This window comes from Lissotriton vulgaris, chromosome 3_1 (assembly GCF_964263255.1).
Source record: "Lissotriton vulgaris chromosome 3_1, aLisVul1.2, whole genome shotgun sequence".
Classification (NCBI taxonomy): Eukaryota; Metazoa; Chordata; class Amphibia; order Caudata; family Salamandridae; genus Lissotriton; species Lissotriton vulgaris.
In genome coordinates, this window is record NC_141689.1 from 1,994,438,382 (window position 1) to 1,994,582,560 (window position 144,179).

Genomic DNA, 144,179 nt, shown 5'->3' on the forward strand with positions numbered 1-144,179 from the left:
TTGGTACATAATCACAAAAAGCGGTAAAACATTGCCTAGCTTAGGGGCTGTTGCAGATGCTTGGGTAAAGATGTAAAGAGATTCTTGTTATGGCTTTACATCTTAAGAACCATGCTCTGCCCAGGAATTCTTCTACTGCGCAGGCAAACAGCAGACTAGGATCCGATTTAAGGATTATTAAGGCTTTGGCATGTTTCTTGGTGTTCATATTCAGAGAAACTGGTTTGATGCAGGTTTTATCAGGTTTTAATGTCTTTATTTCGATAATGAAATCATAAAAGACAATTTTAACAAACATTTAAAACGCAGTTTCATTATCCCTACATAATACAAAAGTCTTATAAAATGGATATGTCTATATATAATCAACAGACTAAACACAATTTAGAATCCACAGTTAAAAAGTTATTAAACCATTAAAGACAGGAAACAAGACATTGCTTTTGACAAAACTTAAAAATATATGTAGCAGTTGCTAAAAGGTACTATACACTTTACACACTTTATTTAATCATTTGGTGATTGAATTCCTTCTTGCTCTAATTGCCCATGCCCAGCCTAGGTATTTAGCCAAACATACCACAGTAAATTCAGTTGTGTTTGTTTTTAGGGCCCATATTGCATCTGAGGATTTTTTACATTTCATGCGTTTGAAAATGGGTTTTAGCCATTTTGAACGGGGTTCTCTATATTGGGGACAGGCGAACAGAAAATGGCCCTCTGTTTCCTTACACCCGGGGCAGCAACTACAAAGATTGGTACTGTTGTTGCACCAGGATGAGGTGAAGGAATTAAGGGGTAATGAGCCCACTCGGAATTGGTGGAACAGTTTTCTGTCCAATGGCCTGGAGATAAGATCCCAATACATCTCACGAGCTGGGTCCAGTTTGAAGCTTAGAAAACGCCCCGTCAGATTATCAGAGCTGGATACATGTGCCAAAGAGTGGCGAGTTGAGGCCCAGAATAAACTCTTGAATTCCTTTTTTGGGGGGAAGTTGTTAGTGCTTGGCGAAACCCACAAATGACTAAGACCCATGTCACACAGGCTCTTTTTCACTGAGTGAAGCCAGGGGATTCGCTCAGAGCCCCCAATTGCCTTCACCTCGGTTAACTCCTTTGCAAAGAGTGTCAACTCCTCCGTGGTCCACAAGCGCCTCCAAGTAGACACTACTCTATACCTTGCCATATCTGTTATTGGGAGGCAACCCATGTTGTGGCAAAGAGGGATTGATGGAGTTGATTGGGGAAGCCCCACCAGGTTGCGAAGGAACCTACACTGAATTTTGTACAAGCTTGAGAGATCCATAAAGCCCCATAACTCTGCCCCATAGAGCGTTGCAGCATTGATTTTAACATCATAAATTTGTAATGCGGGGGCTACCCTTTTGGTGATAGATTTCTTTTGTTCTCGCAGGAGGCAGCCAGTCAATTGGGCTAGTTTTAATTGCTGGGTCTCTATTTGGGGTTTCCAAGACAAACGGCAATCCAGAGTGACCCCCAGATACGTCATCGTGTCAACCTGTTCCAGGTTAACCCCATTAAGTTGTACACTACTACGTATAGATTTTTTCCTGGAGAAAACCATAAATTTGGTTTTCCCCACATTTATCTGGAGGTCATTTTGGTTGCAGTATTCCTCAAAGCGATTTAGTGCCCTCTGCAGACCCCCCCTCGTCTTTGATAAGAGGAGGGTGTCGTCCGCAAAGATCAACATTGGGAATTTAGTCCCCGCCAGGGATGGTGCATCCGTATTAATAGACCCGAAGAATTTCACGACCTGATCTATAAAGAGTAAGAATAGGGTGGGTGCGAGAACGCACCCCTGGCGGACTCCTCGTGACACTGGAAATGTGTCCGTAGTTTGCCCTTGTGCCCCCCATCTGACCCTGGCGAAATTATCTTCGTGTAGTCTACCAATAATTTCCACTAATTCTCCCGGCATTCCTAGGTCCCTTAATACCTGCCATAGTTTTTCCCTTGGCACCAAATCAAAGGCTGATTTCAAGTCTATGAAAGCAGCGAAGATGGTACCCCCACCAAGTATGACAATCTTCCAGAAAATCATACAGAACCTCAAGACCTGGTCAATGGTACTTGTACCAGATCTAAAACCCGCCTGTAATGGGGACAGAATTCCTTCAAGCTCCATCCACCCATGAACCCTCACCAAAATCATACGAGCAAACACTTTCTGAAAGCAGTCAATTAGGCTAATCGGGCGGTAGTTCCCTGGGTTAGATCTATCTCCCTTCTTGTATATGGGGAGAATCTCTGCCCCTTTCCATGTCTTGGGGATAGGGGCACCTCTCGCTATGGTGTTAGCTATACTTGTTAAGTAGGGTACCCATAAGCCTATATTTGCTTTGAATAGGTCTGCCGGGATTTGATCCAACCCGGGTGCCTTCCCCCTCTTTGTTAACCCTAATGCATACTCCACTTCTGCTTCGGTAAAAGACAGGATCGTAGTGCTAGGAATTGTTACCGTTAACATGGTTGGTCTGGACAGGGAGTCAACGGATACTGGACAAAATTGGGTAGAGTAATGTTTAATCCAATCTTCCGGGCATACATGGTTAGATGGGGTACGAAACTCACCATCCTTTCCACATTTAACAATGTCCCAGAATTTGGTCTGGTTGTTAGATTTAGTGGCGTCCAAAAGGTCCGCCCAAAAATCGTCTTCCCATTCCTTCTTTGCCACCCATTGCACTTTTTTATATCTTTTCCTGGCCTCTTTAATTGCGACAGAATCTCTAGATTTAACTTGCTCGATGAGGTAGCTATGGGCCTCTCTACATTCTCTATTGTACCATTTTGCTCTTGATGGATTCTGGTACCCAGTATTAGACTTACATGGCTTGGATAGAATAATTTTAAGTTCAGAAAAACATTTGTCATGTAAGCCCATCATCTTATGTAGATCACCCTGACCCCGCTCAACAACAATGGTCCTCATATTGTTTAAAGCATTTGACACCACATTTTCAATGTTGGCCTGTATCGTTACATCATTTGAAATTAGAGACCACTTCACTCTCCTCCGATCATTTGATATGATTACAACCCCTTGCCCCCTTGGATCAGGTTCCCCTAACCTTGTCTGATCATACATTTTAAATTTCAGGGACAGGGGGTTATGGTCACTTTCTGGGCGTATTATGATTTCCATATCATCAATTACACTCCAATATTCCATTTTTATAAAGATGTAATCGATCCGACTTTTCCTCACACCATTGTCAAAGGTGGGTTTAGCTTCAATGTCTGATTTGGTGCGACCATTCACAGCCCTTAAACCCCATGTAAGACAAAAAGCTGTCCAGTTCAGTGCGGCCTCAGTTGCTTTAACAGGGATTTTATTAGAAAGTTCGGGGATTTTCCACGTGGCATCTTCTTCGAACCCCCAATTGTCCTCCGGCAGGTACAATGGCTCAATCGTACAGTTGATATCCCCTGCCAGAATGATAAATGAGGTTTTATTCCAGCCCATTAATAGTGTATCTAAGGCAGCTATCAACTTGGGGCATCGGCCACCAGGGAGGCCTCTGGAGTATATGTTAATAATAAGCATGTCCTGCCCCCCTGCATTGCTCAACCTTATGGCCAAAATATCCGGATTATCTATATACAACTCAGCAGCTGAGAAACAGCAAGCCTGTTTTACCCAGGTGGTTAGTCCCCCAGACGCCCGCCCCTTTATACCTTTTATTGCAGGTTTGGAAAAGTTTATATATCCTGCCTTATAAAACGGGGCTGTAGCCCACGTTTCCTGCAACAATACGACCTCGTAATTATCTATAAACCCCAGCCAATCCTCAGATACCAGGCGTGCCTTGGCTCCAGCAACATTCCAGGACACCATGTGTGAAGTTGGTGAGTCTGTCTCTGCATAGTTGTTACTAACAGAGAGTGGGGAGTGGGGACACAGAAGGCAAGTATTTGTTGGTCCAATTTCCTCTATGTAGGAAATGGAAGCATTGTTCCCCTCAGACCCCCTCTGCGTCCTGGTAATATGGGGCATGGGTAATTGTTCCTTTGCTAGTTCTGGAATGGGGGTGGGTGGGGTATGCACTCCTTCAGCTTCCACTGATACTAGGTTAGGTGGCTGGATCAGTGCCCATAGTCAGTCAACCCATTCTAGGTCTGACAGTGCTTCAAAATGATTGTAGAGGGGAGGATAATATTGGGGGTAATGTATTGCAGGCTCTCGGGGTCTTCCCCCTTTAACTTTCCATGGATTGTGGCCCATGGGGTTAGTTTGGTGTGTATGGGGGTAGAAGTATCCAAGATGTAAGGTCTGAACATCACCCAAACGGGCGAATCTGGCTTCCCTCTGGATTCTATCCACTACCCAGGGGTCTCTGAATGAAACTAAAATACAGTCCCCCCTCCAGATCTTTTTCACCCTTTCCTACCCATTCTACTCTCCTTACGTAGAGGATTTCGGTAGGGGACGACGGGGGAAGTGGGCGGTGTTTATTCAACCAGAATGTGACCTTATTCCGCAAGTCCTCTTGAGATTCTTTAATACCCTCTCTAAGGGGGGCCACACCTGTTAACACAATAGTGAATTGACACGCTTCTGGAGGAAGGTTAACCCTCGGTGGATTTCGTATAGTTCTATTATTAGTCTTTTTATTCCTATCTGGATGTGGGGTTTTATTATCCCTTCCCAATGCTGGTGTATGTGCCGGGGTATTTTTTTGTTTGTTTGATACACCATTCACTTGATGTTTTTTCCCCTGTGAGTTGTTGGCTGCCGTAGGATGTTTGGCCTTAGATGTTTCTTTGGTTTGGACTCTGCTAGCAGATGGTGTAATTGCCCCCGTTTGTGGTTTCTTATTTAAGTTTATAGTCGATGTCACTGCGGGATTGATTTTAGTTATCCCCGTATTTAAAGTTGTTCCCCCTGTTGGGTTTGAGCCCCTCAACTTTGAGTTAGTGGCTGTTAAATTTTGTAAGAGGTCCATGTTAATGTTAATGGCTGCTTCTAAAACATCTATTTTAGCAGACATTATCCTGGCATTCTCTAAGACCGGAAGCAATAAAGTTTTGACCATTGCTTCCATTTTTGCCAACAGGACGTCATCGCTACTAAGACAGGTTGGACAGGGGTTTGAAGACCCAGGATGGGCCAATGATGGGCAAAACACTATTGGAGGTACTTGAGTGGACTGAGAATGGGAAGAGCTATCTGCTTGATCTAATTTGGGTTTTTTCTGTGTCATAGCTCCCTGTGGGCTTGAAACATGTTTTCTTTTCCGGGATACCTGATTGGTGGTTACTAGTGGCGGGACGGGGGTACTGGGTAAGGTAGGGACATCTAATTGCGGAGTTCCTAGCGAACTACGCTTATCATCATTCTCTATAGGTAGGATATCTCCGTCTGTACTAGACAAATTATTGTCAGAGTTCTGATCCATATTTTCTTGTGGTCTGGGTGTTGTAGCTTCGACCCCGTCCTCATGGACTATTATGTCAGCGACTGATGTAGAAATACAGTTAATCGCTGCATTGGTTAATGGGCTTTTTACTCGAGCCAGAGCACCTATTGAAGAGCGTTTCCCAGTAACTAAGTCCAGGGACAGTCTATGCTCAACCAGTTCAATTTCTTTTTCTAATATTCCTGTAGCTCTGGTAATAAAGGCATCAAGGGGGCCTGAAACAACACCCTTTGAAGTTTGAATATGCACTAGTCGTTGTTTACCAGATCTCAGGGCCATATTTGAGTGCAGATGTTGGAGCCTCTGGGTACAGTTTAACAGAATATCTAGAAGTATGATAACACCAGGAGTCTAGGCCCAACCCAACCTCGGCCGACCCCGGACGGCCACAGACGGTCCCGCCCTTGTCCCGGGCTTCTCCCGGCGCCCTCCCGCGCGACCCCGCGCAGCGGGGTTGTCACTTTAGCTTAATAGGAGAGCTAGATCCGGCGTTGGGGGCGGGGCCGGCAGGGAGAGGAGCCCAGCTGGTAATGGGCGCGCGGGGACTCCTGGTCTCTGGAGTCCTCCGCTCTACCCTCGCAGCCCTGCCGGTGAAGACAAGCCCCTTACAAGATGACCACCGCTGTGTTTCCGCTAAGCGGGACCCGCGAAGCGGGTCCGGCGAGCAGGGGCGGCACACAGCGGTCGGGAGCAGCGTTAACGGAGACAAAAATGCCCAGTGTTCTCCAGCGATGAAAAGAAGGAATCCGATGAGTTAAGGCTCAGCTGCCTTTTCTGGTTTCCTCGGCGTTGGGGGCGGGGCCGGCAGGGAGAGGAGCCCAGCTGGTAATGGGCGCGCGGGGACTCCTGGTCTCTGGAGTCCTCCGCTCTACCCTCGCAGCCCTGCCGGTGAAGACAAGCCCCTTACAAGATGACCACCGCTGTGTTTCCGCGAAGCGGGACCCGCGAAGCGGGTCCGGCGAGCAGGGGCGGCACACAGCGGTCGGGAGCAGCGTTAACGGAGACAAAAATGCCCAGTGTTCTCCAGCGATGAAAAGAAGGAATCCGATGAGTTAAGGCTCAGCTGCCTTTTCTGGTTTCCTCGGCGTTGGGGGCGGGGCCGGTAGGGAGAGGAGCCCAGCTGGTAATGGGCGCGCGGGGACTCCTGGTCTCTGGAGTCCTCCGCTCTACCCTCGCAGCCCTGCCGGTGAAGACAAGCCCCTTACAAGATGACCACCGCTGTGTTTCCGCTAAGCGGGACCCGCAAAGCGGGTCCGGCGAGCAGGGGCGGCACACAGCGGTCGGGAGCAGCGTTAACGGAGACAAAAATGCCCAGTGTTCTCCAGCGATGAAAAGAAGGAATCTCAGCCTGGGAAAGGCGGGCCAAGCAAATAGAAAGTGTGCTACAGATTTGCTTGAATCTTTGCAGGCAGGACATATTAAAATGGAAGCAGATGAAGATGACCATCTAGCCGTAAATGGTGCCAACCTAGACTGATTGTAAAGCTTCCTTTCAGTAGAGTTAGTTATGAAGTCCAATTAGGGTTCAGGGGCACTATATGTCTAAAACATAGTGATTTTCATCAGTGATTGAGCCCTTATGTGGGGTGTTAACATCATTTTGTACAACCCAAGACCAATATGTTTCTTTAATTGCTTCTATGAAGGGCAGCCGGGCAGTAGTGGAGAAGTTCCACAAGTCGAGTAGCCCCAAGGGACTTAGCAGTTTCTTGATATTATTGAGCCACTCGATTTTGTAGAAACTGTCCAGTTCCATAAGCTCTTGAAGATTTTAGGCATAAGGGACAAGCTCTGGAGTAGCTCTAAACCTCCTCCAGGACAAAACAGGTCTAATTCTTGCCCTGTTCAGAATTTTCCTCCTCCCTATGTCAAGTTCAACAGATGTAGTGGGGAGCTAGCTGGTAGCATAACAAGATTTCTATGAAACGTGTTTTCAGTTTTGGTTAGATCAGCAGTGTTTTGCAAACCCCAAAGCTCAGCTCCATATAGGGCTGTTTACACAGCCTTTGCATCATAGAGTTATAGTGCTGGAGTATTGTCGTGCTGAATGATACACTATGTTTTTTTTAGATGGCACCTGTAATTTGTTTATGTTAAGTGAAGCTTTATCTGTATTTGCTACTAATAATCAAATGCATCCACTGTCTCAATTTTGCAGAACCTCAGAAACATCTTGCCCCTAAATGACTTATTCTGGTTGACGGTCATGTGCTTTGTTTTAATGGAATTGACTACCAATCCACACCAGCAGAAACATTTATCAAAGTGATTTAACAGGCCCTGGAGTCCACTCAGGGTATGAGACACTAGTAGAGTGTTGTCAGCAAAAAGTAATGTGGGTATTCTCAGAATGAGGATGGGCAGAGTGTTATGGGCGCATTTTGACAGGAAGTGGACCACATTATTTATGTATAATGAAAACAAGGTTGGGGCCAAGGCACACCTCTGCTGGACACCATTCTTGATTAGAATAGGAGCAGTGCATTGTCCCTGGTCTCCCCACATTACACTAGCATGGTTGTCCTCATGAAGGTAAACAAGGATGGAAATAATCTTTGCAGGAATCCCCCTATCCCTCAGCACCCACCACAGCATGTGGCACGGGACTAAGTCAAAGGCTGATTTCAAATTGACAAAGGCCACATATAAGTGGCACTTATCGATTTGAACAACCTTCCAATACATGGGTAAAAATTGGAAAACCTGGTCTATGGTGCTTGTTCTCTTCCTAATGCCATCCTGAAGAATGAAAAGTATGTCATTTTCTTCGGCCTACTCATGGATTGCTCCTAGGATCACCCGAGAAAACACTTTTTGGATGGAGACAAGAGGAGTGTGTACACCATTTCTCGTATGTTGCAGGCTTAACCTTAGCTCCAGTCCATGTTTCACGGTCCGCGGAGGTCAGCGCTGCAGAGTTGATGCATGAGAGTGAGAGAAGCTGGTGTTGGATATAGGCAGCCAGGTCTAGCGGTCTGGTAGAACAGCTGCAGAATTGTGGCATGAGTTCCAGAGAGGCAGAGAACAAGAGCAGACCCTAAGACCGAGGAAGTGAAAGCGAGACACCGCAAATCCCTGAATCCACAAAAGAGGCTAAAACAGGATATAAGCAGAACCTGCGCGGAGAAACAGTCTTGCAGGGGGCACAGAGTATGTGATCGGGTAAAACCCGCCAGGCACTCCTGAGCAAACCCAGGAAGAGCATACCCACACAAGACATAAAAGACGCACTCTACAACTCAAAGAAAAAGAAAGAAAAATCCATTTTACAAAAGGAGAGGCTGGTCTCAGCTCCAACACCAGAACTAGCTCTTTTTAAATTTAGGGAGAAAAACGGAAATGAGAAGTTTTATTTTTTAAAGGATCCAAAAGCTGGAATCTATGCCTCTCCTGATGAATGTCCTGGCTTGCCAAGTCCCATAAGTCAGAAAAAAATCAGGAAAAACAAGTCTTCAGACATTGGAAATCCCAAACCCACAAGTAAAACCATCCCGATTAACCAAAAGCCCCCACAACGTAGAAAATCTCGCCAAGGAAATAATGTTTGAGCAGTGGAACGTGAAGAGGAACCTACAAAAAGAGCGTTAACAATAACAACAGCTCAGGTTAATTTGCCCAAGGATCCGATAGACTCAAGTAAGGAAGGGGAAAGGTGAAAGTCCCATTATAAAAATGGAGGCTCTGGAAAATCCGGTACACAAGATAAAATACAAATAGACAAATAGAACAGCTATTTTTCCATATCAAATAACACCGACCTCATTCAAACACTGGATGTAGATACACATCCCCAATAGGATACCCAAATAAGGGACAATTATAGCAGTCGGTTCTCCCCCGGAATGGCATGTAGGGGAGAAAAGGGGTGCTGCCTCCACACCAATAAAACCACTTGCAAGTCAGGATCAGCGGGTGGGAAAAAATAACAACAGAAACGCTTCACCCACAGAATGCCTAAAACCACTCTCACCCCCAATTACGATCTTGTCAGTTATGGAATAGAACCAATTTTATGGATCTTGATGCAATCAATTCATACAGCCAAATGGAGCGATACACTGCTAAGAAAACTACAGCAAGCCATAGATGTGCTAACTTTCCAATCCGATAAACTAGAAGTTCAAATCGACCTAATGAACTTGATAGCAGTACATATCGCATGAATAAACACAAAACTGCACTTAATAACATCACAAATCGCAAAAGGAAATAAAAAGGTTGCTCCTGGTAAAAGTCAAGTCAAGTCAAGTCAGGTAATTTATATAGCGCACTACATACCCAGAGGGTCTCAAGGCACTTGGGAAGGGGAGGGGGATTATTTGTCGAATATCCACGTTTTAAGTTGCTTTCTGAATGCTAGGTGGTTCTGAGTAAGGCGAAGGTCAGTGGGGAGTGAGTTCCACGTTTTGGCAGCCAGGTATGAGAAGGATCTGCCTCCCATGGTGGTCTTATTGATGCGAGGTACAGTGGCGAGGGCTTGGTTGGAAGAGCGAAGTTGGCGGGGGGGGGTGTAGAAGGACAGTCGTGAGTTGAGGCATTCTGGTCCGATGTCGTAGAGTGATTTGTGGGCGTGGGTTAGCAGTCGGAAAGTGATTCTCTTATTGACGGGTAGCCAGTGGAGGTCTTTCAGGTGACCAGAGATATGTTCGTTGCGCGGGATGTCTAATATGATCCTGGCTGAGGCGTTTTGGATTCGTTGGAGTTTCTTCTGGAGTTTAGCGGTAGTACCTGCGTAGAGGGTGTTTCCGTAGTCCAGTCGGCTCGTGACCAGAGCGTGGGTGACTGTTTTTCTGGTTTCGGTGGGGATCCAGCGAAATGTTTTTTTGAGCATGCGAAGAACGTTGAAGCAGGATGAGGAGACGGCGCTGACTTGTCTGTTCATTGAGAGTGAAGAATCCAGGATGACGCCTAGGTTCCGTGCGTGGTCTGTCGGGATGGGTGCTTTTCCAAGGGCTTCCGGCCACCAAGAGTCGTCCCATGCAGAGGGGGATGTACCTAAGATGAGGACTTCTGTTTTGTCTGAGTTCAGTTTCAGACGGCTTTGTTTCATCCATTCGGCAACTTCTTTCATTCCTTCGTGTAGGTTAGTTTTGGCGGTGCTGGGGTCATTGGTGAGAGAAAGGATTAGTTGAGTGTCATCCGCGTAAGAGATGATGTTGAGGTTGTGTTGGCGGGCGATGGCTGCGAGGGGGCTCATGTATACGTTGGAGAGTGTGGGGCTGAGTGAGGATCCTTGTGGTACTCCACAGATGACTTCAGTGGCCTCGGACTTGAATGGTGGAAGGCGGACTCTCTGGGTTCTTCCGGTGAGGAACGAGGTGATCCATTCAAGTGCTTTTCCTTGTAATCCGATGTTATTGAGGCGTTGTAAAAGGGTGCTGTGGCACACTGTGTCGAATGCTGCAGAGAGGTCGAGGAGGATGAGGGCGACTGTGTCTCCATTGTCTAGTAGAGTTCGAATGTCGTCTGTTGCTGCGATGAGGGCGGTCTCAGTGCTGTGTTTTGCTCGGAAGCCAGATTGTGAGGAGTCAAGGGATTTGTTGGCTTCGAGGAAAGCGGCGAGTTGGTTGTTGACAGCTTTCTCGATGACTTTGGCCGGGAATGGAAGGAGCGAAATGGGGCTGTAATTTTTGAGTTCGGTGTCACTTCCTGCATGAAGGCAGCATAAAAGAAAAAGAAGTAGAGGACATAAAAGGAACAGGAAAAAAGCTAAATGTTCATCAACTAAAGTCTACACAAAGTCCAACAAGAGGTGTACAAACAAAAAGACAGCAAAAACGTGCTTGAAAAGCCAGGCATAATGCCAGTGAACAAGCCACCCTGGGAAAAAGACAAATCTATCTGATATTTATTCAGCAGCCAAATCATATAAGAAATATTCACTGTAACAACACTACAACAGCGGACTCATGCAGTCCAGGGCAAAATGCGCAAAGCCCCATGGAAAGCTCCAACATATCACTTCAAAGCAAATCAATATCATTAGAACAAGAAAAAAGTAAAATATGGCAACAACAAAATGTGGTAACAAAAATAACTAAACAAGCAAAGGTGAATATAGAAACAACAAAATCAAGGTCAGAAATGAAAGATGTAACCGCAAGAGAAGCGGGTGAACACATAAAATCAACAGAATTACAAGTTATAACTCCAATCATAGAAATTAAAAACAAATAGGACGCAGCCACAAGCCTTCATATAAGATCACTACATGACCAGGCCTCAATCCAGGATATTAGGGTATAAACAAAAATAGCAAAAACTTTGGGAACCCAAATAAAAATCACCTATGACCAACAAGGTAGGGTATGTAAGCTACCAATCAAATCAAACACCACACAAGAGCACGCAGGATAGGAACAAGATAAACAGAAGTTAACCCAGAAAGAGAACTAAACAGTGAGGGCAAAACAAACACTTTTATACAAGAAAGGGCCATCCATGACAACTCAGGCCAAAATGGCAACCCAGATTGCGAACTCCCAACGAAGCTAAGAAGCATAAACCAAGTCGAAAACAGACAAAGTGTCCCAGCAGAGTAAGCCCTAAAAACAGATTTTAACACCAGAATATCCAACCAAGGGCAGCCAGGACATCCTAACAAGAGAAACCTATTGAAGCTGTTCAAAGAGATCCCAACATTAAGTAACATCTTATCAACGGATCTTCTGGCAGTAGAATTTCTTCCAATAGAAAAAAAAACAGAAACACAGGTAACCTCTACTACTTGTTCGTCAAGAGCTGTTTTTGAAGTCTGGAGGATAATATTAACATATAAAAAAAATACCCATATCCACTATTACACAAAACTAAAGCCCTACAAACACCAGGAAATGAAACAGGACCAATATCTTTCCTGAGGGGGGCAAGAAATACCACCCCCCAAGTTTTACATCCAAATCAGGTAAAAAGCTGGAATAAAATAAACCCAAGCCCCGCACGACCAAAACAACAGATAGAAGAATACCAGGATTGATCATGGGTTCCCCAATTCCTGAGCCAACAACGATCCTGATGAAAGCATAGGTCTCAAAATGAAAAAGTACATTGAGGCATTACCAAGTTCACACAAGGTAAGCAATATAAGAATATGTTTATGGAATACCCATGGTTTCAGAGAAATGGCACAAGACCGGGAGACCTTAACCTTCTTCCAAAGATTTAATATCATTTTACTACAAGAAACTGACACCCAAATCCATCATTGGCTACGAAGAACATCACGTTTTGGCAGAAAAAACATCTAAGTAGGGGCATTCAAGGGGGGGGGGGTTGTCAATATATGTTACTGTAAAATTGGATTGGAAATCTGAAGAGCTGGACACGAGAGAAAATTGGCTGCAAGTCTTGAAATTGGAAGACAAAAGCTCCTCACACAAAAAACCCTGGCAGCTTTTGTTCTTAAATATATACATTCACCCCGATAAAAATCAGAAGAAGGACAGATTGTCTAGTTTGATAAACCTGCTAAAGGCATGGCAAATCTCTCATCATAACTGCGAATTGATAATTTCAGGCGATTTCAACATCAATCTAATAAAGAGCAATTCAAATGAAAAAAAGAGTCAAAATGAGCGTGTGGCCAATGACCTAAAACAAAAACTGTAAACCCTGGGTTTAACCATCTTGAACGGAAACACTAAGGGGGACCAACCGGCTGGTATCACATTTTTGTGCAGAAAAAGCGATCGACCATAGATTACACCATAGTCAGCAAAGAACTTTTCCACTTAGTCGTCTCTTTTTCCATCCATCCCTGCCCGGAAAGTGACCACCTCCCGCAAGATTTGACATTAAATGCTGACTTGTCTCAGAAAAGAAATACAGCAGCTTTAACCGAAATGTCAGTAATATACATCTTAAGGAAATTAAAGTGGCGCGGAAAAGATATCAACCTAATTATGGACTCATGGTGCAAAAATACGTAAGCAACATTGGGCCACAGGAAACTAAATTGTTGGTACAAAATTGTGAGAATCTAGGAAAGTTTTTACTAATCAAATGTCCAGTAATCCCAGCTCGCCAAAGGACACAAAGAACAAACAATAAACTATGGTACAATATACAGATGCACAATCAGAAAAGGAAAATCGCAAGGGAGGTAAGACTCAAGGTACTTGCCGCAAGAACGGGAATAAATACAGACAATAGTAAAATCATAAAATGAGAAAGAAATACAAAGATCATTGCAGGGAGACAAAAAAAGGTGTATATCAAAACAGTCTGGCTGAAACTACTCTGGGCTAGCAAATTGCCAAATAGCAGTGAGTTTTGGGGGATACTAAATAATCTAACAAAGGGAACAGGATTGCAATAAAATGCAGGAATAAATGAGGAAGTACGGACACAGCATATTCATAAAGTGTACAACCTCACACAAAATGGCAAGAACATGATGGTGTAAATTTACTCGGAGGTACAGCAGGAGAAAAATATAGTGCAAATACATATGCCCCCTAATCCAGGGAAACATGCAACAGGTATGAGTCCAACAAGAACTGATCTCCCACGATTCAAATACTCTAACCAATACAAAGCAACTAACATTAATCATAAAAAAATTGAAAACTGATGGAGCAGCAAGGCCAAACGGCCTTCCAAATGCCCTTTTTGTACAAGATTCTGACTGCTGGGCTAATTATTTCACCCCACTCTTTAACCACCTATGCAGTCAAAACAAAATCCCAAACTCTTGGAGAGGAAACTTATTCCACCCAATTTATAAAAATGGAAGTCGCACTGAGCCTGGAAATTACAAGCTCATTGCCCTGATTGAAGTTGAAGCAAAACTTCACGCATCCTGTATACTATCACAACTACAAGTATGGATGGAGGAAAGGATTGTAATTCTGAAATTTCAAACAGGTTTTAGGCATTGAATGGTACGAACCTGGCAGCACTGACAAGCCTAACAGAAAAAGCGATAAGAAAAAAATCCAGCCTCTTTGCTTGCTACATCTACTTAAAATCCACCTTCGACAGAGTCCCACAAGACCGACTTTGGGGAAAATTGAAAGCATGGGGCCTGTTGCAAAAACAAATCAACACCATAGTAGCCCTACATAGTGATACCTGGGCTAGGGTGATGGTTGGAGATGGAAGTAGAGTATCATCTAGGATGAGCACGAAAATGGCTTAAAACAGGGATGCCTTTTGGCTCCAAGCCTATTCAATCTGTACCTCGCTGATTTAAGCATCCATCCGCCAAAAGAAAATGGGCACCCACCCAAATCAGCAAATGACCCAATACAGTACCTGCAATACCCAGACAACATAGTGGTCATGAGCCAAACTCCAATCGGACTGCAAAGAGTCACTAACAACCTGCTACACTACTTCGATTTGCAAGGGCTGGAGATGAACAAGAACAAAACAAAAGTAGTGCGTCTAGCGGGCCCCAGGTACGGCAAACACAAATGGTACGCAAAGAGCAAACAAATAGAGGAAACCAACACATATAAATATCTGGGAATCACGCTGGGTGTAGCATGACTTTCACAGATCAGAAAAGGGCAAGAAGAGCAAAAGCCCAATCACTAACCTTTGCATATAAACAGTTGCAAAAGAAGTTGAGCTGCTACTCTTATAGTCAACTCCTAAAATTAATGGCAGCAAAACTATTAACTACACTAGCTTACGGCCTAGAAATATGGCACGTCGGGAAATTGATATCTTAAACCAGTTTCAGACCAAGGTGTACAAAGCAGTTTTTAACCTCCCAAAATCCGCATCACCAGCTCAGATCCATATGGAATTCGGCCTTCAAAACCAAAAATTCCCAAGAAAATCACTTTTGTTAAACTATGTTGGAAATTCCGTTCTTCAGAACCTGGATCCCTGAACAACTTATGCTTGGCAGAAATAAAGGCCCAGTTCGATCAGTATCCAATACATGGGGAGAAAATTTGAGATCACGTCTGGTGGAATTAGAAATCCAAAATGCATGGGATTTCAAAATGGAAAGGGTAGCATTTAACAGAGTGTGTAAAGCTACAGTAAAGAAATTGTCCATTTTGGTAGACAAAAAAACTATAGTAAAACATTGTCACGCCTGGTCGGTAATAAACTCTTATTCACAACTTAAACCTCAAGCTTACTTAGCAGAACATTTCTGACTTGCGATAAAAAAGAGGTTCATGCAGTACCGATTAGGAGAACATGACTCAAAAGACTTGTCAACCAGCCTGGAAAGGCAAACATGAAGACAAAAATTGTCGCCTATGCGGTTACCATGAAGAATCCATATGCCACCTGATGTGTGTCTGCCCCATTGTAAATGACGCAAGAAGGATGTTATTAAAACCGATTTTAAATTAACTTAACATTCGCAGCTGTAGGCCGGCCGTAACCTGCAGGATGGGGGGTTCATCAAACATTTTAATATGTAGAGGGGTAAAGTTACTCACAATGATTGGTACCTGTCTTCGAAAAGCCAACACAAAATTAGTGAATAAGGTAAGAAAAGGAACTGTAAATGTGCACTAATATTATGTTCTTTTTTAACTTTTGTAATTGGTAGATTTTATACATTTTTTTATAGTGTGCTTTATGGTTATGCAAGACCAAATAAAGGATTATTTGACTGACTGACACTTTTTTGGATGGTATCTATTAAACTTAGCACTCTTTTTATGGATGGGCCCAAACTCTGCACCTGTCCAGAAATTCGGAATTGGTGCACCTCTTATGATTGCATTGGACAACACAAGTATGTATTTGGACCAGTTTTCCGTGTCATTAATGAAGATGCAATTGGGAATCAGTGCTTAATTTGTGCCGGTGCTTTCCGGTGCTTAGCACCTCCTGCATTTATTTACCAGGGCCGGGTGTAGACCCGAGTGCAAATGCATAACGTGTGTCACACAATAAAATAAGTGTTCACATTCTCACCCTGTCTCCGAGAAGAGCTGAGCTGATAATCAATCCATGCCTTCAGTCATTGTTGCTGCTGACACATGAAGACACATGCATGACGCACAGGAAGATCAGCACTATTATTTGAAGCTGCATGTCGTGCAGCAGCTGGTAACCAGTAAGTAACCAACAGTTGATTTTCTTGAGTGTGGTGGTTGCCATGAACCTTGCCATTACAGGATGCAAGATTAGGGCTGAGAAAGTTAGTTACATGCTTGTTAGACTCCTCTTCGCATCTCGGAAGCAGTGACTTGTTCAGAAATAGAAAGATGTTGGAAGATATGACATTGTCCCACAGCGGGAAAAAAATCACCCCACTCAAAAATTATTTTGTTTCTTTGCTCTCTGATTAATACCTTGTTCACCGAAGGGTCACTTACTACCCTCACTCCCATCCTCGGTTTTGGCCTTACTGTGCATTGAAACTGGAGCTTAAAGTACGGCAGGCACTTGCCTCTTCAGAGAACGTAGTTAGACTGTGGAGCACTGCAGAATTTTAACACACCTTAATATTAAAGAGTCCCCGGTGCTTAAAAAAAACCACACGTTTTGTCAGAAACAAAACTGGATTCGTTTTGCAGATTATATAAAAAATATGAACCCATAAATAATAATTTAACTTTGCTATTGAAGCACGGACATGCTGTTTTGTTAATACTGTGCTTTTGAATAAACATTGTGCTTTTGAATAAAAAGGCGGCAGGCTGAAACTCGCCTGATGCCGAAATATATCTGGCCTCCAGGTTGGTGGTAAATAGCGATTTCCTTTCAAAAAGCACTTTTTTGCTTTTTGAAATGTGTTATGTGGCACACATCCATGCCCTTAGGGCATGGATGCGTGCCACATGTGCACACATGCACATTTCAGGGGTGCAACAGGGTGTCCTTTGGACACCCTGGCACCCTTGAAATACCTCCCGGTATTACCGATTCGGTAATACCGAATCGGTAATACAGAATGTCTTCACATTCATTCCTATGGGCCTCCAAGCCCATAGGAATGAATAGGTAGATTTCGTTATTACTGAATCTCAATTACCGATTCTATAATAACGAATATTAAGAATTCTGTATTTTTACCGAATTCTTACCTACATCTGAAATACCGATTCCTAAATACCGAATCGGTAAAATTCTGCATTTAGGAATCGGTATTTCCAAGTTACCTACATCTAGCCCTCAGTTCCATAGGGTTAGGATTGATAGAATCCTGGAAGAGTACAATGTTTTAAAATAATTATGCCACACAAGCAAACGGATGTGGTTTTCAGTGCAGGATTTGAGCATGTTGCACCGTCTCTTCTCATCTCACTCTCACTTTGATAGAAGTTGAGTATGCTTATAAGGTGTCCTAGAGTCTTTAACCCCTTCCCTGCTCATGACGAGCTCAGCTCGTCATGAAGCACAGTGGAGCTGTGCTTATGACGAGCTGAGCTCGTCATGAACAATGGGGAGGGGAAAACTCAAAGCAGCCAAGGTGTTAATTAACTACGGGGATTTAGATCTAATGGTGGGACACAGATATGTATCCAAATGGAAGTTGATTTTTTGTCAGGTGTCTAACAATTAGAAAAGACTTGTAACTCAACTTCAATACTTTCTGGTCCTGTTAATGTAAAATCAGTAACTGCTATCGGAGAGATTAATGAATAGGGTTGCTGGAATCTATACAAAACAATATTAAAATAAGAAGGTGAATGACTGAAAGACATTTAATAACTAGGCAAACAGGATAACTGAATGAGTTGAATGCTAACTGGTAAAATGTACAGTGATTTGCAAGTCACAAGATCTAATCCTGGTAGGTTGGTTGAGTCTTCCATCCTTCCAGCTGTCGGTAAATTGGCTGCCAGTAGTTTGGTTCAATAGTAACCACTGTTACTTACATTGACCTGGCATATGTGGAGCTTCATGTACTACCCAAAATCAAGTTATTATTACCATGCATTCATAAGAAGCCAACAAATGGAACATTCTAAAATCCCTCCTTCAAATCAGAGATTATAACAATCACTGAAGATATGATGGCAGGAATGAAAGGAAATCATATTTCAATAGATTGCATTTTTTTATTTTGTGGTCAAATTAATGATTTGACCATGTTTACCTGCTAAGATATTTAGACACAACAACATATCTCTTTTCCGTTAGTCCTGTAGGACTTTCACATTAGTAGAAGAGATAAGACTGAGAGCACTTAGAATGTTTTGAGGATAAAAATACAGACTTGCTACTAGACAACCTTATAAGTTTTGACTTTAAACAATTTCTTCAACAATTGACTCACTCTGCTGGCCACATATTGGAAGGTATCTTCTACTACCACTCAAACATTGGATTGGTGAACTGCTACTTTTAATTTGGACGAATCATAGGGTTATTCTGTTTAAATTTAAAAATCCCTACTTGCAGACTGACCAAAAGAAAACCCAAATGGTGAATAATAATAGGGCTTTGAAGAAAATTGATTCATCTAAATTAGATAAACTCTACCGGCAAATAATGATAATTTAAAACAAGCCTCAGTCATATATGATTCATGGATCAATGAAACGGTCTCTCAGCTAGCCCCCTATAAAAGTAGTATAACTTATCAGTAAGCACCTTCTGCCCCATAGTTCTCCCAAGAACTCCGAGAACTAAAGAAATATTGCAGGCACCAGGGAAAGATAAGGAGAACACAGTATAGGCAAGAGGATAAATCAAAAAAATAAAATATTATAAAGTAATATAAAAAGCTGATTAAGGTATCCAAAACAAATTTCTTCACGGATAAAATAAAAGCAGCCAGAGACTCCTTTGGAGACAGTAACAAGGTCACACCCAGCCAAGAAATGTGTGACCAAATAGCCAGTTTCTCTTTTTTTACAGTAATTACCATTTTTCAAGACTTTCAATGTCAACCCACCAGTCATGGTTATATTCCAGTTACTATTAAGGAAAACTAAATTCCACGCTAAAATTGCTCTGTTTCCTCCTTGGTTTTATCCTCGTTTTCTCATCTTTCAGTATAACAACCTGCTTCTCTTTCAAAAACTATTAAGTCTGGATCTCCTACAGATCCCTGTCCTCCAGAGGTTATTCATTCTATCCCACCTCACCACTATCATAACTAAGATATTGGATTCAGGTTATTTCCTGACAATATGGAAAAACAGCATCTATTCTACCCTTGATATAAGAACATGTCTTGATTTCTCTGAGGTGAAAAACTATAAGCCTATCTTTCGCCTACCACTACTGGCAAAAATATTGGCGAAGGTCATGAATCAAGAGAGTATTTATTTCCTGGACTCTAATAACCTTTTGGACTCCACACAACATGGTTTTAGGCCAAACCATAGCACAGAATTGACCCTTCTGGAAGCTACGGAAAATATCAGATCCATTATGATAAAGGAGAGATTGCAGTCTTAATCCTTCTGGACTTATCAGCTACTTTTAATATGGTGGACCATCTTGCATTAATCAATTGTCTTGAGAAGATAGGCATAAAAGGAGCAGCTCTCAAATCGATCACATCTTTTCTTACCAATAGAGAGAAAGTAGTGACATTGGAAGGATATACCTCCGCTCATTTTAAACTTCCCTGTGGAGTCCCACAAAGGTCCTCTTTCAGTCCAACTCTTTTTAATGCATACTTCACCCCTCCTATTCAGATGATCATAGCATATTGGTTTTTCAGTTTGTTCATATGCCAATGATACAGAGTTAGTGGTGGCAGTTTCATCTAATCCAGAAAGAGTAGCCCTGCAGTTCTGCACATGCATAACAGTATTGTGCAGTGGACACAACTGAACTCTCTGAAGCTCAACTTCAATAACAGAAAGGTGCTGTTGTTTGTTAACAACAATATTTCTTGAACTCCACCTGGTGGCCATCGGATCCTGATTCGCTACCAACTCCAGTACAGAAGTCAAGAAATCTGGGTGTCGTTTTTTACAACAGATTAACCTTCATAGAACATTCAAATTAGGTGACGTCTTCCTGTTTCTTTATGTTGAAATTTCTAAAAAACATTTTTCAATATTTACCATTAGATCATAGGAAAGCAGTCATCATAGCTTTGGAATTTAAAATAAGTAATTATTGTGACGTCCTATTTGTAGGCTGCCCAGAACTTCCCAATAAACTTCAGACTCTTCAAAATGCAGCAGCAAGAGTTTTGTTAAATCCACCTAAATTTGGCTCAGTTTCCAACTCCATTAGAACTTCATTGGCTTTCTGTTGAAGAGTGTATTCAGTTCAAAGTGCTCTGTTGGATTCACAAGGGACCACATCAAAGTAAAAGTACCTAGAATAAGAAAAGCCAGTTCGGTTGGGAGAAGCTTTACTTCTACAAGGCAGCAAAATGGGGGAATTTACTGCCAAAACATCTATGATCTCAACCAAGCCTTTTGAAATTTAGGGAGGATCTAAAAACCTATTTTTTTTCTTTAGACTGACTGCCCTGTACTCCTCAAAGGTCTTAATTGCTTTTGTATTTGACTATAGACAATATTTAGAGTCTATGCCACTAGCACCAAGAGGCCTCCTTTGGTATAAGCACGCTTTAAAAATTTATTATAATTATCTGACATTAATGCATAGCACAGCTATGTTGAAATGGCAAAGCACGATTCCCAATGTAAAGAGTGAAAGAAGAGAATGTAGCCTTCAGGCAGGAACACATTTTCAAAGTAAATGTAACTGATGGAAAGTAACAATGACTAGCAAATAGGGTGAAAGGATCCTGGACAACAATATTAATTTGTATTCATAGGAGCCTAAAGGAAACAGGGGTCAAAGGTTTCCCTGAGGCCTCTGGGATTAATGGAAGCAGAAAAGCAATCGTTATCACAGAGGAGACTCTCACAGTAGCTATTTGAAATACAGCAGTTCTGTCTTTTTGTCTGTAGTGCCAACTTCATTTAAAGCAGTGAATGTCACTTGAAGGATTAAAAGTGTTATATAGTTGGCCAATCCATGATGTAATTGCATTGCAATACCACATATTAATGTTGTCTTATTGCACGCTTTTTATTATTATTTATAAAACGTATAAATAATAGTGCAAAATTAATTAAACTAGATTGGCAATTAATAGGAGAGGAAATCCGAAAACTACAGCCATATTTGCTAGAGCACTGTCTAAGGAGGGGGAACCTTGACATTTAGGATGGTGATTCTGGAACAGACAAGAAGGAGCTGCTTTCCTGACTCACCTCCACTAACGTAACAATGTGCATCATTTCCTTATAATATGTGCATTCTAGTGTAATTACTGTTTATATGGCCGGGATGCCCGCCACCCCCTCCCAACACCAATTCCCCATGGGAGGAGACAGACACAAGTTTGAGCTTTTGGAAGGCGGGGGGGGGAGTTACACCCCCGGCCGTATTTATTAAAATATGAAACAAAATTTAAAACTTTAAATTAAAAAGTTTCATAAATTATGTACAATTTTACTTTCATTACATTTTGATGAAGACATGTTCTTTGGCTAACCTTAACAGATCTCTAATACAAAGGTTTCCTAGCCGAGTCTAGCATCCTGAAAATGCATACATTCTAAAATAAAATTGTACATCCTAGCATTAAGGGCCCACGGCAAGGTCTTAACCGGTGTCAGATCCCTACTATCAAACTCCCGCCCTCACGGTGTGAGTGGCGCATGCGCAGAGGACTTTACCCTCGTTGCCAACTGTAACTTCCCTTGTCGTGGGGGCCCCCTTTCACTCGACGCCATTTTAAAGGTCATCCGAGTTCCCGTGTGAGGTATCTGTAAGAAGGACAGCGTGGACTCCCCCCCTTCCCCACACTCTCTTCCGCCGGAGCGGATATCCAGCCCCGGGGAAATTCGTAGGAGGGGCATATAGCCGTCTCCCCCCTGGGAGGGGCCTATGGCCGTCTCCCCCTAGGCGACCCATCCATAGTGGGTGCCGCCTCCTCGTGGGAGGGGCCAATGGCTGCCTCCTCCCGGGCGCTCCCATCGATACTGGGCGGCGCCCCCCTAGGGACCTTGAAATTACTGCTCACCGATCATGACCTTACCGCCCGACCAAAAATAAATACGACAATTGTTTTACCTACTAAGGAAAGAACATACGCCCAATCTGCCACAGCTTCATGATTCATCAACTTTTTCCTTTCTACAAAGGGGAAAAAAGTCCTAAAGCACAAGACAATTTTCATTATGTGATACACTCCTTCAATTTTTCTACAAAGGAAAAAAGGCCTACACACATTTATTCAATCCAAGGCATACATCAGTGCTGAAAAATGTGACTGCATCTCTTTCATACATTCAAATTTCACCAACGATTACTTTATTCAAACAAACATTGCAAGAAGGGGCTGGTGGGTGGGTCAAAATTGCTGCTTGTTCCATCGAGGGCTCACGAGCAACGAGTGGTGCAGCCTTCTTCAGAGCACTGGAACAAGAGGCCGCTTCCTTGGATTCCCGCTCTATTTATCCGTCTGCGGGAAAGCGGGGTCCCTCCTCCGGTACGCCCATCTGGGCGCGGTCTTCCAGGCGGGTGTCTAGGACAACCCCTTCTGGGCGGGAAGGGCGTGCTCCGGCTACGCCGCTTTGGGCATACCAGCCGAACCACGCCCCCCGCCAAAAATGGTTTCCCGGGGGGATCGGGGAACCCATCCATACGTTCGGGGGGACCGAGTGGTCTTCCCTTTCCATATGGCCGGGATGCCCGCCACCCCCTCCCAACACCAATTCCCCATGGGAGGAGACAGACACAAGCTTGAGCTTTTGGACGGCGGGGGGGAGTTACCCCCCCGGCCGTATTTATTAAAATATGAAACAAAATTTAAAACTTTAAATTAAAAACGTTTCATAAATTATGTACAATTTTACTTTCATTACATTTTGATGAAGACATGTTCTTTGGCTAACCTTAACAGATCTCTAATACAAAGGTTTCCTAGCCGAGTCTAGCATCCTGAAAATGGATACATTCTAAAATAAAATTGTACATCCTAGCATTAAGGGCCAACGGCAAGGTCTTAACCGGTGTCAGATCCCTACTACCAAACTCCCGCCCTCACGATGTGAGTGGCGCATTCGCAGAGGACTTTACCCTCGTTGCCAACTGTAACTTCCCTTGTCGTGGGGGCCCCCTTTCACTCAACGCCATTTTAAAGGTCGTCCGAGTTCCCGTGTGAGGTATCTGTAAGAAGGACAGCGTGGACTCCGCCCCTTCCCCACCCTCTCTTCCGCCGGAGCGGATATCCGCCCCCGGGATATTCATAGGAGGGGCATATAGCCGTCTCCCCCCTGGGAGGGGCCTATGGCCGTCTCCCCCTAGGCGACCCATCCGTAGTGGGTGCCGCCTCCCCGTGGGGCCAATGGCCGCCTCCCCCCGGGCGCTCCCATCGATACTGGGCGGCGCCCCCCCTAGGGACCTTAAAATTACTGCTCACCGATCATGACCTTACCGCCACAGGCCGGATAGTTGACCGACTATTCGGCCCCCACACACCTCCTAAAGGTCATGCCTCCTCAATCCCACTAGCCATGCTATGAAGTCTCCTATGAGTAAATCATTCCCCGCCCTGGACAGGTGAACGCCATCATTCAAGTAAAAGTGATCACCCCGAATACACCCATGGGGAATGCTTTGCAAATGCGCGGAGCGAAACAATTTCTCAATTTTATTGTTGACCCTCTTTACCAAGTGGTTCAACGCCGTCACCGAGAAACATCCCCGCCAAACTCTCCTGGGGATCATGTGGGACCAGGCAATTGTGCACCCCGGGAGCCTCCTAGCCAACCAGCTGACTGCCGACAATATGTGTTCCACTAACACTCGTCTTCCCAGTCTTACCAAGTCATTGCCCCCCAAGTGCACTATGATTACAGATGGCGGTGACCTTTGCCACCCTAAGAGACCCTCCACAAACGATTGAAATTGGTCAAAACAGAGGCCTCCCTTCCCATGGAAGGTTACTCTGAACCCGTATTCCCCAGATGCGTGAGGCGCGCCGGGGACGTATTCATGGCAGGTGACGCGACGTATGAGTGGCCCACGACCCATACCACTTGCCCTCCAGTCGGTGATCCTCGACCGCTGGTCCTCTGTGATTGGTTGATCCCAGATTCCTTCCCGCGTCACAGGCTTGCGAAACTGTAATTCAAACAAAAGACAACAAGCGTGAGTGCATTTCATCAGTCTTTTACAACATGTGCAGTCGCACATACCTCTTGAAACAGTTCGAGGACCAACGGCCTAACTGTTTTACTTCTTCCGCACCCAGACCCCGAGCCGTAGCCTCAGTAGCGGCCCCTATTCTGAATGAGTGGGTCCCAAAATCGCACGGGTTCAAGCCCGCCGCAGCAATCGTAAGTGCCAGCACCCTCTGAAACTGAAATTTCGTCAACGGGGTGCCATCCTTGTGTCTAAGCAGGCTCCCTCTTCATGTCGCGGGCCTCTGTGCCAGGTAGTCCTCTAAATACCTTATTGGACAACTGGGGCTCCCTCGAGCGCGCTGCACAACAACACTACTCCCTAAAGCTTCCTGGTCTGTTTTGGACCTGGCTATTGAGATCAGCATAGAATCACCCCGTATTTGAACGTGATCCCTGCATAGGCCTCCCTTCATATCCTTCTTGTTCCTCGCCACGAGTTTGCTTACCCGCAAGGCCCCATGGAATGCCAAGGCGAAAGCCGCTCGGAACAGAACGACCTCGGAAAGGGAGGAGCATGTCTCATCCAGCTTTTCTAGTAGCAGAGACAATCTCTCTAGACCAATCGGGTGCCTTGTATCTTGTCTGCGACCCTCCAGGCGTTGCCAACCGCGGAGCGCCTTCCTGACTAAAAAGGAACCCGTCGGTTCCCGTATGCCGTGGAGCTGTGCCATGAATGATATGGCCGCCCTATGTCTGTTGGCAGTTGCGGCTGACCGGCCTTCTCTGTGAAGCGCCACTAAGAACCCCAGGAAGGATTCCTCCTGCCCCCAGCTATGTCTCCCTGCCGACCCTAAAAAGGCGCAGTAAGAATGAAACGCTCCCTCATAGGCTTTCCTCGTCCTGGGCGCTAAGCTGGCTGCCACGAGGTCCTGTAATCCGGGGTACCGATCAGCCATAGTGCTTCGGGGAACGGTGCTGCCACTAGATACGCTGTAGGCAGATAGCCCCTGAAAGCCTGCATGTGTGAACGAGAGAGTGCATCAGCTGCATTATTCAGTACACCCGGCACATGTTTTGCCCTGAACTGTACATTCAATCTCATGCAACGTAATACAATTTCTTTCAACAGTCTCAAGATCCACTTGCAGCGTGCTGCCTGCTGATTAATGCACTCGACCACTGTCATATTGTCAGACCAAAACACTACTGAGCGGTCCCTAAAATCTTCTGGCCATGCCAACAGAGCCACCCAAATGGGAAAAAGCTCCAAGAACCCAATGTTACCTGTTAGGCCACTTGAGTGCCACCACGTCGGCCATAACTGCGCCGACCATCGGTTACCAAGGATTGCGCCAAATCCCACGCTCCCAGCTGAGTCGGTCCATAAACCCAATTCATCTGACGATGCTGGGGGTTTGGTCCATGCCACTCGAACGTTGAAGTCCGCCAGGAATACCAACCAAATGCGCATATCCTGGCGAACCTCTGCCGACAGTCTCGTGCGGTGGTGTCCCTCCTTGAGGCCGGCCATAGCCTGTGCAATGGAACGTGAGAAGGGGCGAGCCATCGGTATTACTCTCAAGGCAAAGTTAAGCTGGCCCACTGTTTGTTGTAACTGGTGCAGGGTCGCTTTTTCTTTGCCCAGGCATTGTATTAAGGAAGCCCTGAACTTGAATACCTTCTCCATTGGCAAGTGGAAGCATCCCTCCACAGAATCGAGCTCAATTCCCAGAAACTCCAGTGAAGTAGATGGCCCCACTGTCTTAACTGGTGCCAATGGTACCCCAAACTCTTGCATGAGAATGCAGAAGTCCTGCAGTGCCTGTGCACATTTCGTAGTGCCTGCCGGCCCCAAGAACAGGAAGTCGTCTAAATAGTGCATCACCTGTCTATGCCCAGTGGCGTCGGTGAACACCCATTCTAAAAAACAGCTGAACAATTCAAAATAAGCACAAGAAATTGAGCAGCCCATGGGCATGCATTTATCCATGTAATACTTCCCTTGGAACGTAAATCCTAGCAAGCGCTGGTCCCGCGGGTGTACCGGGAGCAACTTGAATGCTGATTGGATGTCTGATTTCGCCATCAAAGCACCGGGGCCCAGGTGATTCAGTAGGTCAACGGCATCGTCGAACGATGCGTATCGAACTGAACAGACTTCCGGGTCAATGGCTTCATTCACCGAGGCCCCCCTCGGGGCCGACAGATTGTGAATGAGTCTATACTCCCCTGGGTCTTTCTTCGGAACCACTCCTAGAGGTGAACACACAAAATCCGCCACTGGCGGGCATGGAAAAGGTCCTGCTACCCGTCCCAAGCTGACCTCTTTGGTCATTTTTTTGGCTGCCACTGCCGGGTTGTGTTGAACAGATAGCTGATTCTTACAAAAGGGCCCCCCCCCCGAAAATTCCCGCCGGGATGTTGAAGCCATATAGGAAACCATTCCTCAAAATCCTGGCGGATACATGATCAGGGTATTTGTTCAGCCAGGGAGTCAAAGCCATGATGTCGATGGGTGAAGATGATTGCTTCCCAAGCATCACATCAATCCTGCTTGGATCCCCCTTTCCTCCCGAACCACCGCTCTTGGACCTACAGCTACTTTCTGGGTGTGAGGAGTTCCCACAGCCCGCACAAGCATGCCTGAACCTACATGTTCTCTGGGGCCTGTTACAGTTACCTCTGTTGAAACCCCAACAAACCCCGCGCTTGCCCCCATTCCCGCCGGTCTTGGGCTGTGATTCCCCACCGGCGCTTGCTCGAAAAGGCTGCGCCGGCCTTTGTTGAACTGTCCCAGACCCGCTCCCGCCTGGCGAGGACGTGCCCGTCGATCCAGGCAAGCGCTGTTTGTGCCATGACACCGTGTCGAGACAATCCCACGTTAAAGTTACATCGAATTCTTTAGATTTTCGAAATTGAACATCATAACCTTTCCATTCATTACCCCCGTACATTGTATAAAAATCCATGATCCTGTTCTGATAACATGATAGATCGGTCAATACTTCAGGTTTACGTTCCCCCATTACCGCCGTAAATATAGAGAAGGCCTTCACCCAGTTCGCTATGGACTCGTCGACCCTAAATTCCGCCTTCTTGGCCCGCCATACGCTGGGGTGCCATAAATCTTTCTGGGTCTTTGCGTACTCTATCTCTCGATGGTCGGTCAATAATGAAAACCTATTAACATATTTGTCCCCCCATATCATTTCCTTCGTTGCCGCCGGGATGTGCTGGGCCAACCTTTCGCGCCTCGAAGGCACTGAACTCTCCCCTACCATTGGCAACGGGTTCTTACCGGGTTCAACCGCCGTGTCTGCTGTCTTTTCTCAGCCAACCGCCGTCACTCCCGGTGCCACCTGTGGGGGAATAGAAGGAACATTCGCCGTCCCGGCTTCTCTTGACTGCCGTAACTGCTCGATTATTAATCTGGCTTCCTCGGCCGGATCCCCCGCAGCCACCGTCCCCCCTGTTTTCTTCTTAAGCCAGGGTAACACTGCCGCTAACTGAAGGGCCAGTTCTGGGGGCATCTGATCATCCTCAACCGGAGTTATTACAACGGGGATTGGCAAACCCACATCGGGACTTGGTACCGGGCTGTCCACCGGTGTGACTGGGCCTGCTGGGGGTACCTCCGGGACTGGGCCCTCCCCGGAACCCGCCCTCTTCTTACTACATTTCCCCCTACCCTCTGGGGCGACTCCCGGCAAGGCCGGTCCTATCACCTTCTTAGGCCGCCCCGAGAGGTTGTTCTGGGCTGCTATCTGTTTTTTAACCTCTGCTAAGCCCCGACCGATCGAATCCACTTTACCCAGTTTTCGGTCCATCACCGCCATTCGGTTCGACAAAGTGCGTAGTATCTTCTCCAAATCAGAGCTCTTTCCCGCCTTTTTGCCGGACATGACTTCGTTCACTCCGTTCGACTTGAGCGACGAGGTCCTGGATCCTACACACGCCTGATACTGAAAGAGAAACAACAAAGATTACAAGTTCTCAAAATTGCTGCTTGTTCCGTCGAGGGCTCACGAGCAACGAGTGGTGCAGCCTTCAGAGCACTGGAACAAGAGGCCGTTTCCTTGGATTCCCGCTCTATTAATCCATCTGCGGGAAAGCGGGGTCCCTCCTCGGGTACGCCCATCTGGGCGCGGTCTTCTAGGCGGGTGTCTAGGACAACCCCTTCTGGGCGGGAAGGGCGTGCTCCGGCTACGCCGCTTTGGGCATACCAGCCGAACCACGCCCCCCGCCAAAAATGGTTTCCCGGGGGATCGGGGCACCCATCCATAGGTTCGGGGGGACCGAGTGGTCTTCCCTTTCCATATTTGTCATGTAGTTTACCCTTTGACATAGATTCGAGGGCAACATCTTCCTTAGTGTTTCCCAGTGTGTTTAAGAGATTACAGTGAATCCATATAATTTGAATGTCATGATATATTATGTGTGAGGTCAATGCCATTTAATCTAATCCATAGATGCATCAATGTATCCATAGATTTTTTTTAAAAAGAGGTGATTTCAGCAAGCCACAACTTGATTCATATGATTCCTTAGAGACAAAAACCATACATGGTAATGTACATGAATATATGCCCTTCAGAACATATCAATACATTATTTGGTTTTAATTGTGACTTCAAATTAAAGACTGTGTTTTAGTCTGAAAAGTGTTGCCATGACAAATTTCTATTCTATTCTATACTATACTATTTTATCATTTAACTCCATCCACATAAATAATGAGTTATGTTTGGTGGGCCAGCATTATTGGGACATCAGGTTTACCCTGAATTTTGTATGAAGGTGACATGGCTTGATAAAAGTAACATTGGTATGGTTCATCCCATGTAAACGCCGTTGTTGCTATATCTTGACAGTTGTGGCTACCCCTATTTCAGGGACGAGTATTCAAGACTGCCTGGAACAGGATGTTCATAATGTTGTAAAATGACACTTTTTCCTCGCTCTAAATGTGTCAAATAAAAAGGAGCACAGCTCAGTCCTCACCTTTTCAGCTTTTAGCTGCCTGGCAGCTGCTGTAGCTAAAACTTGCATAGCTCTTTTTTCACGAAAGATCATTTTGCAGGAGAGACTTGTAGAACTCAGCTGTATTTCACTTTTGAGGTGCTCATAGCAAGCAGATAAATAACCAATGGCTAAGTGACCGCCATCTGAAAAGATTGGTGGTGCTGTTGCAGCTCATTGACTCTGTTAGGACTGTACAGTACTTTACGCAGAACCAGCAGGAGACAAATGAGACAGTACACCACAGCTCCTTTGGTTACACCTGGCAAGAAGCCTAGTTCACCAACCAAAAATGGACATGCGTGGTAGGTTTTTGATGAGAAATACACATTAATATATTGATTGGTTCTGCTTCGCTAGCAGCACCAAAAGCAGAGGAGGTATCACTGAGAATTATAGATTAGAGGTTGTTGTCACTCTGAGTTCATGACTGTGTTTTTGCAGCTTCCATGCAGCTTAAGAACAACTGCGTTCCCCTTTCCACAGATAGTGCACTTCACTTCTACAGTAGACAACTACCGGAGGTTATTACTTTCTAGTTGCTGTGTGCTGCATGCTTCTAGAGATGTACTTATTCATGACCTGTGACAGAAGTTCGACCCAGAGGCAGATTGAGAGGACTTTTTCTTAGGTTCCTATATTGATGGACTGACAAGAGACACAGAACAAGCTGACGTTTGTTCATAATTTTCCCTGAAAATCCTTTTGGGGAAACATGTCACTGATCGAGCTGAAAGATGCAATCTCATAAAAAAAACATATTCTACTAAGTTTATTAAGGCCCTCATTATGATATAGGGCGGAAAGCCTTCCAACAGCTCATATTATGATACAGGTGGTAGGAGAGAAACCCATTTAGGAATTTCACACTGCTTCAGACGGGCTCACTGAACCTGGTGGACAGAATTCAAACCCCAAAATGGCAGCATAGCTAGCCTTGGCTCTGCTGCCAGGATTACATTGTTGCTCTCAACCTGCTCTTTCATGGTGGTCCATCTGTCATGAAAAGGCAGGCAGAAAGTGACTTTAGGAGCCCCTAGCAGGCCCCCTGGGCCTCTGATATGTCGCCTGGCGGGACACCTGTGGTGCCTCTCTAAACATCCCTGTTTCATGTGGCAGTCACCGCATGGTGTCTGCCACACGGTGCAGGGATGTTTGAAAACATACCTTTTTCTGTTGCAGCTTGTGCTGTGGCCCTTTTCCGGGCCGCCGCACAAGCTGCAATAGAAAAATGGATGTTTCCAACCACCCATAGAGCGCTCGCATATTAATTCTGCAAGTAGAACCTAGACTCAATGCATCAGACTCAGGGCCAAGATGCATCAGGGCATTTGTTGCGCTCCATAAATTTTAAATTAAATCAAATTCAAGTATTAGTCAGACGGATTCCATCGATCTATGTGTCGGTCGGATGCCCGCCCTACTAACATCATATTAGAGACCTATTTTTAATATCTTTTGCATTTCACATCGACTTTTCTCATTAGATGACAATAGTATTCCATAATCATCATTATTATCGAAATTCCATTGACCCTCTCCTCAACATTTAGTAACTGTAACTTCCCCCTCTCTCCATGATTTGCATTTGTGTGTATTCCTATTGCTATGTCTGTATCTTTTGTTCAGTTAGCCCTGAGCAAGGGTGTAAATCTCGAAAGAGACCTATGGGTCACCCACTTTATTAGATTATAGAGGGTGTAGAGGCCCCTCAAGGCATTCCTTGAGGGACTATAACTGTTAAGGACTTACAGGTGCAGGTGATCTCCTAGGTGATGGTTCCAAGGAGCCTGGTTCTGGGTCCTTTAAGCTGTCGAGTAGCATTTCCAAGGCCTGAGCTACTTCCACTGAACCAGTCTCTCATCTAGCCTCTCTCAGAAGTCCCGCCCCCCCTCGCATACGACCCACTACTCCAACTCCCTCCTCCATGTGGTTACTCTGAGTCCCCCAGGGGCCTTCCAATTCCACGTAATTTCCCTTTTTGCCAAAAAAATCTTTAAATGTATTGATAACTTTGGTCATGGACGTATGGGGTAACCAGCCCAGCACACAATGGACCAGCAAACAGGGAATTACCTGTGCTGTGACTTCAGCAACCACCTTCGTTATCTCCTCCCAGTAGCAGTTAAATACGGGGCAAGTCCAGAGCATATGTAGAATTGAAAGAGCACCGCAGTACTGCAAAAAAAGGAAACTGTGGGATGAGGGTCTGTTTGGAGTTGGCCGACCAGGGGGTGTTGCCTGCCCACAGGGGGTAGATGCTTTGCCGGGTTGCAGGCAAAGCACAGATGTCAACTCCTTGCTGCACTCAGCCAAAGGCTGTACGTATCAGGGGGTTGGCCACCTTGGTTAGGTTGAGCACAAAGCTTGGCCAAAGGGCATGAGCAGATGGGAGTTGGCTGCCCATGGAGGGTCCACTGCAGAGCCCTGCTTTCACCCCCTGCTGTGCATGATCAAAAACGATGTTCAGTGATGGAATTTGGGTAAATATGATAAAAAACAAAACAAAACAGAAATTCATGAAAAAACTAAAATGAGGTTATAATTAGGTATGGTAATAATGTCTTACTTTAAATGACAAAAACCACAGAAATTAACTGAAAAAAAGGTTAAAGTGAAGATTGCAGTAAGCTACTAAGACTTCAGCTTATTAATATAAAAAGCAAACTAGAAATTCCATGAAAAAAACAAAGGTAAACTGATATTACAATTGGGTCTTAATTATATAAAAACGTAAAAAAAAACTGAAAATCACCAGTTTACGTTTACCGCGGTAACCAAGGTACAAATGTATTATTCTTTTTTTGGGTCTTGGGTGGTGCTTATTGGGGAGGTATACCAACTGATGAAAGCCATGATATCAAACTTTTCCTATTGTGCCCTTTAATGTCTTATCTTCTTTTTTATCTGTTCAGGACACAAAGACAGATTCCCTATATCCTGTAATGGTAGCTGCAACATTTTTTGTATCACTTCCCAAAATTTCAATTAGGAATTAGCACTAGAAAATTCTGTTTTCGTATCCCCTTTTTCTCGGCCCGCTTGATTACCCAATCCATATTTTTCCAGGAGATCGATTCACTTTTGCAACTTTGAGATGGATGAATGTTCTGTGAATATTCACAGAGGGTGCCAAGGTTGTTTGCGAAACAAAATACGCTCTTCCTATGGAAACTCTGACAAAACTATAACTACTCAGTGGTGACTGCCACTATGTAATATATAAATAAATAAATAAATAACTAATCCATGGAATGTTCATTGTGAGCATTTAAGATTGGTTGAAAAATTATTCTGAGGGAAAGTACCAGTCAATCACCGTCCCTGCTTGTTGGTGTGTTTGTAGATGTTTACTTTCAGTGTTGAGCAGGACATATCCCTTGCTTGAACTAGAGATTCCATTATGTTATTTAGTCTGTCTTTATATTATGAACTATGGTTTGCGCAGTGAGATGCTCCTGGTTTGTATTTCGCCATGCTGCTTTGATTTTTGTGTCTTGCCATCAATTGTGATTATCATAATGGCCCGCTCTAATAGTCCATATTTAAAATGTCCTTATCATAGTGTGGACCTCTTGGAAATAATCTTCTTTCCTTTTAATAGAGGTGTAATTGGAATAGCCTGCATTTATAAGGATTTTATGCTCCACATACAAGTAAGGCCATTCCTTTTTTTCACTGCTAGCATGCTTTTCTTCACACCCTAATACTGTAGCGTCTGGGGTCAGGTTAATTTCATCATAAAAGCCTGTTTGTGTCGCACAGACAGTGATGTGGTTGTAAATGTCTGACTTCCAGTTTAGTGCCATCAAAATATATTGGGCCTCCATACAAGGCAGTTCATGAAGCAGCTTTGTCAAGTGATGGGGATGTCATTCGGTGTAGTTTTACTGAACAGGTTTTGATGGAACTGTTTGTGGAGTGTCTCTTCTTTAGAGGTCCGAGGTGCTTGAAAACCTTCCAACGTGCTAGTAGATTCTCATGCTTTTTATTATCATATATGGTTATGACATTTCTTGGCATGCCACCTGTTACTGCACGACTACCTAATTTTCTATCTGCTTTGCAAAACCACTGGCCACAATGGTGTGTCAAATCTATCATTTTTGTTTGGTGTCTTTGCCCAATAGTTCATGGTCTGGTGTTTGACCTCTTTTAGCTCGCTAATTCATTTTGGCTTTCTGCTTAATTCCCCATTTTCAACTGCTATCAAGCTACTAGACTGTTAGTTCTCTGGCATCTCACAGAGGTCAAGGACTGTTTTATGATATTTGGCCCTGAGCCGCTCTCGTTGCTACTGCCATACCATCTTGGCAAATACACTCTTTACCCCTCAGATTGTGTGGAAACTTCATCCTCTGAATTTCAGCAGAGCCAGTTGTGCTCTGGGCCGAGAAATCCAGCTTTGAAATTGGCCTGCCTGACCTTTTTGCAATCGAACAAGCAGAGCTCTCTGATTTTCATGCCCTCTTTCTGCTTCCTGAACTGGAACTATGGGCTAACGTATTGCAGACCTTTGCACTTCTGTACAGGGGCTACTGGGCTCCATCTATGACATCAATTTATGTTATGTTATGATGTGCTATGATATGTTATGCTATGTGAATTTGAGGAACCCTCTAATCACCTGTGAGGGCATTCAGGTGCTTGAGCAGGTGTGTAGGCATGTAGTCCCTGCAGAATTATTCAAAGGGCCAGGTTTTGAGCTTCTGTCAGAACTCAAGAAGTGAGTAGAAGGCTCTGATGTATTGTAGGAGGTTGTTCCATGCTTTTGGTACAATGTAGGAGTACAAGAAACCTCATGATCTGCTATGGTGGTGGATGCAAGAGGAGGTTTGTGTGAGTAAGAGTGTGGCTAAACATAGATGTCTAGTAGGCTGGTGAAAGTGTATGCAGTTGTTTAGGTATGTTGGTCTGGTGTTGTGCAGAGATTTGGAGATGTGCATGAGGAGTTTGAATTGACAGCGTTTGTTGGTAGGTAATCAGTGGCACTCCCTGAAGCAAGGTGAGATGTGGGTTTAGTGAGGGAGGTTGAGTATGAGTCTTGCCGTTCTGTGTGGTCTGAAGTCTGTGTAGGATTTCCTTTTCGATTCTGGCATAGTGCATATTGCCAGAGTGGAGTCTGCTTGTGATGAGTACTTGTGCAATGGTTCATCTGATGTTTTGTGGTAGGATTCTGAAGATCTTTCTTAGCATTCATATGATGTGGAAACAGGCAGCACTCACTGTGTTGGCTTGTGGTGCCATGTTGATTGTGTTGTCCAGGATAATCCCAGAATGTCTGGCATGGTCGTAGATGTTGGTGTTGTTCCTGGTTCTGTTTGCCACCAGGTGTTGCCACATGCTGAGTTCTTGTTCCTGTAAACCAGTACTTCCATATTGTTGGAGTTGAGCTTCAGGCAGTTGGCTCTCATCCATTCAGCTACCGATGTCATTGATTTGGTCAAGCTGGTTCTGGTAGTGGCTGTTTTGTCCGTCAGAGAGAAGGTGAGTTGGGTGTCGTCATTGTGGGAGATGATGGTGGTACCTTGAGATCGTATGATGTTGCTGAGTAGAACCATGTAGATGTTGCACAGGGTCAGACTTAGAACAATCTCTGGGGGGCTCTGCAGGTCAGGTGCTTGACCTCTAATATGAAGGGAGGGAGCCTGAATTTCTGGGTTCTCCTTACTGCGGGTCCTTGGATTCTGATCATGTGTAGTTTTCTTATCAGAGTACTGTTGGAGACTGTATCAAATGCTGCAGAGAGGTTAAGAAGGGTTAGGGCTGCTATTTCTCTTCAGTCCATGATGGTGCGGATTTAGTCAGTGACTGTAATGAGGGCTGTTTCGATTCTGTGTTTTTTACTGAAAACCTGGCTGAGTGCCATCCTGTTCTGCGTTTTTCAATGGTGACTTGTGAGTTGAATGTTGATGGCCTTCTCTGGGTGATGGAAGTAAGGTGAGTCGATCTCCAGGTGAATCTTCACAGTATTGCAGATATTCTATGGTGTTCTTGCTGTGCTGGAATGGGTTCTGCTTCTTCTGAACCTGACATGTAGATGCAGATGTTTTTACTCCCCAAAGGCATTGTACATTCCTCGATGAATCTCCCCCACCAGCAGTGAGTATTTATGGAGCAGCCATCTTTCCTCATGTATATCTCTGCCATTCACCCCCAAGTCATGTGAAATTAGCTCTTGAGGTGGGCCTGGTTGTCACACCGTGTCCCCAAAGTACGATAAATTAGCTTAATCCAACATGGAGATTTTTATCCTTAAAATGAACCATAGATCTTCTCTCTCCTAGTCCAATCTTCTACACCTAGGTCTTCCTTGCCCTGTGAAAGCCATTCCTGGCTCATATTGGGTCCCCCGTGCAGATGATGTCTTATACATATATTCCACTTATGCTTGTCTCTAATAAGCAACAATCTTTATTATTTAACTCTGGAAAATAAGGCAACTAACCAAACTGCAGGTTAGTCCCAGTTGAGGAAAATACAGTGTTGAAGTTAGTTCAAATTCAAACTTGTGAGTTGAGATTACTTTATACTTAAATATGTAGGTCCAAAACATAAAAGCTAGTGATCAGCAGCTCAGGGCTGTTAGACATTTTGACAGCTGTCTGATGCTAAAGGAAATAATCTTTCTTTCACAGCCCCAGCATTGTACATTTGCAAACAGGGATGGGAGGGGACATGTACATTTACAGTTAGCCTGGATTCAATATGTAATATTATGTCCCCTTAGTGTTAGGAAACAAAAAAGAAAATTAGTGTTTAAAATTAGATCGATGTGACTAAGTAAGGTCAAACATTACAAGTCAAGGTAACACTAGGAATTTACGTGTGCCGTGTGCCTGGTACATTTCACTTGTGTTATAAGCCCGCGTTGAAGCGGTGTCTGTATGGAAGTGCCTACTGCATCAGATTTAAATTACAGATCAACAGGTCTTTAAAATGATTCAGAGATGAGACAGAATTAGGTGAAGAGATCAAGTCATTATGCAGGACAATATTCTTTAGGCTTTAGTCTTGCGCCAATTTTGTGTTACTTTTTATGTTGAAAGTGACGCAAAAGTGGCGCAAGGGGCTTGTAAATAAGCTCTTTTATTTGTAATGCATTTAATCAGAGGTATTGTATATCAAGGCCGCTCTGCTTACCTGGTGTAATCACTTTGTCCAGCAGAATTCACAACTTCATCTTAGATTTGGATCTACACGTCAGAGTAGACAGCAGCGTCCATAACTTTTAAAGAGGAAGAGTAATGACGTGTGAGAGAGAGGGAGAACGAGAAAGAGAGAAAAACGACATTAAAATGTGGGAGAGAGAAAGTTATAAATGGAGCTGTTAATACAGGAGAAAATATTCATAGCTCACCTTTTGCCTCTCTTGTGTGTCTATGCACGTACTGGTTCATAGTGAACCCTCCAGTTTAGTGATCTGAAAGATAGAATATAGACTTTGTAATAAATAGCATAGTACATACAACTACATACGTATATTTTCGCTTTATTTATTTGTATACTGAGGATATTGCATTTTTTTAACTTCCACTGTAAGAAGGTGTTTGTGTGCTGTTTTTCTCTCCAAAGTAGTATATTACATACACTCCCACTGCACAGCGGTGAGTTCTCGATATTGTAAGGCAGATTTACAAGCTCCCTGCGCCACCACTAGCAGGGGACTCCTTTATATTTACAAGAGGAAAAGCCACCCTGCGTGACTGTTCCTCTCCTTGTAAATATGGCCCCTTCTCACGCAACACTTTGTGGTGAAGGGGGCTTTCATGGGTGTTGCTGTGGGTGTTCCCATGCAACACCCATGGAAGAAGACACATTGTCCAGATTTACGAGAAATCGTAAATCTGGAGATGCATCTGAATGCTACGTCACCCTAGAGGTGGCATAGCAAGGCGCAACAAGTACAAATGTTTTCATTTCTCCTCGGTTTTTTTCCTCTTTCAATGCATGCTCCATTCTATGCATGCATTAAAAGAGGAAAATGCCTTTAGTGATTGTTTAAGTGCAAGAAGGTGCCTCTTCCTGCACAAAAACAATCTCCCCTTGGCGCTGGCATCCTTGCACCATGGTGCAAGGGTGCCTGTGCCGGCGCATGGCAACTGTTTGTGCGCCAGTGGAGGGGAGAGCACAGGAATGCAACATATTCTTTTAAAGATGTCGCATTTGTACGCTCTGAAAGTGCCGTAGCGTGGTGCAGCCAAAGGGCTTATGGTGCCATGCTGCTGTACTTTCTTGTAGACATGTCCCTGCGTACCTAGACTGTTGCATCTCATTGACTCGCAGAGTCTGGAGGTGGATGTTTTTCTTGAGAAGTCAGAGGCAGATTTACAAGCTCCTTGGTCTACTTTTCCCATGTTAAAAGTGACACAAAAGTGGTGCAAGAAGCTTGTAGATCTGTTCATCAGACTGTTGTAACCTAGCTATTCTCACTGCTCGAAGGTAATTGTATATTTCTACGTAGTGAATGTGCTGGACACTACCCACTCTTTCCTATCACAGATAACTCGTTATTGTTTCGGAAACAAGCTTCTTTGCTCACCTAGTGTCATTGGCGTGATTCAAGGAGGGTGCAGCACTACGTGTTGAAGCAGGCTTCACTGTGGCCAACCGAGTTCACTACTTAAACTCAACTAAGGTTGTGCACGGGAGAGAGGATAGCAGTGACCATAACTTTAAAAGAGAAAGAGGAACGATGTGAGAGAAAGTGAGAAAGAGAAAGAGAGAAAAAACATTAAAACGTGGGAGAGAGAAAGTTATACAGGGAAAAGTTCATAGTGAACCCTCCAAGTTAGTGATCTGAAAGATAGTATAAAGAGTTAGTGATAGTATGTCCCACTTTCTCCTTTGACTGATGATTTGTCATTATTTCGTAAACAAGCTTCTTTGCTCACCTTGTGCCATTGGCGTGATTAAAAAAGAGGGTGCACTACGTGTCGAAGCAGCTTTCTAAGAAGTTGTTACGATGGCCACGCATCATCGCAGAATCCTCGAACATTGAGTTTAGAAGTGTTGGGGGGTACACCAATTTGTGAAACACAACCTGTAAGATAAAAAGGAAGTTAACATTGTGTGTCGTTTTTTTATCAAAGGAGAGAGGAAGTGACAGAGTGACTGCAAAGAATATTCACAGCTCAACTTTCTGTCACCAGTGAGTTTTTCCCCACGTGCTGGGACATAATGCACCCTCAAGCTCTACATCTAAAAGATAGTAAAAAAAGATGTTATAATTGGTAATTGTTACTATCTTAATGTGGAGTTGGATAACATCGCCCTTTCACACACGTTCCTTCTCACATTTATAAGAACTATTTGTATAGTTTATATTCCGGACTTTTGAGCGATTATAAAAACGTTCCTGCTATTGGAAAAAATATATGTACATGTAATTTGATACACTATATAGGACTGCGTTTTTCTAAATCGGTGCGTCGCTTTTTTGTATCCAGTCTGCGACAGCCCTTCGACTCCCTCCGATGCGTACCCAGGCCTCACTGCTCACTTTTTCATGGATAGGACACCTTCTACATCATGCAGTCCCCCTCTGCCACTAAGAAGTCTCACATATGGGGCAGAGTCTTGATATCTCTATGGCTAACGACATACTCGTGCTCCCATCATCATCATCGCAGGTTCTTCACTCGCTCAGTGCTTCGAGTACCACTAACTCAGTGACCAAAGAGGCCATGCACGTGGTAGTGGGCCCCTTTCCTTGGTAGTTGGGCCTACATGAAGCGTGCAAACCACCAGGACAGGCCATCACAGCGCTTGCGATGGGAGCACCTATAAGATGGCGTACAGCACGTGCGCCCCGACTTTTTATTAGGTAGGCTCACGTGTGTATTGACGTATGTGCTGGATGGGTGTGGTGTGGATGTATACAAGCCATGAGGGAGTCTGTGTGCCGATCTGACAACTTGACCTGTCACTAAGAAATCACTACAATGGAAATCTGAGCCATGTAGTCTTGTTGTGTTTTCCTGGTAGCGTAAGCGGAGTGGTCTGTACTAGCGTATTCAGCCTCAATTATTTACCACCACCCCTGGGGCTTTTAAATGTTGGGAGGGGGGCCACGAATCTCTGGGACACTGCAGGAGCTGACCCTGGGGCGTGGCAGTTTCCAGGGCCTTCGAGGGCTCTAGGCATAAGGACACGCAGTCTGCCTCACACAATACACTAAAAAAGAGGAACAAGTGATGAGAGATGATTTATGACATGTTTAGGCTTGAGAGCCTGGATAATCATTAAATGGGGTCTGGCAGCGAAGTGCGTAGTTGTTATGGAAGAAGTCTTTTGGGATCTTGCGAAAATAAGTCATCTTTAATAATTGCCTCTCGCTGTGTGTACTTGCAAGGTTATCAGATTTGCTCGTATGTTAAAAAAAGATACTTTCAACAACTTTTTTTGATTGGTTGTGGAGCATTGTAAGAAGATAAATTAGCGACTAATCCCTTTCCTAGCGCAGATTTTGAAAAACATTTTATTGGCTGTTGTGTGGTTACGTGTACCTTCCTCATGGTAATTTTGATTGGCTTTTTTTTCTATGTGACGTTACGATACACTCACCATGTATGTAGCCTTTTTTGTGACACACTTTATTTTACAATGTGTTTCAAAATCTAGTTTTGGTAGGGTCTTTTTACCTTAAAGTGTGTAGTCTGCTTACGAGTTTGTTGACTGTAAAGGTATTTAAAAATATTTTTATTGAGTCTGTTTATATTCATCATATGAATGAAATGCTAATTTTTAATTTTCATTTATTGGTATCACACGTTGGACCACATTTCTTTTATTTTAACATAAGCAGTAATTTCTTAAGTTTACATTATATAAGTGTTGCCCCATCATTTTTTAAAAATGTTTGGGCTTTTTTTGCTTTCAGATGAAGTAGAATAGAAGTGCTACGACAAACACTCCCTCACTCCTCCCACTTTTAAGTCCCGTTTTTCAGTTGACAGGTGTTCTCATTTGCACTGTTTTAGTGCGGCACGTGTTCTATACTTTTTAACTTTCGTATAATTTCTAAAATGTTTCATTTAAAATCGTTTTTATTTTTAAAGCATTTTCTAGGGTGGGGTGCCTTGGACGCAAAAGTGGCGCAAAGGGGTTGTAAATCTGGAACACAGTGTTTTGTTTTACTTTGCTTTCCTTTCTGTCTTGTAGAAAATTCAGGGTAAATATAACGTTTTTTGTACAGCTAGTACCGTTCAACTCTACCACCAAACGGCTTTCTGCCTGTTACCATAGTTACAGTTCATGGAACAGTTTAGTGAGCACAGAGGTTAGAAGTTCACCAAATTATGTTGGTAATAGGAATAGTTACTTGGTGGAGTTTTACATTTTTTCCATGGGATCCATTAGTCGTAAAAGTCAGTGAAAAATATAATAAATATAATAGCAGGTATTCGCTGGGGCCTTCACAGTCCCGGGGCTTCACTCATGTTGAAAGGGGGGTGCAGTAGGCTGTGGAAATTATATCGGGAAAACAACAATGCTGCTTATTGCGTCTTTTCTTTAATATAATGTGGAATAATGTTTATTTATTAGGCAGTGTTCATTTTTGTTACAGATACAGTCACTTTGTTACAGGCAATTTATTAATATGTAGGACGGCGTGTTTTGTATGTGTGCATGATACACATTTTTAACATTTAATTGGCTAAGATGTTCTAACAACAATCTTAATGTTCATTTTGGTGTGAACTATTGAATGTAGAAGTATTTTCTGTAATTCACTTGTGTTCCGGAGAGTTGCAAGGACATGTAATTGGTTTTCATGTTGTATGGAGGACTTTCCTGAGCTTTGTGTTGGTTGGTTGCGAACTATTGAAAGTAGAAGTGTTGTCAGCCATTCATTTCCATTCTGCGGAGTAGGAGGGACATCTGATTGGCTGACGTGTTTAAGGGAGGACTTTCCTAAGCTTATTGTTTATTGACTGTAAACTGTTGAAAGTGAAAGTGTTGTTAGCGATTCCTTCCTGTTCGCGGAGTATTAGGGTGACGTGTTCCAAGCGGGACCTTACAAAGCTTAATGTTTATTGGCTGTGAAGTATTAAAAGTAGAGGTTTTGGCAGTCATTCCTTCCTCCTCTGCGATACAACATGGACATTCTATTGGCTAAAGTGTTCCGAGCACAAGTTTGCTCCTTATTGGGTGGGAACGAACGGTTGACTGTTGTCAGTGATTTTGTGACGCACTTCCAAAGAAGTATGGGAAAAGAAAGTAGTAGAGGGCAGGTGGTGTATAAATCACGGCGGAAAAATTACAGTATCTTACGCTGTTTTTTTTTAATCAAGTTTGCAGATGATCTACTTCTTAGGAGTACTTTTTACTTATAATGTGGTGTTTACTTTTCTGAAGGGGAGGTGTGGTTGCGCAGCAAAAAATTCAATCTAGGTTTGAAACTGTTTTTATTAAGCAAATACAAATAAACTTTCTTCAGAAACTGTCACTGTATATATGAAAGGGGTGAGAATTAAAAATGGAATTTCATAAAATATCTATTAAGCGTGGCCACATCCTCCTTTTTTCTGCTACAGTTTGTAACAGTGTTGCCCCATATTGTTGATAATGTAAGAGGGCATCAGTTACTTTCAGATAAAGTAGAATAGAAGTGCTACAGCAAACCCTCCCTCTCTATATTATCTGAGGTTAAGAGAACAAATAAAAAACAGTTAAATACAAGTGACTTCATATTACATTGTTCTGTCGTAGTGCTTAGAGGTTGCACACTGTTCCGCTAACAAATCACATAGTCACTTAAGAATATATAGGATGGTAGTCTTATAAGGTACAGTACTGGTCCTATATATTCTTTAGGGAGAAGGTGAATAAGAACCGCAAATAAGAATAGTAATTAGAAAATAACATTCAGAAATGTAGGGTTTATCAAATATTTAAAGTAACAAAGTAGGCATGCTAGCTATATTTTTTATTGTGCAATTTCATAAAATATGTGGTTTACATAGCTTTTGGTTCTTTAATAGTCTATGGAAGGAAGATTTGCTCCACCTATGTAGATGTCACGGTTTACAGTTTACACGTGCTGAGTTTTTAACTGTTTTACTTCTGCACGTGTTGGGAAAAGTTACAAACTGTGAACCTGTAAAGGTATCGATTTCCATAGTAACACGTATAAGATCTTTATTATCTACATATATTGGAGAGTTTAAAAAATGTTACTCAGTAAACTGTGTTTTTTTACATTCTCATGATTAAAAACATCTAAATAGAAGACATAAAAAAAAATATCGTTTACGATGGAAGAAAAAAACTGATTAATATTTTTTATTACTATGCTTCTTAATTAAAAAATATGCTAGCATTTGTAAATCGTAAAGCTACCCTCTGAAAGGTGTGCTGGCGGTTGGGGCGTTGGGAAAATTAAGCAAGTTATTACTTACAGTGAGATAGTGGTAGACTAAGATGTCATTTTTTTTTTTTTTTTGTAACATCGTTTTTATTGCAGCACCAAAATGATTGTACAGACAATATCTTTATGGTATATCCATTAATCAAAGCCGGAAGGCATATTATCAATTCTCTTCCCCCACCATACCAGGCACGCCTCCAGAAAGAAGACTAAACTGCCATTGTGCTGAGTCCATTCCCTGCTGCACAGTTCAAAGTCCGTGGTCACATTCACAGGAAGAAGAGGACTGCTTTTGTAATTTTCGCCCCTCCCCCATCCCCATCAACCACCCTTCCCCCAACTTCTTACAGTCCCGAACTCCCCCCCCCCCCCCCGTGGCAGCGCTGTGTGATAATCCCAGTCAGATTAGATTAAGGTCTGGTGTGTGCAAGGAGGCCCTATACATTCACTAAGGTGTGTTCCCAGGTGTGTTTGTGGGGTCAGCTGTTACCGAGTCCACCTCCTCTCCTTCCTCCTCATCATTATCATCCCGGAGCGCCTGCACCATCATTTCCCATGCTGTAGCCCTCTCCATGGCTTTCTCCTCATCAGTCCTCCTAGCCATCTGGTACCTCAAAGTGCTTTCACAGGCTGCCCACCGCAGACATTCACCATACCACCTTTTATACGTGGGTCCCACTTTTGACTTCCAATTCCTCATTATTTCCCTCTTTGCCAGGATCAACCCCAAATCTATAAATCGGCTAGTATTTTTATTTTTAGACGTGTGTGGAAACCAATGTAGGACCCCCACTGCTTTGATGTACTGTATTTCCCTATCTGTGGCATAATTCAGGGCCCTCCCAACTTCCTGCCAGTATTCCCCCAAGGTAGGGCAGTCCCACAGCATGTGACCCAGATCTGCCCCAACTGTGTTACACCTGGGACAGGCCGCCTGTTCCACCCCAAAGTATTGCCGTATTTTCCCAGGCGTGAGGTATGCCCGATGAATAATATAAAAGTGTATAAGCTGGAACCTAGCATTCCTTGAGCTTTTCCGTGCCCTTCGCAGCAATTGACCCCAAGTTGTATCAGGGATCTCCATTTGGAGGTCCAACTCCCATTTAGCTTTCAACGCTGCGAGCGGCTGCAAGGCCTCCTGCAACATTCTGGAGTACAGGCAGGTTACCGCCTTAAAGGTCCCAGCTGCCATCATCGTATATTGGCACGCCATGGACGTCGCAGGTTCCTGCAAACCCTCTCCCCAGTGGTCTTGCATGGCGCCTGTTACCGCCGCATGTAACAAGTAATCTCCTGGCGGGAGGTCGAACCGCTCCTGCAACTCCTGGAACGGAAGCAACGCACCATCCTCATACAAATCGCCCAGCATTTGAACCCCAGCCTCTTCCCAGCCGAGCAATCGCGACCAGTCCCCACCATGAGGCAAGGCTGTAACCATTCCCAGAGGAATTTCCGGAGCATACATGTATCGGACACCTGCTCGTTTGCGCGCCCGGTTCCAGCAAAGTCGGAACGTCTGTTCCTCCACTGTCAGATCCCTAACCAAGAGCTTCTGATGCAGCGTGATGTATGCCAGCACATGCCGCGGGGTGCCCTCATCTCTAGAATGCTCCGGGCCTCGATACAACCTCGCGACCTCCTGAGTGAAGGTCTGCAGCTGAGCCGCCAGATAATAGCCTTTGAAATCGGGCACCGCCATGCCTCCCTCATCCTTGGGTCGCAAGAGGGTATCCAGCGCGATTCGTCGCCTGCCCGTGCCCCAGAGAAACGCTATGGTCAATGATCTCAGGCGTCGAAAGACGGAGCCCGGAATCCATACCGGAAGGGTCCTAAAGTAATACAACAGCCTGGGCAGAGCCACCATCTTAAGTAGGGAGACCCGACCAGCCAGTGTGAGTGGAAGAGTGGCCCAGAAATCCATACACGCTCTCAGGGCAGTAATACAGCGATTAATATTGCCATCCAGCATATCCGTTGGGGTATGGTACATGTAAACGCCGAGATAGTGCAGACAATGCGGTTCCCAACGGAGTTCCTGCGCCATGAGAGGGCACGGCTCCCCCTGTCTCAGAGGGTATAGACAAGATTTGGGCCAATTGACCCTCAAGCCCGACAGCCGCCCGAACAGCTCCAACAAACGTCTCGCCCCCAGTTACTCCGCTTCCGAATCAGCCAAGAACATCAGTAGGTCATCCGCGTACAAGGAGATGACATGCGGCCTGTCCCTGTATATCAGCCCCGTGTAATGGCGGCCAGACCTGGCTTCCGCTGCAAAAGGTTCCATTGCCAAAGCGAACAAGAGGGGAGAAAGGGAGCACCCCTGCCTAGTGCCTCGTCGTACCGGATATTGCTTTGAGATCAATGAACCCACTCTGACTCTAGCTGTGGCTTCCGTATATAGGACTTTGGTCCAGTTGATATACCCGTCCCCCAACCCGAAACGCCTCATCACCTCATACAGATAGTTCCATTCAAGACTATGGAAGGCCTTCTCGATATCTATAGAGAGCACAAATGGAGTAGTGGCTTCCGACCACTGGGCCCCCATCAGCCTTGTAAGCCTGCGGATATTGTGGGTAGTGTTACGTGTCGGGATGAAGCCGCTTTGATCCCTATAAATCAGCCCGGTCATGTGGGTCAATAATCTGTTTGCCAGGATTTTGCTCAGGATCTTGTAATCCATCGTGAGCATAGACAATGGACGGTAGGACGAAAAGGCAGCGCCCTCTCTGCCAGGCTTTAACAATGGGATCATAAGGGCCTCGCACATGGAGCTCGGGAGCCTACCTCGTGATTGCGCTTCATTATAAACCAATTGCAGTTGCGGAGCCAGATACTCCAAGTACTTGCTATAAAACTCTATCGGGAGACCGTCAAGCCCCGGAGTCTTATTTCTAGCCATCTGCTTCACTGCACTCCCTATCTCCCCAATCGTTATAGGCCGACCCAGCTCCTCCGCTTCCGAGTCCTCCAATCGTGGTAGCTGCAACCCATCGAGAAAGGTGCCCAGCTCGTCCGCCCCGCCCGTCTGTCCGCTCTCATACAAACCCTCGTAGTACCCCCTAAACCTATCCAGAATCCCGGCTTGGGTGTGGCAAAGCCCCCCACCCCTCCGCCTGAATCGCCATGATCGGCACGCCCCGCCTGATCGGGTTAGCAAGCCACGCCAGCATCGACCCCGCCTTATCACCTTCCGCATGCGCCCTCGTCATATACGCCTTATGGTCGAAGCTACGCAGCCGCTCCAACTCCACCGCTAGCGCTTCCCTGGCGCCACTAATCCCCTCCTGAAGCTCGGGGTGATTCGGGCGTTCCCTCTCCTTCTCCTTCAATCGTCTCTCCGCCTTCTCGAGATCATCTAGCAAAGTTTTATGAGCCCCTGCAGTGTTCCCAATACAGTGACCCCTGACCACCACCTTAAACGCGTCCCACTCCACAGCTCTTGTAGAGGCGGAGCCACTATTCTCCTCAAAGTAACGCGCTATTCGCTCCCCCAAGGCCTCCCTAAAGAGCAAGTCATCTAAGGTATCAGGGTGCAGCCGCCATGTTGGTACGCAGTTGATTTCCACCATCCAGTTCAGGGACAACAATAAAGGGTTGTGGTCCGACATCGTGCGAGCCAAATACTCCGCGCTACCCACTGTTGAGAGCATATGTGACGAGCACAGAAACGCATCCAGTCTAACATGCAGGTCATGTAATTGTGAATGAAAGGAATAGTCCCTCGTGGTGGGGTGTAGTGTTCTCCAGGCGTCCCCCAGGTCCCAACTCTCCTGCCATTCCAGTCTGCGCTTCGCTACCCTGTGTACTGGGGATGTGTGCAGCGGGGGATGAGATCTATCCAACTCAATATCCATCACCGAGTTAAAATCCCCCCCCCCATGAGCATCGGCCCTGCCAAATAACTCGCCAGTTTGCCCGAGAGTGTCGTTAGAAAAGCGGGCAAATCTACATTCGGGGCATACACACTGCAGAGAGATACCACCCGGCCCCTGAGTCTCCCTTCCACCGCCACAAACCTACCCTCCGGGTACACAACCGTCTTAGTGACCTGGAAAGGGATCCCCGCCCGTATCCAAATCAACGTCTCCCTCGCAAAGGCCGAATATGTCGTGTTGAACAGCTGCCCCCTCCACCTTCTTTGCAGCACAATTCCCTCCTGCTTGGTGTTATGCGTCTCTTGTAGGAAAGCTATATGCACACCCCTACGCTTTAGATACGCGAGAACCTTGTGTCTACCCACCATAGTATGGAGACCCCGCACATTCCAGGTCACACATTTCAAAGCCCCCGTACTAGCCATGTCCTCTTGCACCAACAGACAGAACAATAAAAGCCATCGACCATGCTCTTTTGCCAACAACGAGCTGCCCCCCTCCCACTCCAAACAAGTGAACCCCCCAACCCCCCAAAAACAACTTGAGCGTCACCAACCACTCTCGGTTCCCACCCCCCAGGACAGGCCCCCCCGCAATTGGAAGCAAACCCATCCAAACTATCATAACCAACTATCCCCTCAAAGGAAGGCACTATTATTCGCAGTCTCCACTGCGATGACCGTAAGGGCCAGTAGGGCGTGGACCGATGTCGAGAGAGTTCGTTAAAGCAAATCAATCCCGCCTATCCCGCCCCTTAATCCCCCCATAATAGACTCACAAACTCCCATACAACAGTAAACTGCGCTCACGGGCACAGCGCCCCAGTGTCTGACCAATAAGCCGCTCCTCCAGTCCAGCGGTTCATGCCTCGACTATCTCCCCAGATGTCTGCGGTGTCACTATAGGGCCTTTGGCTCCACCAAATTCCGAGAGCCCCGTCTCCGACCCCGAGCCCTGCTCATCAGAGTCCGTGCCCTTCCCGGACTGACTTCTGGTCGTGCTAGATAGGTCCACAACCGCCTGTAGGGCCGCCTTCCTCTCTGTCTCTGTCTGTGACACGGACGGTTTTCCAGTTCTCCGGCGATTTTTACGGATCCGTTGCGACTTCCTGATCGGCTGTGTCTCTCTAGCCTCCTCCGCCCTAGCCTTAGCTCCGTCCATTCCAGCTTCATAGGTGTCCCACCAGGCCCAAGCATCCGCCGAGGACGTGAAAAAAAGCAACTTTTCGTCCACCACAACTCTCAGCTTCGCCGGGAAGAGCAGGGATTATTTTAAGCCCTCTCCACGGAGCTCACGCTTGAGGGAGAAGAAGTTGGCCCTGAGTTTCTGGGTCTCAAAGGTGTAGTCCAGGAACATGGTGACTCTGCTGTTGTCAACTTGAAAGGGTCCCGCTTCCCTCGCCTTCTGTAGTAGCCAGTCCCGGTCCTTGTATTGGAGCAATTTGAACACCACTGGGCGAGGCGGCAGGCCCGGGGCCGGTGGTCGAGCCGGAACCCTGTGGGCCCGTTCCAGGGAGAAGAAAGGAGATAGTCATTCTGGTGCCACCTCAGTGCGTAGCCAGTTGTCGAGGTAGCCCACCATATCGTCGCCCTCAATTTTTTCCGGTAGGCCCACGAGGCGAACATTATTGCGCCTACTCCTGTTTTCTGCATCCTCGGCCCTCCTCTCCAACACCTTCAGCCTATCCAGAGCATCCGCCATCTGCGCTTTCACAGCTGCGTGGTCCGGGGCCAATTCCTGAACAGCGATCTCCATGGACTTGACTCTGTCCTTAAGTTTATCATGATCCGCTTTCAGGAGACCCAAGCCCGTCGCCACCTGGGCGATGTCCTGCTGCAGGGCATCTTTCGTGGTCGCGATGGCCTCCAGTATACGATCCTGCATGTGCTGGAGAGCAGACTGGTCGCGATCCGCTCCGTCCGCCGCATCTGTGTCGGTCGCTCCGTCCCCCTTCCCTTTTGGTTTCACCATCTTGGCTGCAGCTGTTAGCGGCCCTTAGATTCCCTTTGTCCCCCTCACTGTCTCCGCACTGCAGAGCTCTGCTCCGATCGCACTAGATGGTTCAGTTCCCAGGGGTCCTCTGCTGCCGCTGAGCAGCAAGGTGCCAGATTGTGCTCGGATAATCGGGACCGTCGTCACAAAGCCGCCGCCATTTTAGGACTTCGTCGGCGAACGTAATTGTGGTCACTTTTCCCAACAGCTCGCACCAGCGTGAGGAAAGATCACCCGTGCTCACCGTGAAGGTCAAAAGGGGCCCTCCAGTTTAGTAAACACTGCCAGCAATAGATCAGCAGGAGAATCGGGCCTCGTGCCCCTGTCGTTGCTTTGTCCAGGCCTCAGGGCGCCATCTTAGATCAATGGTATCACACCCGGCGCTGGTCTTCAAAGTCAAATTTCAGGACAAGGAACAGCTCTGGGTCGCCCACTCTGAACGCCGTAGCTTCCGCGATCACTTCAGATTATGGATTATCCCAGTTTTACTGGAATCTGCACGGATAATCAGGATGATATTCGGGATCGGGCGCGGAGCTCCGGGCTCACGCTGCCTACCTCCTCGGAATCCAAGCCACGCCCCCCCGTAGACTAAGATATCATAGTGTATAAAATAGGACATGGCTTGAGAACAGGTCTCTGCAACGCACCTGTATGGTATTGAATAGAAAGACCTGCTTGGCTAGTAGGGACCAGGGACTTTCAGGACTAAAAGAGACCAAATTGCTCAACATAAAATACATCACAGAGTGTGTTTTCAAATACTCTTTCATATTTAGAAGGACAGGATAAGTTACTGTGTGTAGCTTTTCTTCTCTATGTAAATATGAAGGGGCGTTCTATAGCTGTTGCTGTGAGTATTTCTGACTTAGATAAGCAATGACTAATTTCTAATTATGTTAAAGGGTGAGTACTGGATAGGTCCTTAAGGATTGATGTGTGTGAAAACACATGAAGTATTCAAAAACTAGTGTGAGAATGGTACCTAAATACATACAGATTCACAGTGTTATTCTAGACAAGCAACAGTATCCTTTGCATTTTACTAAAACACCTTTACTAGTTTGGAAGGGGTAAGGTGAATAGACATATTCTACATTTTTTAGTACTGCATTTTAGTATAAGAGCCTGAGTCATTTTCCATAGGTATAAGCAGTAACTGGTTTCGAATTTTACGAAAACGTAATTACAGGATATGTTTATAAGCAATTATATTTATATAACCTTATGAAGTACTAAAACTCTACTGTTGGAATGTTATTAGACAATGGTATTTACATATAATTTTTTGGGGGCCAAAATAGTTGATAAACCTACTTTTGTATTATGTACTAAGTAAACTGTTAAAGTGAAGTGTTTATGTTTTGGTGCAAGCACCTATAACATAACAGATTTGTTATGGATAAAGAGGAGAATATGACCGAAGACACATTGAAAATAAGCAACGGTTTAATTGAAGTACAAAATCTTCCTATAACAGGCAGCGAGACTGAATTAGAGGACATCAGTACTGCAGATATCACCTGTGATTTTGAAAATGAAAGCAATGATGCTGATTTTCAAAGCCGTAGGCTGTTTGCATACAGTCTTCTGTCCACGTGCACTCAAATTAGCATTTACAAACCCTATGAAATTCACTGAAAAAAACATAGGTTTCACACATGTTATACTTAGCTGGACATTTCACTCATACAAAACCGTTGAAATTCCCCTGTTATAGTTAGTTAAGCTAACTATAACTCGCGCGGCCGCAATCCACTGCTGATAATGTCACATATTACATCATTCATGACATGGTCAGTGACATCAATGATGTCATCACTGATAACATCTCAAATGACATCACTGATGACATCATCCAGTCAATGTGGTTTGGTTCGATATTTAAAAAAGTATTTTTTATATATATATATATATATATATATATATATATATATATATATATATATTTATATATATATATATATATATATATATATATATATATATATATATATATATATATATATAGCAATCTGCCTTGAAGACTGAGTGGATGTATAAGTGTCTGAAAGGAGGATTTAGTTGCAATGTGATTGACTGTGTAAGTGACAAATTTAATGTGTGGTGTATGTGCGCTCTTGTGCGCACAGAATGTTGCACACTATCCACTCCCACTCAGAGGTGACTGGCCGCTGCTGCAGAAAGAAGTCTCTCTGCTCACCTTCCTCCACCAGCACGTGTGTAAGAGGGTCCACCATGCGCCGAACCAACCTTCTCAGGCGTTGCGTACTCACGGTAAAGCAGAGCGCTCAATTCAGAGTAGGTGTTGATTGTCAGGATGGCCACGCATCATCGCAGAGATTTCATGCGTTCAGCTCTGGTGGTGTTCGGGGGGTGAACGTTGATTCGTGATTCACAGCCTGTTAGATAAAAAGCAAGATAAGATTGTGTGTCATGCATCCATCAAAGGAGAGAGGAAGAGAGAGAGAAAGAAAGAGTCAGCAGAAGACATAGAGAAAGAGAGAAATAGTGGGAGGAAGAGAGAGAAAATAAAGTGAGAGGAACACAGAGAGAAAGAGAAAGAAGAAGAGAGAGACACAGTAAGAGAGAGAGGAAGATAGAGATAAAGAGGGAAAGAGTGTGATAAAGAAGGACAGAGAAACAGAGGAGGAGTGAGAGAGAGAGAAACAGAGAGAGAGGAAGAGAGAGAGAGAAAGATACAAACAGTGTAAGTGTAAGAGAGAGATAGAAAGATTATGAGGGAGAGAAAGGAAGATATGAGGAGCTTTGCACCAGTGCTTGCATTACCAATCCAACGCTGTGGCAGAGTATATACGAGTGCGTACACATAAATAGCTCTGCCGTCTTTCTGCATTCAGGCTGCTGTACCCCATCCACTACAGCCACCAAGAGTAATCTGCCCGACGCTGCACACCAAGGCCTCACTGGTCACCTTTTCTCGAGCATGTTATCACCCACTTCATGCAGCTCCATTCTGCAAGGTAATAGGTCTCACATTTGGAACTGAGTCTTGATATCACCATCATCGCGGGTTGTACACGTGCTCAGTGCTTGCGATGCTACTAACTCAGTGAGAAGTGAGGCCACTCACTCTAAACTTTCTATTTTATTCTATGGTTTTGGTAAAGCGCAAACAGCTGCCCCAGCGAAGAGGCATCCCGGCGCTATAGAAGCCACAGAAGCCCTATCGGAGCTAGGTCGACAGGGAGAGAGGAGAGCTAACGAGAGGGGAACAGGTGAGTTTTAATGGCCTTCCGGAAGGTGGAGAGATTATCTAAGGAACGGATGTTTAGAGGTAAGGCGTTCCGGAGCTTAGCTCCCAATACTCTAAAGGAGCGGCCGCCAACGCGACAGAGCTTAGAGCGGGGAATGCTCAATAGGTGCTGATTAGAGGATCAGATTTTGCGACGCGGAACATAGGGGGTGAGAAGATGACGTAGCAGTAGAGGGCTTCCAAGTTTGAGGATTTTAAAAGTCATGACGAGTGTCGTGAACTGTATTCTGGAGTTGACGGGTAGCCAGTGAAATTTGCAGATAGTGGCTCTGGCCGAGCATCTGCGAGGGAGGCCGACCAGGGCTCTTGCCGCTGCGTTTTGCACGCGTTGCAGTCTTGCTATTTCGCTTTTGTTAGCACCTAGGAGAAGAACATTGGCGTAGTCCACGCGGGAGAGGATTGTCGCTTGGATGAAAAGTTGGCGGACTTTAGCATCAAAGAAGCCAAGTATGGGACTAAGACTCCTCAGCAAGCCAATGCATGTGGCGGCCGCTTTCTTAGTATGGGTCTGATAGCTAAGAGAGGCATCCATCCAGACACCCAGATTTTTACTAGGGACTTGGGAGGAGGAATGGAGCCTAAGGAAGATGGCCACCAGTGCTCGTTCCAGTGGCTGGTGTTTTTGCCCAGGAGTAGCACTTCCGTTTTCCCGGCGTTAAGCTGTAGGCAGATATCTGTCATCCAACGAGCCACTGCAGCAAGACCATCTTTGAATCTAGAGGCTGAGATGGAGGGACCTTCCGTGAGGGTGATGGTCAGCTGTGTGTCGTCGGCGTACGACACTAGTGTCAGACCCCACTCTTTGGCCACTGCTGCAAGTGGTTGCACATAAAGGTTGAAGAGGGAGGGGCTTAGTGCAGAGCCTTGAGGAACTCCCTGAGCGATGGAGTGGGGTTTGGATAAGAAAGGGGGGGCTGACACTCGGAAGGATCTGTCTTTGAGGAAGGAATCGAACCATGTCAGAGCAAGGCCGGAGACTCCAACCGTCTCCAGACGATTAAGAAGGATGTCATGGGATACCGTGTCAAAGGCTGCGCTGAGATCTAGAAGGATCAGTGCAGCACTTTGACCGGAATCTAAGATCGTCCGGAGATGTTCAGATGTAGCCAGGAGAGCAGACTCCGTGCTATGGCCAGGTCTGAACCCATTTTGCGATGGGTCCAGGATATTGTTTTGGTCCATGTGTTGGGTGAGGATGCTATTTACATGGGCCTCTGCAAGTTTGGATAGCCAAGGGAGCAGAGAGATAGGTCGGAAATTTTCCGGCTTAGAAGGGTCCAGGGTGGGTTTTTTAATGATGGGTGAAACCCAGGCTTGTTTCCACGCAGTCGGGACCTTAGCAGAGGAAAAGGAAAGATTTAATATGGCAGCTGTGGAAGGAAGAAAAAGGTGAGTGAATCCAGGAATTGAGTGGGCCTCATAGGGTCTGCAGGGGAGCCAGATTTAACCTTTCTGCACAGTTTTGTGAGGTCATCGTAGGAGATTTCTGGGATGTGAGTTAAGGTGGTACAGTTGGGGGTGGGATTGATGGGGTTGGTAGGATTGTGGGAGTGTTGAGGGAAGGATCTGTAGATTTTTTGGACTTTCTCTACAAAGTACGTGGCGAGGTCTTCGCATTGTTGCGCGGACTTTAAAATGGTATGGACCACATGTGCCCGGTCTTTTATATTAGTGGGGTCACGTGTCCTGTGATGCCTGTGCTGGATGGGTGTGATGTGAGTGTATACCAGCCGTGAGTGAGTGGCTGTGGCATCAGTGTTGCCAGTTTGGGCTAGATCACGCACAATTGGGCTATATTTTCTCAGGTTGTGTGGTAAACTTTTGGTTTGTGCTAGTTGCCAGATTATAAATATGTATACAGCGCTGCAGCAAAGTAGTGTTTTAAAGCGCTTTATTTGACAAATATTTACTTGGCATACTGCTGCAACATCAATTGCAATGCATTCACTGCCTGCTTGATGCTGTCCCTGCTCCTCCTTCCCTAAAGTAGCAATATTGAGATAGTTTGGGCTAGTGTTTGATTGGCTTCGGGCTATAGAAAGCCTAAACAATCTGACAAAACTGGATGCGGGTGTCCGTGTTGGAGTTCTATCATCACATGGGTTGCAAAAGTCAAAGTGTCACTCTGTGAGCCAAGTCCAACAATATCGCCAACATGTAATGTACGGAGAATCACTGACACTATTTTCGTCAATAGTTCCACACAAGAAAGATGGTGGACATGAGACATCTGTGTGGATATGAATGTTTATTGCACATTCAGTGGAGTGTTGCAGCTGTAGCAATATAGGACCACGGAAAGTTGAAGTTTCAGTTTTTGGCACATGGAGGGCAGTCAATTAGAGACAAGCTTGTTGTCGGAGTTAGGCAGCGCCAACATATGTACTTAAACAATCACTGCGATGATCCTCACGCACTTATAAATTCACTATACCCTCTGCTTGCAGTACTCTAATTATGTAGTCTCTACGTACGTACTTGTACAATGACTTAGACAAAGTTACATAAGTAAAGGTTTCCCCCACTGTCATAGGTAAGATGGTTGCATACACAGTCCAGAGCACTATGTAATGTGGTAGGACCCAGGGGCAGCATGTTGCAAACATAATGAACACACGGACACTGATAGATAGTGGAACTGGATATGGGTACATGCGCTCAACTCCTTTTTATTATCGAGGTTACATGTCCAGTGACGTCTGTGGTGGATGTCCAGCACATCACTGCTACACTTGATATTGTGTGCATTATTATTGATTGGTGAGTTGCATCCTTCACACATACTTGCTTGCCATATCTGGCAACATTCAAGTATTGTGTGGTTGAGTGACCATGCCTTTTTTGGAAGGTCCGCTGTCCTGTTCTGCGCTGCCTTGGTGGTAGGAGGGAGGGGGGTGATCCGGAGGGGAGGTCCTGAGGCTTGTGGCAGTGCGTGTTGTGGCCTTCATGGGTGTTTGAGCTGCGTGATCAGTAACTCTATGACATATGTTGAGCTTCAGATGTGATTCTGGGCTACGATCCATTTCACATTTTAGGTAGTGGTCCTGGTTTATACTAGTAAAATGCAGATATTAGATTCCTACTGCAAACGTGACTTATTCCTTGTTTTTGGATTGCATCCCAGATTTGACTGCTCATTGAATATATCAGGAACTGGTGCTTTTGTGTTAATTATTGCACTGGGACATCTACTCTGCATATTATTAACGTTAGTTGTTGTTCTCAGTTATGCCGAATTTTTTTGGGTGGAAGCTATTGCTGGAAAACTGGAGATATTGGCTGCTTTGACTAGGTTAACAATGAAGTGATAATTTAAAATCACTGAAAAAACTATAGGTTTAAAGAAGAAAATAATTAAAAATTAGCATTTAAAAAACCTTTGAAATTCACTGAAAAAAACATGTTTCAGGAACGTTATATTAGAAATTAGCATTTAAATAACCTTACAGATTCACTGAAAAAATCATAGGTTTCAGGGACGCTAGAGTTAGTTGGACATTTCCCTCACACAAAACCATACAAATTCCAGCGTTATAGTTAGTTGAGCTAACTATAACTCGCATCCCCACAATGCACTGTTGATGACATCACATATTACATCATTCATGACATGGTCAGTGACATCACTGATGACATCACTGATGGCATCTTAAATGACATCAATGATGACATCATTCACATGACCTTCAGGGCAGCCTCACTTTGCAGATGAACACAGAGACGCCCATCCATTTAACATAAAAGAAAAACTGCGAGGCTCAGAGTTTAAAAAGGTGCGCCTACACGCACAGGACAATATTTGTTTATCCTCCTGTGATCAAAGCGGAATGTCTGCCGAAACGCGTAAGGATAAGGGAGAATTCCTGTGCCACCTTACCTGTGAATAAATAGCCTTGCACTCCGGTAATGAGCCTCGCAGTTTTTCTTTGATGTTAAATGGATGGGCGTCTCCGTGTTCATCTGCAAAGCAAGGCTGCTCTGAAGGGTTGGTGGCTCCTGAGACGGATGTGTTTTGGCTGTATGTGAATCCTGGAGCATGACCCACTCGATGCTGCATACCTACCCTTGGTTATGCTAATACAGCAAAGTTGCAGCAAAAAGGAAGGAATTCAGCATGGGGAACTCCCCATGCTGATCGAGCAGGGCATTGCCACAGGTTACCTGCAACATCGAGCATCAGCGAAAGAGAATATGATCACCAAACTGGTAAATTACATCCCATACTGGACTTTGCCTGCACCTTAAAGTAAATAGATCTTTCTACTTGAAATGCACTAGAATTCATTAGGATTCCAGTTGAAAAATCGGACATTGAGTGTGAGGCATTGTGGGAACTGAATGCGTGAAACTCCAGTCATATGACTTTCAGAGTTTAAAAAGGTTCGCCTACACGCACAGGACAATATTTGTTTCTCCTCCTGTGATCAAGGCGGAATGTCCGCTGAAACGCGTAAGGATGAGGGAGAAATCCTGCGCCACCTTACCTGTGAATAAACACCCTTGCACTCCGGTAATGAGCCTCGCAGTTTTTCTTTGATGTTAAATGGACGGGCGTCTCCGTGTTCATCTGCAAAGCGAGACTGCCCTGAAGGGTTGGTGGCTCCTGAGACGGAGGTGTTTTAGCTGTGTATGTATATATTACCTACTGGCGGTCCCCAGTAGGTAGTTATAGCTAGGATCTACTTTCCATAGGAACTCCGCAACATTCTATTGGGAATAAATTTGGCGCCGGTGGACGAATCTTCGCGAATTTCTCCAAGAAAATGGCCCGCTCCTTCCCTGAAAGTTTGGGGGGGATTCGTCAATCGGGGGCCGAGATAAAAGGGGGTCCCAAAACGTGTTTTCCTCATGTTAATTTCCATAGGGCGGTCAACCTCACTTTTAGCCCGAACGGCTGAATGGATTTCCACCAAACTTGGCAACATTGTAGGGACTGGTAGCCCGATGTGCCTTTGCTATGTCTCAAGATATGTGCTCCAGTGGATTTTGAGTAATTTAGGTTAAAAAATATATATATATCTGTAGCAGCGGCCCGGTACGCACACCGGGGTGCGCCCCGGGCGCGACCCGCGACTTGCGCACGGAAAGCTGATTGGCTCTCGGGTGTCTATAAACATTCGAAACAGTCCGGAGCGGCTGCCATCTTGTGTCTCGGTAGGATCGAGACACAAGAGGTGGCCCAAACAAACGGGGAAATAACCATAAGCGGGCAGGGTAGACCCCCCTGACCCCCTAGGTTTGATGTGGGGGCTATAAAAGGGCCCCGCGGGGCAAAAAAACATTTTTTTTTGTTTTGCGTGGGGCGAGCGCCCGGTACGCGCACCGGGGAGTGGACCGGGGAGCGTACCATGAGGAAAAAAGAATGACAGAGTTTTTTAAAAATTAAGCCTTTTTTTATAAATTGGAGGTAGTTCTAAAACTGTTTTTTTTTTCTTTTTGTTGTTTTATATTTACTTTAATGTTTTTTGAACATTTTGTACTATTTTTGGCTTTTCAAAACAGTTTTTTTTTTTTTGTATTTTTTTAGGGGGAGAAACAAAAAAAAGGGAATTGAAACTGGCTCAACTGGAGCAAAAAACAAAAAAAGGAAAAAATTACTTCTTTTTGGGGCACTTGTGATTGTCACCAGCAAGGACGATGAGCTTTACGCTCTTTTCACCATAGGCGATAAGCTTGCCACATTCAGTACAAGTGATTTTAAAATCAGCAAATCATGGCTGAATACAAGTCATCATCTCTGATGTTTCTGGTCCCGATGAAGTGGGTTCGTTTCTTTTGGAGGTGGTACTTGAAGACTGGGGGAGGTTACTGGCCAGTTCCCTGAGCTCTGCACGAGAATAGTTGTTAGGGTGCTTACGGATCATATGTCAAATCATGGTATTGTTACCAAAGGAATACTTTTTGTTTGGGTTGCCCCTTGACAGTTGTTCGTTACAGATTAGGCAAGTCACCACTTTTTTCTTGCCCTCTGGAAGTGAAAAAAACTCCCATACAATGTGTGATTTGGGCTTGTATGGGGTATTTTGTTCAGGCAGCCATCTTCTCCCATCCTCCTCTTCCTCTACCTCCCCCTCCTCTTCTTGACCACCAATGTACTGTTGTGGTGGTCCTCTTGGTGGTTGTGGTGGTGGTGGTGGTGCAGATGCTCCAGCTGTTGCAGCTACAGTGGCCATTAAAAAGTACAAAATAGTTCTCTCTCTATTACTGAAACAGGTCTTCCTCAATCAAAGGACAAAGTCAGAATAAGGAAAAAAGGTGGGGTCTTTCATCATTTGGAAGAAAAAAAAGGCCTGAACCAATGAGAAGTTTTATTTTCAGGTCACAAGACCAGGGATTTCATCATTATGAAAGTAAAACTGTTCTGCACCAATTAAAAGTGTTATTTTTAGGTCACATGACCGACGCGCTTAGGCGACGCGCCCATGGGCACGCCCCGGGTCGCGTCGCATAAGCGCGTCGGAAGTTTACGTTGCGCGATTGTATTCGCTCAAGTGCTTCCGGGTGCGCTTACGCCGTGCATATCACACGGACGCGGCTACGCGATCCGTCACAATCATGTTTTCGTTCGCGACATTGGCGCTAACGGGACGCTTCCCGGTTCGCTCTCCGGGGCGCTTCAAACGACTACGCTCTCCGGGGCGCTCATCGGGGCGCGCCCCGGGAGTGCTCCAGTGTCAAAAATAAAATAAATAAATAAATTAAAAAAATTGTTTAAAATACAAATAAAATATAGGATTCATTCATTTTCAAAAATATTACATTTCATAGCTATAGACATTTGCTATTAACCAAATTTTGAACTTCAAAGAAAAAAACATAGGTTTGGGGCATTATATATAGTTAGGAATTAGCATTTAAAAAACCTATGAAATTCACTGAAAAAACCATAGGTTTCACACCAGTTATAGTTTGGAATTAGCATATAAAAAACCTATTAAATTCACTAAAAAAACATAGGTTTCACACCAGTTATAGTTAGCTGCAAATTTTACTGACATAAAACCATTGAAATTCCACGTTATAGTTAGTTGGACTCACTATAACATGCGCGTGTAATGCACTGCTGATGACATCACATATTACATCACTCATGACATGGTCAGTGACACAACTCATGACATCACTGATGACACCATCTTTGTGACATAGTGACAGACCTCCTTTCAGTGTAATGTAACCCTTGAAACACATATTCAAAAATAGAAATTAACATTTTCAAAAAAATGGAGATATCCATACCAGTTACAACAACCAATTCAGTAATACCACCATCTATATACACATCCACTCATTCACCAACAGTTCTATATAGTCACTCATACATATACTCACTCATCATATGTAGTGATACACCAATACATCCTGTTACACAGCGACAGTCATCCAAAGGTTACTCACACACATACTCACACATGCAAATAAACTATTGAGCATCCATTTATTTGCATATATAACTATACACACACTACCACCTTACTTCTAAGGAAACTTACACATACTTACTCTCTTAAACAATCACTTATAGAAACACATACTTATTTAAACAGGAACTCTTACAATCTCACATATACTCACTTATAAACATCAATACTCACATATACTGGATTAAAATATAAGTCGTTACTGATAAAGACTCTAGTGAGACAGTCATTCACTCACTAACACACACATATACACACTCATCCACCCATATAGTCCTGCACATATGCTGTCTTCAAAACACATACAAACAGTGAGTCAGTCATTGATGCATCTATGTGCAAAGTAATACCCCCAACAAACCATAAAGACACTCATACTGATACTAAAAAAACATCTAATAACCCATATACACACACATGTAGCTACTCACCAACCCATGTAGCCAATTATACACAAAGTGAAACACTGATACATATATTTAAATATTTAAACATTACTCGCTAATATATGTATTCACTAAGATACACTTAATAAGCCAGTTAACCAATCAATTTTGTTTTTTAAAAAAACATTCATTAAAACATTTATTTAAACATTTATTCTTCCATCGAGCTTTACATATACATATATAAAAAATATTTATTTTTCAGAAAGATACACATTCGCTGGATGGTGTCATCAGTGATGTCATGAGTGATGTCACTGACCATGTCATGAGTGATGTAATATGTGACGTCATCAGCAGTGCATTACACGCGCAAGTTATAGTGAGTCCAACTAACTATAACGTGGAATTTCAATGGTTTTATGTCAGTAAAATTTGCAGCTAACTATAACTGGTGTGAAACCTATGTTTTTTTCAGTGAATATATATATATATATTGACATTAATTCGCGCAGTTCCAGTACTGCGCTCTAGAGGCCCACGCAGCTTCAAGTTGGCCCTGGTTTTGCTGGACACTGCTTCGGCGGATCTTCGTTCATATCCAGGTTGTTGGAATTGCCAAGGCCCACCTCCAGGCACGGGAGGAGAGGAAGCGGTGTATGCGGTCATTGACTGCACTTCAGCGAGGTGTATTCACAATCTTGCCCACGCTGAATGGATCCCTGTTTGTCTGGAGGAGAAAGCAGAATTCACAATCACACGGACTGTGGAGTTTTGTGCCTAATTACAATGCTGTTCTACCCTCGCAATACCCACTCGTCAAGAATAAAGCATTCTGGGACTTGTAGGCGCCACCCATTGGACGGCCCAGATAAGGTACTAGCACATGTGACTCACCTTGTGGGGGGGGAGGAGCATCTCAACACCTATAAGGATGGGGCTGGGTATTTTAAACCCTTGACATGCACCTACATCCTGATCACACTCCTGGCGCTGAAGAAGGCTATGACGCCGAAATGCATCCGCCATTCTGTATGACCTTCGAATAAAGCTGGCTCCGAAACTTCCCCTGTGTGGGTTCTTCTCTTTCTTCGAGGGAGTTTGTTTTTGACATGTTTATATATATAAGTTTGATCATGTTTATCAATTCTTGTTTCACATATGGGGGAGGAACGACGGGTTTAATGCAAGAAATTATCATGCCCAGAATGGACACACAAAAAATGTGATGTGTGGAGGGATTATATTCTTATGTAGTACATGCAAGCTAAGTTTTTCTACCGTTCAAGACAGGAAACAGCAAAAACAGCCTCACATGAAAATTAATTAAATAAAATATATCTATTCTGATGATTTCTTATTTCCAAAGGAAAAAATATATCTATAGAACTTGATTTCACATACTCAAAAATTAATAGCTGTTAAAATGTAATTACCGAGGTGAAAGAAGATCAGTATCAAAGGCAGATCCTTAAATCATGAGGATATATATACATACTTCTCCAGATATTTCCATATGTGTACACCTATCGGTATAAGGTCATGTGGGGAAATAGTACAGAAAAAGCATAAATGACATCCACTTCATCCTATGCATTTCATTCTTTCTCACCCAGGAGTGCTACAGGCATATGAACTGGCTTTACATGCCCCCAGGACACTTTTGTATTTCAGAAAGAGCTGCAGACTCTTGTCCGGGCCTTTCTGTAATACTGATAGCTCTGGTTCATATACAGCGCCAGTTCTATCACCGGAGGGTGTTCCCTTATTTGCATGGGGGCGTGGCCCCATGCAAATGAGGGAATCCCTATGTCTCTGAACCCACGCCTTATTCTAGACACAGGCGCAGAGGCAATGAACCTGTCAGGAGGCGCACTGACTGTGCACCCCATAAAAGGTGACACACTATTAGTGCGCTTCATAATAGAAGCCCTCTGGAGGGGGAAAGGGTGTCCCATGGATTCCCCAGACATCTTCTTGCAGACGGGGGCAGTCACTCACTGCACCCGCCTGCATGGGATCTCTAATCCCCCTTAAACATGCAGGTGAATTCGCTGCTGCCAGGGCAGCACGATTTCCTGACTTTCCTCAGGCCTTCGCATTCAAACTAATACAGCACACTCTCCCTGTTATCGCCAAGTGCACCTTTTAAAAGATGCTCCCGGTGCTAACAAGGAAAATGCACCACATACTATAAGATGGCCCAGGGAAGACAGGGACACAAACCCACCAACTGTAGATAAATTCCACTTCATTCGCAAATGCTGTATCACCATGTTGAAGTAGGAAGCATCAACCACAAAAAAGCTGTAAAGTTCTAACATTTAAATTAGACAATTTTGTTAAGTATCATAATGTTTAACGGCTTTCAAAGTGATCAAGATTCCAGTGTGGTGTTTGGAACATTGAGATTTTCAAATATCAAGGCTAAATCAAAACGTACAAAAGATAAAACATTACTAAATTCAGCATGCTATTTCCTATCTGATTAGGACAAATGCGAAGTATACGAGATTTTTTTCAATGAGCACAACTAAAGAAATAGGAATTAGAATTGTCAAATATAAGTTGCTATTTGGATAAAGTATATCAGGCTTTGACTTTAATACAAAATGTAAGCTCAAATATGAGTATATTGGAGAAGGGCATGATCAAATAAAATGAACAAAAATGTATTTTGATCTCCAGATAGCCTATAATTTATTAAAGTCTGCGGTCATGAACTCCGTGTCAAATAATGACATGCATGATACATTCATAGTTAATTTAGTGTAATTGCTAAGATACATTAGGATAATTGTTTTAAATGGCACTGTAGCTATATGTGCGAGTAATGATTCATTCCCTTAAATATTTCAGTTTAATGTCATGAAAATAACTGATTCATTAACTTGATCACTTAATTAGGAAAACAGAATACATATTGCAAGTAATTGTATATAAATCTTATTTGCCATGATGAAATGCAGAGTTCTTAAGTGTACGATTAATTGTACAATTTTTTTGAGATTACTGTGTTAAATGTATTCTATTGTCAATGCTTTATTAATATATGAAATATATATTACATAGAACTACGAATGTCTGCAAAAGGATAATATTAAAAAGATTACACCGGGCATAAAAGATTACACCGGGCATTTAACAGCACATAAGTTAAACTTGTGAAGGCATTACTTTTATTTAGGGTAATGTAGAATAACTGGTTAAACATACGTGTGAGGCCATCATTCTGGAACATCTCTTAATGACCAAAATACATTGAAGGTTTGTTTATCTTTATTTCGAGTTATAATGATGATTTGGTAATTAGTCAAAGGGTGAAGTGAATTGAAGGTCCAAGGCATTCTCCCTTTCCTTTTATTGATTTATATGAATTGCTTAATTGTGGGTGGAGTGCATTCAGGTGTTAAATTTGTAATAGTCATTACATTTCATTCATTGTTTGCCCGGGTCACCTAACACGAATATTGGCAGTACACAGTAAAAGCACAAGGAGTGAACTTATGTTTTGAGTATAAATGAATTTTAAAAGAGGGTGCATTATTTTACATAACCAGCAAATATTCATGTGACTTTAAGCATAATTTTGAAGTAGCTATACGCCCACTAGCAATTCTGTCATAGATATTTCAGTAATGAGGAAAACCTGCAAGGCTCTTTAGAGGGTCCTTTCTATAAAATATGTGTAACTAATTCGGTAAATGCTACAGTAGGTGTGTGTATTTTCATGAAGAAATTGTATTCTTGAAGTTAGCTTGCTTGGTTTTGTTGAATTTGAAAAGAGCTCCTGAAAGGTTGTGAAGGGCATCGTTTCATACGGGCTGTGAGACCATATGCTAAACCTCAGATGCACATATTCATTTAAGTCTTGCCAACTTTGATAGAGTAAACCATGCTTTTTAAATGTGTAGATGACACAATACACATTGCTTTTGGTTCTTGGAAGAAATAAAGGACTTTCACAGCAATCATCTACAGTCTTAGCCCTCTCAACCATTACAATAGATGGTAACCAAACCATCTTAAATACGATGTAAATGAGCAAAATGGTAGACTTCCGCCAGTGTTTCAGGCTAATCTTAAAAGAATCTTTCGGACTCTTGATGTTTATTCTTACTCAAGCATTATGATAAGTTAAGCACAAATGGAGCTGATCTTGGTGAAGTCTCAAATAAATACATGTAATCAACGTTGCACTGAGATGAATATCCTGTTGTTAGAACATGCATTTCTGGTTGTCAGAGGTATGCACCCTCTCCAAGCAGGAACCACCACTCTAGTCAAGGAAAGCTAGATGCACACTAAAAAAAAACCTGTGCTCACCCTCTGGTAGCCTGGCACAAAGCAGTCAAGCTTATCTAAAGAGGCAATGTGTATAGTATTTGTGCAACTCAAACACACAGACACACAGTAACATAATGAAAACACTGCAATAATATTCCGCATAGGGATAGGGAAATAGATTACATTTTTATGAATAAAACAAGACCAAAATGAGAAGAATCCAATTAGTAGAACCAGAGTTAAGAAATGTTGAAGTTTAAATCAAAAGTAGTGCTTGGAAGCAAATAGCACTTTGGGGTTATTTGAGGTCACGCTAGACTGGGGTAAATCCAAAGTTCAGGCTGATCACGATGGGGGCCAGGCCTGCTACAGGACTCCTGCAGGTCCCGCAGACAAAGTACCTTCGATGGAGCAACGTCGAAGATTTGATGTACCACTTCCGATCTGCGCAGGCAAGAAAGGCTTTATCAAAGAACCCCTTTAGGTTGCAGGCGAGGCCCCAAGCCGCACAGTCAGTCGAAGTGATGTCACAGATCAGCTCTTGCGTCGATGTCGCAAGGCAATGTGTCAGTTCTGATTGACGCAAAGTCATTACTGCATCAATTTGTATGGTTCTGCACATCGGAAACTCACTTTCAAGGGCCCAGTTCTGGATTGGCACCACTTGGCAGGGCACAACTCACAGATGGCAGACTCCAGGTGTTGTTTCAGGGTTGAAGGAAGTCTTTGATGACCATAAGATTTCAGACCAGGGGCCAAGCCTGCATGCCCTTGGAGTCAGTCTGGGTTCAAGTGAGAAGGGTCTAGGGTAGAGATCAGCAGGCAGCAGGGCAGCACAGCAATGCAGAAAACCAGTTATTCCAGAGCAGCAGTCCAACAGAGTGAAAATTCTTGTAGCACAGCAGTCTTTACTCCTGGCAGAGTTCTTCACAGCTCCAGTAGCGTACTGTCTTGGTAGGGTCAGAGGCCCAGTGCATATACCCACTTATGCCTTTGAACTGGGGGTGACATCAAAGTAGGCCCTTGAAGTGCACAGATCCAGATATTCCCCCAGTAACTCCAAACCACAGTTCATCATAATCTCATAAAAGACCTATAGCTCCAAGTATTCCAGTGTGTATGATACCAGGGGTATGATCCACATTTTCTTTTCTTCTATACAGCTGTTACAAGGTCATTGTTCAGTAGATATTTGCAAATGGAATCTCTGCCTACACATTTTATACAGCTGCCCTTTGTTATTTGGATGTCTATGTTGGTGTAAGTAGAAATGTTGACGTGTCAATCAAAAAGTGTATATTTAATTGTAATACATATTTCTTCATTGTCTTCTGCAGAGAAACTATCCACTATACTGATATGATTACAACATCAAATATTGAACCTTAGCCTGAGATTTGGTCCTCAATGCACATATGAGGGACAACAGACATTTAGTAGTGGAGGTGTAACCTGAGCTAGGAAAAGCAATCTATCTGTGACGGTAAGTTTATGTCTTTCTAAATACTATGGTCTATTTAATGAAACATTTGATAAAGGTGCATTGAGTTTTATGTTCTAGGCTTGCTGTCAAAGATCACTGACGTGTATTTGCAATGTTTATTCAGAGAATCAAACCTCTGTTGTGAGGCTCAGTATGTTTTAGTAAGAGATCAGTTAAAATTATGCCTTATGGACATTTAAAGGGAGTCCATCTGCAGATGGTTTGTTTTTATCATTGTAATGCTCATCTGAATAATCTAATTTCACACCAATTTCCGGAAAAGAATATACCTCAACCCTGCCACTCTGTACTCCCTCTCATTATGTTCCCCCTGTCTGCTTCTCAGTATTACTGACATCACATGTAAAGAATTTAATCAATTTGTGTTTATTAATTCATTAAATGTTTGCATCAGGCATATGAGGACCTTTTTGGCTGTCATGAATAATGGTGTAGTGACACGTTTCCGTTGCTAGCTGGTTATACATTATCTGGAGCATTTTATTTGTAGTATGATTTTATGCATGACCAAATAAAATTGATAGGACCAATTTCAATATCCGTTTACCTCTTGATGAGTGTAGAGTCTCTTGGTGGTCAGAGAATAATAACCATGCCATTTGCAGGGAGATTGACAATCTAAAGCCATGTTCACCAACTCTGTAAATTGACACCAAAATATCCATGTTTTATGTTATCTTGCAATATACATAAGGTAGTCCCTCATCTGTTTCACACCCTCCAGGATTTGGTAGTTCTGCTAGGGTCAGATGGTTGTAACCCAACTGATGTGTGGTGCAGTTGTTAGTTGATTCAGGTAGCCACTCCGTCCTTTTTTTCAAAATGTAGACGTGATATTAGCGTATTTAGTTTACCATGACAGATCCTTGTTTTGATAAGCATTTTCTTTCTCCCATACTTTCTATTATGACTATTCTACCCAGGCGTGGCCTTCACATAGAAACTAGGGGGTGTCTGACATAAGGAGCCAGATGTAGAACACTTTTTAGCTTTCTCAAATCGGAAATCGCCCCACAAAAACACAACACAATAAAAATCCCACCCCAATGTTTACACATAGTAGATAATTTAATGATAAGAATGACACCAAAGTGACAAATAAAAACAATAAGAACTTAATTTTTTTAATGTTTTAAATGAAAATACAAACTATTTTAAGAGCCAGGTTTCATCATCTGGTTGTGAATGACCTCATCAAGGTCTTGTTGAAGCCATTGATTTAGGTGGGAAAAGGTTTAAGCAAGTAGCGATCAGATTCCGTGCCTCAAAGGCCCTCGACTTCAAGCAAATGCATTTGGTGACTTTGAATGAGTACGTTTGATGTTCTGACTTTCTTGTTTCCACCTAAGGACAATTTGGCAGGTTTTGGCTTAATATGGGTCAATGATAAGAGATTCCGACATTGGAATCTTGTTGAACTCTGGCCTGGCACCAATGCACCTTTGGCAGTCTGGTCCCGGTCCCACAACAGTTCTCAGAGCAAAAAGTTGCCAAAAAGTTTCTATGTGCCAGGTTTCTCAGGATATTAGGAGGAGTTGTCTTTGAAGTCAAGGGTCCCAGGACTCAGGAACTGCACTTAGGGTCATGGCTCATTACAACAGAAGTCGCCAGTAGAGTTCAGGGCAGATCCAGTTGGAACTGGTCAACTCATCCCTTCTTCAAAAAGGCCTTCTATCAGCTTGGTGTGTCCCTGTAACTTACAGGAGTTCAGCAAACTGACCCTTGAAGTCCACTTCTTTGTCCTGCATACAAATGGGAATAGGTTTCATCCGTTCAGGTCTCCTCACTGGTCTCTGTAGCATGTGCAGTCCTTCTTCTGTCTTCCACAGTTTATGTGATGTTCTGAAGAATGGATCAAGGCTGCCACTTTTATGCCTTGGACTCGTTAATGGATGGGGAGTCACTATTTGACCCTCCCTATCCAACAGGGAAAATGTTTCCTGTGGTACCTCTGCCCACTTTTGCAGCAGTTTGTGTGTGCCAGGCATCAAACAATCCCTCTGTGCCACTGTGCTACATCCAAGATAGTATTGTCCTGAAAATGCCACTCAATAATCCTTTCCACTTCATAAATTTTCAGTGGTATTGGGCCTCATATAGAATTTGGAGGGAACTGTAAATCCTCCAATATATGTTGTAATGTATGAATAAGGAGTACATTACGCTGGCTACAATTTGTGCACAATAATATCTCTATATTGTAGGAAAATCAACAGATTGATTCGCTTCAAATTTAAATGAGGGCTATAGTCTCAAATACACATCAAAATGTCTCCTTTTACAAACTGTATTTGAAATTTAGCATTGTTCAGACCTCTTTCTTGAGAGATATATTTGGAAATCTTGATCATTTGTACATGTAGTTTTGCAATTTAGGTGCCTTAATATACTACTTTGATATTTGCTTGACACTTGTGAAATGCTGCAGATTACTCTGAGGTGTCTGTTTTTTAGTTCTCCAATTTTATGCTCAGTGTATAGAGAAGCGAAGGGGCATTTAAAAATATTTTCTGAACTATCTAACTTAAACATACCTTCCTTCCTTTCTTCTGTGTTCAATACCAACATGTTAGTGTGGAATTCAATATGTTTAGAGAACAGATGAACCTTTTCCAGCATTACCCATCTCAGATTCTAGGATCTATTGTGTGGCGGTTTGAGAAATCATTTGAGGTACTCTCTCTTTAAAAATCACTGAAGACTACCCCAACTTTTAAGTGCGGAATTTAATTGAGTCATGTAGAACAAAGTCAATATAACCGCACTTCATTTTTTCCAGATTTTCTAAAAATCGGACAGTCTGAATGCCACATTTCACAAGATAACACAGACATATAATTAGAAGCTAACATTATTTCTAGTCCATATACATTATCAGCGAACAAATGCCAAATATGGTATGTCTCCAATTATTTGGTTTATCACACTAGTAGGCAGCTATTACTCTGAAGTGATTTTACCCAAACATGTTTCATTCCACTTATTTAGGTACCAACAATGTTATCCAAAGGTAGCATGTCTGGAACAATGTAAAGTGCCAGTGTTCCCAATTGTAGCAGTACTAGGGCTCTAGACATGTTTAGTTCAATTGTTCGTCAGTTGGTAGATGTAAAGGAAAAAGAGGCCTCATTACAAAAGGGTATAAATGCTTGAAGTCTTTTTCATCAATTGTGACTCCAATAATTTCTGTTTTTCAGCCTTCTGCGATATTGCATCTGTTTGAAAGATTTTAGAGATTTTTAATATTTTGACTGCTTGTTCTTCTGAATGCTTGCTACAATTGATGGTGCACCTTTTTTGTGAAAAATGCGTTGACAAGTTTAAAGTTCATTCTTCTTTATAATTTTGCTATGTACAGACTAAGCATAAACGTCCTTTTATTTGATGCTAAAAATTGCATTTCTGTGAGCATGGGAAGGGCATTTTGAATTAGTTTTGAAAATGCCACATCAAATGCACTGTCATGGTTTTTGGTGTGGCTTCTTGGCTTTTTTAATAGTAACTTGAGCAAATACTGCTTAATATCATCCTATTCACCCTTCTCACATAAAAATAATTTTTTGTGAATTTTAATAAACTTCGTCAAGATTTTAGATAGCTTGTTGTATTCTCCAGTAAATATTGAAACATCTGTTGCTGTATAATATTTCCTTTGGCCCTTCGTGGTATTTTTCTTTCTTGGATGTTATTCCAAGTAGAATTTTTAGGTACCCTTGTTTTCTCAGACGCTGTCAATTTTGTTGCTTAAGATAATTTCCTCATCTTTGCATCTTTGATTGGGTTATAAAAAGCTAATTCATTCTATTTTTCATCCTGTCCTTCGTGTAATTCATCTGCCTCACTATTTAAGGGAAGTACCTCTCAGAGTCTATTCAGATGTTGCTAACCTTCTTTTTATTGTGAGATTTCTCATGATTCTTAGTGTCTCCTTGCATTAAAATACTGTCTTCTTTGAGGTTCCCACTGGCAGTGTTTTCTTTAGGTTATTGATCTCCAGTGTATCATTACAGTTTTACCATTCCAGAATAGAAAACCTTAATACTGTGCAGAATACATCACTAGTAATTCCAAACCACTCACTTTGTAGGTGCACATCTACCATTATATAGCCATGTAGAGGAGGTTTGAAGGAAAAGACCTTCAGCCCCTCAAGGGTAGAGAGGTCCTCTGAAGTGAGGGCCAAGGGATACCGCCTCCCTAATGTGCTTTAGCAGACAAAAAAAGATCCCTTGTGGAGTGGATACCGTCTGCTTGAAGGACAGACTATGACCTAAGTATGCCGTGGTGATACACCACCTCTATTGGGGTTGGAAGGGCAAGGAAACCTTTTGGCTTATAGATAAAACCCTCACCCACTAGTGTAGTGGCATGTTTCATCATCAGGTTCACCCTGACACCTAAAGGTCAGGGTGGGCCAAGGCATATTTCAGGGAGCTCTTATGAAGATGTTTTTGTAAGCGGACGTAACTTTAAGGATAAAATTCCTCACCCACACCACAGGAATCCTTTAGTAGTGGGGTGGGTGGGAATGGAAAATGGAAAGACTTTGAGGGTGTAACGATATTATGGTCCTATGACCCTATGACACCAACATCAGGGCTGTAGGAATCAAGAATCACGGAATGGCACGCAGGTCCGGTGAGTATCAGGACCAGGCTGCGTGGTGAGTAGAGGCGGAATGCATCTAAAGGTGGAGTGCACCTATGTATGGCAATGGCTGCCGGTAAGCGAAAGCCTCAGGACTGTTGTGTCCACATTGGCTTTCAGAACGTAGATCAAGGCACGGATGTGTGCACGGTGGTAGCGTCCATATCCAGGTAGCGGATTCCTACAGCCGTGAAGAGTCACATCCTTAACAACGGTGTGACGAAACACGTGTCGGTTGGTTGTATTTCCTAAGTACTGATCAGAATTTAATTATAAACACACATCTAACGTCGCTGGATCTCGACCTCATTTATTGAACTTTATCTTACTCATCAGGTTCTTACTGAAGAACCAAGTAATTTGCAATTGTGTACATTTATTGAACTTTGTCTTACTCATCAGGTTCTTTCTGACGAACCAAGCAATTTGCAAACGTGTGCACAGGATTTGTCTTCACTGTGTGGATTTTGCTTATGCAGTTTGTCCACTCAACTTGGGTCAATTAGTTACTCCCAACCCCTAGTCTTCAGCTTTCCTTTATACTAATCTATTAATTCATTTTCTTTATTTACTATGCTACTTATTTTCAATAGGGTCATAGACATCAAGGGCTGCCTCAAATGTCATTTTCTGTTTCCATTTGACTGTCTGAATGACACTAAAGGCCTTCTACCACATGGCGCCTCCACACTTCTCTCCACGCCCCTCCAAACTGAACTGGTACTTTTTGAGAGAACATGGAGTTGGTGGTGAATTGTACCAAGCATTCTTTAGCCCTTGATGAAAAATGTAATTCCTGTGTTAATGGAGTCTCCTATCATCAAAGGCATTTGTAAAGCACTCACCCCTAAATGTCTACAGACACAAAACAACAGGAGATGTGAGGAGGGGTGTGGACATTTTATATGGGCATGGGGTGTGTGTATGATGCCAGGGGCCTCACTGTGTAATGGAAATAAGCAAGAGGGGCGAGGAGGCATGTACATTACTGAACTAGCAAAGGTGGTAATTTGGTGCAAAAATATTCCCTGTGAGACAAAAATCCTGAGTGGTGATCCTTGGAGACTGCATAAGGAGCATCAACCTACTGCTTCTTTGTATCCAAGGAGAGTGGTTTGCCTACCTGGAAAATTATAATGAGCGAGGAACATGGGCAGATATCTTGTATGCATTGATGCTGACATTCGTAGAGGTATGCACGACGGAAGACTCACTACCCAGAAACAGAGAGCCTGATTTAGAGCTTGGCAAATGTCCCTTCTGCCTTGTTGTAAGGGCATCAGGATATAATGCACTTGTAATAAGGCACACTGGATTTCTTTAATGTTTGGGGCAGAGGATCTAACCAGCAAAATATAAATCATGCCCATAGATACTTACTTACAAGATTTGCATTATTTCATGGCTTGTGTTCATTTGTGTTAGATTAATTCAGTAAGTCAGTCAAAGTTCTTTATTTCGATTAATTAAAATCATAAAAGACAATACAAAATACAAAATCATCTTCTGCACGTTAAAATATATAGATAATTAAGAACGCATTTGAATCTAACATTTCATATATTTCATATAAGCACAATTTAAAAATGCTTTAAAATAGTAGGCAGTATAAAATATAAGAAAAATCTATCTCCACCGGTAATTTAGATCCAGGATAAAAAGCATCTTTTGGTATCATTTAATGTATCGATTAAAGGCCATGACCCCATTTGACCCCACACAAAGATTGCAGTTAAAGAAGTCTCCTTTTGTTTAGCCGGGCTGATGCACCAAAAAACTGGCTACACTATAGGTAACCTGGACAGAACTAAGCATTTGTAAATATAGGAGGGCAGGCCTTACTTGAACAAAACCAGATTCCCGCAAAATTGGATTTAAGAATTTTTTGCGCGCCTCCAAGTAGTGCTCACAGAGCATTACCAAGTGGAGCGTATCCTGTAAGGAAAAGCAGTCACAGGTACATGGTGCAGTGTCTTCTGGTTTCCCCCATTTAGGATATATACCTAACGTAAGATGAATAAGGTTGAACCGGAATCTAACCAGAAGAAAGCGATGGAAAGGCTTCGTAACATACGTTAGATACGGTTCAATCCCTGGGGAGGTTAATAAACCATAAGTCAATCTCACCATTGGTTTTCTAAGTTCTTCCTCTTTCCTTTCCACCTCCAACAAATTCCGAAAGTTGTGCTTGATCCACCCTATATCCTCCTTCTTAATGCCCTGTGGCGATGAGTACAATTCTGGTCGGCCCAACCTGCCGCATGCCGCTCTAACATTAATTAATTATATAGTTTCCACCAGTATCCTGCATCAAATACATTTTTGATTGTGTATTTACCATTTGTTTTGCCTGTTTTGTCTTTGATTGACACCAATACCTCTGCTTAGTAGAAAGCATAATGCTATCACGCTGAGAACGTGGGTCAGGTCTAGTACATTGTTTGAGGGGCACTTAACTGTTTTTCATTGGTGCAGGGCAACTTTATAAATGCTTTTGATCTGATATTACACCAATTTACTACTACAAAATTGTATTTCTGTAGTGATAATTAAATGCAAATGTTGTCTTTTTATACTGGTTGGCAGTGCAACCTTGCTGTGGACTGATTTGATTCTTGCTCCTTGTCTCTTGTTCCGAAGAGACACCTTGACTCTATCTCGTCCTTTAAAATGTACCCACACTTTTGTATACCCCTTCTTCAAGAATATAAGTTGAATTGGTTGTGTCATTTTATGTTACATATTTCTTTTCTAAGTTATGCTATGCAATGTTGTGTTCTTTTACATATAGGAGTAGGCATGAATGTTGGTTTATTTTTCAAAACTATAATTTTTTTAAAATACTTCTCAAGGCTCTGATATAATCTGATGTACTAAGGTGAAACACTTCTGCATGTTAATGGAATGTACTTTTTGCATTATGAAGAGAATACAACATATTTTTAAATGTTTGTTAGAAGATGTCTTAAAAAATGTTAAATGCTGCAGCATATCTTTATTTCCTTCTTTTCATTTAACTCAGTTAGCTTGTAAATTAATCCTTGTCCATTTATTTAATATATGGCTGAATGTTAATTCTCTCTCTAGTAAAGTGCGGTTCAGTGTGGTCATTCAGGAGGGGGCCGCATGTGAAGGTCAGGCAGGCTGCATGCGGCCCCCGGACAGCACATTGAGTATCACTGGTTTATGGGATATATTTCATATGTGCATGCATTAGGTAGGCCTTGGCTTCCCCCAGGCTAAGCACTTCAGCCGAGTACAAGGTAGAATAAAAGTGTTCAAACTTCTGGGCTATTTACGCAACCTGATGCACCCTATGGCGCTGTGACCCTTCAATTTCTGTTATTCTCTTTTTGAGCACCTGAGAACTCAACGATGTGCCAGGAGGTGCCCTGCCTTATTGCCCCCTGCATAATATTTTTGCTTAGTGGGAAGAAGCGACTATTCAACCTTATCCATATCGAGGGCCTTAAGGTGCTTTTGAAGTATCGTATGTTGGCACTGTACTTTATGGGAATCATTTGTCTTTTATGTCTCTGATGAGTCTGGCAGCTATAGCTATGAAACTGCCTTGCAGTACTGCTTTCAGGGTATCGCATAATATGGCAATGGATGTGTCTGGTGAGTCATTGGTGCTGAGGAAGGTGCTAATTGTACCCTTAATTTCAATTAAGGTTGCATCCAATGCCAGTAATTTAAAATTAAGTCACCATGTACGAGGGTGTGATCTTGGGCTTGGGATGCATAGTGTAACAGAAAAAGGCACCTGGCCGAGATGGTGGCCACACTGATGTCAACCAGAAAGGTAGCTGCTGTAAGATGGGGAGATGTCAAGAAGTAATCAATGCTAGTGTATGTCTGGTGGGCCACTAAAAAGTTTGTGTAGTCTTTTCACTGACAGATGGCACATTTGCCACATATCCACTAGCCCCATGTCACCCAAATACTGAAGGTCTGTCTGTGTGAATGCCTCTGTCTGCCGCTTTCTTTGAGACGATGCATCCAAGAAGGCATCCTGTACTAAGTTGAAATCACTTCCAACAAGAGTGTCTGCTTCAGGGGTATCCAACACCCGACCCACAGCATCCATGAGGAAAGCTACCTGATGCTCATTCGGAACACAGAGGTTAGGAAGGGTTAAATGTGTATGCATTTACTGATATTCACAGTCAAAGGTTGTCCTAGTAGCTTTGCTTGTGTCTGGATGGCCTGATCTGGAAAGTTCAAAGCCAAGAGGACCGCCACACTTGCCCGCTTCCCTGGACCAGTGGAGAAGTATTGATGGTCAAACCTACGGGACTCCATTCTTTTCAATTCGGTCTCAATGAGGTGAGTTTCTTGTATGAGGCAGATGTCACAATTGGAGTCCGTGAGCATGAACAAAAGCACTATACACTTTATTGGAGCATTAAGGGCTCGGATATTCCGTCTGAGTATTCTAACCATGTTCTGAGGTCTGTGGTGTAGCCAGCAGTACAAGTGTGAGGCGGATACCCATGTGTCCAGCCTGTGGGGCCAGTCCAGGAATTATAGCTGAGAGTGAGAACTCTGTTGGTTAGGTAGTCTTGAAATAGGGAGAGGAAAATAGAATGTAACAGTTCAACTGGGGCACTCACCACTTTGGAGCATACTGAAAGATGTGTAGGGGTATTAATTAGTCAATGATTGGTTGTTTCAGCACTGTAGATGGGATGAGAACAGTGCTTTGCCACCTTTTGTGAGGGAGTATCGACGAAAGGAGTGTAAGGCAGCTGAAGATTCTTGACATTGAACAACTAAGGTCCCATATGGGCTTCTGCAGTTTATCCAGGCATCGAGTGTGCTGAGCATAGTCGGTACGTTGTGCTTCTAATTGTTCTTAGTGTCTGACGTAGTGCCACAGTGCTGGAGCTGGTGCAGCAAGGCTGTTCTCTCTTTGCTGATCTCCGATTCAGTGAGCATGCCAGTCTATCTTTTCCCCCACGGCAAGGTGCACTTTGTTGTGTCAGATGAGTGCAACAGGTCCTTTTACTACTGTAAGACCTCTATGCGCAACACCGAGCAGGCCTCCTCAAAGGTGACATAGTCTTCCAGTTTTCCAGAACCCGCTTGAAGAGGGACACCTTTAATTCACATATTGGATCTGTGCCTTTGTTTCTCGAGATTTTCCCAGTTGATAATGTAACTCATCATTCCTGTCACGCAGCTCCAACAGCTCACTCTGATGCTTGTTGAGTTCCTCCAAATCTCCCAGGTCTCTCTTAATGTCCTTAACATCTGCCCCCATTTCTTGCTTAAGGGCTGCTATATCGTCTCTCAGGGTATTGAATAGGGTTTCCAGAAAGGTGCGGTAGACAGGGGTCTCTTCCTTTGGGGAATCCGTACCCCTTTTAGAGTGAAGGGGAGGCTTGAAAGTTCATGGCACTCTTTTTGACATTTCTTCTGGGAGGAAAAAGCAAAATCTAGACCTCACTCTGTTTTCCTGGAGAATTATCATTTGATGCTGACTAATTTGGGAATTGAGCTATGTTCCTGGTAAGAACAAGCTGCCTCATTTAATAGGAATGCTGTTTCTATAGCTTTGAGAGTTTGCCCACAATCTTAGTCAGTGGAGGCCCATCAAGGGTCCTTGATTCCCCTTCCAAAGGTAGACAATGCAAAGATTAGCACACACCTTCAGCATTTAACTTTCTCTGCCACTTTGGGGATGATTCTAATAAGAGTATATTTGAAATATTATTTCTCTAAGTTAGATGCCCTTGTTTATATAAGCAGGGCCACAAACAAAAGGGATTCAGCCCTTTGTAGAATGCATAAGTGCTTTGTCAGGTCCTGGCAAAGCAATTATACCAAAATATATTGGAGAACCCAACATGTCAGATTTCACCTTACAGCATTTTTATTTTTAGAACATGGTCCTTGAGAAGCAGTTAAGAGACACTCTGAGACAGAGCTGAATACATCTACCATTTGATCATTGGGAAGCTATGAGTGTCATGTCTGCTACATAATTGAATTATAAAGTTACCAACAATTACGATGAGAGAGTGTCAACGGTGGGTCTAAACCACACCCTTTACTTACGTGGCTTTGAAATGGAACCTGTTACCGTGGAATATCTACGTCCCCTTCTGTTGCAGGATAGAAACCAGCCCAGTGTGTTTCACATGGCAGCTGTATTTATCAATTTGACATCTAAAAGCAAAAGACAGCAATAGAAGGATAACTAGCGCAAAAGTATGTAGGCAAAAAAGATTGCAGTCATCACAAAATTGTCCTACTAATGTGCATCTGCCGTTCTTTTTATGATTTTTTTGTGGTGAAAAAGACTATGACCAAGTGAGACTATTTAGTACTGATGAGCGAAAAAGGAAATAAAAATAAATAATGAAAGGAAGCACTAGCAGATGATGCAGTAGTCCTAAAATAGCTGACAGTGAGTTATAGCACTCTGGTGAGGACTGGGAGTTGTGCTCTGGTGCCCCATGAACCCTCCTGAACGTATCACACAGCCAGGCAAAAGCGAAAGGAAACTTTGATGGTTTTGTGCAATAGAACCTAACCAGCTGGTAAGTATTACACACAGTTAATTATTCGTATGTCTAGACCAGTTTCAAGCAGAACAAGCATACCAGGTGATGTCCCATACATGTGTAAAAAGATTCAGAAATTGAAACATTTATCATAATTGTCCCTTTGTGACTGCAGAAGGCAAGTGCATTCTATCAAATCCATGCTAACAAAGTGTAAACAAGCTAGCAATAAAATATATTTGGGACATTTGTTGTTTTATTGCCCACCATCCTGGTCTCAGAAAATGTAAACTTTATTGATCTAATTATGTTCTAATAGAAATGAAGCAGAAAGAGTCACTTAGGGCTTGATTATTAATGTGGCTGTCCACCGGATCGCCAGAAACGTGGTTGTGGTGTGGTGGTGGTGATTGGGTACTGCTGCACTACGAGTACGGAAGTTGGAGCACTTTGGGATCAACGCAACCGCACTTAAGCGGCAGTCTGGAGAAATCATATCCCACTGTGGCGCAGACACACATATTACTGGTTTCCCCACTCCAGCCTTTTAATGGAGGTGAGCCCACTGTGAAAAGGCTGGTGGTAGAAGAAACAAGGGGGCACTGTAGGGCCCCCTGTTGCTCCTGTGCATGGGGGCGTATGCAGGGGGGCACATGCTGTGCCCCCCTGTGTGCATGCACCCATGTTCGTGAAGGGCCTGGACTGCTCGGTTCATGCCGTGCAGGAATGTGCATAGGCAGTCCAAGAGCAGTGAGGTTTTATGGCTCACTTATGAGCCTTTAAACTGCACCACCGGAGGACCGCCAGGCCGCCAGACCAAGAATTATCTTGTAATCTAGTGGGCATGCTGCGTTCGGGTTTGAATGTGCGGGAGTGGGGAAGTGGCATGGTGGCCTGCTCCCACAGCACCCAACTCATAATCAGGCCCTTAGTGTCTTTGTGACTTTTTTGGAAACATATGATCTTTTTATCCTCTCTAAAGTTAAATTTTAACATAGATTACCTAATAATTGGAGCAAAGGATGCTGGCCCTGACTGGAGGTCACAGTTCATCTTTATAATGCTGCAATTGCCTCTTACTAAGCAAGCTAGTGGTTTAATGTCATTAAAAATAGTATGGCAATGAGCATAAATCAATTGAATAATATCAACACTCTCTAGACCCTTAATCTTGTTAGGTGTGGAGTGTGCTAGGAATCAAATGATAGTAATAACACCAATTGCTTAGTCTCAACAAATTTTCATGCATTGATGATTTATTTATTTGCAAGAAACTATATTTTTAAAAATCATCAAACGGGTTAGGCGTTCTTTTTGTGCAAGTTGTTTACTATACTGCACAATTTAAGTGTTCCTGCAGCCATGTAAATGTTATTGTAATTTAATTTGGGAAATGGTTTCTTATAACAACACCCTGAGTAAGTAACATGAAGGTGCAAATCGCGTGCTGGTTATTTCTGTTACATGATATGAATCAGATAAACAAAAACACTTAAACTTACAAATAGATATTTTGGACAAACTATCCGTTACAATCATGATCATAAAAATAAAATACTTTGCGCCTGATTTCAGGTTTGGCAGTTGGGTTAGTCTGTCACAAACGTATATGCCCTCCACCTCATTACAAGTGGATTATAGCTTTTTAGAAGGAGGATGGGATATCCGTCACATTTGTGATGAGCACCCGTCTGCAAACTCTAAATCAGGCTTTTTCTTATAATTGTTTTGAAAATAGGTGGCTTCTCCCTTCTTTTATAGCAAATTTTGTCAACATATTTTTTTTTTGCTGCTACGAGAATAAGCAGACAAACTGTAGATGCACCTCCCAAAGCTGGGCGTGAACACAAATTATTTGTTAATGTTCATTGACGCCAACACATTTTCTCTTTGGGCTATAACTAAACTTAATGAAATATATTGCTTCTCAATTCTGTTATATGTTACAAAAGGATCATGGCCAGGAAGACATAACATGGTAGCAAATATGAGGATACCTGGCTTCACAATTATTGTCAATGCTGTTACGGTCAGGCTTTGCCATGACTGCATAACCAGTTGAAGTAACTGGTGTTTTAATAGGAAGTGAAGCAAAGTGACAGAGACTATGTAGGCTCTCAGACTCCTGGCTTTGGGAAAGCAAATATTGTTGGATGTATAGTTATAATAGCCGGACGGCACTGTGGTCAGGGATTACTCCCAAATCATGCCCATTAAATCATAAAATCCTATTTTAGACTCCAACCACAACATTTTCTGAGCCACATGTGCCTTTTATCCATTTTGCAAACCTGCTCTGTGTCCTGCCCTTCCATTTCCCCTTACAGCTTATTCCTCTTACTCTGAGAAAGTAGGATTACTAGCTTCAGGTTCTTTCTTTTCAGGACTTTTATGACAGTATGTTGTATATCATTTACATAGTGGATTTGATGTATATTTCATTCTTTCCTATATAATAAGTGTACATTCTTCCCTTTAAAAAATCAAACAGATTGTGCATTCAATAAAAGAACCCTCACAACCAAAGTTTCATGGCCATGTGTATAGGTGATGTGAAATTTGGGATTTCCATGAAGATCCTTCATCAACAAAATTGATCCTGGCAGAATCACAGCTGCCATCCTACAAAATGGCATTGTTAATTCTACCAATGGGAACGCAGTTTGGAAAAAACCATAAAGATTGTGCTGTGCACTCTCATGCACCTTGTTTGGCTTGCTTATTTTGAAATGTTCATTGGTTCAGTGCATTCTTTGGGGTCAGTTGTGTCTAAATGGGAGCCATATTGATAATGTAGGACACAGTTGTGTCTAAAATGAGCATCTACCTATATATGCCCTTAGCCTAAAAACATCACATTATCCTAGTTAAATAATTTAGCAGGGTGGGTGGTAAATGTGGTACTTTGAAGTTTTGCTATACCAAGTCTTTGTTAATTAACATATGCTATGTTTATTCGGGTGTTTAGGAGAAAATGCCTCTTTTTGAGTGCCTACCCCCATTTTTTAACTACATGGTATTGCTTTTTTTTAAATTCTACACACTAAGGCACCACTGCCTTGCACCCTGTGTATGTGGTTTGACCCATAAAACATGTAGGAATGAGTTAATCCCAGATCAGCATATTTAACTGTACTATAAGGTCATAGTGTATGGTGTAGAAACGGCATCCATGGAAAATAAAGCTAAATGTCATCTCTGGACTGCAACACTAGTGTGACAAGGAAAACATGGCTTCCAGCCTACCACTGCAGCCTGACTACTGCAGTGCAAAACCTGCAGTGAGCCCTTTTAACCTAACTATTTTTGACAGGTAAAAACCTATCTTTTAAATATTAGCAAGACACCTCAATGCACCCTACCACAAGGTAGGGTTCATTGCATTTAAAAGTGGTACATGTATAAATTAAATGTAACCATGTCCCTACTGTGCCAGTACTAGCTGTCCTATGTGGAAAACCAAAGTACAGATTAAATACTATATTGGTATAGAGAACAGCTATACAAATATTTAAACCACTATTTTACTAGCTATTGAAATTCCAATTCAACACTGAGGTCAGATGTGTAGTAAATATTATAGAAAAGTAACTTTTACAAAGTTACCCTATACCTTCCTGTAATAGCAGAAAGATAATTAGAATAAGTCTCAGCCAGCTCCCTGCCTGTTTTTGAGGCCAGGAACAGGTATGAAATGGGTGGTAAATACCTCCAAGTAGCAAATAATAGGCTAAACTGAATGGTCAAAGATAACTCCTCTGAACTCCACAGAATATTTAGAATGGGGCGGTGGTCATCCTGTTGATACCATACTGCCATATTTTGTTTTACAGTTCTTTTGAGTCACATATAACATTTGGAAAGCACCTGCAAGGGAGAGAATAGGGTGCCAAGCCAATTTGTGTGTCGCCCCTGTCTGAATGATGACCCTGTTTTTGCCCTAGCAAGCTTGTGTCTTTGGGTTTGTTGTTGGTACAGTGCCTGCTTCAAACTGGATTTTAGTGTTTGATGTGAAACAACACTGGTGATTTCTCCGTGACACAGCCACACACCCCCCAGCCCCATACATCTCAAGTTTAGTGTGGCTGAAGACTTTTGCCATTTTGATAATGCTCTGAAACATGGAATTTTGAGCCTATGTTCAAGTGCATACAGTTCCTCACAGGAACCTTTAACCATTTGATTAGAAAGTGCCCAGAAGTTACCCCTACCCACTAGCTAGAGCCTGGCATAAATGTCTCCCCCTTAGGTACCTTCGTCAGAAAACTGCTGGGCTTGCAAAAAGATACCAGGCAGACTGAACCTGCTGCATTTCACTTCTGTGGCCTGTGAGAAGGACCTAGGTATGTTGGACCCAATTCCTCTAGAAATCCAAGGGCTGAAAGGATCATAAGGCAGATCCCCTGTGTGGCTTCAGGAACATGAAAACATTGAAGATGAAATTCCTGTGAAGGATTCCAGCATACCAGCGGCAACTGGACCTGTAATGGACTGTGGCTGATTACAAGGTAATTATAACAAAAATCTTAAGAGATATTTGGTTATATGTAGCTCAGGAAACCATGAGAAGATTTATGAACGGAATAATGCTCCTTTATTTAAAAAACAAAAATCTATTAGAAAAATAGAATATACTTCATATCACACCTATAGGAAGAGTATTACCTGATGGAAATGAGCAACTTGTATCTCTTTTCCACTCTACCTCGTATCCTGTATGCAAGTGTTTTCGAAAAATTGGAGAACTTTGTTAGTTCTTTTTTAGGAAATTAAAAAAATGTAGAATACATATTAAAACACTACATTTGCCTTTGGGAAAAGGTGGAATAGGACTATTGGAGTTTTGGAGGTGTTAGACCTGATATCCTTAGTGTTGCTTTCCCCTGACTTATTGCCTCTACCTCCTGTATTTTTGACACTGTGCTGGAATTCGTTTTAGCTGGTTTAGATGCTTTGGGCACTTTGCCACTGCTGAACAGTGCAAAAGTGCAAGTGCTCCCTGGTTAAATTATTATTGTGATTGGTTAGCCATGATTGGCATATTTGTTTTACCAGTAGGCCCCTAGTAAAGTGCACTGAGTGTGCCAGGCCTGGTTATTCAAATGCTACTAGTGGGTCTGCAGCACTGATTGTGCCACACACAGGAGTAGCCCTACAATGGTGTCTCAGGCATGCCATGAAGTGCCTGTGCGCAATTTGTTAACTGCCATATTGTCCTGGCCAGTGTACACACTTGCCAGGTCTGACCCTTCCCTTTTCTTACACATTAGACACCCCTATGGTGGGCCCAGTGTACCCCCCTGGGCAGGGTGGATTGTATGTGAAAGGTAGGACATCTTCTAGTGCGGGTAACATGCCCGTAGGATAGAATGGGGAATTCGGTGTAACATTTTTACCTGCATATCTCCCCATAGCAGCAAGATAGAAATTTGGAATCTGGTATCCCTGAACTCAGAATTTAAAAACACATCTTTTAGGAAGGATGGTTTTTAACTTCTAGGTTTGGAAATAGCACTTTTAGAAAGTGGCTATTTTCATGTTCAATCGTTCTGTGTGCCTGTGCCTGTGCCTGTGCCTGTGCCTGTTTGTGGATTGACTGTCTGGTTTGTGAGTGACAGGGGCTGGGGTTGCTCCACGAGGCTGGGTCAGTCAGCACTAGGCGGAATAGACCTATCCGCATTTAGAGTGAGGGGAGGAGTAGCACCTGGGTCTGAATAGGTCTGTGTCTGCCTTTCACAATACTGGCTCCACCTCCTGCGGTGCATCTAATGGCCCTGGCCCACAATCACAAAGGAAGAAGATGTGCACTGACAGAGTACACCCAGAACTGGTATGGACTGGATCCAGGACCCCTCACACATGAAGAACAAAGACTTTTGGGGTATAAATAGCTGAGCTGAAACCCCTAAACATTAGATTAGGAAACACTTTGTGATCAAGAAGGAATCCCTGCCAAAGAAGAACAGCCAGGAAAACTAAGGAAAAGTGCTGCCATTGCTGAGTGTCTGGAAGCTGAACTGCTGTTGATGTTATTGCTCAGGAAGGAAGAGGACTAAGGGACTGTCTGCTGTGTGCTGTGTCCCCCTTGCTTGAAGAGGAGCTGTGCTGTGTGCTTTGCCCTCCTCTGAAGTATACCTGTCTCCAAGGGCCTGAGAAGAGCTGGCCTCCTGTTGAAACTAAAAGATATAAAAGTTTTGCCATGGACTTCTACAATGCGCCCTACATTGTGCTCTGATGTCCCTGGGGTTATTTGTGTGTCCCCAGGACATTGTTTGTGCCACTGTGCAGCCCGGCTTGCTGGCACACTTGTCTGCTCTCCACCAGTACTGAGAGCGCTGTGTGCATCACCGCCGCCAGCCCATGATTAAGACAGAACACTGAGGACTGGTTTCTCTTCCCCATCCAACCCCCGATTGCCAGGATTGCTGCCCATTTTAATTTGGTATTCACTGCCGCACCTCGAGCTGTGTGCCCGAGTTCGGGTTCGCTGTCGAGAAGAGCTGCGAGAATCCCTTGCCGGCATTTACCGCCGTTGGCCCGGATTCCGTAGCGTCATCGCTAAGCCTCACTGGGATTGGCCCCAGGGGTGCGGGTTTTTTGATAAGTAGCTTTACACACCCTGGAAACAAAGGTTCCACAGCCATACTGAGCCTACAAATGCCTCTACTTTTACAAGCATGTTTTTTTACAAAAGAAGTAATGGTCCCTATTTGGACAAAGGTACTTATCTCTGCCAACTCTAAAAGGAGGACAATATGGCAAACAAAATTATAAAATTGGCTAAACTTATTGAAATAAGCCATTATAAGAATGTCTTCTTAACCCTGATCATTGGTAATAATCATACAGGTTTTCTATTTCAAAACAAAGAACCTCATAACCCAAAGTTGGAACGATGTCGCACACTGAAACAACGAGAGAGAACAACATGAAAGGGGTGTTTCCCAAATAGAACAAATCAAAGAGAACAACATGAAAGGGGTGTTTCCCAAATAGAACAAAGGACACTGAAACAACAACACTAAGAGCCTCATTACGGGCGGAAAGTTTCCGCTCTACACCATCTCGGATTTGGGAACCAACCGACTCGTATTCAGCAGTTCTGTCCCACCGGTTACCATGTGACCGAACACTGTTCGGTCGGAGTCCCAATTTTCCCTATGGAATCCTGAGTTCAGAACGACAACACAGGCTCCTATGGGGAAATGATGTATGTGTGTAAAACCCTGCACCATGTAGCAGGCCCTCCATAGTGCTAGCCACACAGTGCAGGGTTTTATAGGGGGTTCTTTAGGTACCTCCTTGGCTCCCAACCGGAGGCCGCAGGAAGAAGGTGGCCCTGATAGGGGCTCCAAATTCACTTTCCAACAGCCTTTTCGTGTCAGACAGGCTGACAAATAGGCATCATAATCGGTTGGTTGGTTGGAAATGCTGTCCGTAGAGCTGCAGGATGCGGTTCCACTGACACGAGTTCTCCAAGACCCAGTCAGTACCGCTTCAGAAGGACCAAGAGGTTTACAATGCGACAGCCAACATCATAATCGGCCAGGCGGATTGTAAACCAACCAAGTCGGTCGGAAGGGTTCCGTCGTGGTCGAGGGCATTCTGTCTGTCCGGCGGAAGCTTTCAGCCCCGCATCGTAATGAGCACCAAAGTAATATATATACCACTCTAAAGGAAAAAGATATTACGCTGGAGTCAACACGATATGATCAAAATATGTTAAACAGCGGCCTAGCCCGGTGGAAACAAGTAAGCAAAAAAAAAACAAGACAGAAGGAATGATTTTAGATTTTCATATATGAAATTAATTGAAACGCTTCCTGAACTACCAAAGACAGAGAAAGAGAAAATTTTCACTGTTGATTAGAATGTGTTTTCTGCAGAAATAAAATTTGTCAACTTAGAAAAATGGGCAAGATATATCTATTGTATTAAAAGAGCAGAGGAGAAAATGCTACACAAAGCACTGTACACATTTAAAACTCAGATTGATCCCCGAATCCTTGTGGAGTGCTCGAATGAGGCAGATATAGTCATAATGCTCTAAGAGGAGCAAAGTTTAAAAGAATGCAACTCTGTGCGCAATTGATCCTCTGCTATACATCCTGAAGCACTTCACAGACAGAATACAAACATCCTGAACCTACCCCAAAATATATGAATATTGGTAAATGGACTCATATGTTTTTGTACTTGACCGTCTCAATGACATTGTTGTCAATCAATATTCAAATGCAACCACAAATTCCTTGGTTTATATATGACTCCAGAAAGAACATTATTGTTACTCTTTAGGAATGGTAGAAGAAAACATGAGGGAATGGATTTTTATCACTAAGGAAAATGCATAGTTATCATACGAGAACAATGGACGGATAGAAATACTCCTCAGCTTGAAATGTAACATATAAATGTAAAGAAAAATGTACTTTAAAAGGATGAATTTGTGTCACAGGCATGATACGATTTGGGATCAATTTGTAGCTTGCTAAGTATTGATACATTAATTACCAAAATGATGAATTGTGTGCACAATGTAATATTTCCCCCTATTTTGAAAGGCAATAAAAAATCTGAAAAAAGAAATTCTTACTGAAAGGAAAGATGGGGTTTGGTTAAAGCGTCTGGGATTGCTTATCCTTCATCCTGATTTTCAGAACTGCCTATCTACAGCAAGCTACTTTGTCCTCTGCTAATATTGATGAATTGCAACCAATATAATATTGATATTTTAACAGATCTTAGTGAAAGTTTAGTGTCCTAACTGCAACAGGACATGGTTATTTCAGTGGCAGCTGCATTTATAGGACAGGCCGTAACATTATTGTAGGATACTTGGGCTTGACCCCTATGAGATCTTGTGAAGCTTTGTCTACCAGCAAAAGTCACATGTCACAGACCTTGAGTTGCTGAAATCTGAAATTGTATATCACAGGGTCACTGCCTAGTAATACTGAAGAAAATGGATCATGAAGCTCCTTATACCTTATGCACAGATGAGGGCCACACAATAGTTTCTGGGGCTAGTTGTGAGTGGTATTATTTTGTCAGATTTTCGGGAAGCTTACTTCCCATTAATCGGACACCAGATAAGGAGACAGCCATGCAACCAAAGCCAACACTCTCCTATTTTCTCACTGGTTCTGAAAAGGAATCTATTATGTAAATGCTACTCACAACTTAGGTAGCATAAGTTATAATAACTCTCCCACTTGTATTGTGGATCCAATACCACAATGGAACAGTTAGAGGACCATTTGCAGGTCTTTGATACTTTTCCAGCACTTCAGTTGTGGTCCTTCACGATCAATATGGCTGCCATTTTCTGAAACGAAACTAGCCAACATATTTCCAATCACATCAGGGTCACTTTGTTGCCCTGTCTTTGGGGGGGGGCTCAATACCCAGTTAACCTCACAGTTCTCAGAAAGCACACTTTAGTCTTTTTTATCTCCCTAAATGTGCATGCAACTCTGGGCCACACACCCCACGCTTAAGAAAATCCCACATCCCTAGACTGAATTGCATGAGAAACCCTTGAGGCCCCTTTTGCTTCCCCATGTTGATTATAGGCTGTGGACATTCATGATCAAGAATTGAAGGCTTCTCTCCATCCTTATTTAAATTTCCTCAGTGGTGATGCTCTGAGACTTCTTTTCAAGCTTAAAAACTGAGCACTTGCTTTGCAACTCAACACTTGTTTTGCCATCACAATGACTGCGGCATCAACAATCATAAAGAGTGGCATTGTCATGTGTCATCCAAGAGTCAGTCTGTCCCGGATTACTGCCCCAGAGACAGTATTGGCTACCCTCCCAGTTAGTATTATCAATACTTATATCAGGGCCAGACTCTTCTTTTGAAAGACCAGGAAACATAGCGTCAATTGTCTTTTCACTACAGGTCCCTCCTGCTTCCTATCTTTTAATTCTTCTGGGGTCTATGGATTCCCTTGGGGTAGGCACTTTGAATTCCACTGAAACTTTAATACTTAGAGGCTTGAAATCTAAAATCTTTGTTAAGGCTTGACATCCCTCAACTTTCAACCGCCATTCCATAGTGAACAATGTCAAAAGAGTGGCATTCACAGTGTTGTGGATGCTAATTATTCATCGGGCTTCCCACAACGGATAGCCTTCTCAAACTCTGCTCCCATTTCTTAGTGATATATGCTTGACAATCCCATGAGACTCACAGGCCCTGAAGGTATCAAGTGGCCATTCCCTTCTAGGAACGCCCTTATTTCTGCCAAAAGTGTTATTTCAATCCCTTCCTTACTTTCTTAAGAAGTTATGGACAGCCACATTCTTCTTCAATAAAAGGGCAAATGTGTATATTTGACAATGGAAGCACCACCGGATGCACGTCTTCCTGCTCCGGTCGGCTCCCACACTGTTTTGTCTTGACTTACAGCCTTGATCAGATGTTCTATTCTAGAACATCATAATCGCGCTGTAAACCAAAACATTCAAACCAAAACATAACATGTACATACAACACATCTTCCCCCTTTAATAAAATAAAACAAATAAAAACATTTCAATTTATAAACTTGTTTTTGATAAGAGAAACAAAATCTGACATCCATCCTGGTTTCTTCCGAGGACGTTTGCCTGTTAGCTCATTACACATATTTTCAATAGATTCATTCCCAACATCAGGAACTAGAACTAGGTTTCCCTCTATTTCATCCTCAGATCCTGTGAACCTAATTTATTTGCATCAACAGTACCACACTCTCCTCAGACATGCTGCGACCTTTGACTTCATAGACATCTGTGTCTGCTTTAAGAACAGCTATTCTGCTCATATTCCACACTCTGCTATCAGTTAATCTCACATAATTTTTTAACACCTCCTTAACCTCAAATGGACCCATGCACTGACTTTCTCCTTTTCGCACCCTCCATGGCTTTATTACTTTCACCAACATACTCACATGGACTATGGGATCATGTTTCGAACCGATTTTTTTAATCAAAATTGTTCATGGCATGAGTTCTAGCAATCATATCCTTAACTACTTCCAAATTCAAATTAGAAGAAGTAGTTTGAACTAACCAAAAGGGATTACACATAGTCCTAGGTAATCTACCTCTCATTACCTCAAACGGAGAACAGCCAGTCGTATCATTAGTTGTTGTTCTGTACATCCAACCTGTTTTGAAAACCTGTAATTCCCACTTGTCATTGTTCATACCTGCAATTTGTATGGCACTTTTAAGCACCCTATCAAATCGCTCAATAACTTCGTTCTCACTGGGATTGTACAAGGACGGAGTACAATGAGTGACTCCAACTCTTTTGAAATAATGTTTTGCTTTGCCAGATGAAAATTGAACACCATTATTAGTGATGACATGTTATGTTATGTTATGTTATTAAAATATTTCTTAAGCGCACTGTCACCGATTGGTTTCTTGGCGCTGTGATCAGCAGTAACATGAACATAAATGATGAGAGTTGAGTTATTGAAATGCTTGTCTGAAGAGCCAGGTCTTCAAGGCTTTCCGGAAAGAAAGAAGGTCTTGACAATTCCGGATCTCCAGGGGGAGGGAGTTCCACAAGCAGGAGGCAAGTGTGGCGAACCTGCGGCCTCCAGCGCGTTTGAGTTTGAAAGAAGGCGTCTGCAGGAGGCTCAGGTGGAGTGAGCGTAGGTTGCGAGATGGGGTGTATCTGGAGATTAATTGGTTAATAAATGTGAGGCTTTTACAGTAAAGGGATTTGAATATTATGCATCCGGTTTTAAAGGCACAGCGCTGGGTTACAGGGAGCCAATGCAGTTTACTAAGTAGGGGGGTTGCTGCATGTCGCCTTGGTTGGTTCAGGATTAACCTCGAGGCATGGTTCTGTACCATCTGGAGTCGTTTAACTAGGTAGTTGGGAAGACCTAGATAGATGGCATTTGCGTAGTCCAGGTGGGACAAGACAGTAGAGATCACAACCTGGGTGATTGCCTCGGGCGTAAGTAGACGGCGGACCTTCCGGATTTTTTTTAGTTGGAAAAAGCACTTGGAGACTACCTGACCTACCTGCACTTTCAGTGAAAGATCACAGTCCACGGTGACTCCAAGTGTTTTGGCTGACGAGGAGGGTGTTGGAGCTTGGCCCAGTTCAGAAGGCCAGTAGTGTGGGCCCCAGTACTTGGCGCTGTCGCCGGTCAGAACTAACTCGGTTTTCCCCGGGTTCAGCTTGAGCTGGTTCTGGTCCATCCATGTTTTAATAAAACTCATGGTAGACTGAAAATGCAGTATGGAGTCTTCAGTGTTGTCGATGGTGAAAAGCAGTTGTAAGTCATCTGCATAATTGAAGACTCTCACCTGTTTGTCCTTAAAGTCTGAATCAGGGGAAATATGTATAGGTTAAATAAGTGAGGAGACAGGGAAGAGCCTTGTGGCACTCCGCAAGTGATGGGCTGTTTAACACCCACTAGGTCTCCAAGACGTAGTGTTTGATTGCGGTTAGTCAAAAAGGACCTCAGCCAACAGGCTGCTAGGTCCCAGACGCCGGCCTGTTCGACACGGTCGACCAAGATGTTGTGGTCGACCGTGTCAAAAGCGGCAGATAGATCCAGGAGCACCAGGGCCTGTGGGGAGCGTCTGTCAGCGCAGTCTCGCAACGTGTCCAGAACTGTGGTGACTACTGCTTCTGTGGAGTGTGCCGGCCGAAAGCCTGCCTGGTGGGGGTCAAAGCAGGAGGATTCCTCAAGAAAGTTAGAGAGGCATTTAGCCACGTGAGCCTCCAGGACTTTTGCCAGATAGGGCAGTAGGGAGATGGGCCGGAAGTTAGCTTTACAAGCTGGGTCTGCCCCGGGTTTTTTTAACAGCGGGATGACTTTGGCCTCTTTAAACGCTGAGGGGACTATGCCGAGAGTCAGGGAATTATTCAGGAGTGTAAGGGCAGGGGCTGGGTATGTCGAGAAACACTCTTTTAAGATGTGGGGCGGGCAAATATTTGAGGGGGCACCGGATTTTACTCTTGACAGTAGTTTCTGAAATTGGTCCTGGGTGATAGGTGGGAAACTACTGAGGGTGTTGTGGTTAGGCTTGACTGTCATACCAGACGTGAGGGGGGACACCGGTTGAGGAATACTGGCTTTGATGTCCAATATTTTATCAGTAAAATAAACATTGAGTGAGTCACAAAGAGGCTGGGTGGGAATGATCTTGGGACGAACAGTATCTAAGTTTGTCAGTTCGTTAAGAATGAAAAAGATGTCCTTAGATTTGTTTGTGGATTCCAGGATTCGGGAATGCACAGGTAAACCTTCTTCTGTGAAGGTCTCATCCAAAAACATTAACACAGCATCAGTGTCAACCTTCTCCACAACTTTGATCACTGGCCACCTTGCCAAAATATCAATAGCAGCAAGAGTAACTTGGAATTAGGACCAACAGGACCCATGATTTTTATCGCAATGGTGTCCCATGGATTCTCTGGAATAACAGGTTCTCCCATGTTGGACTTGAGTGGCTTATCAGAATTAGCACATGTGATGCAATTTCTAACTACACATTCAACAAAAATGTCCAACACCTGGCCACCAAAACCCCCTTTTAACAGTCTGTTTATTTCTCACGGTACCGCTGTGACCCTCATGCCCATGTAGAACTATACTGCGTCTCAAACCACTGGAGAGAATAGCACGGTCACCTCTTCTGATCACTCCTTCAATGTAAGATAACTCATCTTTAACCTCCCAAAAACACCTAAGATCGGTTTAAATAATATTCTTCGTAGGTCATCCACACATGATGTATTTTTCCACTTTTTGCATTACCTCATCCCTGTCAAATTCTTCACACCATGCAACTTTATCAATAGGCATAGAGCCCTCATCATGCACCAAAGCAATTTTAAACTCATCCCATTTATTGTGAACATCTTCCTTGATAGGTAAAGGCATCCTGGATAAAAAATCAGCCGTAACATTTTCTTTTCCAGGCACGTACACAATACTGTAAACAAAATCGTGGAACCTCATAGACATACGAGCTATGCACGCAGACGCTTTTAGCATGCCTTCCGTAGTCAGCAATTGTACTAAAGGTTTATGATCACTTCTTATTAGGCACTCTTTACCCCAAACAAAAACCCTACAATGTTCCAGCACCCAAACACATGCTAGAGTCTCTCTTTCAATAGTAGAATATTTCTCCTCTGCAGGTGTGAGGGCCCTGGATGCATGCTCTATAATGAATTCCCTTTCTGATTTAGGGCCAGATGTAGGTAGCCCAATACCAGTCGGTAACGGCAGAAATTACTGAATTTCGTCCGTTACCGACCGGTATTGGGCATTTGAGATGTAGGGGCCAAAATTAAGGATTCGGTCATTTAAGGAATCGGTAAATTACCGATTCCTTAAAATACCGATTTGGTAAATTATCGAATCCCTAAAGTAGGGAGCACTCAGGTGAGTGCATTTCTGTGTTAAGGATTTGGTATTTACCACCAACTAAAAGTTGTTGGTAAATATCGAAAACCTTTGAAAAAGCAAATGTGTGCTTTTCCAAAAGTGCCATGTGTGGGGTGGCTTGTATTGCTTCCACTAAGTTAGTTTTAGGTTCTATGCCCTCGTCACACAACTCATGTCCAAAATAGGTGACAGATTATACAGCAAATCTGCATTTAGAATGTTTAACATTTAACCCATTATCACTAAGCACCCTAAGGATGTCATCTTGAGCCTTGTCGTGCTCCTGCTTGCTGCATCCAAATACCAGGCTGTCATCTTGGAAACAGACTGCATTTTTGTGATCACCCAACAGATCATGCATAATGCATTGAAAAATTGCTGCTGCAGACACTAGTCCAAATGGTATCCTGTAGTATCTGAAACAGCCAAAGGGCGTGATGAACGCTGTTAGATCCTTATACTTTTCACGTAACTCAATCTGGTGGTAAGCCGCCGATAGATCAATAGTTGAAAAAAACTTTGCTCCACCAACAGTAGCTAACATTTCTGTATGCGTGGTAACGGGAACTGGTGTACCAAAATGTTGTTATTTAAATGGGCCAAGTCAATGCAAAGTCTGATCTTGCCATTTGCTAGTCTAGCTACTACGATTGGTGAAACCCATTCAGATGGCTCAATCTTTTCGATGATGCCTTCACTAACTAAAGTATCAAGTTCCTTTTGAACCTCATCTCGTACTGCAACAGGAATGTTGCGCGGTTTGTGAATCTTGGGACTTGCATTTTCTTTCAGACGTATTTCATGTTTGAAGCTTTTCAACTTTCCAATTTCATTTCTGAAAACACTAGAGAATTTTTCAAACATTAGATCCCCTATACCATCTTGGTATCCAATGACCATGACAGGCTGAGGACTATTTGGGTTTAGTAAAATATCAAGTTTCCCTTGCTCAAACCAACTCAGAACCGAAGGGCCTTTCTTAGATACATATAATTTGGATGTGCACTGACGATTTTTGAATCTGAAAATTAAAGTTCTGAAACCAATAATTTCTATTCTCTCACCAGAATAACCGTCAGGATTGATATCTGAAACCTCTAAATCTCCTCCCAATCTTCTAGCAAATTGAGATTTCCAAACAAACTTATTAACAATGGAATAGGGTGATCCAGAGTCAGTTTACGTCAGAATCTCCACCCCGCCAATGACCATGTTACAAACAGGTTTTTTTTCCTATCATAGTATTATCAATGTTAAGAATTGCAGGACTGGTATCTTTTACTTTAAGTACAAAAGAACTACTTTCTTTGTACTCAGCAATAGACTGTTCACTATCACTTTCATCGCTATCATCTATGCATTTGACCTTATTGTTTTTACTTCTGCTGCACACTTTTGCAAAATGAACTGTGATACCGTAATTGGCACACTTCTGCTTAATAGCTGGGCACAGTTTGCTGTTAGTGAAGTGTGACCTGCTACCACATTTATAACACCTCAAATGTTACTTACTGGCTTCCGTAAATTTCCCTTTACTAGAGTTGAACTGTTTCTTCCTTTTGAACTCAGCATTCTTGTTCATATACTTGCTACCCACTTCAGCTATAGTTTCACTACTAATGCAACTTGTGCCACTTTTAACTCGGATTTCCTTAATGATAATAAAATCGCAATTCACCCAGAGCCTCTCTTAAATAGTGGGATTGTTAGTATGCATAGCGACCTGGTCTCTAATGAAATCTTATTGAAGAGTACCAATTTTCCAATCCAGAGATAATTATTTCAGATCCGAATCATAAAACTTACATCCATCTATTGCTTCCTCTGAAAGAATTTATATCTAGAAATGCCAATGCAAACTTTTGGTGAAAAATAGCGATCAAAATCAGAAATAGCTTTCTCAAACACATTCCTTTCACCTTCATTCTCAACTCTAGGCAATTGGTTGAAAGCTTTAAGCCCTTCAGGACCTAATGAATGTAACAAAATACCTTTCTTTTGATTGGCTGACATCTTGCCTTGTACATCTAATGTTTCTATGTAATTTAGGAAGTACGCCTTCCATTCTGCCCAAAGCATACAAGGTGAGCTACCCGCCGCCCAAAACCACTGCAGCGGAGCCAACAAATTGTTTTGAGAGCACATAGTGGAAGGAAGTACAGAGAGGAGAGCAAGAAGGACAGTGGCAGATAGAGAGAAAAAGATGAGCTGAAGAGAGAGAAAAAACAATTAAGTAAAAAAAAAGCAAAGGAAGAAAAAAGAATAGAAAAAAAAGTCTTCTTTTCCGTAGCACGATCACGCAGCAACGTGTAAACGTCACAAATCCTCCTGAGCTGCGCGATCACATGAACATCAAACTCCTCCATCAGCAGCCTTGACAACTGAGGATGACGGCAGGGTAGTCTTGAACTTCAAAGACAAACGCCGGTAAGACAGCATGGTTGTATACTTTTAAAAATACAAAATGCTGATAGTTGAAGCGGTAGGACACAACGCTCTGTGGACTTTCAAATGGGATAGCAGAAATTTCGAAAAAACTTCAGCAATACAGCTCCTTCAGTTTCCCAAGATCAGGGCAGGATCACGAGAACCATAAGCATTAGGGAACTCCAAATATACATCCAAAAAGAAAAACTGCTGCCATCTTGAACAAATTCCGAAAGTATCCTCACATCTGTAGTTCTCCTCTCTGGTGCTTCCCCCAGCTCGTCACCAATTGTTAAATAGAATAGTAGCCAGAAGGATGAGTAAAAGTAGGTTTATTTCATACAATGGAAGCACCACTGGATAAACATCTTCCTGCTCCGGTCGGCTCCCCACAAGTGTTTTGTCCAGCTCCGGTCGGCTCCCCACAACTGTTGTCTTGACTCACAGCCTCAATCAGATGTTCTATTCTAGAACATCATGATCACGCCATGAACCAAAATATTCAAACTAAAACATAACATGTACATACATGTGCAGAAGTGTGGCTCTATTGTTAGAGCATCAGACCCTGATGCAGAGGTCTGGCTCGGGACCAGGGTTCAATTCCCGCCTCGGCCGGTCTTGGGCTCAATTTCCTGGACCTGATAATCCTCGCCTCGGTGCCTATTCTAATCATGGGTCCCACTCTGCAACTCTGGGTAATAGCTTGCTTAATCTCCACAACGGCCACAACAGCACTGGGATGCCGGGCTTCACCTTGGGGATGCCCAGGAGTGGACATTTCACAGGGAAAAGCCAGGAAGGGTTCCACAGCGGTATGAGTACAGCGCCACAACACCCCGTTGCTGGGGTAGCAGTGCGCTTTACAAGTACAAATTCATTTCATTTCATACAACAATCTGAGATGCCACGGAAGATGTAAATTTTTTTTTTACTAGACTGCCCCTTGTAATATCCTGTAAGAAAGAGTGCCATTACCAAGCTGCTTAACCCTTTCGCTGTGGGGGTAATTCCCCCGCTGTGCTGGGGGAGGGGGGCGTGCACAGCGCCCGCATGCTCATGACGAGCTCAGCTCATCATGAGGCACGGCGCTTTTGTGCTCATGCCGAGCTGAGCTCGTCACAGGTGCACCGGCTCCCGTGGAACGCTCAGAACAGCAGGGGAATTCTCCCCGCACCTGAGCGTTCCACGGGCCATGACGAGCTCAGCTCGTCATGAGCACCGGAGCGCCGTGGCTCATGACGAGCTCAGCTCGTCATTAGCATGGGAGGGGTTACAACAAGAACATCTAGATGAGCCGGATTAGCAAGGTTTCTTCCTCGTAAGTGTTCTGTCTGGACAAGCAACAAATTGGACTGGAAGAGTCCTAAGAAGCAACTGGTAACAGAGAACCAACCTGTTGAAGAGGGGACTTTACACCTGCCCTGCCACAGGTCTCTAAAGCCATATAGCAGGGCGAGCGCTCGTTTCATTTATAGGAGCAGATGAGGTTCACTGCCTTTCCCAAAATGAACAAGCCTTTGCAATGCAATAGGTCTCAACTTTGGGACCTTATAATCTTTTAGCTATGAAACACATTATCCTGGGAATTCCTTGAGGTTGTAAAACAAATGATACAGAGAAACATCTTTTTGCATAGGGAAGGTTTCCATTACAGATCAGGGTACCCAGGGTTTGCAGCCTAATATCCCAGACAAGGTATGTCTCTATTGATCAGTGATAGTCCAAAATATAAACACACGTTTTCTTACACTTAGAGATTAGTGGTAGTGGGATTTATTAACACCATCGTCTGCCCTTATTTGATAAATTCAATTAAAGGTGTAACGTATTTCTCTGAAAATTCTGCATGCGTACATAGCTAGAATAAAATGTCAGAATGCATGGCACCCATTCTGCACATTTCTGCAAGGGGGAACTTCGTCTAGTTGCTCTTGTGGAAAGAAAAACTTTAGAACTCTCTTTCACATACGCTAATTCTTATACTAGTCCTCGGTATTCCTACTGTAGTCTGAGAATTATACGTATCACTACACTGAAAGGCACATCCTCCTTGAAATAAATAGCAGGAAAGGTGCTATAAAATAATCCAGCCTGTACTATGCTTTCAAATTTTTTCGAACTAGTCCAACTGACAGTTTTTGGGTACACAGTTTTCGGGTTCACCTGTATGTGGGAAGCAGACCGCGCTAAAGAGCAATACATCTCTTGCCACTGCATAAACACAGAAAGGGAAACTAGAAACTGGGCATTCACTGTAGCCAAGATGCAAAGATGTCAAGTGAGAAACATTTGGCAGTGCATGCCCAAAACAAGAGAAGAAATAAATCCACACATGGCGTTGACTCTTATCAATGCACCTTATACATGTACAAAATGTTACTATCGGTTGTCTAATGACACACATTGTAAGTTCAAACAAGTTCTCATGTTTCCCACCTTTTGTCCACTTTGTGCCTAACACAGCACTGCCTACGCTCCTAGCCGCCTGCCAACCATATTGCGCCCTGCGCTCTCAGACCATCCCACCTTACATGACATGACAGCCAAATCCTAGTCCCAAACAAGTTATTTCAGGCACTGGCAGCTGGGCATCGATGTTCTGTAGATTTAGCCATTGCCTCTCATTTATGAGAGGCTACTAGCCTAAGTAAATACTTAGGTTGTAGCTCTAATTCTAGAATGCATCTATAGGCCACTGACAAGTGCATTAATCAGGTACGTTCCAAAAAGCACAGTGGCTTTGAAAGAATGTAAAATACGTGCAAGAGCACTTCTGGAAAAAACAGCTGTTAGGGCGACCCTTTCTGAATTTGGAGAAAAAAAATGTAATACAACTGAGAAATAGATTATACATGGAAAGATACAGGGACTTGATCTGTATGTGTTCGTTTTCTGGCAGCCAGTGCAGCACGAGTAGTGCAGGAGAAAAGGGATTCCACATATACTCAGCCTGGATATGGCGAGTGTGTGTATTTTTATATGTAACTCAGTGTTATCAGCGAAATACTGATGGATAAGAGCTATCTGTTTAGAATCTATTAACATTTCTACGTGAGATCTGTGCTCGGGAACTCAGATCTGTCGACATTCAGAAGCAGTTGGGCTGAGAGCCACTGAGTTGTCCTTTCAATACTCACAAGTTGTTGCTGGGCCCCTGCTTGGAAAACAACTAATAACAGAGACACACCATCACTATGATAGCCTCTGACAAGTCAGACGCTGTTGCAAGAAGTCTCCTGTCTACCTAAGCTTGGCCTAGTAAGGTGAACACAATGCCTAATTCTGTCACTAGCGCCTCATGGCAGCTCACGGCTCTTGCCAGCACCTGGCATGCCCCCGCCCTGACTCAGGCTAACAATGAGAGCCTAGCACATTCCGCGGCACTGAACTGACCTTGCCTGTGCCCTTTTCTAGCTGCTCACCTGCCGCTGACGGGTCCTTGCTTGCTGCCAGTGCTCTCCGGCCTCTTCCGGGAAAGCAAGTTCTCTGTACCCAGGCCAGAGACATGCCACCCAGGTAGCCTTCCATGGGACTCCTTTCACCAGCATCAGCGCCAAGAGTGCCCAGAGAGCTTGGAAAGCTAGCCCCCATGCGCTTGACAGTCAGTTTTGAGGTGGTGAGCAGTTCACTCTGATCGGGCAATGGGTTATTTATCAATGGATCATTACTGCATGTGGGCCATCTGGTACTGCCCACACACAGCCTGTCAATCAGTGCAGACCTGCCGTCTTATTGGTTGTGTTTTTCACTGATTTGCATATAACTGGGTCTGAACTGAGGTGGTGAAGTGAGCTAAAGAATGATGATGGATTCAGCCCAGATCTGTGACTGGGGGTGAGTGTCTGAAAAGTTTCAGCTCTCCATCCATCATCTCTTTGTGTTTGCGTTGTTCGCCCTAAGTTGGCAGGGTATGCCCAGACGTGGGTCCCTTGCTCACTTTGCCACTGGATTCATGCTAGCCTGGCTGATGAAGGATGTTACCCAGAAACCGGTCCCAGGATGCTTGTTTCTGGTTCAGGGAAGACCTGGCTTGGCAGTTCGAGCTGGACTCTTCCCATGAGGCAGAGGGTCAAGACTTATTTGCAAATAGCTGGGTCTGAACTGAGGTGGCAAAGTGAGCTAAAGAATAATGATGGATTCAACCCAGACCTGTGACGGGGTGAGTGTCTGAAAAGTTTCAGTGCTCCGTCCATCATCTCTTTGTGTTTGCCTTTGTGTATGGACTGTGGGTACAGAGAGACAAGTGGATTGATTACGGACGCTCATTAGTGGCAATCAAGAAAGCTGTTTCATACTTAGTCACAAGGACACAGAGGCCAAATGAGGAGGAAGTTATGTTCATGTGCATTCCAAAAAAACTACAATTGCATTAAGTAAAGGCTACTCCCCTCCCACACCCTAGGACTACACATAGACAATGATTTGAATCTTTTATATCTGCTTAACTTTAATCAGGGCTTTAACTTGGATGATAAAAGTGGCGTCAGGAAGAAGGGAATCTCTAAATGCGGCGTGCTTGAGTAACTAAGGGCTTGGCTTAAACATGTGAGCGCTTGCTTAATCTTCACATGCTTAAATACTCTTAAAAGCAGAGCTAGTAATGCAAAATAGATTTTTATCAGTCCTCAGGTTCAGCAAATTGCAGCACTCTGCAGTATCTCAGGTTGAGACAACACGCTGCGGAGAGATGTCAAATAAATGATTGTGGCCAGAAACCAACAGAGACTCAAAACACGAGCGTTGGTGTTGGGCCAGACAAATACAAATAAGAGACAAGCATTTGCAATGCAATAGGACTCGCATTTAGGCGAGACCTATTGCATTGCAAACAGGAGTGCGGGTGAGCGGGGGATGGGGGCGAGAAGGCACGGACAACGGGAGTGCGGGGTCAAGAAGGAACAAACTGTGGTAGGTGGGGAGAAGGCATGGACAGTAAGAGAACCTTATTAAAGAAAATAGTACTCACAATCTAAATAAGACATACAGTGCAACACTCGAAATACAGGGGCCAGTAGCCATCAAATGATACAAATTACGACATGGCATAATAAGGAGGGACTAACAAGCCTCATAATCAATTAGAAGGAAGCATTTATGAAAGACAATGACATGAGCCAAATAAAATCATGGGCGGAGTGTGGACGGAGCTTCCTCTCAATACTCCATTACTGCTTGCCTGCTGCTATAGGCTCGACCTAAAAAGTGATTACTATTGTTTTATTTGCATGTTTATTTGATGATTTTAATGTGGTTAAAAAAAATATTCTGTACATAATGCTCCCATAAAATTCATGTAAATATGTATTTTTCTTATGTGAAAGACAGCTAGTGGGCCGACAACATTGTAAATAAATTCACATTCAGGTGGTGCAGACACAGACCCATAGGACCCCTGTCTCCCTGCAGAGCCATCCCAAACAGGAAGCACTTTGTTAAGAGCAGCACCTAGCCATTTAAGAATACTGGGCTGTTCGTTTTTCTTTTTAAAAACATGTTGGTAAAGCAAATGGAGGGCTGGAGTCCACACTAGGGAGTTAACTTACTTGTAACTGCTGGTATTGGAAGTACATGTTTCACTCTGCATGTATTGAGAATTTCTTTAAGATTTCATGGAAAATGTGTCTTGATTTTAGCTTAGCAGAGCTCTAAACATCAATTATAGAACAAAATGGAACCCCTAATTTCTTCATTTACTGCAGTATTCTAATTAGTGCTTTCAGTTTTACATCTTTTATTCCATCAAGACAAATTTCAAGTGTCCTACCCTTTGATCATAAATACAGAATGGTATCGCTCTAGTTATTTATTAGAGCTCTTTGCTTATGCTGCTATGTTATGTATTGTTATTTTATGCAGATTTGTAGATCGAGCTAATACTTGGGAAGGTACCCTAGCACTGAGCAGGTGTGATTCTAGCTACACCTAGTGTTTAGTGGGACTACTAGAAAAACAGGTTTTCATCTTCGTACAGAATTCAAGAAGTAAGGAGTATGCTCTTATGTGTAGCGGCATTTCATTCCATGCTTTAGGAGTTATGTATGAGAAGGAGCGTCTGCCGAATCTGGTTTTCAGTATGTGTGGATTTTGTGCAAGTAGGAATCTGCACAAGCGGAGTTGTCTGAAAGGTTTGTGAAAGCAGATGCAATAGTTGAGGTATGCTGGGCCAATGATATATAGTGCCCAGAAAAGTGTGGGTGAGGAGTTTGAATTGTGCTCTTTTGTGAATGGGGAGCGGTGTGATGTGAGTGCAGTGTGGATGTTCAGAGTGACTCTAGTCACCGAACTATGAATGGTCTGCAGTCTTTTGATGTGCATGACAGTTTTACAGGTGCTTATTGGAAGACATCTGAAAATCTTTCTCAACATCTTTAGGATATGGAAGCATGGGAAGGTGATTGCATTGACTTGTGCGGTCACGTCAAGTATGCTGTTGATGATGATCCCTATGTTCTTGACATGGGTAGTTAGGGTGGGCGTTGGTCCTAGCTCTTTTTATCACCAGGGGAGTACAACGGTTATGTGCTGTTCCTAAGGATCACGATTTCTGACTTATCAGTGTTCAGCTTTAGGCAGTTGGTATTCATGCAGTGGATGATTTTAGTCATGCAGGCATTGATCTTGATCCGGGTACTTACTGTCTTGCTTGTGAGGGAGAGAATGAGTTTGTGTCATCGGTGTAGGAAAGGACATTGATGTTGGAAGTCGGGATGATGCTGGCAAGAGGAATCATGAATTCATTGAAAATAGTTGGGCTCAGGAAGGGTCCATGAAGAGCTATGCAGATGAGGTCATAAGCGCACACGGTGTACAGAGCCAGGCTGGCTGACTGGGCCCCTACCACCAGGAAGAAACAGATCCATCAGAGTGCGTGTATTTGGATTCTAATGTTGTATAGGCATTGGATGTAGATGGGGTGGGAAACTGCGCCAAATTCTTTGAAGAGGTGTTGTGTCTCCATTGTCCAGTCATGCACATGTCATCTGTGGCAGTGATGAGGCAGATTCTGTGCTGTTGTTGAGGTATTTGGTCAGGTGTCTGTTAATGATTTCTCTAAGACCTTGGTCAGGAATGGTAGCCGGGAGATTGGTCTTTGGTTGGTGAGCTTTAAAGGGTCCGCAGAGGATTCAACTGACAGTCTGATACTGGAAGTACATTCACTCAGCATATCAGACTTTTTATGACAATATGAGGAAGATATTTGAGAATTTATTGAAAAATGTGTCCTTATTGGGCTTTCTAGAGCACTGACCATCATTTCTATGTAAATTTAAATCTAATTTGGATTTGTATAGCGCCTATCACCCAGGGGTCTCTAAGCGCTGTATGAATACCGCTGTGGAACCCTTCCTGGCCTGTTCCTGTGAGGTGTCCACTCCTGGGCACCCCTATGGTGAAGCCTGGCATCCTAGCGTTGTTAGGGCAGGTGTGGAGATTAAGCAAGCTATTGCCCAGAGTTGCAGAGTGGAACCCATGATTAGAGTAGGCACCGAGGCGAGAATTATCAGGTCTGAGGACATTGAGCCCAAGACCCGCCAAGACGGGGATTGAACCCTGGTCCGGACCAGACCTCTGCCTCATGGTCTGCCACTCAAATCGGTGAGCCACTCTTCTCTATGACAAAATGAATGACCTAACTCTATTCATTTCTAAAACAATGCTTTCATCTTTACAGTTTTGATTTCATCAAGATAGGTTCAGGTGGGCCACACTGCTTTCATAAATACAGAATCTCATTACTCTTGTTGTTCGTTGGAACACTCTGGAAAACTACTGTTGGTTACTAAGTAGTTCACTGATTGACTGTTTCTGGATGTTGGAAGTACATCTTTGACTCTGCATGTTAGAATGTTTTACTGAAATGGACGATTAAGATATTTGAGTACTCATAGAAAGTTTTTTCTTCATTTTAGCTTTCTATAGCACTATTTACAAATTCTATGACAAAAGGAAATTCCTATTTTTTTCATTCGGTCGAGCCTAGGCGTTGCTTGTGCTGTTAGGTGATCCGTTGTACGTGGTTTGTGGGGTATGACTCCTCCCACACTTTGGATTTCTTTTGTATATGTCATTTTAAAATGGTAGCCAGCAAATGGCTAATTGTTGCTGCATTCCCAACTTTTCTTACAAGCTAACACCCATGGAGTATTGCTGCAGGAACAAGCAGAGATGGGAATGCTGCTTGTGTGCCTTTATCTTCTTGTTATTATTGTTTGTTTTTCAGTGACAGTCAAGAAAACACGGGGGGAGGGTCTGTAGGGACAGTTTAATGACCCCAAATGCTACTGTCCCAGAGAACAGTTACAACAGAAGGGTAGCACGAAGTCAAAATGGACTAAGTAGAACCCAAAGTGAATGCCTCAAAGGAACAACAAACATGAAAACGACTATGGGACCATTTCGACTCATTGGAAGAAAGATTCCTATCAGTCACCATCCGATTCCGCCCTTCATCATCTGGGAACTGTCAACCTCAGAGACAAAAGTGAAGTATGTGCAGTGGACTGGTCAGTTGTTTAAAAACCTAGCCACACCTACATTGTACTCAAGATGAGGGGGGAGAAAACTCAAACAAGGGTTGTATAGTGACTGGAAGCAGTGCTGTGAAAAAAGAAGTGCAATGTGCTAGTGTGAAAATGTGAGTTGTAAAATTAGGTAGGGAAGTGAAAAAATAATTTATTAAGGAATCACTTCACTCCTAAGGTAAAACCATGAGTGCGTAAGTGGTCTAAACAAATAACCACTGATGGAACAAAATGGTCGACATGTTTCTGCAAACTGACAAGACCAATACAGTATCCAGCTGCTTCCTCAGGACCAAAACGCTACTGCTTTAAAAGTATACAAACAACATATAACAATGAAGACAACAGATATCACCTGTAATCCGGTGATTCTATCCTTCTCCTGGCAATTGGGCAGGAGAGAAAATCCCACCTCACCTGGCATACAGCGCAGGTAAAACAGGGCACCGCTCTGTCCGTCGGTACCCCGGGCGTCCCTCTGGGCTGTCGTGGGAGACACCTCCCACACTAGCACATTGCACTTCTTTTTTCACAGCACTGCTTCCAGTCACTATACAACCCTTGTTTGAGTTTTCTCCCCCCTCATCTTGAGTACAATGTAGGTGTGGCTAGGTTTTTAAACAACTGACCAGTCCACTGCACATACTCCACTTTTGTCTCTGAGGTTGACAGTTCCCAGATGATGAAGGGCGGAATCGGATGGTGACTGATGGGAATCTTTCTTCCAAAGAGTCGAAATGGTCCCATAGTCGTTTTCATGTTTGTTGTTCCTTTGAGGCATTCACTTTGGGTTCTACTTAGTCCATTTTGACTCCGTGCTACCCTTCTGTTGTAATTGTTTTTCAGTGAGCCTACACCTATCAACTCTGCTTCAGGTGCACAGGGCCTTCACCTCAACCGGTGTACCCACGAAGCTCCACCCACTCCTCCCCTGAAATGCTGTAGATGTTTCACTCTTGTTAGCACATGTTGTTTGCCCAAAGTCACTCTGGCAGAATTAACATAAACAAACCCTTGACCCATGGAGCATTGCAGCGGGAGCGAGCGGCAACGTGCACACTGTTTGTGTGCCTTTATTTTGTTGTTTTAGTTATTTCCACATTACGGATCTTAGGCATACTAGACATGCTGTAAAAAGTTTACATTTTTTTTGCATTTCTCAATAAGTACCCTTCAGGGAAAGCGCTGTAACATACCCAGCACATATTATGCCATAAAAATAATCTGCACACTGTGCCAGCAAACAGGGAAAACATCTTGAACAAAGATTGAAAATGTCATGTGCTTTGAAACTCTGCGTCTACTCCATGCTTCTTTAAAACACCAGCCCTCCCAGGCTCTTCCTCTTCCTCCCCCACCCGACTCTTAGTTTCTGTTGCATCTTTCCCGGACTCAAACTCAAGCTCTGCAGGAGGATTAATGCCACGTTTTTATCGCCAACTCTGACTCTGCTTTTTTAGAAGCCTCTTCTTCTATCTGCAGTAATCTAATGCAGTACACTTTGACAATTTCTTGATAAAATCTATGTATTTGTTTTTGCATTGCGGGTACTTTTAGTTTCCTTGATTTTCCCTGTGGCTTCAGACTCCAGCCATATCACAGGTATGAAGTGCACCTCACAGCACATCATAACACATCACTGAACACTGCAGCACATTACAATACATTTCGGACCACCACCACCATACAAAACCACCTTATAACTCAGCATGTAACAGTACAGTGTATAGCTTATACCATAGGAGCGCAGCACATTACATCACACAATATGACACCACCCAACAGCATTCCACAAGACATCACATTACACTGGAGCACACACCAGACCAGTACAGCACCTCTGAAAACAGAACATCACATTAGGAGAGAGGGCAACACGTACAACAGGTCACACCAGAACACATGATAACACAACAAAGCAAAGAACTGGACAGCACACTCCAGTGAGCCACAAACATCCTGTGACGTCAGAGCACGTCACAGCGCATATCAACACAGCCTGCCAGAGCTCAGCACATCAGGGCCCCCACGTGGGATCAAAGGACATCATACGACCTTGTATCACGTTGAAGTAACAAACACACAACACACCACATGACAACAGGCATGAGCACAGCACACTAAATTAACACAACTTAAATCTCAAGAGCACACCAAATGGCACAGCACCACAAACTATAACGTCACAATGCAACATATAAAAAAAGAAACAATTGATGGACTGAATGTTGCACAGTGCAAACATTTACCTTCAGTTACAAGGATCTGGGTTTAATCCATAATTTTTTTGCTCACCACACCACTCCAGTTTGGACCCAGCCATATGCAAATCAGTCTTGACTCTGTTCCTTATGGGAAGAGTCCAGCGTGAACTGCCAAGCCAGGTCATCCCTGGACCACCCAGAGAGCAAATAGTGTTATGAAACTAACTGGGATAGAGAGAGGCTAACCCACACAGAAAAAGCCAACAAATGCATAGGGCTCACTATTAACATGTTAAGACTGTACACACCCTCTACAATACCAGAGGGTGTGATTACATCAGTCCTGTATGCACCCCAAGTGACAATGGTATCAATCCAGGTATCCGACTCAAGAGGCCGAACAATGTGAACACTGTGAAGCCCTCAATAAATTAAAATGTTGCCTTGTGTCGACCTCAAGCTCAGAATGACTAAAGTACATTCAAAAATATGCTCACCTTACAAAAGTGGGTGACGTTCCATCACAGACTCTTGAGGGAGTAAGGGGCCGCCCGGACAAGGTGCCTTATAAATTGTAATAAGTCCCTAAAATGCATGAGATGTGGATGGACTTCCGTGGCCACATCCGCGTCATGATGCAAACGTGCTTGGGGTGAAGCAGCTGAAATAGTAGTGTCCCCCAACGTACACGTTGCAATGGCAACCATTCGGAAACGTGACAGGGTTCTACGGCGCTCTCGTATACTAATACACCGTTAAGACACTGCATACAGAGACCATGAAAAATACGGTGAACTGTGTGTAACCAGGTACATGCAACACACTATGCCAGCATCAGGGCACAGAACATCACTGCACATCATGACACTGATAGAGCGCGCAGGGGCCAACAAGCTCAGTTTTACCATCCTCACCGGGGCCCATAAACACATTCACACTTTGAACTAGTAGTCCTGCCTAACTAATTACTAATTCTTAATCACCCTATCAGTGCTTTGAGTCCTTTTAGGACTTATACCTGTAAGCCATGACTTACCAATCCTTGTCACCTTTACTATAAGTCCTAGGGATCGAAAGGGAGTTGAGTTTAAATAGGCTGTAATTAAAACACATTTACTTTTCCTGTAAAAAAACAACAGAGTCGGGGAAAAATTGTTTAACTTTTATCTATGAGAGATTTTCTGAGTCAAAATGAGAAAGCCACAATCTTGTGACTATGAATTTTACAAGCAAGAATATAACCAGTAGGACATAGAGTTTGTAAGAAATCACTGTAACACCTTTAAACATTGGTACCTGGGAAGGGTGAGAAAGGGAAATATCACAAGGAGATACCACAAAGATTATATTTACCTAGAATGGTGCAATGACCAATCCTGGTCACGGGCTGGGGCAAAAAGACCAGGGCCAGGCTCCCGACTAATCAGGTGCCCACGGGATAAGACAAGTGCAGATCAGGACAGGTGACCTCCTCTAAGTGCAATGCCAGCGTCCCTCTCTCTAGGGTAAACCAATTAGAACCCCGATTAGGTAACCGATTCTTCTGACAGAGTGCTCCGCCAGCACCTCTGCTCTCGATCACCTATTGAGTTGCGTTGGGTCAGTGACAGGTCAGCTATTCGGACAAATCGGACAATTTCTCTATCTAAACCTACCTTAGTTATACCATTTCGAGGGCATTGTACCACCCCTAAATGTTGCAAATCTATGTGTTCCCCTTCAGTGATTGGTTGGAAAGAAGAGGAGAGGTCATCACACCATACTAAGATGAGGTAATTTCATTGTTGGTTTCAGTTGATTCCGGTTACCGCCCATAATTTATTTTCCCATGCACTTGTATTCCACCCAGCGATATTGGGATATATTTAGAATAGAATGTAGTCTTTAGCTTCCTCTCTAGAGGCCAGATAACAGGTTCCCAGGAACATTGTGGATAAGAAGAGTGCTGGCTCCAGTTCAATGCCAATGCTTTAGCAATTTCTGAGTCAGAGTGCCCGTACGCAGCATCGTCTAAGATGGAGTATGTGACAGTATTCAGGCCCAAAGTACGAGCTATCAGCAAAGTCAAAGAGAAACATATTAGAATACAAAAATAAATGAATGCACTGTATACCACTCATTTCTACTCTAACCCCATTACTTTATTTTAACTTGTGCATCAATAGTTAAGCAGAACGAACAAGCTTAGTATAAGCAGCAGCATAAGCATTAGAATGTGAGTTTTGAAGCAGCCATTTCTGGCACTAGTGCGCAGAAGCACAGATTTCCCACCAAGCAGAAAAGACGTCACACCATGTGAGTGTGGCAGACGCATGCTCAGTAAAATTCCTGCGTTGCAGCAGCCATTTTAATGCATTAGAGTTACTGTTAGTAAAAGCACATAGGCGAGCTTCCCCTAGATACTAAAAATGTTGTGAAATGCAAATATTAGTTAACAAAACATAGTGGTTAATTTATTACAGGTTATTTTGAGAGGGTTGAGTACAAGCAAGTTTCTGTACGCATGAAACCTTGCTCCATCAACACCAAAGCACATCTTATCAGAGTGCACTCTAATGGCTCACTGACCAATGCAACAAATAAAATAACAGAGCGCACACTATCACACGAGGACGCTGGAGAGCATAGCGCATCAAATATCCCATCAAACCCAAAGTAGTACAACATTCCACAAAAAATTACACAATAAAAGAGCACCACACCACCAACACACCTGGCTGCGCCTAGATGTACCAGACCAAGAATTTGCAAACCACAGGGATTGTGTGCAGCAGAGCTCTGTCCCATGGGGAGTGTGGAGCAGACAGTCACAGGGAACAATCTGATGAAAAAACCTCATGTGAGGCCTCCAGTTGCCAAGCAACCCTAAACAAACCATCCCCTGGGCTACCGCAACCAGAGGGTGAAGGCAGTGCTCTAGAGCACAGCTTGAAGGGGTGGCTGCACCAGTGGAGGAGTGTGTACACATATTAGTTCAAGTCATACTTAAAAAGCACGTTGACACTTCCTCAGGGTTAGTAAGCTCTATATTAATACAATTACAATGCAATACATATGCAACACAATGGGCCTTGAATAGCCACAAATATGCTCTCTAGGATTATTTCAACATTTAAAGAGCTTTGGAAAATCTAGAACACTGTTGTGAATTTCCTAACATGTATGCATGTAGATTTGTTTGGGTGTGTAAATTTATATAGGGGAGTCATAAAAAGATTTAGCAATAATGGAGTTAGTGCTACATGAGTTTGCGTACTTAGAAATCCTTTGTTGATTTTCCTGGTGGCTGTTGGGGGCAGCAGTGCAGCCTGGGTTGCGCTTGCTCATTTAGGGCACTTCACAGAGGTGGTGTAAACACTCAAATAAATCTTTATTTCTGAGTGTCAAGTTTGGACACTTCTAACTGTTGCTGCTCACATTGTTCTGGAAAGGACGCCAACCGCAGGTTTTCTAAGGAGTGCTAATTTAGCTGATTAAATCTGAAAGGCATCTCTGCCCTTTCCCCCCAGTTGACTGTTTAACCCTTCATTGCCTACAATAAAAAAATTTACAACCCCATTCTTAGGTAGGAGGACAGAGGAAAGCGAAAAGGACACATTACAATGCAAACTTTTACAATGCCTGCCTTTGCAACACAGTTTTTATATCACAACGTCCATTAAAAGGCATGATTTTACAACACATTTTTAGAAACTACACTTACAACGCATCTCATTACAACGAATACCATTACAAAGCATAATACTTTTAGGGCAACATTAGTGTAAGTGTTGGATAGTGTAGGGATAAAAATTACTATTCCCGCTCCAGTGAGTGCAACAGTAGGGTAACTGTTGGATAGTGTGGGGGTAAAAATTAATATTTCCCTATTAATTACCTTATAATGTGCCATAATGGCATGTGTTGTAGTGGCATGCGTTGTAATGGCATGCATTGTAGTGATATGCATTGTAATGGCTATGTTGTAATGGCATGCAATGTAAAGGATTTTGCGTTGTAATGACTGTGTTGTAAAGGTAGTGCGTTGTAATGATGTAATGACTGCATTGTAATGGCTGTTTCCAGAGGAAAGCATCTTCTACTTTAGTTTTCTTCAATCATGCACTTGCTGCAATCTGGGCTTTCTAATTGGCCTATAACAGTTTCATCATGGGATCAATCTTTCTTACATTCCTTAGCACCCAGGATAATATGCTGTATAGCTTAAATCATAAAAGGTCTAAGAAGGCGAGACCAATTGCATTGCAATGCTTGTTTACTGCAGGATCCTCTGTAGAAAATGCTTTCAGTTCTATAGCTTTGATTCCACTAGGATGGTGTTCAGAAGTGCCAAAGTTTTGTCATAAATACAGAATGTTAGCAGTCCAGTTTCTCATTAGAACATTATGATAACACAGCACTTGATCATAAGGGAGTTAACTGGTGTTGTTCCAGTCTGCATGTCAGAATGATTCACTGAAATGGACGAGAGCTCATAGTAAATATGCCCTCATTTTAGCCTTCTGGAGCACTAGACAAGATTTCTACCATAAAATGAACACCCTCATTTTGTACCTTTCTTAGGGAACTGCTTTATGTTTACAATTTTGTAGCTTTGATTCAATCAATACGGATTCAGATGCACCACAACTGTGTCATGAATACAGAATTAGCACTCTAGTTAGTCATTACAACACTTTGGGAAGCAGTAGCATAACAATAGGGAATTTATTGACAGGCTTCAGCTGTTGGGAGAACACGTTTTACTCAGAATATCAGCCATTTCTATTATATGGCTGAGAAAGATAGTGAGAACGTATATAAAATATGCTCTCTTTCTGGCTTCTGCAGCAGTTTCCATTACCTCTATGTTAAACATGTAATCCTAAGGGTGGTTCCCCCAATCTTTTTGCCTGCTTATCTCCTGTTTTTGCTGATGCTTTGCTAACCAGTGCTAAAGTGCATGTGCTTCCTACCTAAACATGTTAACATTGGTGTATGCCCAATTGGCATATTAAATGTATTTCTAAGTCCCTGGTAAAGTGGTATATAATTTTTCCTGGGGCCTGTAAATTAAAAGCTACTAGTGGGCCTGCAGCACTGATTGTGCCTCTCACATAAGTAACCTTTGAAACCTGTCTCAGGCCTGCATTGCAGGGCCTGTATGTGCAGTTTGTTGCCACTTCCACTTGGGATTTAAAACTACTTGCCAAGCCTTAAACTCTCCTTTTATGACACATAAATCACCCCTAACGTAGGTCCTAAGCAGCCCATTGGGTAGGTTGCTGTGTAAATAAAAGGCAGAGGACACACTTTTAAGTTTTGCATGTCCTGGCAGTGACAAATAGATAGTTTTCCACTACTGCAAGGCCTACTCATCCCATATGTTAGCATTTGGAATCCCTAATACACTTTTAAGCTGTAATTTCTGATTAGAAAGGAGTGGTTGGTTCAAGTTTTGTATCTTTGAAATGGTAATGATAAATGATAACTCTACTTCTGTACATTGGATTTTTGTCATTTTGGGCTTGAATTATTTATTACATTATTATCTATTTTTTCTAAACCTGTGTGGAGTCTTTTTGTGGTGTTTTCATTATGTTACTGTGTGTGTGTGTATATGTGTTGCACAAATACTTTATACATTGCCTCTTTAGATAAGCCTGACTGCTCTTTGCCAAGCTACCAGAGGGTGAGCACAAGAAATGTTTTAGTGCGTCTAGCTTTCCCTGACTAGGATTGTGGTTCCTGCTTGGACAGGGTGCATACTTCTGCGAACAAAAAACCCAACTTCAAACCCTGGTGATCAGCGGTGAGGATAGGACTTGTGTTTGTGCAATACTATATAGTAACTAATTGTTTACTACAACTCTACACTAAGACCAATTTGAGCCTTTTTCAATTCTCCTTAATTGGCCTTTTTGATGTTTCTGCTAAATTATGTCTCAACTAGGCCTGGGCAGAGCTCATGGAGTTCCACTTCACAGAATTCCAGGGAGTTCTTGAAAAATGCCACAAATTTTCATGCCGTTCCGCGAGTAGGAGGAGTATTGCTCGGCCACTGTAATTTTAACTAGTGGCACTCGAAACAGACTAACCAAACTCTGCTGAATCCCTTTGAGTCCCACACCTTCCTCAGTAGTATCCTACATGAAACACTCTGCATTGCACTGTGAATTTAATTACGCAGCACATACATGCATAAACAAATATCAGCAATATCTATCTACTGCTGCATCATAATAGTGCACAATGAAAAGCAGACATTCAGAGTCAGAACAGACTTTACTGAAGTTATAGAAAGGTGTCAGTCCACTTGGGGGTGTCTGCGTGCATGAGTAGTCGTTGCTATAGCATCTGTGACAGTATCAGAGTAGTGTGGCTCACTGGTTAGAGGCGGCAGACCCGTAAGCAGAGAACGGCCTGGGACCAGGGTTCAATTCCTGACGCGGCAGGGTCATGGACCAGGGTCAAAACGGACTCGATAATTCTCGCCTCGGTGCCTACTCCAACCAGGGAACACACTCGGCAACTCTGGGCATTAAGCTTGCCTCATCTCTACAACGGCCCCCCATAGAAGCCGGGGATGCCTGGTTTCACCTTGGAGATACCCAGAAAGGGACCATCTCACAGGGAAAACCAGGACGGGTTCCCCAGCGGTCTTCAGCGCCTGGATACTCCATGGAGTCGCAGTGCGCTTTACAAGTACACCCACATTTACATTTACATATCTTATTGTTTAACATCTCCCTGGCATCACATTTCCAGCCATGGGATGCTCAGAAATGTTTGCCAGACACAGGAAGTAAAATTTGTTTACATAAAGAAACAAATGGACTGCTTATTGTAGAGTTAATCTGGGTTTCTCTGTGGGTAGTATACAATTGATGAGAAATAAGACTACAATTACCACAATATGGCAACTTTTATGAGACAGATTACGAGATCACCTATATCACGTTTGAGTAATCCACACAGTCTTGTTTATTTAATACATTTGTGTTACATTTTGCTATTATGTTTAAAGTATGGTTCTAAAACCCCTTTACATACCGGCCAACGGCCTCAATTAAGAAACAGTCCAATTGTTGTGACTTACAGTTATTAAGACAACCATCTCCACCCCAAATTACCAAACCAGACCCCCCTCCTGTTTACTAGGCAGAAACATTGCCATTTCTGTTATCACCACTTAGATATCAAGTTGCAGACATGAGTAACTCAAAAAGAAGTGTTTTTTTAATATGTCATAATTGTAGTGTGGTCTGATTTTAACTTTTCACTACACTAGAAGAGCTCAAAATACCAGGGAACACAAGCAGAACACTAAAACAATTCATTTTTGATAAAGCACAACATGAAACAGGCTTCTTTACCAATATATCCCTCCTGGACATCCCTCCTGCTGACGTAGTTGCCATGAACTGGTACTACAAATATTCCTCGTTCCTCCTAATAAAAGCATCTCTCATTGGAAGATGCAGTAGTGGTAGCAGGGTGATTGAGAATTCTCCAATGCAACAATCACAAACAGACTAAAGAACACAAAACAATTCAAAGTACTTAAACATCACTGGAAATGTGGAATTAAAATGACACCAATTTATCTGTTACCACCTCTATAGTCAGAGGTTTTCTGCAAGCCTCTCTGGGCCAGGTTACAGGTCACTGGCCACCTGATACAGGGTACAGAGGGCGAGGCTTGCTCCACTCACCCAGTGTACCCCAGGATGGGCTCCTCTCAGCCGGCTTCCCTCAGAAGGCTAGGCCTATGTATTAAGGCCAGGTCCTGTTAACTGGCTCCCGGCCTGTATTGTGCCTCCAGAGTATACACCAGACCCAGTAGACTTTTGCTGCTAGGTGCTGTGGTCAGTAAATGCACCTGGATTGAAGGTTGGAGCTGTAGCCACAGAGAGCTGGAAGGGCAGGATTCCACTCATAGCAGACAGCTCCATCTAGGAGACCAACCTCCAGGTAACAGCTGTGGATGGAGAGGTGCACCTACCTGGTAACCAGGAGGGAGTCCGCTGGTGCCCAGCAACAAAGGCACCTTTTCAGTATGCAGGCTCAAGCTGTAGGCAGCCTCCAGAAGATCGGTGTGAAAGTTTAAACCGTGAGAGACGGAAAAAGACAATAGCAGGGCTCAGCTAGGAAGAGGCACGTATTAGCTGGGTGTCTCTCAGAGAGGATGGTTCCACAAAAGGTGGTTGCATAATTGGATTCCAAGCTACATATTTGTCTGTCTTTTCGATTAGGGCAGCATGCTACCACTTTTACAACATTGCCCATAACAACTTACTTCTTGAGTTTCATGGCTTGTTATAAGGCTAGGTAGGACACAGCAATTCCTGCCAATGAGTACTGAAAAAGTACATAATAACAAGTACAACTGAAGTTTCAGCCCAAGTGAACTTCTGAAGAATAACTAGCCAAAACAACCAATTGGCTAGTTTCACCTAATGCCCAGCCAATGAGAGACCGCAATGGCACTGCACTGAGCTGGTGTGAGACATATTCCTGTAGTCAAAGCTACAAGTCATCCATCCTTATAATGCCCAGCTAATGGATAGCCGTAAGGGCTGGGCCTATAGCTGTAACAATACTTGTTTTCGATTGCCAAGGTGACTGATCCGGTAAACTCCGCTCCACCAATGGTCAGAGGAGATTTTTTGGACCTCTGCATTCCAAACAGAGCACGGCATGCCAAAACTCTGCAAACTCCACCGGCAGAGCAGAGTTTCCCACTCACCACTAGTTTAAGTCCGGAGAAGCAGCAGCACTTACATATGCCCCTAAAGTCATTGATTTTCAGCTGCACCAGTTAGAGTCTTATACTGTGGTCTAGCTGAAGAGCTCTTGCAAAGAATTTCAGGTTTCCACTCAAGGCTTCACCCCGAAGGTGGAGCTGCAGAAGGCTTTGAGAGCCTGGGCAGATGCCCACAATGCAGAGGCAGATGCCTCTTGAGGAGGAGGAACAGAAAATCCAGAGGAAGGGGATGACCTTCTTCTGTAGTCTGAGGTGGCTCTCAAACTACCTGTGGAGGGGCCAACAGCATGCTGAAAGCAGTAGTGGTTCCCAGAGCAAGGAGCAGTGTCTCATCAAAGTACCTATCCTCAGAGAAGCTGGCTGATAAGATGGAAAAAAGAAAGCTAAGGCTAGAGCTGGCCAACATTGACAAATAGCAGGCCCTTGTCAAATTAGAGAAGGCACAGGCCATTGCTGGATTGGAGAAAAGGCAATCTCTAGAGGAGACTAGCCGTGGAGAACAGTAAGATCTCCCATGAGCTCAGTCTCTGAGAGCTGGACATAAGAGCCCTACAAGTGAGGTCTAGCGTTAGCAATGGTGGCAGAATACCAGCAATGTCCACTAGTGATTCAAGAGTCAGGATACCCAAGGATGTGGTACCCATTTATGGATTGGGGAATGACATAAATAAGTGGTTTGCAGTGTATGAAGTGGCTCTGAGAGTGCACAAGTTTCCAGATAAATTATGGGTTGGTAGTTAATGGGGGTGCATGCCAACAGTGGGGAGGGACAGACTCCATAAACTTGAAGTGGGGGATCAAACATGCTATACTGATATGAAAGTCGTGTATCAAGAGGGAGAGAGAGGACCAGATAGCTAGCCCGTATCCCCTTATTATATATGCTTAAATCAAAAAGAGGCTTGCTGAGGTGAAAGGGAAGGGGTTGTTTAAATAGTAATCTTATTTAAAGGTATGCATGACTCAGTACTGTTTTGTCAAACTGTTTATGGCACCTGGTAGGTGTGCTCATGAAGCCCTCACCCACCAACCTAGTTGGTGGCATGCTTCATCATCGGGCCCACCCAGTGACACCTAACGTGTCCCGGGTGTGCTACAACGCCTGGAGACAGCGGAGCAGGTATATCACTGTGTGTGCAGTGAAGATTGTTTAGAATGTGAATTTAAAACGGCTTGGTGGGGGTCCCAGTAGCCAAAGGTAGGACAGACTTTATTACCTGGGCCTCCGTCAGCGGTTAAAAATAAGGCAGGTGGACGTTAGAGGCGAGTTACGACCTCCCACGTCCTTGGTACGTCAACATGTTTCAGCCAGTGCCTTATGAATATACTGGCTTTCTTCAGGACGATTAAAAAGTGTGTGTGGTTAAAACTAGTGGACATGTGATACAGACTATGTGTCTACACGCCCTAAAGTGTATCTATGTGTGAGAGGGGGGATTCCCTTCTCAAGAACACCTGTACAGTTAACAAGTAGGACAAAGACAAAACATACAAGGAGAGAAAGAGTCACTAGGAAGGTATGCATGAATACTCATGACAGCCGACTTTATAGCGAGGGGGTGCGGGCTATAAGCGGCTAGGGTGTAATGGTATTGGTGGTACCATTATTATGAGAATCGCACTAGAACAACGTAGGTGTGGTGATTAAAACAGCGGTTTTCACAGTTGTGAAAATAGTGAAAAGGTGAGAGAGCGTAAGTGGTTCTCTTACGCAAGTTTTAAGGAATTGTTCTTCAAGGTTTTTGAAGAGGCAAAGTGGATGATCCTGTTGGGAGAAAAAGCGAGGTAGTTCCACTGAGATTAGGAGACCTGTAGGGAGAAAGGTGACAACGCTTACCTATGGTCGGTGGTGGATGTTCCATCATACTCACAGGATTACTGACCAGAGCTTGCTGTGGACCTGTAGTGCCTTCTTCGCAGAACCGGTAAGTAGTGGCCGGTTTCACCTGGGTTTTATACTGTGAATGGTTGAGGGTGTGTACCTGTGTAGTGGTAGAGATGGTAGATAGACTCGGAGTGCCGTGTCAAGATGCTACTCAGGTGAGTCAAGTGGGCTATGCGCATGCTCAGAGTGTGCTCGCAGTGTTCAGCAGTGGTGGCGCATGCGCAGGTGGTGGTAGAGTTATGCATGTGCGTAATGACAGGCATGCGTGGGTCTGTCAGGCCAGAATATTAAAAGGTACACTAAACGTTCACTGATTGTGTAATCAATACACCTTGGGGCGAGGGGGGGTTTTGGCGGGAGCAAGTGTTCCTGGTGGTTCATGGGGTGTCACGTCCCCTCACTCAGAACTCGTAGATTGTTATCAAGGGGTTACACTGTAGACAGGGAGTTCCATGGGATGGCATCATTCAAGCCGTCATTAGCTGTGGAAAGGCGATATATCCATCGCTGTTCCTTGTTGAGCAGTTTTTTGTCGTTGTTGATGGGGCTTTCAGGGATTTGCTCAATGACTGTCCAACTGAAGTCGTTGGGAGTATGGCAGTGGGTGATGAAATGGTTGGTCAGTTTGCTAATGTTTTTCTTGCACCGTATCGTGCTACGGTGTTCAGTGATTCTGGTTCTGACTTTCCGTGTCGTCATTCCCACGTACCGCAGGCCACACGTGCATGTGAGCATGTATAACACATTGCGTGAATTACAATTGGTGTGGTTCCGTTGGGTCCAGATTTTGTGTGGTTCCAGATTGAGAGTTTTTGTATGGGTACTGAGGTGACACACACTGCAGTCATTGCACGGGTAATGTCCTGTGACTTTCGGCAGGCCCCAAGCATTCAGGATCGTGTTGTCTTGGGGTCTGGGTGGTGGGCTTGGTCGGGTGCTTACCAGCTGGTCTTTCAAGTTACTGTTCCTTTTGTAAGCAAACCTAGGGACTTCCCAGTTCCTCTGTCCGGAATTTATTATTCTCCAATGTTTTTTGATTATTTTAGCTACTTCGTTGGATGCTTTGTTAAAGGTGGTGACGCAGGTTGTAGGTTGTTCCTCGTCCTCCTTTTGGATGGTTTCAAGGAGTGCGTCACGGTTTTGATTTTGGGCTCTCTTGTTAGTCTTCCGAATGATGGACTTCGGGTAACCTCGATTCTCCAATTTGGTTGCTAGATCTATCGATTGGTTTTTGTAATCACTGATGTTGGTACAGTTTCTCCGGATGCGGAGAAACTGCCCGAATGGCAAGTTTTCTCTGAGTGGTCGAGGGTGAAAACTTGTGTAGAGAAGCAGTGAATTCCTTGCAGTTGGTTTGTAATAGGTTTTGGTAATGAGGAATCCGTCTATGGATTTAAGCATATATAATGAGGGGATACGGGCTAGCTATCTGGTCCTCTCTCTCCCTCTTGATACACAACTATATAGGCAGCGCACAGCTGCGAGTGAATATTCCCAGCCATGGAGGAAAACCATGGCTTAACCTTCACTGAGAGTGATGCGGCAGACATTCTCTCTGACCCGTCGTTCCAAGTGGATTTTAATATTTCCAGCACTATCGCACAGACCACTGATTGGGAGACCCTCACAGAGAAAAAGCGAAATCGAATACGTACCATCCTTCATGGGACCATCCTGGCCCAATATCTCAGAACCAACACAGCCCCAAGGGGCCTCCTTGTGAGCAATGCACCCGGGATCTTCCTCGATGACCCCACGTTCAGGAAGGACTGGGCCCAGATTGCCTGGCACTGTACCAGGGATTGGATGCTACTCATACTAAAAACAGCTAAACGCCTTTCGGATGCCATAATGGTCGAAATTCAAGTCACTGAGAGTCACTTTAAAGCCACTATCACCTCATACAAAAAGAAGCTAGATGACCAAAACAGAGAGATTAACAAATACAAAGACTATCTGACCCAGGCCAAAATCAAAAAATTTGAAAAAGATTTAAAGAAGTTCAGCTATGCAAAGGTGTACCCATACTCGGAAGAAAGCTATACACCACCAACCAAATACAGCAACATGTCTAACTCTTCAGGAGACGACAGCTCTATCTCGAGTGACTCCAGCAATGGATCACAGAAATGAGGAGGAGGAGGCAGAGGACGAAGAGGACAACGTTGGCCAAACACTTGGCAAAGAGGACAACAAAACCAGTTTTACGGATTCCCACCCAACTTCGGCCACATGCAGCACCCGTACTACGGCTTCCCAACCATGTTCTCCCCAGGACCAATGCCTCTGTTTACGGGCAACCAGGGCCCCAACATGCCTTTTTTAGGACGGGGCAGGAGAGCGCGGGGCCGCAGAAGACCAAACCAACACAACAATACACAGGTTCACTGGGCCGAAGAGGTGAACCCAGTCAGCGCGAACACGCGCCAAAAGACAAAAGAAGCAACACCGGGACCGAGCAAATAACGAACACTGCCGCTCAGCCCTCATTGGTCTTCAACCTATCTAGTACACCATTGTCTCACCAAGAGCAATCAGTCCTGGAAAAAGGACTGTCATTTGTGCCCACCACAAGATTGGATAAATTTAAACTCCACACTGAACTGGCACAATTCTTCAGAAAACTAAAACTGAAGGCGTTTTTTGAAAGACCAACCCCCGAGAATGAACTACCTCAGGACAACCCTAACATCACGGGCCTAAAGACCAAGTCAACCTTTGTCCCACCACCCTCCACTGTCCCTGCGGAAATCAAAGTTTGAACAGGCAGTCTACCACGACATCGAGAACCTTCAACCGACCAACCAGTTCAACAACTTGTCTTGGAACGATAGTCAGACGATCCAACGCCTCCAAAATAACCCCACCTTGATCATCAAACCAGCAGACAAGGGAGGAGGTATCGTTCTCATTGACAAAGCGGATTACGACACCGAATGCCGGAGACTTCTAAGTGACAACAGGAACTACCGCAGGCTGGATCATGATCCGACGGACCAACTACGCACCACCATCCACGCACTCGTTAAGAGGGCAGCAGATGCGGAGCACATCTCCAAGCAAGAAGCTGAATACCTTTGTCCTGAACATACCAGGACACCGTACTTTTACACTGTACCTAAAGTACACAAAGGCACCATCCCACCGCCTGGCAGACCCATAGTATCCGGCATAAACTCTCTACTTGAGCCATTGTCCCGATATTGCGATTTCTTCCTCAATCCCTTGGTACAAAAAACACCTACGTACATAAAGGACACCAAACACCTACTACAGGTCATAAACAACATGGAGTTTGACCCTAACATCCAGTTACTTGTAGGTCTAGACGTGGAGAGCCTGTACACCAGTCTCCCACAAGATGCCACCCTACGAGTTCTCCACGACATTCTGGAAGAATCGCCCTGGCCCTACCACACCCCGAGGAGTTTCATTCTAGCGTGTGCCACATTGGCACTCAAAGAAAACTATTTTGAGTATGAGGGCACCTTCTACCTCCAAACAAACGGGACTTCGATGGGCAGCGTTTTCGCCCCTAGTGTGGCGGGACTATACGCACCCACATCTCCACTGAAACCAACCCGTTCAGCCATCATATCCTGAAGTGGCACAGGTATATAGATGATATCCTGGTCATCTGGCAAGGCTCCCACACTGACTTGAACAACTTCATGACCTGGCTCAATACCAGAGACCAATACTTGAAATTTACCTGTACAGCTAACAACCAACAACTCCCCTTCCTAGATCTGGCGATCACCGCCAAAGACGGATTCCTCATTACCAAAACCTATTACAAACCAACTGCAAGGAATTCACTGCTTCTCTACACAAGTTTTCACCCTCGACCACTCAGAGAAAACTTGCCATTCGGGCAGTTTCTCCGCATCCGGAGAAACTGTACCAACATCAGTGATTACAAAAACCAATCGATAGATCTAGCAACCAAATTGGAGAATCGAGGTTACCCGAAGTCCATCATTCGGAAGACTAACAAGAGAGCCCGAAATCAAAACCGTGACGCACTCCTTGAAACCATCCAAAAGGAGGACGAGGAACAACCTACAACCTGCGTCACCACCTTTAACAAAGCATCCAACGAAGTAGCTAAAATAATCAAAAAACATTGGAGAATAATAAATTCCGGACAGAGGAACTGGGAAGTCCCTAGGTTTGCTTACAAAAGGAACAGTAATTTGAAAGACCAGCTGGTAAGCACCCGACCAAGACCACCACCCAGACCCCAAGACAACACAATCCTGAATGCTTTGGGCCTGCCGAAAGTCACAGGACATTACCCGTGCAATGACTGCAGTGTGTGTCACCTCACTACCCATACAAAAACTCTCAATCTGGAACCACACAAAATCTGGACCCAACGGAACCACACCAATTGTAATTCACGCAATGTGATATACATGCTCACATGCACGTGTGGCCTGCGGTACGTGGGAATGACAACACGGAAAGTCAGAACCAGAATCACTGAACACCGTAGCACGATACGGTGCAAGAAAAACATTAGCAAACTGACCAACCATTTCATCACCCACTGCCATACTCCCAACGACTTCAGTTGGACAGTCATTGAGCAAATCCCTGAAAGCCCCATCAACAACGACAAAAAACTGCTCAACAAGGAACAGCGATGGATATATCGCCTTTCCACAGCTAATGACGGCTTGAATGATGCCATCCCATGGAACTCCCTGTCTACAGTGTAACCCCTTGATAACAATCTACGAGTTCTGAGTGAGGGGAAGTGACACCCCATGAACCACCAGGAACACTTGCTCCCGCCAAAACCCCCCCTCGCCCCAAGGTGTATTGATTACACAATCAGTGAACGTTTAGTGTACCTTTTAATATTCTGGCCTGACAGACCCATGCATGCCTGTCATTACGCACATGCTTAACTCTACCACCACCTGCGCATGCGCCACCACTGCCGAACACTGCGAGCACACTCTGAGCATGCGCATAGCCCACTTGACTCACCTGAGTAGCATCGTGACACGGCACTCCGAGTCTATCTACCATCTCTACCACTACACAGGTACACGCCCTCAACCATTCACAGTATAAAACCCAGGTGAAACCGGCCACTACTTACCGGTTCTGCGAAGAAGGCACTATAGGTCCACAGCAAGCTCTGGTCAGTAATCCTGTGAGTATGATCGAACATCCACCACCGACCATAGGTAAGCGTTGTCACCTTTCTCCCTACAGGTCTCCTAATCTCAGTGGAACTTCCTCGCTTTTTCTCCCAACAGGATCATCCACTTTGCCTCTTCAAAAACCTTGAAGAACAATTCCTTAAAACTAGCGTAAGAGAACCACTTACGCTCTCTCACCTTTTCACTATTTTCACAACTGTGAAAACCGCTGTTTTAATCACCACACCTACGTTGTTCTAGTGCGATTCTCACAATAATGGTACCACCAATACCATTACACCCTAGCCGCTTATAGCCCGCACCCCCTCGCTATAAAGTCGGCTGTCATGAGTATTCATGCATACCTTCCTAGTGACTCTTTCTCTCCTTGTATGTTTTGTCTTTGTCCTACTTGTTAACTGTACAGGTGTTCTTGAGAAGGGAATCCCCCCTCTCACACATAGATACACTTTAGGGCGTGTAGACACATAGTCTGTATCACACGTCCACTAGTTTTAACCACACACACTTTTTAATCGTCCTGAAGAAAGCCAGCATATCCATAAGGCACTGGCTGAAACATGTTGACGTACCAAGGACGTGGGAGGTCGTAACTCGCCTCTAACGTCCACCTGCCTTATTTTTAACCGCTGACGGAGGCCCAGGTAATAAAGTCTGTCCTACCTTCGGGTACTGGGACCCCCACCAAGCCGTTTTAAATTCACATTCTAAACAATCTTCACCGCACACACAGTGATATACCTGCTCCGCTGTCTCCAGGCGTTGTAGCACACCCGGGACACGTTAGGTGTCACTGGGTGGGCCCGATGATGAAGCATGCCACCAACTAGGTTGGTGGGTGAGGGCTTCATGAGCACACCTACCAGGTGCCATAAACAGTTTGACAAAACAGTACTGAGTCACGCATACCTTTAAATAAGATTACTATTTAAACAACCCCTTCCCTTTCACCTCAGATAGCCTCTTTTTGATTTAAGCATACTGATATGAAAGCCATCTTAGTCAGCAAGTTTGGGTTGATCACTGAAAAGTATAGGCAACGGTTTAGGGCCAGCCACAAACTTTTCAAACAGATGTGGTTTATTTCTTGAATTATGCTTGAAAGTGTCTGAAGTGCTGGGTGAGGCCCAGCAATATTGATGATTATTCAGGGCTGCACAGATTATTTGCAAAGGAGAACATGATTGAAACTTGTTTTCCAGAGCTGTCCCAACACCTGGTTCCATGATTGCAAGCTTGCTGAAGAGGTGGACTTCTGGATCAGCACTAGAGTGTGGAAGAAAGTATCCAGAGGGGACTCCCAAAGAGGTTATCAGTGTTCCCATCAGAGGAAAGAGGGGGGAGATAAAGACCGATCTCCCTAAAGGCCCCCAAAACAACTCACAGGAGAAAGGGTCTGGTTCTCATTCTCAATCTGTCCACCAGCAGCAAAACAACACTGAGAAGAGTCAGCTGCCGAAGCCCACCAAGTGCTGTGAGTGCATCTTGTATGGACACCCCAATGGGGGACCCTAGCCATCCAAAATGAGCACAACCTCCACTGGAGGAAATGTTAGAAGGGTGGTGATTGTAGTGCTGGGAGAGGAGTTTGTTCCAGTTAATGGGGGGGTGTTTATTAATCTTACCCCACTGACCCTGGGTGACCAGGAAATGGTTCCTAAGATCCATGATCCCTTTAATACTGCAAAGTATAGCCAATGGGTCACCAGAGTCAGAGTCAGAGTCAAGGAAACTTTATTTGATTGCTTTTTTAGACAATCATAAAAAAGATAAGAACACACAATTCATTACTCAAAATAGGTATAAAAGGAAAAATGAACTAAATTATATGGTTTAGTAAAAATATCATAAATATTACATAGGAATTACAACAATGACAATAAGCCTGATTAATCTAAATATTTAGATTACAATGCATTTTCCTTTGATGGATTACTTTCTTCAAAACATTGCTATCCTCCAGGCTGTATGTTAATTCCCCAGAAACTGAAGTTTAACAAGTGCTTGGGGACATAGTCTCAAACCCAGGTTTTTTAAAATTGGGACAATCCACTTTTCTTAACTCAGCAATAAAACTTACAAAACAAAACTACATGAATAGTGGATTGAGCTGAGCAATTGTCACACTGGCACACTTGTAGTTCATAGGCCCAATCATTCATTTTTGGAAAGGTTACAAATCTTTGAACGGACCCCAACCTAAACCTAGTTAATAAAAGCCTATCATATCTACCAGAAACAAATACCAGGTACGGTTGAATGCTGAAAGTAGTCAAAATCACCTGGTTTTGCTGGAATTTTTGTCATACCATACCATTGTCGCCTGTGAGGTGATTGAGAGGAAGGATGAGGGCACCTACCTTGTAGACTTTAAGCCTACCTGGCAACCCCACAGGATGCTCTATGTCAACTGCCTCAAACTCTAATTTGAGTGGCATGAGATCACTATGCTGCTGGTGACAGATGGAGAAGAAGAAGAGGAGAGTGAACCTCTCCCTGACCTCTTGGACACCAAGGATAAAGATGGATCCGTGGAGGGAGTTATCCTTTTCCCTAGTCTGACTCCAAAACAGCAGAGGGACTGCCAACAAGTGTTGGGGCAGTATCAGTCCCGCTCTCTGTTTTCCCTCATCCCAGGGACAACCCAATTGTGTAACTATGATGTGGACATAGGAGACAACCTATCTGTTGAGAACAAATCTTAAAGGTTGCCTGATAAGTTGAGGTCTTGTATTAAGGAAGAAGTGTCCACGATGCTGATATTGGGGGTGATCGAACCCTCCAGTAGCCCCTGGTCCAGCCCTGTGGTTTCTGGTACCAAAAGCTGCCCCAGGGGGTACCACACCTGAACTTAAGTTCTTTTCTCATTATAGAGGGCTAATCTCAGTCTCAAAGACAGATGCTCATCCCATCATCTGAGCAGGTGAGATGATTGACAGGTTAGGGGCAGCCTAATATTTAAGTACGTTTGATCTTCTATCAGGGTATTGGCAGATTGCCCTAACAGAGGGAGCAAAAAAGAGTTCAGCCTTCTTCACTCCAAATTGCCAATATCAGTTTGCAGTGATGCCCTTTTGAACTCAAGAAGGCTCCTGCCACCTTCCAGGGGCTGGTGAAACAGGACCTTTCTGGTATGGAGGCCTTCAGTGCTGCCTATCTGGATGAAATAGCTGTTTTCAATAACAGCTTGAAGGAACATTTTTTTCACCTCTAGGAAGTGCTTCGGGCTCTGCAAAAGGGAGGCCTGACTAGCAAGGCGAGTAAGTGCTAGATAGGGCAGCGGTCTATGGTGTACTTGGGACACTTGGTGGGCAGTGGTACAGTGCAGCCCCTCTAGGCCAAGATAGAAACTATCATGATCGTTTCTATCTTGGCCAGGGGGCACCCAAAACCCAGACTGAGGTTAGAGCATTCTTGGGTCTCACCGTGTACCATGAGGGTTGTGTAGGGATATGGCACTCGTGTTTCCCCATTGACTGAGCTGACTTTGAATATGCATCACAGATGTGTAATTTGAACAGAGGCACTCCAAACTGCATTTGATTCCCTTAAGCAGGTAATGTGCAAAACTCCTGTGCTCAAGGCCCCTGATTTCTCAAAGAAGTGCATCTTCAAAACCAATGCCTCAGAACATGGCATAGGGGCAGTGTTGTCACAGCTTAATGAAGTGGGCTAGACCAACCTGTAGCCTTCATCTCCAGGAGGTTACTTTCCAGGGAACAAAGATGGATTGCTGTAGAAATGGAAGCTTTTGTTATGGTCTGAGAATCGAAGAAGTTGAGAACCATATGTGTTTGGTACTCACTTCCTGATTCAGATTGACCACACGCCCCTCAGGTGGATCATGCAGATGAGGGGTGAGAATCTAAAACTATTGATGTGGTCCATTTCCCTAAAGTGTATGGACTTCAGGGTGGAGAACAGAACAGAGGTAGACAATATCAATGCTGATGGTCCATCCAAGTTCTTCTGCCTAAGTGATGGGAACTCCCTAGAGACTGGGTATATCTCCCTACTTTCAGCTGGGGGGCACATGTTAGACCTGCCATTCGTAGGGTGGTCTTATACCAAACATTTTGCCTGCTTGACTCTTTTTGTTGCCCTTAAGACTCTGAGTACGTTACCACTGCTAACAGGTGCTCATGGGCAAATGCCTCTCCCCTAAACCAGGCAAAATTGGTGCATACCCAATTGGCATATTTATTTTACTTGTAAGTACCTTCTAAAGTGGAATACCATATACCCAGGACCTGTGAATTAAAAGCTACTAGTGGGCCTGCAGCACTGATTGTGCCTCCCACTCACGTAGCAATTCAAACCTGTCTCACACCTGCCATTGCAGGGACTGTGTGTGAATGTTACTGTCACTTCCACTTGGCATTTAGAACTACTTTCCAAGCCTTATACACCACTTTTATGATACATGAGTCACCCGTAAGGTAGGCCCTAGGTAGCTCATAGGGCAGGGTGCTGTGTAAATAAAAGGTTGGACATGTACTTTTACGTTTTGAAGGTCCTTGTAGTGATAAACAGCTAAATTAATTTTTCACTATTTTGAGGCCTTCTCCTTTCATATGTTATCATTAGGAATTCCTTAATACACTTTTAAGCTGTAGGTACTGATTAGAAAGGAGTAGCTAGGGACATGTTCTATATCTTTGGAATGGTAATAATAAATCCTCTTTACTGGTAAAGGTGAATTTACCATGACTATATTAGAAATGCCACTTTTTAAAAGTTGACATTTCTCTGCTCTTACTGCTCTGTGTGCCTCCAGCCTGTCTCCAATACAATTCTGGGATGGGTGACAGCTACACTTTGTGCATTTCCTCTAGACAGCCATACACACATGAATGTTAGATGTGTTTGAGCACTCATCTGCATTCATCACATTCTGATGGCTCCTCCTGGGCAGGAATGGTGGGAGGTTTCTGATATATCTTGATAGATAGTGGTCTGACCCCTCACAAAGGGAGTATTACCCTCCACAGAGAGTCTAGAGCCAGGGCTGAGGGGGAAACAATACATATGCACTTCAAATACCCTGTTTTGAAGTCACCCCCACTTCAAAAGATACATTTGAGAATAAGTTCTACGTCCCTGTTCCCACCAAATCAGACGCTTCTAGACCTACAACAGGACTCTGTCAAAAGAACTGCTATGCTGCATCAAGGACTGACAATGCTGAACTGCTGACATGGAAGGCCTGCTTTTCTCTGGTGCTGCCCTGTTGCCTTCTGCTTTCTGACTCGGCTGAGGTGAGCTGAACTCTGCTTTTGCACCAAAGTGATCTCAAAGGGCTTATTGCCTGCTCCCTATTGCTTGAGACTCAGGGATATGACATTCTTCACTTCCAGTGAACCAGAAGTGTCTGGTTCACTGGAGGTGGACCGAGACACTTGCATCATGGACATCGACACATCTCCAGTCTGCATGTAGCAGAACTGGTTGCAGGAGTAGAATCAGTGCATCACACTTGGAACCAATGCATTGCCTTGAGAGCTAGATACATCAGAACAGTGCATTGCCGCCGCAGCAGTGTGACGAGATTGACGCATTCTCTCAACAGTGCAGGGAAACCAGGCGCATTGCACTTCGCAACCAACACATCTCTGTGCTTTGTCTCTGGATCCGAGGCATCGCCACCATTGCAGGATGAAAATCGGCACATCACTCAATGCCTCGGTCTAACTCGCCCCGCATCTTGCTGTTGTGACCAAAGTAAGATATTTTGTTCCCCGGTGTCTCCATGGGTCCTGTAGCTGGCCTGCACTCCATTGCAGGTGGCCCAAACTACTGACTTTGCCCCAGTCCAGCATGGCCAGATAAACCCCATTCGTGCTTCTATGCACTAGAAGACTTTTTATTCTTTAAAGATTCATCACTCAACTTCTATCCTTTGGATTTTTTATCATTCTGGTCTTGATTTATTACTAAAATAGTATTTTTTTCTAAACTTGTGTGGAGTCTTTTAGTGGTGTTTTCACTGTGTTACTATGTGTGTCTATGTGTTGCACAAATACTTTACGGATTGCCTCTTTAGATAAGCGAGACTGTAAGCTTGACTGTTGTGTGCCAAGATACCATAGGTGGAGCACATGTTACCTTTTAGTGTGTATCTAGCTTACCCTGACTAGGATTGTGGTACCTGCTTGAACAGGGGAACTGAATTTCTAACACTGAGAAAATCATGAGATTAAACAGTTTTATATCAAACATGGTCTTTATTTTCCCTGCAGAGGGTCAGTATTGTTCACAGAGTAAAATCAAATTTGAACACACATACATGCAAAAATTAGTATGGTACCACCATTAAATGATTGTCACCCTTTATATCTGCTCCTTTTTGTGACCCTCAAAACCTGAAATTAACTACAATGCATTTCAGTGTGCCCCATGGGCATGAGTCCAATAATGTTGTCCATGTTGTGACCTGATAATCAAGGAGGGACCCCCCCCCCCCCTCCCACATTCCCCTTGGGGTCAGGGCATGCTTACCTTAACCCCTTTTAATTCCTTTTTAGATCATAGTGACCATGCCCTTGAGTCCTGTAATGGCTGCCACAACATACTGTTCAGGAAGTGGCCACCCAAACGGGATTGACTGGTCCCCTTTAAAGTAACCACTTGCAGCATATCTGGATACCAACATTCCAGTTATCACTGTTCATTTAACCCCTACATCACGACCCGAGTACATTTATAAAATGCAGTTTTACACTAAATAATTTAAACATGCTTTTCTGTGTAAAGTTCTACCTTTGGGACAAAATTCCGTAATTTTGTTCTATAGGTAGTAACACTTGAGAAATTATTCCTCTTTTTTCTAAGTCGATCGTTCTCTTTTCTTTGCGGTCAACCAGTCTCAGAGAAAGACCTTTTTGTTCATCCTTCCTCTTTTTCTGTCTATTGCTTTTCCTACTTTGCCTTCATCATAGATATTCTTCTCTTTCCTTTTGGCTCATTATGGTGTCACTTTTCCTTTATTCCAGTGAAGTTGGCGCATCACTGGACTCATACACAAGATTAGTTATAGATGGTCAGAATTTCGATGGGAAGAATGTCTCTTTGACTAATAACTTTGCAGTTGTTTCCAAATCTTGACAAAACATTCCACATAAAAAGTTCACCCACCTCCGCTCCTTCCTCAAGTGTTTCAGGCTGAGCTTAACTGGAAGAGGCCGGGAAAATGAGGGGGAGGGGGTCTCAAAATGTTGTTTTCCTGAACAGAATGACACCAAATTTGTCAGAGTTGGAACTTTACTCGGAAAGAGTTCATTTTGTGATTTAGTAAAAATTTGTTCAGCTGTTTTGGGAAAATTTGCATTTAAATTGTGCTTGGGGTGGGATGTAAAGGGTTAGCAAAGTAGGTATGCCTGGACAGTTGAACCCACAAGGCTCCTGCAGTACTGAAAGTTAAAATAATAGAGCAAACTAATTGGCTGAGGGCGCTTTATTTCTTATCAATCATCTCAGTCCTGCAGGAACGGTACCAGTCCCATGGTACCGACTGATGTGATTGCCAGGTCCGTAGCTTGGACAGAAATTTTGTGGTCACCATTCCAGGACACAGGGACTTGGTCCCCTGTGTTCTGAAATTGAATATTTTTTAAATTTCAAAAGTTTTTATTGGTTTTGAAGGTAAAAAAAGAAATACAGGGGGTACAGGAGAAAAGCATACGTGAACATGTAAGTAAATAGTTGAGCAAATAATACATAAAAAGCAACTTAGAGGGGTAAAATGTTACCGAGTCATTTGTGACATAAAGTCACCTGAGGTGCAGGGTCTATTGTGTGCAGTAAGGTGACATAGGGTTTGCATTAACAGACAAGTAAAGGTACGTTTATGTTATACACATACGGTTTATAATGCACAGATATATCCATTGTTCCCAAGCCATAGACATTGAAATGTGCAAATGCTATAGTTGTGATTTTAATAACTGGGCCGTCACCAGCTGTTAAAAGCTACCGGAGGACGACGGCGGGACAACAGGTACAAGGCAGGCACTGACCAGAAAGACTGGTCATCCCCTTACCGCTTCCCTCCAGGAAGCCTTGGCTAATAACCCAAAGCGTATGCAGGAGAAGGGAATCCCCCTCTCACATATAGAAAAACGCCTTAGTGAGTGTATCACATAGTCTGTACCACAACACTAAGTCTGTTTTATCACACCACACCTTTTTAAAAAACGGTCCTGAGGAAAGCCAGAATACTCTAAGGCACTGGCTGAAACATGTCGACCATCTGAAGGACGCAGGGGGCAGTACCTCGCCACCCTCACGCGTCCTGTAGCCTTACTTTTAACCGCTGGTGACGGCCCAGTTATTAAAATTTAATTTACCCTCTGGTACTGGGACCACCACCAAGCCGTTTTAAATCACAACTCACCCAACCTCACTGCACTCTCAGTAATATACCAGCTCTGCAGTAATCAGGCATCGTAGCACACCCGGGACATACTAGGTGTCACTGGGTGGGCCCGATGATGAAGCATGCCACCAACTAGGTTGGTGGGTGAGGGCTTCATGAATACACCAACAAGGTGCCCGTGACAGAACTAATTTGAGTACTGTAACACTTTGGTCAACTTAAGCTAGTCCTCTTTGTTTAATCACATATAAACCCTCGAGGACTCGGACTAGCTAACTAGTCCTCTCTTTTCCTCTTGTTACACGCACAAATGCTATAGTTTACATTGCATTTGGTGGTGACGAGACCGGGCCTAGGGCCACGACCCCTGGCCGGGCTCCATCGGATCACAGGTTGGTCTACTCCCGCTCATTTTTTATGAAACTTCGTCCACTCCCACTTCCTGTTGCATAATGCATGATCCAACAAAAATACTACAAAATGCTATTATTACATGCCCTGATTGCAACAGTACGATATCTACAAATAGCCACAAGACCCAATCCAAGCCACAAGCTCATTTTAAAGAAGTCAATATTTTTATGGCCCTCATTAACTCGCAATCTGTGTGTAAACACAGTCAGGAAATAGCGGACCTTATAACCGATAATAATTTAGATGTCCTGTTTATTACTGAAACGTGGATGGATGACGCGTCAGACCCCGATTTAGTAATTGCTGTATCTCAGGGATATAAAGCTTACCGACAGGATAGGGTGCTAAAAAAAGGAGGTGGGCTGGCCATCATAGCTCGAGAACGGTTTGTCGTTAGAACATCATCCATTCCAGCTACCCATGCCCTGGACCGACCATTATGTTATATTTAGCAGACTGACAATTAATGAAATTTTGAAAAAAAAGGTCACTATGCCTATCCCAGGATCCTTCAAAGTATGGAAAAATATAAACCAGACTGAATTAATAAAGTTACTGGAAAGCACACGTCCATCTATGTCCACTGATCCTAATATCGCTACTCGACAATTTCATGACTGGCTAGGCCATGCCACCAATCTCCTAGTACCAATTAAAACCCAATCTAGGAATAGAACCACACCATCCGCCCCATGGTACACAGAGGAACTAAGGAGGCAAAAACAACTGAGTACGAACAGGGAAAGGCAGTGGGGAAAAAACTATGATCCAGAGAGTAAGGCCAAATATAAAGATTCATTGACCGTTTATAAAGCTATGATCACGGAGGCAAAAAAACCGTTCTTTTCAGATCAAATTGAAAAAGCCAAAAACTCGAGTAGGCAATTATACAACATCACAAGAACTCTGTCAGGTAATGCCCCAGATCTTACCCCGCCCCCCTCACAATCATTTTGTGATGCACTGGTTAATTTCTTTTTTCTCTAAAGTAAACGATACCAGGCTTTTACCCCGAACCCGACAATAACAGCTCCTTTTTATCTGCCTTCGGACAAGGTTTTGACCAGCTTTAAGGCTCTTACTATCGAACAAATAAAGATCATTGTCTCCTCTATCAAAACTGGATCGGCACTAGATCCCTGTCCATGCTCAGTCCTCCCACCGGTGATGGACACACTCATCCCGGTCAATAATTTAATTTGCAATTCTATATTGAGTTCTGGGATATTCCCGGATTCCTTAAAGAACACGCTGGTGAAACCCCTGTTGAAGAAAGCAAGTCTGGATAAGGCCGAATTAAAGAATTAAAGGCCCATTGCAAGCATCCCTTTTTTAGCCAAAGTGATAGAAAAAGCCATGAATCAACAACTAGCCGAGCAAGTAGAGAAACATCTTCTACTGGATGATTCACAATTCAGTTTCCGAAGATATCATGGTACTGAAACCGCCTTAATCAAAGCCGCAGACGACATCAGGCAATTCGGGACCAGGGAGGGACAGCAGTACTTGTACTGCTGGACTTATCGGTGGACTTCGACGCGGTCGACCATAAGATCTTGGTTGACCGTGTCGGAAAGATGGGCATTCACCATAAAGCGAGAGATCTGCTTGCATCCTTCCTGGCCGACAGAACACAGGCTGTCACCCTGGGGCCATACCAATCTGCCAAGCTGTCACTACCGTGTGGGGTTCCTCAAGGCTCATCCCTAAGTCCGACACTATTTAATATCTATGTGTCGGACCTTGCTAATGTCATCAAAGCATATGGGATGAGCCTAACCTCCTATGCTGATGACACACAATTGGTTCTGGCCATTAAAGGCGATGGACACGAGGTGGCAGAATGCTTCCAACGCGGAATTCTAGCAATCGGAGAGTGGATGGCATCCAACTGCCTTAAACTCAACTCCGAAAAAATGGAGGTGCTCATCTTTGGACCCCTTTTACCAGATTTGTCAGCAACCTGGTGGCCATCAGCCTTTGGAGCCCCTCCTAGCCCAGCCCTCAAGGTCAGGAACCTGGGAGTAACTTTTGATGCGGATCTCAACTTTGTGGCACATGCAAACAGAGTAGCGGCAACAGCCCATCACAAATTAAGACTGATCAGAAAAATCATCCAGTTTTTGCCAGATGTAGCTGCTAAAACATTGGTTAGCTCTTTAGTGTTATCGTCCCTTGACTATTGTAACGGCCTATTCTTAAATGCCCAGGTCAGGGTAACCAATAAGCTTCAGACAATACAGAATGCAGCAGTACGTCTGCTCTCTAGAACACCCAAGTTTTCGGCTATATCAGACAATCAAGAAATATCATTGGCTGATGATCCGCAATCGGATCAAATTTAAATCACTTTGTATAGTATAAAAGACACTTCATGACCAAGGACCACATTATTTTAAGGACCAGCTGATACCCTCTAAACCTGCCAGACAGCTTCGATCTGCTACTCTTAACCAACTAGTGGTTCCACGGTCAAAAACAGTTTCATGGGGTGATCGCCGCTTTTTAGTCGCGGCACCCACATTATGGAATACCCTGCCACAGCACATCAGGACAAGCCCCTCACTTTTGCAGTTTCGCAAAAGACTGAAGACCTGGCTTTTTAATCAGTAAATATCGACAATTAACCTTCAGGAGCCTTTTTTTCATCTTGGAAAATTAGGTGAATAATCTAGCGCCGAGACGCCTACGGGTATTCGTTCGCGCTCAATAAATTGCAAAAACAAATAAATAAATAAATAAGTAGGTATCAGAAATATGTTATACATACTTTCAAGATACAGTGTGTAATGCCAAGCAGCAGCACTATTCGTTAGCTTAAAGATGGTATATGATTGGACTGTCATGTTACTTCACACATGTGACATGTTTATTTTAAGTTCAGAAATAAGTTTATTAAAATCTTCGGTGCTTCAATGGAGATGTGCACATGACGAGCTGGTCTCGTCATAACGGCTCCGCGCTGCCCACGCGTGATTGATTCTCTGTCTGTGCAAGCTACTTAATTAGTGGGCGGGGTCGTGACTAGACCAGCTCGTCATGAGCACAGCTCCACCATGACTAATGACGAGCTGGTCTCGTCACGAGCACTGCGGCGCAACGCTCACCCCCCCACCCCCGCACCGTGGGGGAATTACCCCTGCAGGGAAGGGGTTAAGGAAAATATAAGTCACAATAAAAAAGACGACAATATATCATTACATAGTCATATAAGTCAAATGTTAAAACTTAGAAGCAAAATATTTGAATGTATATAAATAAATTATAGCTTACCTAGAAGGAAAAGAGTTAGTATAAATATAGAAATCCATTAGCGTAATAAAAAGGGGATCACAAGTCCTATAAAAAATTATAATACAAATTTCTAAATGATCTTGTATATATAAGTACAATAAAGGGAAATTCATGGTGGTTTAGGCACTTCTTGTTATATAGGAGTCAAGGCGAAGGAGCGTTTAGCACTAGCATCAATGAACAATGTGATAGGAAACCATGAATTCAAATGTTTTGTTGCCATGGGAGTAGTATCTAATATGTGGTTGTAAGATACAGCATACCACCAAGCTTGATAGGATAATTTGCTAAAGTCTTTCCAATTTTTGGTTATCTGCTGAAAGGCAACTGCCAGCAACAAGTCTACTATCTTGGTATTAGAATTGCAATCTATCCTATTCGAGGATAAACTTCCCAAAAACACATGAGAGATACAGAAATAATATTTGGAGTGAAAAATTAAGTAGATTTGAGATCACACCTTTCCCCAAAAATTACAGACAGGTGGACATGTGAAGAGTGGATGGTGCATATCTGCATGTGGGGAAGAGCATGTCTAACACGCATCTGGGAAATCAACGTGTCTTTTTTTTTAAAAGTGACCGGGGTTAGCAAAAGCCTATTATATACAAAAAAGAGTGTCTGTGTAATATTGGCTGCCCTCAAAGACTTTCTGATCTTAATCCATATTTTATTCCATGTGCCTGTGGACCAAATAACTCCCAAATCCTGTTCACAAGAAAGTTCCACCATAGTTGTTTCTCGTACAATACACAAGATCTGTAAGTAATTATAAATAGCAGATACCTTGGGGTTAATTTGTAGTCGAGAATGTAATTTGTAATTTATAAACTGAGGAAGGTGCAGGATTCACAGGAGGGTTTGGAGGTGTGTGCTGGGTACGAGCATTCAAGATAGCTTGTTTCAGGAGAAGATATTTAGAATAGAAAGACTTTGGTAGGTCAAAGAGTCCTCTAACCTAAGCAAAAGAAATGATCTGATCCTGTGCATATAATTGATCTATCCAAATTAAACCTTTTTGCCTCCAAGATTTCCAGTAAAACGTCTTGCTACAGATCAATATCATAGTGTTATGCCATATTGTGGATCTGGAAAAAGAAATCCAATTTATAGGGTCAATCTGGGAATTGGGTTTCATAATCCTAGATGTGTGTAAAATTATGGGAGTCAAGAGGTGTTGTGGTTTGTGAGAGAAGGAGAGAGTTATTCTTGAAATGAAAAAGGAGAGAGAAAAGAAAGTTCAAGTTGAGCCCAAAGAGAACAGTCCTCAGAGGGGTTGGAGAGCCATCTTGATGCTTGGTGGAGCAAAAAATATTTTTGATAGGTAGGAAAGATAGAGAAGTTAACACCCCCCTCTGATTTAGGATGAATCAATTTTGATAAGGACATGCATGAATTTTTGTTGCTTCATAAAAAAGAAGACAATAAAGAGTTTATTTTTTTGAAAAATTTTAAAGTAATGGATAATGGGATATTGGAAATTGTATAAAGAACTACAGGGGATAGCATCATCTTTATGGTGTCACCCACCAAGATAAGTATAAGGGATGCCATTTAGCGGTGAACGAGGATATTCTCTAAATACAATTGTCCACGCAATGTGAAATTGTACCTGAGATAGAGGGGATAAAATTTAAACCTAAGTATTTAATATATTGAGGGCTCCATGTGAAATTTGAGATTGGGAAGTCAGCTTGAAAAGTATATTTTGTCAAAGGTCATCTTTTGTATTTATCTTTATTTAATTTCTACCCAGAAACAGCTGCGAAGGAGTCTACTTCATGTAGGAATGTGGGGAGAGAGGACTGGGGTTGTGAAATAAATAGCAATATATCATCAGCATATGCTGCTAATTTAATTTCAGTATAATTAAAATTAAATCCATGCATGTCTTTATTTTGACGAATCCGTGACATAAAAGGTTCTAATGCTAAGTTAAAAAGAAACTGAGCTAATGGACAGCCCTGACGAACAACTCTACCCAAACTAAAATAAGAAGATGTAGTGCCGTATGCACATACAGCTTCTCTTGGGTTTCAATATAGAATAGATATTAAGGAAATCATTTTAGGCACAAAGCCGAATCATTTGAGAGTTTGAAAAAAATATGCCCATTCTACTCTATCAAACGCTTATTCTGCGTCCAGCGCTACTGCTGCTAAGGAGTGTGGGACATGGAAGGATTTAGATAAAATGTCAAAAGATAAACAAGTGTTGTCTGTGATGAGGCGACCTTTAACAAATCCAGATTGTTCCATTCCCAATAAGTCAGGTAAGTGGGATTCCAAACGCACGGCCAGAGTTTTTGAAAAAAAATTGTAGTCAACATTAACTAAAGATATGGGTCGATTTTTTTTACAATATCTTAAATCCTTCCCTTTCTTAGGAATGAGACAACTGAGAGCATCTGAAAATGAGCCAAAGGATTTACCTGAGTTTGAAAAGGAATTGAATAGATTATATAATTTTGGAATTAATAATTGTGCAAAGTGTGTAAAAAACTCAACAGTAAAACCATATGGGCTAGGGACTTTATCTTTTTTAAGTGTCAGATTCTAAAATAGTCAAATCAGATTAGTAAGTATGTGACCAGATAGAAACTCATATATGTGATGTTCTATAGGAGGGACTATTGATGTGTAAAGTGACTTGTAAAATTGAAGAAATTCACTTAAAATGTCATTGTCTTTAAATTTTAAAGTGTGTTGTGCATCCGTAATAGACTCTATATTGAGTTTGTCATGCTTAACATTTAAATAATTAGCTAATACTTTGCCAGCTTTGTTCGGTCCCCCATAAAACTTCACACTGGTCTTTAATAAATATGTTGAAGCATTATGTATTGATCCCTTATTGAACTGAAATTTGACATTTACAAGTTCTGTTAAATAATCTTTTGATTTTGAAGAATAATAAGAATGTTCCAATGTATTTATTTTAGCTAAAAGGGATGTGGTAGGTTCTTGTGATTATTTTACGTTTTTTGGAAACATAACTGTTAGAACCTGCTGTCTCTAGTTGGCAGAGGTATGCACTTCTGACAAATAGGGACACACCTTTTCCAGTCAGGGCAAGGGGATCACACCCTTCGATAACCCCTGCTCACCCCCTTGGTAGCTTGGCAGAGCAGACAGGCTTATCTCAGAGGCTGTGCGTTAAGCATTTATGACCACATACAGTAATAAAGTGAATACACTACAAATGGACACGACACAGTAGTATTATAAAAATAAGGATTTTTATATAAGGCTTAGCACAAGACCAAATAAGGACAAAAATATACACAATCTTAATAAATACTTTTGGAAGGGAAAATAATAGTTCAAAGGTAGTTTCTTCTATTAGCACAAAGTCTTTTCGTATCAAAGCAACTCTTCTTCCTGGAAACACAGTTCTTAGCAACAAGGTAACCCACACGGGAGCAACACGACGTCGAGGCAAAGTTAATCCAAAGGTTCGGCGTCGACCGCGAGGAGCGCTACGTCGAGCCTGGAGTCACACGGACCCCCAACAACACAGTACCTTGGAAAAGGAAGCACACGATGATCAGCGGCGTCAAGCGATCCAGAGTCGCGTCTTCGGTGTCGATCAGGCCTCAGTAGTCGTCGATGTCGATGATGATGTTGCAAAGAGTGAGCAGCGCTCACGGCCTCAAGAGGGCACGAGGGCGATGCGATCAGCAGCGGTGCAGCCACGAGGTCCCTTGGAGCTGGAGCCGAACTCACTACTCACTGGCGTTGCTGCTGGCGTCGATCGGGCCCGGCGGCCGGCGTCGAGGAAGCGGGACACTGGAGCCGTTACTCACTATGTCGAGCTGGATTCGGCGACGTCCGTCGGCGTCGAGATTGCTGGTTCTTTCAGAGGTGCTGGATTCACAGGTTCCAGCAAATAGCACTTTAAGCAGATGAAGTCCTTTAGCCCTGTGACTTCAGCAGGAGACAGGCACTCTTCCAGTCCTTGGAGATTTTCTTAGCAAGCGTGAGAGTACACACACAGTTCCTCTCTCCTGGTTCCTTGGCAAAAATAAAGAAGCACTGCAGGATTCCCCCCAGCAAACAGCACACCGGCAGAAGGGGTAGGCAAGTCTTTAGATCAGCAGGCCTCTTGTCCTTGGTTTCAGGGTTCCTTGTCAGAAGTGATCTGATTTCTTAGTTCAGGGGTCCTTCTCTTATACCCCTTTTCGGCTTTGATCCCTTTGTCCATGCAGGGGAATTTCCCAACATCCTGGGTCTGTTGTGGGTGGAGCCAGGCAGAAGCACCTGGCCTATTCACTGAGCAGGGCTGGGTCCTCAGACGCCCAGCAGGAGGTGGAGCCAGCATTGTCACTGGCAGGAGCAGAGCTATCGGCCTCCTGGCAGGAGGTGGGGCTAGGTTCGTCCATGGCAGGCACAGAGCCATCAGCCGCTTGGCAGGAGGTGGAGCCAGCATTGTATCAGGCAGGGCAGGCTATCAGCAACTACTCTCCCCCTACTCTCAACGCAAATGTCCCACTCATCCCACACTGACTCATTCAGACCTCTGGAGCCACCCAGTTCCTGTCACATACACGCAAGACCAGCAGAAACCAGAAATGGTTAGACAAGAAAATAGACACTTTCTAAAAGTGCTATTTTCGAACCCAGAGTCCAAAAACCATCCATACCAACGGATGCGTAATTAAATCCCGAGTTCAGGGATACCAAACTCGACATTGCACCATGCTCCCCGAGCCAACTAGGATCATAGCATTAATAATCCCGGCGGCCCATTCTAACCAACGGAGAGCAGGTTACCTCGCAATAGTGAAGAACGAAGTTGGCCGTAGTTCACTATTAGGACAGGCCAACTTGGTCAGGCTTGTCCATACTCATACTTAATGCACCCTGCCTACCATAGGGGTGACTAACATGAAGTTAAGGGAAGGTTGGAGGGACTGGCAAGTAGGTATACTTGCGCAGCCTGCGTGACAGTACCAGACTGCACGTGGGTCTCGCAATGACCGACCCATAGACATTCTTTTACGAGGCCGCTCTTGTGGGTGGCACAACACGTGCTGCAAGCCCACGAGCGGCATTTGGATTTACAAGCCCCGGCACTCCTGGTGTACTAGACTAGGGACTGATAGTAAACCAAATAAGCCAACAATCGATACATCAATTTAACATCGGGAGCACTTGCGCTGTGGCACTGATCAGCAGTGACACGGCGCCCAAAGCATTATCCAGCAAAACATCGTAAAACAGTGGGGGCAAACAGAAAAAATGGAGGAGAGACTCAAGCCAATGATGTCAGGTCTAACAATAACCAATAATAAAATCCCTAGCTGTTGTTTTAAAAGCATCCCACACCACATGAAAAGGTAAAGCATTAGTCTGGTTAAAGAAAAGATATTCATTAAGGAAGGAAACAAAAAAAGAAGTGAATACTGAATCTAAAATAAGAGCGTTTTTAAAACGCCATTTACGTGGAGTTTGAAGTTTCTGTAAAATATCTAGCCTCATGTTAATAGGTGCGTGATCAGATTTTAGAATGGACCCAATATCTGCTGCCATTAATGATTAGGATACATTGTGAGATATGAAAACATAATCTAATCTTGGTTGAGTATGATGAACTGGGGAATGATATGTATATTCCTTGGTAATAGGGTTACAAAGTCTCCAAGCATCTATAAGCTTATTTTGTTTAATAGTTTGTTTGAAGAGCTTATGAGCTGTATGAGTGGCAAAAGAGACCATTGAATTTTGATCTAATAACGGGTCAAAAACTTGATTACAGTCGCTTGTAAAAATGAAATTGTCATCAATACTAATTGCGATCTGTTGAGCTAAGAATATCTAAAAAGAGGAATCTCCAGCAGTAGGAGCGTAGACATTTAATAAAGAAACCAGAGCATTACCAATTAAAAGTTTAGTAAACAACCATCTACCATCTCCATCAGCACATTGTGAGAGTAATTTAACAGAGAGCGATTTTCGACAGAGGGTTAAGACCCCATTGCATTTGCTATCTCCTGGTAAATAAAAAACCTCCCCAACCCATCCTCTCTTTAATTTTGTTGATTCTTCTGCCGTTAGCCCCTTCCCTGCGGGGGTAATTCCCCCACAGTGTGGGGCACCGTGGTGCTCGTGACGAGACCAGCTGGTCATGAGTCACGGTCACATCCCTACCCACTCATTATTTCGCCCACACAGGTGGGGAATTAATTCTGCGTTGGCGGAGCGGGCCGTTATGACAAGACCAGCTCGTCATGAGCACAGTTCAACCGTGCCTCATGATGAGCTGGTCTCGTCATGAGCACCGAATAGGTTAAATGAGATTCTTGTAAACAGGCAATGTCCGCCCCAATTTAGCTAGATGAGTTAACACCCTTTGCCGTTTAATAGGTGAATGCAAAACTCTGACAGTCCAAGACACAAGATTTAAAGACATAAGATAAATGAAGAAATGAATAAAAGACAACAATCAATGTAAAAATAAAAACAAGAAATATACCAAGAAACAGACCAACTATAAGCGAAATCGATCAAACTTATTGGAAAGAGAGGGGAATGAAAGTAAAGATATAAGTTTACATGTGACATTTGAGATATAAGGAAAGAAAAGACGTTATAAGCAAGACTGAAATAAAAATAATACTGTAAGAATAAATAGGGGAAATGTAAATGAACAAGTAGGGAAAAACAAAGGAAGGAAAAAAAGCAAAGTGAAATAGTATAAAAAAATAAGTTAGAGACAAAAGACAAGAGAGAGTTGAAGAGGAAAGAAATAGTAGGAGAAAGAAGACTGTACCTAGTGGGAATCCAAAACATATAGAGAGTGAGGGGGTTGAGGCCACATGGAACAACTACACATCGAGACTTCACGAGGTGAGGCGGGGGAAGACTTCAGGATAAACGTCAACAAGACAAAATAGGTCAGACAATAGAGGGCGGGAACCTGTGGGAAGAAAAAAATGATTAGAGCAATTTAAGCATTGCTGAATTAAAAACACTTTAGCTTAACTTTCTAGAAAATAAGAATACAAAATTACATTGTGGAACAGTATAAATTCTAATGAGATAAACTGACCATTCAATTAACCGGTAAACACTCTATGAACTATAAGAGAAATATAACAGAGTAAGCGTATAATGCTGTAACTCAGAACCCATCCAAGAACGGATTCATCTAAAACGGGAATAGGAAAAGTCCATCTTTTCCGGTGATTGTGAGTTGAGGAAACTTTTACGCTGGATTAGATCTTCGTAAGTGATGGTATTATTATCCAAGGTCACTTTGAACAGGCATGGATGGATTAAGCCAAATCTCACACCAATAGAGCGTAGAGCCGGCCTCTTGGCCAGAACTTCCTTGCGCCTGTCAGCCGTAGGTTTGGCATAGTCCTGCAAGAAAAAAACTGATTGCCTGATGATGAAATGCACTTCAAGAACCTCACTGCAGATAATACCTTCAAAAGATCAGTTTATTCAAGAAAATAGAGTATGGTTTACGCATGCTGGGAGGCGTCAGATGAAGAGGGCCCAGTCAATGGGCCCGCTGAATGTTCATGATAGTCGTTTCTGGTATATTTAGTACAGTTGGCAAGAATTTAATAGGCTATAGGGTGAGAGCATTCTGAACCCTCCGGCAGACCATATATGCAGAGATTATTCAGCCTGTTCCTATTTTCAAGGTTTATAATCTGCTTCTGTAAAGATGTGACCTGAGATTTAAGTACTTCGACTTGAGTGGAGGCTAAAACCAGGGATTCCACACTGTGCTCAACCTTAGTGATTCTCTCCTCCATCTTTGCCCATCTGTCTGTTAAGACGTGTATTTTGGAGTTTGTCTCTTCTACAAATGGGCGCAATGCACGGATCTCCTCCAGAAGAATACATTGAAATTGATGTTGGTTGTTTTGGCGGAGAGGTAGGATCTTTTTTTTAACCGTTTGGTTGATATCTTGGTGGCTACAGAAGAAGAAGCAGAAGCATTTTTAGGAAAGGAGTTCAAGTAATCATCCATTGTAGCAAGGTTAGTGTATCGATTCGAACAATAGCCAAAGAACGATTTGTAGGTACCACTAACGACCTTACTGCTTTCAGTCTGTGGGGTTGCCTGAATCGGAATCTCTTCAGAACCTCAGATGGGTGATTGGGACCACTGGTGCTAGTAATATCAAGTGTCGTAAATTCCAGCTAGTAAATTTTCAACTAGAAGAAATGCATTGCAGAGTTACAGCCTATAGAACAGAGGTCTTCAAACTTTTGAAGGTTGAGCCCCCCAGCTGAATTTTTTTAAATGTCGGGCCCCCCACCACCTGACAGAAATTTCAGGAATCTGGTACACTACATAATCGACCGCCACCTGCATATCCTGGGCCATATCTGGCAAATAATGTTCAAAACAATGAGTGTCTCCTCCTTCTCCATGAATTCCCTCACTACCACTCCCCAACAATGCACCTCATCTCTCTATGGCACCTTTTTGGCAAACATATCATTTTTTTTATAGTGCTACTCATAGTTTCATCATACTTAGGGGCATATGTACAACCCCCTATAGAAACCACACAGTCACTTTTTACGACATTGTGGTGGCGATAGGGGCATTGCCCTATTTACAATGCAGAGTTAAGCCACTTAACTTGGCTTAACGCTGCCTTGTAAATAAGGCCCCCTTTCATGCTATGCCTAGCGTGGAAGAGTGGACATTGGGTATTGCGGTGGTGTTCCACTGCAACAGGCACTGATTTTGATGCTGCACCCTATTTACAAGGGCAGTGTAAAAGGGAGGCAGCGTTAAAATTAAGAACAGGGAAACCCTGGTCTTAAGCTGACAAAACTAGAAGAAATGCATTATTTCTCCTCATTTTTGCTTCATCCATGTCTGCTGCCTTGTGCAGCACACATGGAAAAAGCAAATTGCCTTGTATTTGTAATCTTGAAAAAAAAATTGTGATTTCCGTGTGTGCTGCATTAAGCCGCACACATGGAAGTGTGACAAATGGCAATTAAAGATTGTTTATGTACAGGAAGGTCCCCCTCCTGTACATAAACAATCTTTCCCCTGCATGCAGACACCCTTGCACTATGGTGCAATGGTGTCTGCGTTGGTGCTACACTGCTAAGTGTAGCGCCAGCACAGGGGAAACGCAAGGCTGCACCCTATTGTTGTAAATAGGGTGCAGCCTTCCGTTTCTGAAGTGGAGGAGAGAGGCCCTAACCCATGACTGCTAACACCTCACTCCGCAACTTCCTTGAACTTATGCCCATCAGTTCTTTGATCTGCATTGTACACCTTCTTTGTAGCAGGCACATTAACCCCTCTGTGCTGTGGGGGTGGCAGGAATGCTCATGTGAGTGCACAGTGAGGTATGCAACAGTGTGAGAGTAGGGTAAGTTGAGTGACTGCAGGTTGAGTGAGGTGACCATATGAATTTGAGTGTGCATGTTAGTGTAGAGTGCGACTAATTAATGCATGGTTAGTGATGGGCTTGTGTAAGTGAGATTGCAGATTGAACAGAGAGGGAGACAGGTGAGTGAAGTGTCACATGAGTGCAGGGTGGGTAGTGTGCTTGTGTGGCTGCAGGTTGAGGTACAGGGAAAACCGTGCAAGTGCATTGTGAGAGCAGAGTGATCACTGAGGGATCACTGACAGAATATCGACAGTCAAAATATAGACTTGCCAAAATATCGAGGTAAAAATATAGAATGCCAGAATATCGACTTCCTATCTACAAACAGGTAAGTACAAAAATATTGACTCCAAAATATCGATAGGAAAAAATATAGACAGTCAAAATATCGAATTTTTTAAATATCTTAAAAGTAATTTAAAACTAATATAATAATAAATATAATTAATTTAAACGTACTTAAAATACTTAAATAGACTTAAAATGAAAAAATATTTAATGTAACTTTAAAAAAAAACATTAATTTTAAAACATATATGTATATATATATATATATATATATATATATATATATATATATATATATATATATATATATATATATATATATATATATATATATACATAACATTATCAAAACATATACAATATTTTTGCCGTAGGATGGCGAGAGGGTTAAATTTACGATTCACACTCCAGAGAGCGCAACAGTAGGAAAAGCGTTGGATAGCGTAGGGGTGAAAATTACTATTCCCACTCCAGTGAGTGCAACAATAGGGAAAGTGTTGGATAGCGTAGGAGTGAAAATTACTATTCCCACTCCAGTGAGTGCAACAGTAGGGAAAGCGTTGGATAGCATAGGGGTAAAAATTACTATTCCAACTCCAGAGAGTGCAACAGTAGGGCAAGCGTTGGATAGTGAGAGGGTAAAAATTACTATTACCACTCCAAAGAGAGCAACAGTAGGGAAAGCGTTGGATAGCGTAGGGGTAAAAATTACTATTCCCACTCCAGAGAGCGCAACAGAAGGGAAAGCATTGTATAGCGTAGGGGTAAAAATAACTATTCCCACTCCAGAAAGGGCAACAGTAGGGAAAGTGTTGGATAGCGTAGGAGTAAAAATTACTATTCCCACTCCAGTGAGTGCAACAGTAGGGAAAGCGTTGGATAGTGTAGGGATAAAAATTACTATTCCTACTCCAGAGAGTACAACAGTAGAGAAAGCGTTGGATAGCGTAGGGGTTAAAATTACTATTCCAACTCCAGAGAGTGCATCAGTAGGGAAAGCGTTGGATAGCGTAGGGGTAAAAATTACTATTCCCACTCCAGTGAGTGCAACAGTAGGGAAAGTGTTGGATAGTGTAGGAGTAAACATTACTATTCCCACTCCAGTGAGTGCAACAGTAGGGAAAGCGTTGGATAGCATAGGGATATAAATTACTATTTCTACTCCAGAGAGTGCAACAGTAGGGAAAGCTTTGGATAGCGTAGGGATAAAAATTACTATTCCCACTCCAGAGAGTACAACAGTAGGGAAAGTGTTGGATAGCGTAGGAGTAAAAATTACTATTCCCACTCCAGTGAGTGCAACAGTAGGGAAAGCGTTTGATAGCGTAGGGGTAAAAATTACTATTCCAACTCCAGAGAGTGCATCAGTAGGGAAAGCGTTGGATAGCGTAGGGGTAAAAATTACTATTCCCACTCCAGTGAGTGCAACAGTAGGGAAAGTGTTGGATAGTGTAGGAGTAAACATTACTATTCCCACTCCAGTGAGTGCAACAGTAGGGAAAGCGTTGGATAGCATAGGGATATAAATTACTATTTCTACTCCAGAGAGTGCAACAGTAGGGAAAGCTTTGGATAGCGTAGGGATAAAAATTACTATTCCCACTCCAGTGAGTGAAACTGTAGGGAAAGCGTTGGATACGTAGGGGTAAACATTACTATTCCTACTCCAGAGAGTGCAACAGTAGGGAAAGCGTTGGATCGCGTAGAGATAAAAATTACTATTCCCACTCCAGTTAGTGCAACAGTAGGGAAAGAGTTGGATAGCGTAGGGGTAAAAATTACTATTCCAACTCCAGAGAGTGCAACAGTAGGAAAAGCATTGGATAGCATAGGGGTAAAAATTACTATTTCCACTCCAGTGAGTGTAACAGTAGGGAAAGCGTTGGATAGCGTAGGCGTAAAAATTACTATTCCTACGCGAGAGAGTGCAACAGTAGGGAAAGTGTTGGGTAGCGTAGGGGTAAAAATTACTATTCCAACTCCAGAGAGTGCAACAGTAGGGAAAGCGTTGGATAGCGTAAGGGTAAAAATTACTATTTCCACTCCAGTGAGTGCAACAGTAGGGAAAGCTTTGGATAGCGTAGGGGTAAAAATTACTATTCCCACTCCAGTGAGTACAATAGTAGGGAAAGTAAATACTTCATATATAAATATAAATAACATAAATATTAAATACCAATTACATAAGAATGAAAATATTTTACAATTTCATAAAATATATTAATTAATCAATTAAAATTACAAATAAAAATTAACTAATAATAAAAA